General features: G+C 46.8%; 1 protein-coding gene across 4 annotated transcripts; it reads right to left on the bottom strand.

Annotated features, from left to right (window-relative positions):
• Positions 1-428: 428 nt before the first annotated feature.
• On the bottom strand, positions 429-99,913 carry MVB12B (multivesicular body subunit 12B). Of its 4 annotated transcripts, none has more exons than XM_077835815.1 (10): positions 99,830-99,913; positions 86,214-86,336; positions 76,307-76,414; positions 73,213-73,309; positions 69,418-69,547; positions 68,987-69,109; positions 53,572-53,669; positions 17,716-17,771; positions 15,303-15,362; positions 429-6,364 (listed from the first exon to the last, which is right to left on the bottom strand). In XM_077835815.1, exons 2-10 carry the CDS (start codon positions 86,322-86,324, stop codon positions 6,278-6,280), a joined length of 870 nt encoding a protein of 289 aa, XP_077691941.1. In that variant the 5' UTR covers positions 86,325-86,336; positions 99,830-99,913; the 3' UTR covers positions 429-6,277. The 4 variants fall into 4 exon arrangements, with proteins under 4 accessions (XP_077691941.1, XP_077691940.1, XP_077691942.1 ...); XM_077835814.1 differs by lacking the exon at positions 99,830-99,913 and adding an exon at positions 86,538-86,688; XM_077835816.1 differs by lacking the exons at positions 429-6,364; positions 99,830-99,913 and adding exons at positions 12,260-12,747; positions 86,538-86,688.
• Between the last annotated feature and the right edge of the window lie 21,983 nt (positions 99,914-121,896).

The following is a 121,896-nucleotide window of genomic DNA, read 5'->3' as shown; positions in this document are numbered from 1 at the left end:
AGTGGAGGCAGAGAAGTGGTTTGGCTCAACCTGTCCACCTTGATAGTTAGAAGAGGCCAACTGCCAGCAGCTGCAGCACTAGGAGCCTCTCACTTTTACGGCACTGGCCCAAATGCACTCAAATCATCTGTGACCTAAAGTCTTTATTATCTGACAGCTTTTTGGAGTGGGAAAGAGGAGCTACGTTCAGTTCAGATGGCCTAAGATGTCCTCATCACTGAAATCAACACCACCACAGATGGTTCTGTGTCCTACCTCTGCAGCAGGCTGACGGTCACTGGATCTTCCTGGAGCTTGATGACGCCTTCTCACGCCTTAGGTTGGTTCTTCCAGGCCAGAGTGCTGCCACACGCACCTCTGATTCTAAGGGCGCGTTAAGTTTCTTAAACTTCATATTTAAAAAAAAAACAAAACATCAGGGAGAGCGAACCAGTTAAAACAAACTTTTATTTAGCAAATTATATTAAGAATACAGACTACGTTATCACACAATGAAACTTCCCTTCGTAAAATACAGGAGGGTGATCTAAAATAAATATAAAAAGTCAGAACATTCTTCGGATTAATGCACAGTAAATTCACTTCCAATAGCCCAACAAAAATGCAGCATCTTAAAAACATTTCACAACTGCATAAAAGGTTTTTCTTTTCCATTTCTATGACACAACAGTTAAAATTGTTGCTGTTAGGAATTCGTTTCACAACAAACAACCTGGAAAGCTTCAACCAGTTTGGTTTCCCTGTACCAAATGAACAGACAAAACTGAGCAGCACCGCACTTCCTCTATTGACAACCATGTCTGACTTTTATGGCTCAGAATTACCAGTGCTGAAGTATGTCCTGTTATCCTCTCTCTTCATTGCCACAGAGAGAGCTTTACCTTAAAGTGGTTCTTTAAGGCTCAAAGGCTGAGGTAATAGTTAATGCAATGATATGAACAAACCCTTTGTGATGGGCGGAATTCAGCCCTATGCAGAAGATCCAGAGAAGACTTAGGCACCACTTATGTCCCACTTAAGCTATTTGGAGGACATGTAGGCCTACTGCTGGCCCTCAGCAAAGGGTCGATTCTGCCCTAAATGCATAATGTGAAACTCATAATGGGGACCATAAATCCTGTAGGAGTCAGTGTCAGGGACAAGGCCTGTCTCATCCTGTGGAAAGCTGGAATTATTCTGCTCAGCTCCAGGAGGTGAGAATCCACCAGCAAAGCTCCTCTCACTCCAAGGCCTTTGCACTTTTTTAAAAAAGGGGTAAAGCCGAGTGCAGGAGGCAGCCATCTTATGGAGCTGTTTGCTCTCAGCTCTTGGGAGCTCAGGGAAAGGGGCCACAAATCTAGTTCTATTAGATTCAACAATGGCTTTGAAGTTATAAAAAAAATCATTTTAAATACCAAACCTCACTGCTGTTCTTCAGATGGTTTAACCCCATCGTAGAAAAGCTTGGAGCTCAGTTCTAAGCCGTCTCTATCCCTGGCTCCCATCCATTATGTTGCTTCCCAGCAAGATGGCTGCCCCTGGCCCACGCTGAGCCCGGCAGACAGGATCTTGCTGCTGAATGCTGGTGAAAAGCACGCCCCAGCACTGAGGCGAGCAGATATGTGGGATGGACAAAACAGGCCACAGCTCCCCTTCCATGGGGTGCTGCCACTTGGGATCAGCAGAATATCCAGTTCCTTAAGCAATTTGTATGGAAATTTAATTCACAAAAAGTGGAGTGTGAAGGTGCAGGCCAGGTGAGGCCTAGGAAAAAGGAAAGGTGAGGGGAGCCTGGGGCAGAGGGGAGGAAAGGCAGAGGGAGACAAAGGTTGCTTGGGGGAAAGCGGCTGAGAAATGGCTTTTGCCAGCCACCCCCAACCCTACCTCTCTCACGCTACACACCCCTTTGGAGATACAGGGGTGGTGGCGGGTCATGGGATCTCCGAGGCTCCGCTAACAAGCCTAAAAACTGTGAAGTGCTGTGCCCGAGTCCACTGAGACCAGCTCGGCCTCTTCTGTCTTTGACAGTTTTGGTTTTGAGAAATTAGAAGACTGGTGAAAAACCCAAATAAACTCAGCACCACAGAATACTGATCTCTAACTAGCACAGCGGGGTCACAACGGACTGTCCCTACAAAGCACCTGCTCAGAGTGAACTCCGGGCAAGTGACGCAGCAATGGAAGGAGGGTTAGGAACAGTCTCATCCCACATGAATATGGCTATGTGATGAGGGAACGTATCAGCTAATTAACCACACTGGCATTTATCACAATGTTCACAGGCTACATCACTGGGAATAAATCCTTCCCTCTCTATTACTACTACATGGGATTCACAGTCTAGTTACCTGACTGGCCCAGGAGCTACCGGCACACATTACTGCAGTTCCGGCCTTTGCTAGGGGAACATCACCCTGGGAAATCCCAGGGCAGTGCATCACTGTTAATTCATCTGACTGTAAGCAAGCCCTGACTTTCCCAACACCCTCTCATGAGCAGTGTCAGAAGATTTCATGATTATTTGGCAAAGTAATTTCTTCTTCTTCCAAGTGGATGCTGCACACTCCTCAGCTTGCTCTGGGGACACTTGTGGGCTGACCAAGACACACTCATTACAGATAGGAGGAACCAGCCCTTCTGTTTTACATCCACTCACCCCCATACCCTCTGTCAAGGAGGCCTGATCATGACCCCTCTGCAGCCACTCCTACCTCAATCTCAGGGCTCAGTGCAGAGCAGCGGACACGCTCCCTCCTCTGGGACTGTGCGGGCCAGTGCTGGAGAACTCACACCTTGCGTGGGGAGTAAAACACGTAATGGCAAATCCACTTGCCAGTGGAGAGCAGCAACCACTAGGAACCAGGGCCAGCCCTGCATGGAGTTATTTTGAATAAGAAAATTACTGTTCAGTAATTAAACCTGCCTATTGAAATACTGATGTGATGCCTGCAGAGACAGAGGGGGGAAAGCACCCCATAGCTCATGAGTTCCAAAGGAAATCACTTGCACTACTGTCAATCTGCTTAGACTGTTCCCTGCATTGCACTCTCAGCCCTCTTGTCTAAGGAAATACTCACAGCCATTCGAGCAGGCCTGAGAATGCACGAGAGGTTCTGACCAACTGTCCATGGATCCTGACCCAACAAACCCCACTTGCCCTACACACTTGTGCAGGTCTGCAGCTGCGCTGGCCCAGCCTATGGCACAGAAAATCTCTGATGTGTCACTGGCAAACTGCAAAAGCACAAATGTGAAGGTCAAGTGTTCATTTTCAGCTTTCCTTTGCAGAGGCATCCCTGAAACAGCTCTGCAAGGACTGGGAGAGGGCGGGGAGGAGGAAGCCTACACTGAACAAATCCTTGTCCCAGGTAGACAGCCTGTCAACACCTGGAGCGATCCAGTGTTTGGCATGTGTCGTGCAGGTAAAGCTGGGTGTATTGTCTCTCAGAAGGTGCTGAGAGAAAATGCACCGTCACTGTTGTGAAGCAGCTTATAGCATCGACTCTAGTTTCCGAGAGCGAAGAGCTACTGATGCACTTTAAGCTACTCCCACAAATAAGAAGGCAAAGCTCCAGATCAGTTTTAAAAAGCTGTCCCAACATTTGAGCTGCACCAGAGCCGGATGGTTTCCACAGCTCAGTCTGCTGAGCCGAATGCGGCAGCCTCTGACAGACATTCCTCAGGGTGCCAAGAATATGATCGGTGGCCCCCAGGATGGATCGGTGTTTGAGAACCACAGATATTGGCTTAGCTCTGATTTAGAGCAGGAGTACGCAAGCTCTATCCAACCAACGGGGCCACTGGCCTGTTCTCAGCAGCCTGTGCTGCCCACTGAAATGTGTCTACAACGGAGCAGCTGGGTCTGGCCTCTCCTGGAATGAGGAGAAGCTGTCCACTGAGACGACAGCTCCCACGGGAGACACTCCACCTTCATCTGGTAGATCTACATGGCATAACTCTGGACTACGCACTAGCTACCCTGGTGTTAAATCACAAGCTCCCAATTCTCCAGCTTCAGTGTGTGGGGAGGGGCAGCTCTGTGACACTAACTTTCATCCTTACGCTAGGTCCAATGTTGCAGAAAACCTTGATCTACCTGTTACTATGTCCACAAAGCTGCCCTCAGCCAAGGAGAGAGCTACAAATTGATCTACAATGAACTACAGGACAAATTACAGACAGCTGAAAGGCAGAAAACACAAGAGAGATGGATGGGATGGACAAATGACTGCAGCGTGGAGTGAATTTGAACTTCAAGTGAACCTGAGCAGAATGACCAGGCTGACTGCGCTAGCTTCCGTGATATGTTCATTGGTTGATGTCAGCACCATCAATCTAGCCTCTGTAAAGCTTGGCAGTAAAGGCTGGCTTTGCTTTCCTGCAGCAGAAAATAAGAACTAAAAGCCACTTTGGAACCCTAAAAGAAAGGAGCACCTTCTGGGAGTCACCCAGGCCTATACCAGCTGATGCCAAATATTACAGGCCTCAATTCTTGTGCTCAGACCTGACCCTTTTATAACCATATACTCCCATTCTTCCAGCAATAGAGCTGGTCTCTAAGAGGCAGTTAGTAAAAGAGAGACTGGTCTGGAGAGTCAAAGCAGAGACCTGGAATCAGGTTCTACCCAGAATGCTATGGTGTTTTGCACCTATTTCCCCCCAGCAACACGGTACAGTGCTTTGAAACCAGAAATGGATCATTGGACAAGAAATATTTTACATATGTACAAATACAAAATACACAAACCAACAGTACAAAACCTACTATTAGTCAACACTCTGTTAGACTAGAGAACTCAGGAAAGTCAAAAGCAGTGCAAAGCGGGTCCGAATAACCCAAACCCAGAGCTACAATACCAGTATTTGTTACTATGGCAATTGCATTTTAATAGGGTTAGACAACCTGTCTTCTACAATACAAGAAGATGCACACTTTAACACTTACTTTTAAAAAATGCCATTTCGCTGCTGTAATGTAGTTTTGTTCCACAGCAGACTTGAAAAGCAGCACAGAGCTAAGATGAATGCTTCTAAAGAACTTATTACAGCAACAGACTTCACCAAGACATGCATTTGACTCAGGAGTGAGTCAGGGACACCACTTATAAGCATGCTGAGGTCAGGGTTTAATGCATCATACACTTGCCCAGTGGAACTATCTCAGCCTTGTCCGACATGGTCAGGTTTTAGCATTTCCCTCCCTGAGTGCAGCAGTGTGCAGGGACGGGGTGCAAAAATCTCTTTCCTTTTAGCAGCCAGCAGGGGCAAATGTTTGAAAACTGCCAAAGTAACTGGCAGGTTCCAGTGCCGCTTTATGCCAAAGCCATGGCAAAGCTTTCAGGTGGCTGAGAGAAGTCAGGATGGCCTTGCAGAGGTCTCGCTGGCTCTCCATAGGCCAGAGAGAGCTATGCAACATTTGCCACAATCCTCTACTTCCAGGCAATGGACATGCAGCCTCTTTGTGCCAGGGAGAGGTGCCACTGAGATCCCTGTGCTCTTTGAGCTACTGCACTTTGCCAGCGACTTGGGAGAGAGCCCTAAGTGGAACTGAGCGAGCGACCCTGGCTACATGAGCTGAAAGTAACAAAAACCATTAAGGTCTCAGGTGTATCCTGGCCACAAGTGAGCTGAGGGCAGTCTTGACTTGGAGAAGCAGATGAAGGGTGTACCATAACTCAGGGTTAGCTTGCTAATCAAAGGACACCCCTGGACTGCTGACCTGATGGTTTTGTGACCTTGCACAAACCAGAGAACGCTGCTGTACTGAGCGGGGCAGCTGGGGCAGTTTATCCCGCTGCACCTCAGTTCCCAATTTAAGCTGGTGCATTTTGTGATTTGTTGACTAACTGGCTGTATCTTTAGTCTCATTTCCCCAAATGCTCTATCCCTAGCAGGGCTCATTGCTAGGAATCTCTCCAGATTCCCATGAGCTGGGTTCATGGCGTGCAACATTTCACTTCAGATCTGTATGGAAGTGAGCATGCTGCAGCAGGTGCTATAAAGCAGGGAGAACTGCGGAAGCCATCTGCCAGGCTCTAACTAAGGGACTCCTGACCAGGAATTGTCCCAGCAGGGCTAAGGGGTGAGGGTGCCTGGCAGAAAGGGTTAACACAGTCCAAACCTCAGAAACAACATGTACAAAATGATCAGGGAAAGCGCAGGAAGGAAGGCAAGTCATTAGAAAAGTGTCCTGTCTGCCGAGAAGGGTTCCAGTGACACTGCTCATCAGGGCTCGCCTCCCATCAGTAGTATCTGGGCGCATGCGCCTCGTCTCCGGGGAGCCGGCCTCCCTCGCTCCTCAGGACTGTGGCATCTGCTGACATCTAGTGGGGCTGGGGGGCAGCCGGGCAGCAGCGCTTTGCTCTGTCCTGAAGCTGTAGTCATACTAGAGAGCAAAACAAAGAGAGAGAGACCAACACAGGAGTGACGACGATGCGAGGGATCAGGCTAAAGCTGCATCACTAGCACTAGATGCAGAGAGCAGCACGCAAGCTCTGGTCTCAGACCCAGCCTTCTCGCCACCCGGTGGAGGGCAAAATGGGGCACGCCCTGCTCCCTGGCGCAGCACTCAGAGCTGTTAAGGCAGGGCAACACATTGTACCTGGGTGAGCAACGTGCCCCTTGTCTCCATGCACGCCCACAAGCCCCTCTGCGTTCTTGCACAGAGCTCTCCCCAGCCTGCCGACAGCCCTGCTCCCACCAGTGCTGCCCAGTGCACTGGCCAGAGGAGGCCACTATAGGATGCTGCAAAGGGTCACACTTGCTGCCCCTTCCACCACAAACCAGCCCTTTAAGTCTGTGGCAATGCTATCTGCTGCCAGCTCAATACGTTGCACAACATTCATGGAGAGAAAGCAGGGGTGTCCCCCAAGCCCTGCTGATTCTTTCGCTTTTCCTCCAAAAACTCATTTTTGTTTAAAGTGTTGAATTATAATCCAGATCTGTGCTAAGGAATAAATGGAAAAGCAACTCTCAGTTAGTGGGAACAAATGCTCTTTAGCATTTCCAAGCACTGGTCCATAGCCAAGCTCCCAGAGTGATGCTGGTGTGGCCAGTGGAACCAGCAGGAACACTGTAAGTGGGAATGCAGGGAATTCCTTCCTCCAGATTAAGTAGCTCCTTGTGCTGAGATAAATTGGAACATATTATTTATCACATGAAGCAGCTGGGAGAAATATTTCTCCTCTCAGGGAGTGGGTACACAAACTTGCATCAGTTTAATTAAACTGGTTTAGTTAGATGGTGCAACCCTGCAAGTAGATGCTCTTGTTTCACCATGATGCAAGTAGATGCTCTTGTTTCATTATTTCAGTTTAGTTTAAACTTGTTCCTAATCGATTTACAATGAACAGAAATAAACCGGGTTTAAGCTGGAACAAGAGTGTCCATGTGGAAAATCAAACCTCACATGAAGCCAGCACACTTCTGGGCAGGGGGGCCCTGGAGAGCTTTGCCATCGATTTCCCTGAGAACAGGACCGACCTCGGCTGGGCGCGGCAGAACTCAGGCTATCCCGCAAAGAGCCGCTTTCCAACGTCAGCTCCAGAGGCCTTTCCGGGGCAGTGATTCGCTCCGACACCCAGTGTGACTGTCAGCAGGATTCGGCCTGGCCGGCTGGCTCGTCTCCAGGGCACTTGACTCCAGAGATGCCCTGCCTGCACAGACCAAAGGACACTGCGCTTCCCTGCCAGAAATCCATCTTCGAACAGCAATAACAGCCACAGCCCAGGGCTTTTCCTGAGGATTTATGGCTGACTGGGATCCTCCAGTGAACCTCTGGCCATCAGCTCCTCCCAGCCAGCATTAATCCCCAGGAAATGCCCTAGGCCTGACCATTAGTGCTTGGAGGTTTTCACTGAGAAGAGCTGTAAGTGCATGGTAGCAGAGCCATCTTGTGGCAAATCGTGGCTCAGACACTTCCAATCCAATCCACTGAGCACGTGCTCTCTCATCAACACTGAAATATTTTGCTGTTCTGTGGCATCTTTCAGCCCAGGATCCCCAGGCAATTACAATTAGTTAAGTGGCTTAAGAACGATCATGCCAGCTGGACACACAGGAAAAACACAGCACACAGCGATTAAATGACTTACCCTACTGGCAGTTAGGACTAGAACCCGGGAGTCCCGACTCCGTTCCCCTGGCCCTAGCTCTGGTCACTAGGGTCGTTCATACCCTCGTCTCCAAAGTAACCGAATAGGCGGATGATGAAGAAGCCATTCCAGACCTCCTAGTCCAGAGCAAACACCCCCCTTTGCCCCAGGCACCTAGTTACACAGCTTAAGCAGTCCCTCTACTGCGGCCAAGAAACATATTGAAGGAGGAAATACTGAATCATTTAAACTGAACCCTCACTATCACTGCTCAGTAAAATAACCTCGGCCCTGGCTAGTACATGTGATGGTCACACGCGAAGCACACAGCTAGTTCACCAGCATGCCAGCGAAAGCCCTTCGCCCTGGCTAGTAACAGCCTTGGAGCAGAGCGGAGGGCACTGACATGGTCGATTGAGGTCTGGCAGTTAAAAGTGGCTTTTACCCCACTCTTTAAAGGTCTTCTTCCTGCTGCGACACTGGACGGTGAGCTCAGCTCAGGAAGCACCACAGCCCCTCAGGACGCGCAGGGATAATGGTCACTGAAACCACGAAACTGCAGCTCAGTTCCTCACGCCTGGTTCTGGGCACGTTTCCGGTCGGATTATGCCTTTCAGGCCCCCAGCTCAGAACGACAGCAGGGAGCCTGCATGGACAGCGGCTCCCCCTTCCCTGAGACAGCCCCTCTGAGTGACTCTGGGAGGGCTGTGCCGGCAGCACCCCCCCGGGAAGACAATGCACTGGGTCCATGGGCTGCTGGCCTCGCCTCTGGCAAACGCAGACGTGGAACCAATGTGGGACACGGTGCCGTGGTGATGGGGCCTGGAAAACGTGATGGGCCCAGCCTCTGGTAATGAACCAGCCCTGTGCACGTGCCTCATGACGGGCAGGATGCGTATCTGAGGGCAGGAGACTCACAGCATGATCCAGCAGAGGGGCTAAACTTGGGAAAGGCCCTAAACCTTCATACCCACAACACTACTTCTCCCCGGTGTCCGGCTGCCATCAGTACTCAGCCAGTAACCCACAGCGCATGGTGCAAGCTGAATGAGTTAGACCCTCTTTGGTCACACGCTGTCAGCCAGTTTATGCTCACATGGGAATTTCCCCTCAGCCCAGGTATTTGCCAGGTACTGTCTGCAGCTAGTTCTTTGTCTGTATCTCGCGTGTGCGTGGCTCCTCCCCGTGACAGGACAGAGCTCACACTGGGCTTCTGTCCCCCAGTGGGATTAGCATCCATCTAAAAACCAGCTTTCCAGTCTAAACCCACCAAAGGAACCGTCTCTTGCCCTGCGTCTGTACAGCGCCGAGCACATAGGCCCTGTCAGGAGAAAACCCAACCATTCAGCGTAGGGCTGTTTCCACAGGCACTCGAGCCAATCGACTCCTTCATTGGGATATCTGGAGGAAGCCAGCACGAAAGGGCCAAACTCATATGAAGCAAATTAAAATGTGCATGGAAGCAGCTCTGCCTGGACGCTGGGTGGGGACAGCTGCCCAGTTCTAACTGCAGCCCTGCATCGACATCCCTGTGGTGTCTGTGCAGGGGAGCCACTTGCCTTTACACACACAATGGGTCGTTCGTGAACGTGCGGACAGCAGGACGGGCCCATTCGGGAAAGCACCTAAGCACAGGGTTCGCTCTCGACCTATGCTCACGCTGCGTGAAGGGCTTGGTTTGTCTAGTCCACGGTCTCAGAGCTCAGTCATGCTGCTTATCGCCCTGTGGGTGGGGGCGTTCCTGGGTTTGTACAGCTGGGCATGCACAGAGCTGGGGACTGGCCCAGCTCTACTGAACCCACTGCATCAATCCCACGGGATGACTCCATGCCCCTTCCTCTTGGCCCTCACTCACGGGTCATAAAGGCAGATATACGGCCTGCCCTATTGGCAGAGACCCCACTGACAAGGAGTGCTCAGAACTGGGGCAACCGGCCACAAGTACCCCCCTCTCCAAGCCACTGGGGGGAGGACCCAACCTGGAGACACTGGGGGCCTGCTAAGGGGGCGAAGGGGCAGGGAGGATCCATAGGTACCTAGACTCATTTCTAGTTGTACTTGTTGGAGAGGCAGGTGTTCCTAGCATGGGGGAAGGGATGGAGATGGCTCTTTCTATCCAGAGCTACCAGCTCAGGGCCTCGTGCTAAAAGGACACTGGTCATGGGTCAAAAGGCAAGGGATACTCAAATCTCCTCCCCTGCTTGTCCATGGCCTGCCCAATCTAGAGAGGTCTCCTGTGCACCAGTATGGGTCCGTGCTGCTGGAGAGGGGGGCAGTTAACATCCCCTTGGCAACGATGCCATCACCGGCCTTGCCAACGAGCTAGCAGCTGCACTGCCCAGGGTCAGCGCCTCCAGGCACAGGGAGCCGAGCCAGCCGAGGACCGACATGGGAGGACAATGCCTGTGTGCAGGAGCTCTGAAGCTCCTCTCTGGGCTTTAGGGTTTGGCCAAGCCCAGGGGCTCAGCTGGCTGGAGCCTGGGACGTATGGGCCCACACGCTGGGCATGGACTCCCCGGCAAATCAGTGATTTCTGTTAAATCATGCAGCGTGCAGCACAGAGCTCAGGAGCACCCCGTGGCTCCATTGGCCTAGGGCCAGTGCTGGAAAGGTCTGAGTGCAAACAGCCTTCGCCATGCTAAAGCCACCTCTGAGGGCAGAACAGAATCATAGGATGGGGAGGGACCTCAAGAGGTCATCTAGTCCAGTCCCCTGCACTCTTGGCAGGACTAAGTATTATCTAGACCATCCCTGACAGGTGTTTCTCTAACCTGTGCTTAAAAATCTCCAATGCCGGAGATTCCACAACCTCCCTAGGCAATTTATTCCAGTGCTTAACCACCCTGGCAGTTAGGAAGTTTTTCCTAATGTCCAACCTAAACCTCCCTTGTTGCAATTTAAGCCCATTGCTTCTTGTCCTGTTCACAGAGGTTATTCAGAACAATTTTTCTCTCTCCTCCTTGTAACAACCTTTTGTGTACCTAAAAACTGTTATGTCCCCTCTCAGCCTTCCCCTTTTTAATCTTTCCTCATAGGTCATGTTTTCTAGACCTTGAATATCACACCGCCCTACCTCTGACAAAGGCGCTTCCATCAGGGGATTTCGTAGCACTGAATGTAAGAGGGCGGTGTCATTATCCCCATTTTACAGACAGGAAACCGGGCACAGAGAGGGGACATGACTGGCCCACGGCCACTCATCAGGCAAGGAACAAAGTCAGGACTAGAACCCAGGTCCCCGGACTCCCAGTCCAGTGTTCTGCCCACTAGATCACCCTGTTTCTCTGACACCTAAAGCCACACAAATGAAAACACATTTTTGCCATCACATCTAGATGACTGATTCTGTACAGTAACCTATTTTCATCTAGACTGTAAGCTCTTCTAGGCAGGGACTCTTCTTCTGGGTAGCATCTGGTGTCCTTTAGATAAAGAAATAATCATGTAGGCTTCAGGTAGGGATGGTCTCTTTTCTATGCTTGTATCATATCCAGCACTATGGAGCTCCAGTTCCAACGGGAATTTTTGGGTGCCACCATCTTATAAATATTTACTGCTGATCACAGAAGTGGCAAGCTAAGTTATTTTCTAGCTGCAATAAAATGTTACATCACTAGATGGAGCTACATGACCACAAATTACTTTGTGACAAAACCTGCGATTCTTTAAAGTTAACCTTTACAAAAGGCAGTCGAAAAAAAGAAAAGTGAACACAGACAATACGGGGCTAAGGAAATTTGCTGCCTTGGCAACTGAGAAATGGGTATTTAGGTGCCAAAACCATAAGGAACTCCAGCCTTATTCACCTTATAAAGAAAGTGATCTATGGCACGTAGCTCCCAGGTGCATATGGAATCTGTGCAAGGGAGGATGTGTCAAGAAGTTGTCTTCTCCACGAAAGCTTTTTAATCGGCAAACATGTCTTCATTAATTTTACCTCAATGTCATGATGTCACAGCCAGCACTATCAGCCCCAAGCTAAATAAGCAATAAGCCTCATTTTTCAATACACAAACACATAAAGATGTCAGCTCAAACTGTTTACTAATTAACACTTAAAAAGACACAAATTAGATATGCGTGGCTAAGAGCAATTATAATCAAGACGAATTTCTCTAGTCATTTGGGAACAGAAAAAAATGCCTAATTGCTGGAACCAATGTTTTAAAAACTGAAATCATGCCAGTTAGCAAATATGTTCATTTAAAGAACATTTCATGTGACTACACTCTGGAGAATTGACTACAAACAGGAGAACAAGGAAAAATATTTCTGTATAAAATTAAGATTTTAAACTCTTGTAGATTTACAACTTCTTCATTAAAATGTTTGCAAAGAGCAGCCTATGAAAAACTGTAGCAATTAAGTGGTTAAATAAACTGCCTTCCTTGTCAATTTTAAGAGAATGATTAATATTAGATGTTCACTTTACTAATTAGACTCTCACTAGACTTTTAGCTAAATGCCAAGTTAAAACTGAGTGGTGCATTCTGTCGAATGTTTGCGCTGAAAAGAGCTGGGAGCCCAATGGTCACACTTTATTGTTAACAATGTTACAGCATGGAGGTTTAAGGCAATATTGAGCCGTCTGATAAATTGCTCTCTACGGTCTGTGGTGTTCTGGGTGTGAACGGGGTTGAGGGCCCTCTTCACTGGCCATAGGTGTCACTCTGACCTGTACAGAAGATGGTTTAACTTCTTGAGACCATCGCCTTCTGGGGATTTCGTTACCAATGCATTACACAAGTCTCGCTATGCAGGGGCACATGCGGTGCATGACAAACAAGCACAAAATCCCTTCCTGGACCTGAAGGCGGGAACAGCAGGGTCTTTTCCGAATGTATAAATGCCCCCACAAAAGAAGTAAACTGTGCTCTGGTGACTAGGACACTCTCCTGGGTGTCAGGAGATTTGGATCCACTCCTGGCTTTGCCACTGACCTGCTGGCTGACCTTGGACAAGTTGCTCCTCCTCTCTTTGGCAGGCGACCCTCCCACCCTTTGGTTTATCTTCTCTGTTTAGCGTGTAAACTCCTTGTGGCAGGGACTGTCTCTACAACACCCAGCACAACGGCATCTTCATCCAGGTAGGAGTCTCTAGCCCCCAAAAAGCTGAAAGTTTGGTTTGTTCATGTAAAGGAGAAGGCTGTTATCACAGCCTGGAGAACGGCTGGTACAGTTGGCATATTCCACTATATAAAATGAATAATCATTCCTGGAATTCTTTGGGAATATTTCTGTGTGGCATGCAGCTCCAGGGAAAATGCTCTTACTGCGGTTGGAAATCCAGCAGGTTTGCTGTAATGGAGCTATTGCTTGCAAGGGAAATAAAGCTACACAGAAATTCACAATATTTATATGCACATCTCTTTGTATGCAGACAAGATGCTTCATCAAGGAATATGGGCTGCATAATTAAACTTTTCATTACTCTGAAACACATGCGGCCTGTGATGGGAGAAGGGGATGTTGGGATGGAAGGCTCCCTTTCACTGCAGCACAAAATGAGAGTGACACTCATGTTCCCTCATATAAGCTGGTTGGGGGGTGGCACACTGAAAAGGCTTCTTAATCCATGACTCTTTGGAGCAGTGCTTCCATGTCTGGAGGGCTCTCCCGCATTCAAGATCTTGCACATGGTGCTGGGCTTCAAACCTTGACTTTGAAATCTAACATCTTCTTAATCTGCCACTCTAGCAAGATAGACAAAACCTACCAACTAAAACATTGGTGCTCAGTGCTGATCCTAGCAACAGATGCTAACAGGTCAGGTCCACGTCGGGTGGAGCAGCAGCACCCGACACTAGTCAGGCTTTGCATGGACCAAGCTGGCCTTCCTTCTGTGGTCTTTGTGATACACAATTAGATGCTGTTCTGTTTTTCACCCAGGGTACAGTTCATCTCTGTGCACCAGACCCTGTGCACCAGAGATACCCCATGAATGCCCTCAGACAGGAAACTACTCTATACCCTCACTCTGCCATTTCTCAGTAAGAAAGGGAAAATAAACGCATTAACCTATTATCTTATATGCTATCTGTACGCAAGTGCCCCAGAGGAGCAGGTGACTGATGGTACAGAACAGCAAGGCTCTAGGATTTGAGCTGGCTTGTCACTGATACACATTTCCATGGGGGAAATGACGCGTGGGATACTCTGAGATATTCCACAGCCAGCTTGCCTGGCTGCTAAACCCTATTATGTGTCAGGGCAAGGAATTATTCACAATCTGGATTCACCTTAAATCTGAATAACTTGTTCCTGAAGATTTGTTAGCTTATAAATAGAGTCTTCCTTATTATGGAAATAAATATGAGAATTCCTAACTTCCCATAAAAATACTTGAGTAATAAACCACTGTGTTTTGTTGTAAAGTCACCTATAATCTGCATGTGACACTCCTTTCATTTTTATGACATATTACAAATCAAAGACAAAAGGATTAGTCAGCTGTGTTTCTGCGTTGGCTACGATAGGTTCAGAAATTTTGCTGTGCCACATTGATTCACTTTGCCTTCATTCCGGCCATCCTTCAGCACAGGAACCTGTTAGCTGATAACACAAAAAGGGAATCCCAAAGGAACATGGTTCTACCAGCTCCATTTTTAAGACAAATATTCCTCTCAAAGGGAAGCTGCCTCTGAACAGCTGACGGCTTACCATCCTGTGGTACAGCGCATGTGCACACTAAAACACTGCCTTAGGAAAACAGCAATTACACAAAACCAGAGGTGGACACTACTCTGGTTTGATCCTCTCTCTCTTTTGGAGGGTTCACAGTCTCTAAAATCTCAGCCTATTTGTTCCTGGTGACAAGTTACGTTCACCATCAAACTGAAAAATTATGAAGCAGTTTACCTGACACTGCTTAACTGAGTTCAATTGCTTCCTGAAATGGAAGAGGCAATCTCACACAAACAGTGCCCTGTTTGGGGAAAGACGTAGTTTGTTAATAAGCGAGAAAGAAAGGTTAAACAAAAGAGACATCTGGAATTAAATGGAGGGTGCAGATTTTGCTGTTAGATTCAACACTTAAAGCTTCTTCTGGCACAAATCACAAAAGGCATTTGTAATTTTGAGCTTACTGTTTGGCTTAACTTAATGTTGATTTTACCCACCAGCAGTGACCTGGCAAAGCGAGCTAAACTCTTTCCATAAGGGAGGGAACCTTACAGCTACGCGAGCACAGATTTGGCTGTGCCTGTGCTCAGAGTCCCACAGAGCCACTTACCTCCTTTTCAATTTCTGCCAGGGATTTGATTGTGATGCCCAAGAGATCAACTTGCTGCATCTAAAAAAACAAAAACAAAACAAAACACCCCAAAGACCCGGGAAACATGCTATTTAGTTTTCAGAATAATTCAGCAGATACATTCTGTCACTGGAGAGTCAGAGGCACCAGCTATAAATGTGTGTGAAACCCTTTCCCCCAGTACACCACACCAACATAGAGGCAGGTGGACTATGGGCAGTGATTGCAATGCTTGCTTATAACTAACCAGGATTATTTGCCATTCTGGACAGGGTCATTTTAAACTGGTAAATCCTTCGCTGTCTTCCTGACAACGGCTATTGCACCACTGTGTGTAACACACCCTGGATTTTAGATGGCAGTGGGGACATAAGCAGGAGAGGCATTAGTTGTGGAAAAGCCTGACCACGCTGACCATCTGGTGGCAATGGTGTCACGGGAATCTTAAGGAAGGATTAGCATGGCCTAATCGCTCTCTGCATTTCTCCTAGCAGCAGGGGGATCCCAGTTCTCTGGGAGCGTGAGTGGAAGGGATGAACAATGTACACACAATCCTTTCCAGACAGCAGTGGCTGCAAAACCATCACATTTTACCTGGAGTTTCTATAATCACAAAACAAAACAAAAAAGATGCAACACCAGATGCAGGACATGAAGAACAAGACACAGAAGACAGTTCCGTGTTTTCAGTTATAATTTCGTGTTCATTGATTTTTAAAGAGATATTGTTTGAGGTACTGGCTGGATTAGGGGAACTGTAATGGAATGTGGAGCTTTTCAGCTCTAGATTACAGTCTTAAATTAGTACCAGGCAAGCAGTACTCCGAAGTCCTTAAATGGCACTTATTTGGGACTCTCCAGGAAATCCATTCCTATGGACAGGTGTTCACAAAACACACCAGCACATTAGGAACTAACCAGCACCTGCTGACCATCGCAGCAGATACACTCTGGACTGAACAGGACATGAGCCCTCTCCCTTCAGAAACAGACACAGGTCAGAGTTTAGAAACCGCAGTGCAGGGCAGCGTGAGAAGTTAACACGGTCACTGCCGGTGCCGAATCAACAGGGCTGTCAGCTGAATTCACCACCAGCACGACGTTCACTTCAGAATTCAGCTGACAGCATCCTGCACATGGAAATGCAACCTCGCCTTGCTGCTGCACTTGATACACTTTGGCATATATAATCTCTCAAACCAGAGGGAAACATGAATACTAAAAACGTTTTTCTAGCCACGTTTCTATTGCCTGGACCCCAGCGGAGGTCCAGCTGTTGTATCATTAGGACATAACAACCTCGCTCAACTTTCTAGGCTGGAATTGGTAAACAGGACAGCACAGCCTCTCTCCACAGAAACTGGAATCCTGCCAGCGTAGCCATGGCAACCAAGCTACCTTGGGTCAGCTAAAGTTACTTGCACTCCACGTGCAAAATCACAAGCATTTTTCAAGATTAAGCAGCTTCCAGAAAGATGTAAGTGATGCATATTGTGTTTCATTGGAATGGAGGCACCGCCCAGGACTCTCAGCTGTAAGTGCAGTCCCAGAGCAATATTTCTATGACCCCGCGACCAGCATGTCAGGTCCTGGGAAAGCTGAGCTGCCGGTTCTAACAAAGATGTGGATGCAGGCTGGGAACAATTTTACTTTGGCTCAGCAGCAACAGGCCAGACCCACAATGGAACGTCCAGTGCTCCCACCAAAGAACTGAAAACCCCTCATTTTTAAACACAAATTACAGTAACGTGCTGGTTCGATCAAGTATTCATGGGCGATGGCAGCCCTGCCACCTTTGCTCCTGGGGAGGGCTTGAAGGTGCCTTACCAGCCTCATACCACACTTGTGCAAGGTCTCACCGCAGCTTGGCATGGCTCTCTGCGGAGTTATGAAGAACAGGGATGAAAAGAACCCTGCAATATCTCTAACTCCCAGGGAGCGTCTGCAGTCGCCACAGTGTCATTAGCATTGCACTCAATTTCTGGGATCTGAAGGAACAGGGCCACCTCTATGCAGGGAAGGGACAAAAGATAGACTTGGAAAATCAGGTATTTGCTCTTTTTTTTTTTTTTAAACATATACAGACAGTCTCAACGCAGCCAGGAATTTACTCATGATCACCTCTATCTGGCAGTGATCGAGGGTTCAGCTAATAGAGGAATTTACTTTTAGAAATGATTTGGTGAAACAATCTAAACAGCCACCCACACGTCAAAGGAAAGTATTCTCAGGTGCATCTACAGTCACTATGGTGAAATTCACCCTTGTGCAGGTGGCCAGCACCAGGACTATGTACCAGTTATGTTCCACAAGCTTAACTGGTGCCTATGCCTTGTGAGTGCCCTCCACATGCGGGCGAGCTTTACCCTAGAAAATGATGACAGTAACTTACCCCTTCAGGAGCGCAGGCAAACTTATCTGAGATCATAAAAGGCACTCCATCCATGGCTGAAAAATACAGATGAACAGAGAGTTGAAATCTTGCATCAATATTCTGATGTCCAATAACTTACTGCGTTTCCAGAAAGATACCACGTATGAATCGCATCGACATTTGGCAATAACGTAACAGGGTGCAAATCACTCAGGGCAGACCTCTCTGCTAGCTCTCCCAATTGTACTGCCAGTTCAAAGCACAGGGGGGCAGTCAGGTATATTCATGATAAAATCCAATATCATTCTGGCCATTGGCACAATTTCATAGACTGTGTTCTATGAATCTGCTCCCAACTTGGTTGGACTGAATACAGAACCAGCCTCTCAAGCAGGACAGCGTCTGGAGCCCAAAACAAATGCAGCTGGCTTAAAAGGACAGACTTCCACTTGCCACTTACTGTGTAATAATAGTTTGCATATAAACTGCTACATAAAAAAAGAACCCTCATGATGTAGTACGTTTTCCTAGTGAGAGAAAAATCAAATGTTTGGTTCAGAGGACAAGATGTTTTTTGCCCCCTAGAACACCAGGCACTAAACACTCCTCAGGCAGACTTACAGGGGAGGTTCGGAGAAACATGTTTGCAATCCTTTAAAAAAAATCCTGACCCTAGAGATGAAATGGAGTCTCCCAGACCATCAGGATAAATGACCTTCCCTTGCCAATCTACTACTGATGAAAACACTAGACAGCAAATAACCAAATGCAAATATAATACACTAAACACACAGTCCACTGGAAGCATGTGCCCATGAAATCAGAGTATCCAAGACACCGGGAGTGGGGTAGCTGTGCAGTGGGCAGCCTTGAGTCACACTGCCCTGGCTCTCTTGGTTGCAGGACAACCTTAGGAATAGGTAGCGGGTTTTGAATATGCTTTGGGTTGTCTTCTCTTTTAAACCAGGATAAGAATCTTCATTGTACTGTCACTGCCTTTGCAACCCTCAAAGAGAGCTCTGAAAGGCACCGTAGCCCAGGTGAGCTAGTTTATTTTTGGAACCTGCATCTCTCAGCAATTCCCATAAAATTCTGAAAGAGGCACATTTCCAAGCCAGCACACTGAGTCTTGAATAGGCTTTATAATTTATCCACGCCGCTTATTTGCTTCAATCCTTCCAGCCCCTTTCCATTTCAGCTCTGAGAAAAAGAAGACATGACCATGTCCCCAAAACAAGTCTAATGCTTGCAGTGGCCTCTACCCTAACTCCAAACAGTCCGAAAAGCATCAGACCCAGGGCAGTGTTTCTTGGGCTCTCATTTGAAATGCCCAGGATTCTCGCAACTCTTTGGTTTGCGTGCCTAACATCAGCCAACATGGGCGAGTTCAGGTGTTGGCTGTAGGAAGATTTTCATACATTTAAAATTTTACATGCACTTTATATAATTGTTCTTTGACAAACCAACTCAGATGGAGGCAGGGTGCTGTGTGGCAGCAACACACAGCCGCGGTGTTATAACCACCAAAACATACAGAGGAGAAACGGTGCCACAGAGCCAAGCAAGTTCTCAAACCTGGGAGACTGGCAGCTCTTCTTACAGGGGCAGAGAGATGCCTTGGTCAGCCAGACAATGGATTTTGTTAAATAAGTTAAAGAAATAACCCAACACTCGTCTGTTTGTTCCTCTAACACAGCAAAACAGCCACAGAAAAGCATCAGTAGGCTCCCTTAGTCTTTGAGACTGTCGTTAAAAAAATGCTGATACACAGTACAGAGAAACCCAGCAGATGAAAGGAAGGATATGCCAAAGGCTCAGTAGCGCAATTAGCATTCTCCTAAACAAACGAGCTTCAACAGAGCTGTAATTAAGCAGGCCTGTAATTAAGTATATGCCCTTTATCATAACGATCATGCTTAAAAATGGCATGATGCATGGAAGTATGTTATTAATGCTGTAATCCCAAAGTGAAAGCAGCATACATAGGAATCAGCGTGTCAGGCCCGTCACTAGGCTGTTTGTAAAATACATTAAAGGGAAAAATCAGAAAACAATGAGCTCATTCAGCTGTTCTTTTTATAGGCAGGCACTAGAAGTTGAGGATTTGAAATACTTACTGATTCAGGAGAGTTTAAACAAATAATGCACTAAGCTGTCATTGCCTGTCCCTCCACCAGTCCTAGACTAGGGGAAGGGAAGGGGGAGAAAGTAAAGTGTTTTTTTCCTACCAGCCCCATACCTGTGTTTGACACAAGGGTCAGTGGTTTGGAGAGTGTGGGGCCAGTCCACAGAATGCACATTGTTTGGAACAGGACTGGGGCCCAGCTGGAAGTAGGCTGCTCTCCAACCAGTGTCTGTGTGGGAATCTCTCCTAACAAAACGAAGGGGTTTCAGCTGGTATCTTTACCCTGACTTCACACCTGAACTATTCTGTTGCCTGCCAAAGAAAATGCTCCGATGGGCGTCACCACTGATCTGAAGAGTCCTGCACCTTGCCCCCACCTGTTGATTTCTGTAGGTTGAACATCAGTACACAAAGCGCAGTGGGACCACAACTGTTCCAACATGAGACACCATGTGAGAGAGATTTAAAATGATGGGGTTTTTAGAAGCACTTTTTCCAAGCCCAGTTTTGTGAGCGTTTGTAGCAATTTTGGGGACAAAAGCCCAAATTTCCTTGCAGGAATCTGAATCCAGATGGCTAAAGCATGTTTGATATGGGGATATTTGATCCCACCACAATATCGAGTCATGTTCAATGAATGCTCACATTTACATTCTGTGGGCAAGGATTTCCCCCAAGCATTTCCCCCGGCACATCCTGGGCAATACTGCAACCGAAATAATCATTAACAACAAAGCACAAGGGACTGCAGGGAGATGGGGAGGCAGCCAGAATCTGGGTGTGGGGCAGAATGGAGTCACTGAATGCAAGAGTCACCCCCACTTACCGAAGCCTCCCTCCCTTTTCTACAGCACACTGTCCCCTAGTAACCCTCAGCTAGCCCAGCATGCCAGCCAGTCTCCTAGAACTTGGCAGCTGGAGGTTTGGTGGTTTCAGTCTTGTTTCCATGGAACAGGCAATCAGGAGACATGGCGCACCATCACGCTGGGACCCATTGCCACGTAGGGCCAGACTCTACCCCAATTGCTCTGGCTGAATAAGGCCACACTCTGCGAGTAGCTACAAGGACGTCAGTGGCGCTCCTTTGCCCAATTCGATGTTAGTGCAAGAGTGGGTGGCAGAATCCAGCCCTCAAGTGTTTTTTTTACAAATCACCATTAGCACTAAAGTGACGTTTCTGGTAACTCACAAGGGAGGGGGCAGGTTTAATCAATGTGGATGTTAATTCCATATGAGGATGTCGTTGCAACACGATGACTGAGCAGAACAAAGACAAGGAAACAGTTTCATGACCAGTGCTGCAGCGACTATCGGCTTGAGAGGTGCAACGTATCGGTAGTTGGCCACGGGTGCGATTCACTCAAAGTGCAGCGGGAGACGATACTGAACTGTGATTTATTAGCAGCCCGTTCATTTCAAAATGAAGTAAAATGAAATCAGAAGGAGGCTTTTAATTCGATGACCCTGCTCCAACACTGCGCTGAAAATAATCATAATCTACAACCTTTGATTCTCTTTTCCTGGTGCTTTTCTAGAGCTCTAGGCAGTCTGTGATTAGAACAGAGCTGAGCGAAGGGTCTGCATTCCGATGGCCACTTTCAAAAGTTGTTAGCAACTCCCAGGCCAAGCCCTGCAACGTTTGCTTTCGTTCTGCCAGAGGTTGCTCAAATGTTCCTTATAGACAAACTGTGCTACAGTCGACTGTATCCAGCAACACCGTGAAGGGACAAAACAGAGGGATGCTGGAGGATGGACAAGGAAACTCTTTCCAAAGCTAAAAGCTGGTGATTCACCATAAGAAGGCAACCCTAGGCTGGATGGTGTAAGCATTATTCACAATGGGAGGGTTCCATGATCTAACTTCCAAGTATTTATAGCCTTTATAAGGGATTCAATTTAAAAACAAAGGAAACACAATGACCCTGCACATTGGCTAACGGCATTTAAATCACTCTAACAGGCAAAGCTTTTCAGATACCTAGATGCTCCTACATATTTTTCAGGGCTGCGTTAAGCTGGGAATGGAACAGCTAAAAAGTCAAGTAATTAGAAAAATGAAGGTTCCCAACAGCAAAATAATCTCAGCCCCATTGCACACAGGACGTACAGAAGTTTTGTGTATTGCTTCTTCTGTTAAAAGGTTGCTTAATATACAGTACACGCACATGAGTGAAATTCTCCCCTAGTGCAAAAGATGGGGCTTCTGTGAGGCATAGGCCTTGGGAGAGTCTGAATCTGCCTCAAGGTATCCAAGTTAACAGTCGTCGTGGGAACTTGACGTTTGGAATTTCAGTCCTGTTTTGTGTTGCCCGGGTGCAGGTTTTTAAAATGTGCACAGGCAGTGCTGAGGATGGTCCTCCCTATAGCAAAGTTCTTCACAATTCTTGTTAAAGATTAATATTTTCCTTTGCTACATTTGTAGTCTGAGAGGGCACTGTCTATTCTGACAGGATTGACCCACGTCTTCCATTCCTCCTCGGCTGGCTGTTGTCGATGTTCCCCTAAAAGAACGTCAGATATCAACTCCAGAGAGTCAGTTACCAGCCAGCCATCTGCTGAAGGGTTCATTTTAACTCAGACAATAGAAGGGAAGAGCTAACAAATTATAAGTGGCAGCAAAACCTTAAGAATGAATTAACATCTAAGACTCTTGGATAATTGTAATATTTCCCATACAAGACAGACCTAAAATAGAGCTTATTTTTGTGCATTTCTACTTCTACTTTTTCACTCCCCAAGACTACCAAGGAAAATCATCACCACCTTGGAGATGGCATTGTACAAAGAAGGTATGGCTCTCCTAAGGAACATTTTAGCAACCTCTGGCAGAACGAAAGCAAACGTTGCAGGGCTTGGCCTGGGAGTTGCTAACAACTTTTGAAAGTGGCCATCGGAATGCAGCCATTCTGGGGACAAATAAATGGCAAGTATACAAAGAATCATAGAAGATCAGGGTTGGAAGAGACCTCAGGAGGTCATCTAGTCCAACCCCTTGCTCAAAGCAGGACCAACCCCAACTAAATCATCCCAGCCAGGGCTTTGTCAAACCGGGCCTTAAAAACTTCTAAGGACAGTGATTCCACCACCTCCCTAGGTAACGCATTCCAGTGCTTCACCACCCTCCTAATGAAATAGTGTTTCCTAATATCCAACCTAGACCTCCCACACTGCAACTTGAGACCATTGCTCCTTGTTCTGTCATCAGCCACCACTGAGAACACCCTAGCACCATCCTCTTTGGAACCCCCCTTCAGGTCGTTGAAGGCTGCTATCAAATCCCCCCTCACTCTTCTCTTCTGCAGACTATATAAGCCCAGTTCCCGCAGCCTCTCCTCATAAGTCGTGTCCCCAAGCTCCCTAATCATTTTTGTTGCCCTCTGCTGGACTCTCTCCAATTTGTTCACATCCTTTCCATAGTGGGGGGCACAAAACTGAACGCAGTACTCCAGTGGCCTCACCAGAGGGGAATAGTGGGGGGACGGATAGCTCAGTGGTTTGCGCATTGGACTGCTAAACCCAGGGTTGCGAGTTCAATCCTTGAGGGGGTCATTTAGGGATCTGGGGCAAAAATTGGGGATTGGTCCTGCTTTGAGCAGGGGGTTGGACTAGATGACTTCCTGAGGTCCCTTCCAACCCTGATAGTCTATGATTCTATGAATCACTTCCCTCGATCAGCTGGCACTGCTCCTACTAATGCAGCCCAATATGCCATTAGTTTTCTTGGCAACAAGGGCACACTGTTGACTCATATCCAGCTTCTTGTCCACTGTCACCCCTAGGTCCTTTTCTGCAGAACTGCCGCTTAGCCAGTCAGTCCCCAGCCTGTAGCGGTGCATGGGATTCTTCCGTCCTAAGTGCAGGACTCTGCACTTGTCCTTGTTGAACCTCATCAGATTTCTTTTGGCCCACTCCTCCCATTTGTCTAGGTCACTCTGGACTCTATCCCTACCCTCCAGCATATCTACCTCTCCCACCAGCTTAGTGTCATCCACAATTGATGACAAAGGGAGAGAGAGACCATCTATTATATATGGTAAGTAAGTAGAAATAATAATAATAAATAATAATAATGTAAAAGACTCATCAATAAAGTCTCTGCACTAAAACATTCCAAAATATCAATTACAGTTATTAGCTGAGAGATTAAATATTAAGACACAAATCCTGTATCTGTGTGGCTGGGACCCACCAGGGTCCAGCTGCATAGCTGCAAAATTAGGGCCTTTGAGATCTGTCACCTGATCTATAGCATAGCATCACACCCATTGTAAATAGCCGTGAGGAGTGTGACGACTTGGTAGAGGGAACCAGCAAATCAGATAACCTCTACACAAAGGAGAACCCTGGTTTGTATGAGAGTGTCCCTAGGAATAGCCCCCAAGGGAAAGAACTAGAGAAAACAGGGTCTCCCTTGGCAGAATAAAAGATTTCCCACATTTTTCAGGAGGTGCCAGCAGCTCTCTAACAACTGCAGTTCCAGGGCCTGTGCAGCCAGTTAATTCCATCACATTTTCTTTCCCTTGGACTGGTTGCAGGAAAAACAGAGTGGCCTGAACTGTTCCCTCGGGGCATGGAACACATCTGGTGTTTGACACGGCCACCGAAAAAGACTGCTCCCATATCCGAGGTGACATCTTTGAGAAACCAAGACAAACACTCACCCAGCGTGCTCTGTCTTGAAAGACTAAATAATCAGTGACCAATCTATGGGCAGACTGAATAGGAGAAACAACTAAGCCAAAGTTCCCAGAAACCAAAACCAGAAACTTTTATTCCTACAGATGATGCCTGTTGGCGTCACCCTCTCACCCGTACACTACTCTGTTCCTCCTCCCATCACTGGGTGCTACGTACATGTGGAAAGCTCCCAAGGAAACCTCCCAGAGTTGTCCAAGGATCTAGTAAACTCATACTAAGGCAGTGACTGACTTTGCAAACCTTCCGGGTTCAAGCGATTCTCAGCCAACACTTGTTGAGGAATCATGGCTTAGTTATATACCTGTCTCTTTTGGGAGAGTGCTACAGAATTTAAACAGGAAAGAAATCAATAGGGATCTGCCAAAAATCAATTCTAAAGATCTGCAATATTTAACAGAGAATGGCGTTCTTTCTATGGGTTTTTAAAACTATCCTATAGAAAGCTACAGTACGGATACCTTTTCCCATTAAATTCCTCAGGGTGATGCAGAAGTCCTACAGAAAGATTATCATTCTGTATTAAATTCTGCAGGGCTTTTCCATAACTGTGTGAAGTTCATAGTAATCATGTAGATTTGAAATGTATTTTGCGATTGTATCAATTTCAGTATCTAAACAATAACCCTGCCCAAACCCACATATAAAGTGACTGGAATAGTCTCTTCGTCCTCAAAAGATCCCAGCAGTTAGTACAATCCCCGACCCCGACATACCCCACCTCTGAGTGTGCCAGCAACAAGTTCACTCACTGACCCTGGACAATTCATGCCTTCCTATTTAAGCTGAAATCGTCACCATGCTGGGATGGCTAGTTCACCGATGGCATGTGGCTCCCCTGCACTGGAGAGAGACCAACGCTTTTCATATATGGCAGGCTTCCAAACAGTTGTGTAAGAGCAATGACTTTTGGTTATTACTGACCAGACATGGATTGGAACCAGTGACCCTGTCACTAGAGGTTTTAAAGAACAGGCTGGACAAATGCCTGTCAGGAATGGTCTAGGTTTACTTGGTCTTGTCTCAGTTGAGGGGCTGGACTCGATGACTTCTCAAGGTCTCTTCCAGGCCTACACTTCTATGATTCTATGACCTAACAGTGACACATATTCTGTATCGAGACACCATTTCCCTGCGTTGCCTAGTCTTTGCCTAGGTAGATCTGACAGGCATCAGTACAGTATCTCTTCCTATGAGAAATGGATGGGAATAATCTAAGGCTAAGGGTTTTCCTTCTGAAACAAAAGTCACTAGAAACTCTAAATCCAAGAAACCAAATTTTCTCCTCATAACAGTGCAAATCAGGAGCCACTCCATGTGTGAAACCAGCTTGAGAAAAGAAACAGTCTCACGGTATTGGAAAACAGAGAATTTGAAATGCAGGGAGGGAAACAAAGGATAGTTGTTTTCTTCCTTCTGTGTAACTATGTCTATGGCATCTGTATCAGACCAGTGAGGTGCCTGCACCCTTCTCAGATTAAAACTGAAAAAGCAAACAGGAATTTCAGAAAGAAAAATGTTTTCAACTGTTTATTATCTCCCAGGTGTAGCTCCTCCCCAAGAGTCACATTCAATTAGCTCATTCACTGGAATTGGATACAGGAGGAACAGGGAGCTGGAAGTGAGAATCCCACTCCTACAAAACACAAAATGTGATGGACCGAATTTCCCAGAGAATTCCCCCAAAAGGAAGTAGCAGATGACAGAAGCTAGGGCAAAATGACAATCTCATTTGATGTAGAACTGCAGAACAGTGAATTCATTTTTAACGGATCTGATACGTCCTCAAGTGCAATTTGTTGTAAATTACTAAGATTTAATATTAACCTTTAAAGGGCATGTCACAAAACTATATCCTATAAATACAACTTGTTAGTTCACTTAGAAATTCTCTCTAATATGAAAAACCTCACCCCCCACTGTCACCCTTCTTTGCTTGCTGTACGATAGATGCTGCCTTCTTCCTAATGCTGTAGATTCCAACTAAATCTCAGTTGTCAAATTAGTAATTCATCTTCCTAGAATAACGATATTTTTAGCAAAGCTACCAGATTTAAATAATCAGATCTGCCAATGCTACCCTAATTTAACCAGGCTGACGAACTTTCATAGGCAGCATCAGCTAACATAATGAGTTTCTAGATGACAAAGAATTTAAGACTGGAGTTCACTACACTACTCACTATAATAAGCACTTGTTCTTTTCTACAATGTGCACATACAAGAGGAATCTAAATAATAATTGCTCTTATTATCTTGAAAAATATGTGGCGATTAATAGTGATTATAGAAATCTGTATAATTGTTCACTGAAACCTCCAATGATCAGATGCATTCTTAAAATGTCCATTAATAACGAACTTTATAACAAAGAGCATCAAAACTCAAGCCAAGCTTTTGACCATTTAAAAAATGATGAACATATGATTTCAAATATTTTAAGTTTTAACTCTTTTTATGCCCCCTCTGTGAAAGGTACTGAGATACCCTCGATATGATACATATGTCATTGTGGTTCACAGCACCAAGTTCAACCTGTTATTTATGCAAATAATTAATTACTCTTGTAGCCATCTAGCAGTTTGTCATGACACGTTAATGACTTGATAGACTTCTATGAACTAGTGAACACAGAGCAGCAGAGCGCTTTTATCGTCGTTTAATTTAAAAACGATCCTGTGTGAAATTATCTAGTCGTGAGTGATGGAAGCATAAAGAACAGACTCAGCAAAGCTTCTTTTGGATCATTGCTTTATTAATGGTAACGTCAGGGAAATGAAAAATGCTAACATTGTCATATTTAGCTCCTGGGTATAGATGAATAGCTGCTTTAGTGCTTGGAGGGTTCAGTGTGCACACTGCAGTGAGCACTAATCCTTCACACCACTGTGGAGGGAGATGCAGCCACGGAGGAGTTTACGTCCCTAGAGTCCCAAGGAAACAACAGCCACTTCTGCACTGAAATTCTCACCCTAGGATTTGATAGCTTTGAATTTCTTGCATTGCTTTCTTTTCACAAACTTTTATACAGGAATTTTCAACAGCTGATATTAAAAACCTACAAAAACGTCTCTCCTGATTGTGTGAAAATTAACCATTAAATTCAATTTAAAAAACCAACAACACTGAATATATTGCTGCCACTTTTAACACTTAAGTTACCTTAGCTTCTACAACCAGCTTCCTGCAATAGCATAACAGTCCGCAAGCCTCTCTCCAGCTCCGAAAGCACTGTGCAGGGTTTGTGTTTCACGAAGATGAGGATCTCAGAAAATAGCTTCAAACAGTCTCATAAAAATGGCAAAGCTCACCTGGCTAAAGACCACATCATTTTCAGCTGAACAGCTAACAGAGGGAAATAATGTCTTCACTGATTCCCCCGAGAATTTGGGACTATGTGGGAACAAGTTAATGATTGCACAGGACGCGGGCAACTCAGGAGTTCAAATCTGACAGCTCCCCACACAAAGGGATCACTATCCAGCGTGAAATTAAATGAATATACTACAAAAAGACACGATGCTGCATTTGCAGATACCTTGGACAAATGCTAAAGGATACTGTATCCGATACGGTAAAAGACCGTAAACTCAACGTATTGCCCAAGGACTTTGGGGTAAGGACTTAATATGTTTGTGCAGTGCCCAGCACAATGTGGTCCAGATTTTGGCTGGCATCTCTTGGTGCTACTGTCATATAAATAATCAATCCTATTAATATGGAAACTTGGCCATGAGTTGTCTGAGGCTTGGATTTTCAATGGGAGCGAAGGGCACTATGTACTCAAATCCCACTGCAATTCAAATGTGAGCCAAACACCTAACTCCCTGAGGGTCCTTTGCAAATCTCAACCTTGGTGTCTATTCTATGGGCAACCAACAGCAACGGCGTATGTGGGGTGTGTGCAGGATTCAGGGACAAGTGCCACCTCCTGATAAATCTGCTGTGAACATGCAGATGGTTTTCCCTTTAGAAGATATATACTCTCTGTAATTATGATTATTAATTATGGGGTAATGACAATGGGCTCAGTGCTTTACAAGGAGCTCACAGTCTATGGGACAGACCTGCTGGGGACTCAGAGGAGGAGGAGAAGTGATGTTTCCAGTGTAGAACAGGTCGGCTGCCTACAGACACATGCTAGGATAGAACTGCATGTGTGAAACCTCGCTTCTGCTAGAGGCAGAAGAGTCTGACAAGCAAGGATACGCCAAAGCCGTGCCCGGAGTAATCCCTCCACCTGATGCCAGTTGTGCCCTATTAGTTTTCACGCACACCATTCCAGCAGTGGTGGTTATTGGCACTGCTACTGGAAGGAGACCAACTAGCCTGCATTACTAGCTGGAGTTGAAAGTGAAGTTAGCAGTGTGAATGCCAAAGGGGAGTTGGAGAAGGCAGGAGCTCTAAAGGGCCAAGTTCTGCTCTCAGGTGAATGGCACAGACCCACTGTCTGGAAGTAATGTGCCTGGAGCGCTAGTGACCCTTATGAGCAGGCTCAGGGTAACAGGGTGTCACAACACTGCCCATGCTCATCTTGCTAAGGAAGCTTCACTGTATTCAGTGTGTCTTTCATCCTCTGCATTTCTGCTGCTTGATAATTATCCTTGCACAGCATTATGTTTCTCTAAGAAACAGAAATGTCCTGTCCTTCCTCTCCAATGCCCTCTGAATCCTGCAGGGCCACGAGTCCTCTCAATTGCAACTGGACTCCAGGGACCTGGGGTCATTCAGTAACAGGTAGGATCAGGCCCCCTGCCAAAGCAACGTTTTAGCAGCAGTAAGAACAACAGGCTGTGCAGGGCAGGGGAAAAGGAGCAGGGGCCACCCCGTAGATCTGGCCATCACTCACAATTTTAGAAAATGTTTTGTTTTTTTCTATGAGCACATGAGGTTTTGCAGTTGGTGAGCGGAAGCCCCTCACAGCATGGATTGGGGCACACTTGTACTTTACGCTTTGGCTCGTTCTTACCCACTGCCCTGTAGCTTTTCGTCATTTAAAAGGCTGCAGGACTCAGCAATATTGCTCCACTTTGCCAAGTGAGTATTGTCTGTCGAGAAAGGCGTATGACAAGACTGATGGGAACGCTTTCCTTCTGCAGCATTCCTGGAGAATGCAACAGGGACAAAGCCAATAGGGTTCTACAGAAACTACTTTGGAAAACCATTAGAATTTAATGGAAAAAAATCTTCTCTGGATGATAAGCACCTTGGGGCAGGGACCATCTCTTTGTTCTGTGTCTGTACAGCACCTGCGACAAACAGGTCCTGGTCCATGACCTGGCTCTTATGCCCTATGGTAACACAAATACTAAGAGCTTTCTTTTCAAGCCATCCTAGAGGATTCAATAGCAGAGACATGATAATCTATTAAATCCCAAAGAATTACTCAAGAATTGAGGAAGAGGTTAAAATTTCCATTGATTTCTATAAAACTTCTCTATAATCCTTGTCTTTTGGAATAAAGTGTTTTATTGCTAAGTCTGACACTTTATTTGACTTCCAACATACCCAAAGCTTTGGTTCTCATCAGTGCATTTCTACCTCCTGCTCAGAATCTCATTTTTAGCAGAATGTTATCCTTTTTATGAACAATGCTTTACTAAACACATGGGAGATTCTGCTGCACACCAAGGTAAACAATGGGCAAAATGTCATGTGATCTCAATACAGAGGAAAATTATTCATAAATGTGGAAAAACACTTTACACTAGCCTGCAATGGGTTGCGAAGATCACAGGAGTATTTTGGAATGAGCCACATTTTCCATCCTGTACAGAGAAGCCCCCTACCTTTGAATTTCTGTCCATAGTGGTCCGAACATCAAGCCTGAAAAGTAACACGTGTGTACAGGATGGAGAATGTGGCTCATTCCAATTGCACATTTGCACATCGCTAACTAGAGCAAAAGAGCAGCAACCTCCACCAAAAATCTGGCCCAACCCTCTCCCAATAAATTCGCCTGTCATTGCCAGAGGCTGTGTTCGTTGATGGATGGGCTGAAACACCTCCCCACCCTCCACCTTCAGCTTTTTTTTTTTTTAAAAACAAAGAAAAGTCCCTACATGTTAAGAAACTGACCCCTGTTTATTGTGGCCTGTCTCCAGCTTCTCTCCCAGCCAACAGAGCAGACATACTGTAAATAATTTCTCAGACCAGGAGACGGGGGAAAGACAAAGTTACTCCCTAACCCAATAGGCTTCCATGACATGACAAATAAGCTGCAGCCTGACAATGTCTCCAAGACATATTGTAGTTTACTTTGCCGTTCGGGCCGGCCATCTGTGCCATTCCAACAGAGGCTGCCTTCACAGGCTGCTGGAAGAGGACTAGCGAGAGTCCATCAGTCCCCGAACAGCTCAGTAGACTCCTCCAGTCATTAGTCAAATGGCCTAATGAGAGCAAGTGAAAGCAGCCCCCTACCACCAGGAGCATTCTGGGAGGGGAGGAGCCCATGACCTGCCTAAGAGAACAAGGACAGCACTGTGCTTCGCATGGTGAGGAGAACAGGGGGTTCTGATCAGACGGGGGATGCTGGTGAGCTGTGAAAGGGAATGTGAGGTTTTCTCCCGGGACACCTGGGTTCCTTTTTGTTCTGGAGATATGTAAGGCAAGGCTGAGTTACTGATGTCCTGGCCCCAGAGCTTGCTGGTCCTCTGGCCCCAGTGGAGGTTAGAGCAGCAGGGGCAATACCCTGGCACGAGGTTCACAATGGACAGGGAAGGATCGGGGGGGGGGGGGAAGGTGTGAAGTGAGCTCCACAAATCCCTCTCCTGTCCTGCCTCTGGAGCTCCCCTGACCTGGCCTCCCTCCCTTTACGCTGGGGTGGCACAGCCCTCCATGGGCAGAGAGCTTGCCCATGCGAGGGGAATTCCCCACTGGCTATTTCAAGTAGTTGTGCATGGCACAATGTGGCCTCAGTAGACCAGACAGCCTGGCCCCAGAACGTGAGCGATAGAAAGAAGACGGTCAAATCCAGACCTTCTGTTCTAACCCACCGAGACAGGCGAGCATTCAGAAAGGGTTGGATCACTACAGGTTAAGAATCTCTGCATCAGAGCACCAGCCTGCTCAGCTGGGGGCAAGCTGGCAATCTGAGATGGGGGAGAAGGCATGAAATGAAGCAGTTTGCAGGTCCTGGGGAGGGAGTGTTCTCAGACAGTGAGTGTTGCATGCTCGGATCCCCCCTCACTAAAGAAGGTGGCCAGGCCTCTCTTGTTAGAGCAACGTGGGCTCGGTACAAGGATGCGAAAGACTCCAGTCACCCCAGCCATAGGATAAACACATGCACTTGCTTGTTACTCTCTCCTTTAATCTTAATACTGAATACACTCACAGACCATCTGCCCCAGGGCACTGCTGGGTAGGCTGCCCTTGTGCACCAGGCAGCGAGATCTGAAAGTTTAGCGCCGTGCTACTGAGCTCAGCCTGTTCATTCTCTTACTCCCACACTCAGCTATTTGATGTCCCTGGCATCGCTTTTGCCTACACCATTTCAAAACCTGCCTAATGCACATACAAATTAAAGCGCTGAACCTTTTGCAAGCCCCAGGCATGGCATTTCCTCTTTCCAGTTCACCGGAGAACTGCCTGCTCTGCCACTGTGGCAGAGTGTGATCTAAAATGGGTTTTGAGTCAGGAGCGCGGCAAGCCTGCAGTGGGTTTTCTGGTTTGTAACAGTTCCCCAAATTAAAATGAGCCCCAATCGGACTCTTCCCTCTCTGAGACAATTCTAACAAGGCACTTGCTGTGCCCCAGAAGAGGAACAATCTTGGGCCAAGATTAGTGGCACTTTTAAAGGAATCCCCTTAGACTATAACCTCAGGAGGAGGAAAGAGAATCCTTATCTTCACATGAGATATAAAGCATACTTTCTGTAATTTCTAATTCCGGAAGCCAGAAACCCATTGGTGTGTGTGTCCTTCACATTAGGAACAACAGAGAATATGAGCAGACAACTCACACCGTGACTAACAAGCGACAGCCACACAAGGGCTGAGGCCTACTTGGCAAGCCCAGTCAGAAACAGTAAACTGGAGACGCTTCAGACTAGTGGACGTTGCTAGCTCACCCCATGCCCACACTAGTAACTGTGATGAATGGATGCGTTCACGGTTTTGGAAAGAAGGCTCAGTATAGAGATAGCATTGGAAGGTCTCTGTTTTACTTGGAACAACGTTAATTAAAAGCAGAAGACGGGTGTTTTGTCCCTACTGGACTGCATTATTAAAATTATTAAAATTCCTTTTGTTAATTTGAACTCAATCCTTAGAATTTCTCTACATCTTTGCTGGGTTTTGCCACTAACTTGCTGCAACATGGGAACTTCCGTGCTGAGAGATCCAGCAAACAAAACTTTTTTGAAAAATACACCTGGCTTTGATTTTGTTAAAAAATAAAAATGTCAAGTGCAGAATGGGGACAGCTAAGCAACCCCTCCCAGCTGTGGCTGCACCAGCATCTGCAGGAAGCAGAGACACTTCAAATGTGCCCTTCAAATTGCAAGTGTTTACAAACTAAGATATTGATTTTATTATTTTTTAATAAAACCTTCTTTAGAAGTCTTCCTCAAATACTGAACTTCAATGATCTCACCTGGGGAAGTGCCACTTCCTGGCAACAACCGTTAATTAATGACACCAGAGCAGGTACAAAAGAGGCTAGTGGTACTGGACGCTTGCAGAGTCTGAGAGATGGAGAGAGAAATGGTGTCTTTGAGGGCTAAGTGAGCCTCTCCCAAAGTGGTATGAAGCTGCGCATTTTCCTCCACTTCTGATACACTGGGCTTTGAGCTGAAGGAGAGAATAGGCATTTTTCAATTACCATTAGCTCTAAATTTAATGAGACAGAGACTCCTTGGAACTCATTAAACATGTAAATATCTGTCTGTATCATAGGCACATAGAGCTGCAGGCAGGTACAACTTGGTCTGACACCTGAAAAAACAATATCAAGCAGTGCCCAGAACAGCAGTAGCGTTTCACGATTTGAGGTGACAAACACCTCTCTTTCTGATGAGCCTTTACCTTGATCAGTAACAGCTGCTTCCTTACAGAGCTCCTGGCTTTTGCATTTGAATTGTTTTCAGCCCCTAGGTTAGAACTTAGGCACATTTAGGGAACATGCTGCATTGTGTGATAGTATCCTGCTGCGTGGGCTTGGCTTTTCCTTTGCTCCGACAGACACAGGATCATGTAGTGCCTTGCTCAATGTATTTCTTCCAGGGAAGATGCTGCATGATCCAAAGCTCATAATGAAGTGCTTGGAACTTGCCTTTGAAGTGTCTCATTAAACAAGGGATGAATTTGTACGATGAGATGAAACAAGGCAAAGTATTAACAGTGGCCACTGTTCTGTTTTATAGAGGGTCTTATACCACTCTCTTCACACAGTAGAACAGCCCCTTCTAGCCAGGCATTCAGTGAAGTGACTTACGGCCATTACATGTGGTTCATTCTCAGATCCTCTCCCCAGGGGAGAGCTGTGCGTGCAGTGTAGCGTAGCGTTTTGTTTCGGTAGGGCTTTATTTTGGAGGATTTCATCTTCTGAAGTGTATGTGCTGTTTGGTGTTTATGGTATCGCAAACTTGTGGAAGAAGACTGAGTGGCTGCCGCCTGGAAGTATCATGCTACAGTGAGCCAGACAAAATAGAGGCAGGCCTTCCGCAAACGTGAACGGGAGGAAAAGCCAAACCTGTTTCTCCCAGAGCAGCACTGAGGATTAAATGATCCCTTGGTGGGAAGCATCCTGCTAAAAAGCGAGCTGGTCTGTGACATTATCAGAGCAAGACCGGGGTGCTTCCCATATCTCTGTGCTGATTGCACCTGTCCAGACACATTCCTGGACTAGCACAGGCCTGGACTGCCATGCAGCAGGGAGACCCAGACCCCCTTCCCAGGAGAGCAGGAGTTTTATTTATTTACATGTTGCCATCTGCCCCATCTTCAGCACTAAGGTTGCCTCTGCGTGGAGACAGACAGAAAAGTTAAGGCAAATCAATTAAAAAGCGTGAAGCCAAAACTCAAAGCACATCAACCCCCTCCCTGTGGATACTCTCATTCAGGAGTAGAGAGCCCTCAGATTGCTTTAACTTTATCCTCCCAAGAAGGATTAAATTACAGCAAACTAAGGACACTTCACTCCTGAACAAGAGCATCCACACCAGGGCTAATGAGCTTTCACTTACGCACATTGACTTTTCACCGTCAGCTGATTTGCCTTCGCTCTCCTGACTGTCCCTGTGTGCACAAGCCAAACAGCATGTGGGCTGTGTTGCTATGCCCTTTGGCCTTCCTCACTTCTCCCCTGGCCTCCTGTGGGCAACTCACCCATAGCATCCTATCTAAAAATCCCCTGGGGAGCCAGTCATGGCAGAGATTTAGTCTTTCTAATTGCTCTGTAAAGCGCCCAACACACTTATGGGTGCAGTAAAAACAACAACAGTCACAACAAGAATAGGCACACTTCGTCTATTAAACACCCAGGCTTTACCAGAAAGCAAGAGACATCCAATGAGGCTCACAAAGCGAGATGCTAAAGTAAAAGCCTGTTGTGGTGGCCAGAATGGTGCCATTCCAACCCCTCCCTTACGCCAGGAAAGGAAAGGCCTGGGAGAACAGAGCACCTATCCTGCAGGTTCTGGGTTCCTGCAAGCCAAGGCAGGAAGCACCAATCGAGGTGCTGGGCCTAACCCATATGATGGGGTTAGAGCCCGTATAATCTGAATGCAACCAAAATGTCATAAAAGGCCTAGAGGCTAAAAGTGGAGACAGGTCAGACTCAGACAAGCAGGCTTACCTCAGACAGTTTTTTCCAGAACCTGGAGATCCACATGCCCATGAAGCAGCTGTGAACTGACAAAGCACTCTGGATAATAGACTTCAGAATACCGACCCCACCCACCAAGCAGCTTCATTCATATTCAAATTTCTATAACCATTAAAAACAGTTTACAGTTACGAAGTGTCTCTGTGAATGTCTCCACTCTCAGCATTTGGAAAGAATGACTATAATAATATTCCCCCCAAAAGTCTGCGTGTAAGTCCTGTCCCATTAGAGCCAAAGTTACAGTTGTGTGAATAAACAGCACTGCACAGGAAATGCAAGCAGCACCTTTCACACTGACAGAGCAGGCATGGCCATGAGCACCGGACACCTGGTCCAGGAGCATGTGCATCAGTCCTGAGGGTAGAAAGTACCCACTGGAGGAAAACCCTTGACAAGTGCCCCGAAGAACACCGTCTGCACCTCAGGAGAGAGAGGAAGTCAGCAAGGCCGTGCCACATCTCTGATGTACAAGGGGCTCCCGAGGCAGAGCGGCGGCAGAGGGGACACATGACTTTGGAGGTAGGTGGGTGGATTTTCAAAGATCAAATAAAAATCAATGATGGGAGCTACCCAGAGTTGGGATGTGAACACATTGGCTCCCTGGGGGTGATGTTATCCTCCATCTTGGGCCCTCTGGCCCCACACAAGCACCCATGCTATCCAGTGCTAACATTTCCTCACGGAGGGAGAGTCACCTAAAGTAAAAGCAAACTGCAAATCAGACGTTGGAGTTCTGAAAGTATTTTAATTTTTAAGTGTCTGAGTCATTAGAAAGGCCACATATTTCTATCAGGTAAATCTCATTTGCATATGCAAATTATATCTAAATACTACGCACCATTAATATGATTACTAATTACATAATAATAGTCACCGGTCTTCACACAGATCAAACTTAGAGTTTTGTATCTATTAGGGAAATTGTGCTTTGTAATTAAGATAATCCTCATTTCCAGATGCTAATTATCTATATAATAATTAGCCCCTTTTGCTAATGCAAATTAAGGATTTTCATCCTTATTGGTAAAGGAGTTGCTTATTACTTAAAGGAAAGACACCCCAGAAATCCTCCCCACCCCACTAAAGGTGAAAAGGTAACTTCATTTTTATCAGTCTCATTTGTGAATGCAAATCAACCTTGATTAATCAAGTCAGAGATAAACGCGCCCGTCTCATAGCATGGATGGCTGCCTATTGCATCTTTCCTACCCTCAAAGGAAAAGGAACATTTACAGCCCACAGCCCACAAAAATATTTCAGACAGATGCAGCAATTCATCTCTCTGTTGCAAAAGCAACACTGATACCTAGTGGTGCTTTGCTAGAACACCTCCCAGAATCCCCTGGCACCAATGGGGAGTCTGAATAGGATTCTGCCTGTTTCATTCTCAAAGAATTAAAGAATGAGCTTTTGTCTAGGTAGGAAGAACAGATTTTGAGAAAATGCTTAAAGAAAACAGGGACACCGCAGTTGCTTGTATTATTAAGTTTTCTGTGCTCAAAACAGCAATGAAAATAAGCTGGCACCCTCGCACGGTGACTAATGAGGTCTACCTGCATAAGAACAGAAGGGCTGACAGCTAGCAAAGCCTACTTGGCAGAATCCAACCTGGGCTGCGATACATTCATCATCCGCTAAACCAATCCACCAATTCCACACCACCATTTGTCATTAATTATGCTAATCAGCAAACCATTACTCTCTGATGACACTAGAGCACTTATTAGCTAGTTATGGCTTTTCAAATGCATAGCTTATTGTGTATGCAAGGGCTGTGCATACATTAGCCCACAGGGAAGAAATGTCCAATTATGAAAAGAAGAAATTTGCTATTATCTTCTTCTAACAAACCAATTTAGTAATTATAAAAGTCTCTGAACTCAGAAGGGTTTTTTTTAAAATAGGAGAGTTTAGCAACTGAAACAAGAGAATTTTGTTTGCAATAACTCTGAGGGTTGGAAATAAAGTGACATTATTGAAATGAACAGATTTTGTTACTTATACATAATTTTTGCATCCAAACTTTAAATGATCAAAGGCTTAGAATTTTTTAGAAAATGGTCTTGTGTTGGTCTGTTTTTTAAAGTAACTAATTTAGTTCTATAAATATACTCTTGTTGCTATGAGCTGAACAAATGTGTGTAATGTTTTACAGTTCGTTTACAGCAGGTGCAAGACATTCATAGAGGGAGGTGAGAAAGTGTGGTCCCCTATGTCATATGTAATTATATGAGAAACAATCATCTCTGCTAACTCCTAACATGTCCGGGAAATACAACATCTGATAAAAGAGGATCTGAATGACCTTGCCGAGGCCTGTGTAACGTACACCATAGGAATACGTGGAAATTTACAGAAGCACCTTTAAAAAAAGTGAGACCACTGCCAGACCCTGAAAGAGTTAACAGATTCAAGAGAGTATTTCAGGAATCGATTACAAATAACCAACAAAAACAATGTTCTTGGATATCCAATCCATTTACAGATTCTAAGTTGTTTTGTTCACTCTGAGAGTCATACCTCTAGTTTTCGAAGCTTAATATGTGTTAAGAGATCATTAATATCATCAGAGTAAATGGGCCTATTAAAACATCTTTAAGCAATATCTGCACATAAATCTCCCTAAACTATATTTAATGACTGTACTTAAGATACATTATATGCAAGTCTTAATGAGACATTAGATAGCATTTTAAAGATTAAAATTAGAGAATTCACATAAAGTCTGTCCACTCAATGTAGCCTTAAGCTATGCTGATGAAAAGCATTACTATCAAATTATTACTTCATTAGAACAAATATTTTCTAATCATTTCTGATTTATACCATTAATCCGATATATAATAGCTATATACAAAACAATTTTCCAGTTGCAGGGGAGACAAGTGAAATTTTAAGCCTTTTAATGGCTGAGTTAATTACTTGTCTTTAGTGAGTTAAAAATAAGCACTCTTTTAAAGACCATTTCCTGTACCCCTGATTTTCTAATTTAATTGGGAAATTAAATTCTATAATCTACATTTTAAAAACGTTTGCTGTTTTACTTTTCAAAGATTAGTAAGATTAATTAAATCCAACCAGAATATACCTTCAGCCTCTTTATAAATGTTGAAAAGGTGACCATGAAGGATTTTATGCCCAAATTTGGCCTGTGTAATAAAAAGCAGAGTTATTTTCAGGCCACACAAAAAACCAGTGCTGTTTGCGCCCACTGCTGGCCCACACCGAAAGTGAACAAGCAGACTGGCTCAGAGCGGAGAGAACATTGGCTGTTTGTTTCGGCAGAAGGCATGAGAATTAAAACAAAACAAAAACAACCAACCAACCACCCTAAAACTTGTCAAATGGAGAGAAAAACCAGCTACCGCCCACCAATGTCAATGGGATTCGTATAAAACACAGTGATCAGAGCCACCAAAAGAAAAGGCTCATGTCCTGCCTGTGGGCGTAGGACAAATAATGAAAAATAACAAGAAAGTTACACAGACTCTGGCATTATTCTCTGACAAACCTACTACAGCAGATGACGGAGTATGAATGAGAACCGTGCGCTTTGGAACAACTGCTGCGCTACTTGATACTTTACCTTTACAGCCCTGTCATCTGTCTAAACAGCACCTCCCTAGGCACTGTCCAACTTCCACAGGGAGGTGACAGCCACCTGCATTACCAGCAGGCTGTGTGGGGGAAGGCTGCTGCCCTGCTCCCATCCCTGCCGCTCCTGGAAGAGCCGGCCAAAGGGAAAGGCAAACCGGGGTGCCTGGCAGCAATCCTGCTGCGTATGCTGGTATCTCAGATGCTGATGGGAAACCAGTGCCGTGCTCTTCGTGATAATCTGACAGTTTAGTCAACATTCAAAATGAATCACAATAACCTTCTTAGCAAGGGGGGTTTGTGTGTGTGGTTTATTCTGTATAAACAGCTTTCAATTAGATAAATGAAACCCAACAACCTTTATAAATGCTTTTCAATTATGAAATTATGCCATTGAGTGATCCAGATTACGTTAATCAGCGAAAACGCCACCATTGACACCTCTCAGTAGGGCTCAGTGCATGCCACTCAGATGACTGCTTCTCCTAACAAACCCCCCCCCCCACAATTTAACTGCACCAGTCATTAAAAAAAAATCCTTCTTTATTAGGTGAAATCTGTAGCAACAAGGCTATTTTCATTTGTTCTGCCCAGATCTTCTATCCAAAGGAGAGAGAACATCTCCATGTAATAAGTTTGCATTTTTAACTGTGTGAATTATGCATTCTTCATAAACAACAGCCTGGTTCTCTACACTGGAACTCCTTTTTATTAGCAGCACAGTAACGAACAATGAGCAATGTGTTCTATTATTCTTCTTCAAATCACAAAATGCTCCATTAGAGTAACTGTGCTGGTCAATGTAATATAGTAGATTAAATTCAACTTCTGTGCAAAAACCACTGTAAAACAGCATGATAAGAAGGCTATAAAAAATTTAATTTTACTCCAAACTATCACCAAAAAAAAAAATGGTGTGAAAAGTAATTTTGCATAATCAGTACACGCCATCTGGAACAATTAACTGATTTCTATAGAACTATGAGGATCAGTCATATCTGCTTATTAAAGATCAGAAATTATACAAGTAATAAATCCTTGAAAAAACTAAGCGTACTCCCGCCTGTCAACGCTATTTTAACTTCAAATACTGAAGAATGCCTGATAAGGCTGAAAAGAAGAGATTAATATATGCAAATTACATCCAGCATTTAAAATCCCCAACAACTGTCTCCAGTTTTCTGTCCCTTATTGCTGCCTTTATGTTTTATTCATACACCAACTCACCTGTCACTTCATAAGCTATAATATTATGGGGGTATTATTAAACAGCATAAAGCCGTGCTTTAATTGGAAAGCTTCATTGCATTTTCCAATTATTTGGAGTAAATTAAAAGCAGATGCACATAGTTTAATAAGGAGTCTAATATCAGTTCCGGGAAATCAAAATTCATTGTCATTACTATGCTGTGATAGTTTTGCAAACCGTACTCAATTTCAGAGGTTTTCAAAAGAAAATCTGTCTATGCAATCTGTTAATTGTCATTCGGTTAATAACTGTTTAAATATCCAAACTACACAACAGCTTTTGATTAAAAAAAATTAAACTATGGTACTCATACAAGCAAAACAAATACACTGCAGCTCCTCTTGAAGGCTTCACTCCTCCAGCAACTAGTACAAGATGCAGCAGCCTGTCTGCATAGCGATATGAGTAGCAGTGAGCACATCACGCTGGTACGCTGGCTCCCCACTGACTGCAGAGTCCAGTTCAAGGTCTCTGTCCTAACAACCAGAGCCCTCCATGGGCTGGGTCCGAGTTGCCTCCATGGTCATTACTTGTCTCATTATAACTATGATGCACTGGAAAAACTGCACTGTTGGTCAACGGAGGTAGGCTTATGCGAGTGCAGGAACTGGCGTTCGACTCCAGATACAAGAATGACCAAGGACCTCATCACCTTCGGAACTTAATGAAAATCCCACCTTTCCAAGTTAGCTTTCCTGCAAACCAAACCTTATAAACCCGCAACCTTGGGAGGAACAGGGAGCTTATCATTATTTCTGTGTGTCAGTGTTTATGAGGTGCTCAGACACTGCCTAGGACTGGATCAAGATAAATCCCTGGACAGAGAGAGAGAAGCAGGCAATCCCTTGAAGACATTATAAGCACTGGAAAAATGGATAGAGACATTGGGAGTGTAGCTGTGCACTCACACCAAAGCTGTGACTTGGTGCATTAGCCGAGACTTAGCTCTAGAGAGAGGCATACAGGGAGCAGGGCTGTAGCGAAGGCTTTTACAGTTTTGCATAACTTAGGAAAAATGAACCTCCAAAGTTTACCTGTTTGACATAAAAAAACAGCTTTATCACTGAATTAACCAGAAAATCTACATGTTTGAAAAATAATATTGTTAATAGCAGACCTTGGAGCTCCACCATTCACCAGCTGGTCAATGACCTGATTAGAGTGTTGCTTACTTTTTGTGAAAGGAGGACACAAAACATTACTGCACATCAGCAAGCAGACAGAAAACCATACACAATAGGAGAACTGATTTTAGAAGGACACACACTCTCTCTCTCATATTTCCTAGTAAATACATGTCTATACTTTGTCTAAATAAATAAGATTTTACTTTTTGAAATATGCATGTGCTGCCTTTTACACAAGACCTCAGCCTCCCTCCACCAATTGTTGGCAATAAATGGAACCTTTTACACTCCTGAAGATTGTCCAGGACTCTCTCTAGCCAAAAGGGTGGAAATTGCAATAGGGCAAAAGCAGAGGCTGACTTGAATCTTGGCCCAGTGGGGTTTCAATGCAGAGCCCAAGCCATTCAGCTAATGTCACAACTGGTCTGTTATTATGGACCTCGCTGATTAAAATTCAGTGTCACAAATTTAAATTTGGTTCTGCTTCTCTTCTTGGAGAGATGCATTGAGTTCAAAAGCTGGGATGTCAAAATGCAGCACAGGGCCTCGCCTCTAGAGAGTGGAGTCCACTAAAACACTTGAACATAAGAGGGTAATGCAAAACAACCAGAAACTATGTTCAACGATGAAGATAAAAGCAATTCTTGTGCAGTGATCCAAAAACCCAGCATCTTTCTTTTTTCAAAATTACCTGTTTTAATACAGCAGACACACTGTGCCAAGTGAACCATTTAATTATCTGCAAAAATGATGAATCAAAACAATAGTTTGCAAAAATAAATGACTAACCTCTGATTAAAACGTCTGTCCTCATTACATGCAGACAAAAGATACTATACCTTAAGCAAATGTATATCGAGGAGACATGGCCGTACTGTGGCATGGATAACCTGACGTTTTATAAAAGGAAAAAAGCATGGCGTGCTGAAATGTAAGGAAATATTTAATTTTCCTCTCTTTCTAAATCTGGAAAACCAATTAAAAAGAAGGTTTTTTTTATGTGGCGTAGACAGCGAGCTCCCGAATCCTCTGAGCCAATCACAATTCCAAAGTAGGCACTGACAGAGAGCAAAGCCATCACACGCTGAACTGTTTGTAGGGAATTTGATTCTACAAACGGACCGGGCTATGAAATTCAGATCAGGGTCTGTGGCAATGGGATGGCAAACCCTTTCAGAGGTGTTTCAGGAGGAAAACCAGACCCAGAGCAGTGGTACAGAGATGGGCTGTGGGAAGTCAAATTGTTTGCAATAGATGAAGGCATGTGGGAGCAGACTAGTGTGAGGAGCAGAATAAAACCCAGCCTCCGGCAGTGACTTTATTGTGCAGGGACTCCAGACCTGTATGCCTCTAGACCTGTATGCTTTATTTCCATTCCAAATGCCTCCTGAAGAGAAAGGGGGGCAGCTATTCATCCATCTATCCACCAAGTTTTTAAGAGGCTACCCATCACGGGAGTATCTGAGCACTTTCTCTTAAAGATCACTGGATTTAAAAGAAGTTTTGAACACTTAGAGCCCGACTGATTCCTGTGCTAATGCCAAGGTTGTTCTTTCCTTCGGAGCATACGTTCCACTGATGCCTGAAGTGTTCCCAGAACCCGATAAACTGCAGCACACCTGGCAGAGGGAATTCATAGTTACCCATTGCCAGGATCTCCATTATCTAGCCAGGAAAGGAAGTTGGCGTTTATTTCAGGAATCCATTTGCTTTGATGGTTCCCCAGATCATAAATACGATGAGTTTCCAATGTCTTTGCTGTCTCCGGCACTCGCAGTTATAGAGCTGTGTTGGGATTATCACTTATACCTACGTCTGATTTTATGTTCTTCCCTCCACAGCACTGAATTGAAGCTTCCAAACTTTTCCTACTGCAAATACCTGGAAGACAACGCTCAGATAACTGCAGCTCTTGCTCCAGAATCTGACTCTGGTTAGTGAGTGGGGTGTGGGCTTCCTCATGATGCCAAAGTGAGACCACCAGCCTGCCCTGGCTAAGGACAGTCAGAGAGAGATGGAGGCTGGAAGACCTGGGTTAGCTCCTCACTGGCTCCCCTCTATCCTCAGCAGAGCTGGGGGTGCAATTCACAGCAAACTGGGCAAAGTTAGCCCCTTGGTCTGTTTCTAAATTAGCTATAAGCAGACTAAGGACCTGGTTCTCCTCTACATCTGAGTGCAGAACAAGGGGCAGCTGAAGGGAGCAAGCTGCAGCTCCCGGATTCAGGCCTGCTCAGTCTTGGCGTACACTAGGGCAGCAGGTGCCTCCTCTAACTCACAGTGCTGGTGCAAAGTCCCTTATTCCTGCAGATGATCAGGCATAGCAGAGCTCAGCTCCTCCCTGCCCCTGCCATGCCCCTTTCTGCCCTGACCCCAGGGACAAGGGTCTATGCTAACTCTACCAGTTCTCCTCCAGCACAGATTTCCCTTATAATGAGGACATTTCCCCTGTGGTATCTCTGGCTGCTTTAAGGCCACCATGTGCTGTGCAAACAGGTCTTAGTAGATTGGAGACTCCAGCCCTACAAATTTCAATGCATTTGGCACGTGAAGTGACTTGGCGAATGCTTTGTGTGAACATGTGTCACCCCATGGGCTGCTGGCCCGCGGTCTGCTGAGATGGTTGTTTTGACAATTTGCTATCAGTAAGTTGCTAATTGTGCAAGGTGAGCAGTTACCTAAGTGACACAGTCAGAGTTGTTTCTGCTACGTGAATGGACGGCTTATTGGTCCACAATCAATCCCAGAGAGGGCCCATGTGGAATTATGAGGATATTTTTGCAAACAAAAATGTCACTCACGACTGTCATGGAACTCCAGGCCCTTTTCGGAACTAAGATTTATGGACATTTTTTTGCAGAATTTGCTCTGCTCTCCTTCTCAACCATGTATGTCGTCTCAAGAATTCAGATGATGCCGTAACCAAAGGCGTCATAGCACCAAAGCTAGCCACGAGGGGAGTGCCAATATCTCATCTCCCAGAGCTGCCAGGACAAGCTCCCTTTTGGATTTGTCAGGCTTTTAGTGACCATCACTCGGTCTTGCCAGTTGAATCTGGTGCTAGCGAGTGTTTACTATCCTCTCAGATGTTGTATTTTAGTCAGAGAAACCAGATATCCCACAAGTGATTGTGTGAGCACTACAGAAACCAGGTGTAGCATAGACTGGAAAACCCTCGCCCCCCCCCCGGCACTGCTCCATTTCTTGGCTCCTTCCAAATGGGTCACCTACAGGTGATGCACAGGGCAAAAAATGGCAAGTGCAGCTGCTTCCTTCCAATAGTGAATGTTACTTTACCGGGAGCTCACTAGGTCTTGGATGCTATAAAACAAGTCAGGCATGCAGAAAACAGTTCTCTGCCTAACAAAGGATTTCAGCTCTGCTAGAGCTTGTGTCATTCGTTTTCTTATAGACAACTGTAAAACAAATCTGTAGAATAATTAGCCTCTTTTCAGGGGTGTGACAGATCTATTCCATCTCAACTCTGACCTACAAACCACCTGTCCTTTACATTAAGCTGGTTGAGACCTTCATCTTCAGTTAACTCCCCTCTCCACACCCTCCCGGCACCCCAAAAAATCCCCAAACAAAGAAAACAAAAAACCTGTAAGTATTCAAGAACAGAAATGGGCATTTTTAGAATACTGCAACTAAATCCAGGATTACAGCCGGAATGAAATAAAAGTGGGGTTCAGAATAAAATAAGGAAATATATTGGACTGGTACTTAGTTGCAACCCACTTCACATGCAGGTATTATGCTCTAACCGCATAAAACATTCTGAAGTGTAAGTTTTGGTCTAGGCAACAAAGAAGTGGTATCAAGATTCGTTATGAACTCCCAGCACTTCAGAACTCTGAAGGATATAGTGATAAATCAAATTACTAAAAATAGCACTCTTACCAAATACTTTTAATGCTGGCTCCAGGGATGTGGATTTCTAGACGATCTGTAACTAAATCAAACCCTTCTGCAAATGTAGAATTTAGCAATGATGTCAATTTCTTAACCCTATTTTTTCTTAAAAAGGTTTATTTAGTAATTTCTTCCCTTACTGCTACTGACAGCAGGCAATGCACTTCTGGATCCTGTGTGATGGACTAACACCACCACAGACTCCGTCCGCATGGCTGCCACAATGACATCCACCTAATCTGTTTTAAAGGACACGCACCAAAATATTTTGTTTGTTTAGGGCGGACAGCTGGCAAGTGCTCTTTAGAAGTTATCTGACCAACAATGTATCAAAGTGCTCTTTACCTGTCTTCTGCTGCCGTTCCACAACCAGCAGTTCTCATATTTTATCCTTCAAGAGCAACAAACTCAGCTGTGGCCAAGGCGAATCATCATCAGCATGTTTCAGAGTAGCAGCCGTGTTAGTCTGTATCAGCAAAAAGAGAAGGAGGACTTGTAGCACCTTAGAGACTAACCCATTTATTTGAGCATAAGCTTTCGTGAGCTACAGCTCACTTCATCGGATGCATCAGCAGCATGGTACCTGAAGATTTCTTCTAAATAAAAAAATGCACAAGAGCAGGATTTCACTCACTGAAACTAGAGTTTTGGCTGAGATAAAATCAGTTGCAGTGATATCTATAAGTTTATGGCCTTCACAAATTCACTCAAAGGGACTTTGGCTACATGGTATGCACATTCTGATGGCTCCTGTGCAGGGTTTAGCTGATCGCCATATTTGGAGTCAGGAAGGAATTTTCCCCCAGGGCAGATTGGCAGAGGCCCTGGGGATTTTTCACCTTCCTCTGGAGTGTGGGGCACGGATCACTTGCTGGAGGGCTCTCTGCACCTTGAAGTCTGTAAACCATGATTTGAGGACTTCAACAGCTCAGACATAAGTTAGCGGTTTGTTACAGGAGCTGGTGGGTGAGATTCCGTGGCCTGCGTTGTGCAGGTCAGACTAGAAGATCATAATAGTCCCTCTAACCTTAAAGTCTACGAGAGTCCACCACATTTTGCATAATACTGTCTTTATATGGACACCATGACAGCAGGTGTTCAAACCCCAAAAGCTACAAGCACTGCTTAATAAAGATCCATCTGGTGTGTGGCACAGGATGATGTATAAACATATCTAATATATAAATTCATATATAAATATATTTCCATCTGGGTGCATGACACAGGATTTTGTACAAACTGAGCTTGTGTGAAATGTGATTCAGAAGTTGCCTACAGAGGAATTTCACATAAAATATAAATGATAATCCTACGCAGTCACTTTCACCAGAGGTGACTTTGCCATGGCTGGATTAGCAGAGAGATCTCTAGCTATCATTACACGTGTCCTGTTGAACTGCCCAAATATACCGTAAATTATTTTTCAGAAATCACAAATAACTGACAGACTATGGCTTTGCCAGGTCAGCCATTGGCTAGTGGCACAAAACGCTGCCACACTCCCATGCCCACCTCTGCTCCTGAGGGGCTGAAATGGTAGGAGTTTTTAAAAAGCTGGTGCAATTTGTGCAGCGGGGTGCCAAGCTCCTAAAACAGATAGCGCTGTGTGTCCTATGCATGGCTGACTCTAACCTGCCCCACCGCAGGCCTCTCTTTGAGCAGGCAGATGTCTTCCATCTCTAAGCAGAACTTGAAGAGGGCTTTCGATGGAGTATCTTGTAATTCAAAAGGTTTATGTTTCAGTGGCACTTACACAGCAGAAAACTTATTGGAGGCAAGAACCCCAAGGGGCATCAGCATATTGGCCTGAAACACCCTGTTTATTAACTTCAGTGAGATAGCTACAGTGGTATTAAAGCACATCCAATTAGCGAGGACTGCAGGAATATTTGCACTCTTAAATCTCTTACTTTCTGAAAGGGTTAAAGCTTATTATTAGCATATAATTTACAGGTCCTTTCTCCCAGGAAAGAAATAATGCACAGTAAATGCCACATTCATTTTAATAATACATGTTACAGTCTGTGCCCAACATCTGCACAAAGGTAAAGCAGACAGATTTTTGTGACATGTCCCACTCTGCCATCCAAACACAGGCTCTTTGTTTCTTAAGTGACGGAAGGTTTAATCAAGAAAGCAGGCAATTCATCAATCGAAACAAGGCTGCTTGCACGGCCCTGACAGCACACACATGGTTTTATACAGAGAAAACCTGGCCACCTGTCAGCAGCACCTTTTACATCAGGATATACAAATACGCAGGGCGATCAATCCTTCAGCCCTGCCCATTCATTTCTTAGTTTTCTTATTATATTTTTCTTTATGCTAGATGTTGTTCTCATTCTTCGCAGGGATAGATGGTGAGACAAGGCGAGCTATGGCTGTTTGTACACTATCATAAAAATTTATATACCCTTAAAGTGACTTATTTGAGCACCATTATTATAAATAATTTTTCACCTCATTCAGGAATTTTCCCTGTAAGCTATTATCTGTGGCTGCATGAGAGGGCTCTCTCTCTCTGTCCTTGTAGCTTTGATAAGCCAAAGCAATATGCTCAGGGATGCTGAGGTCTGAAATGAAGGCAATATGTAGTCACAACAACATCTTAATTAAATTGAAGGCTATGAAAAAGGACTATGTTGTAAAATACTGAGCAGCATTGTCGATGGATCTGTCTGGAATGAGGCATTCCCTGTCCTAATGGGTGGTCATTTGAAAACGTATAATAAAACTCAATCCACTGTTTGGTGCCATGCTCCCAACAGCATAGGAGACCCTTTGCAGATCCAGTCATATATAATCCTGGCTCTAAAGATGGGTGCTCCAGTCCTGGGGTGTGACAAGGCGGGGAGAAAACATCTTGTGTGTGAAAAAGAATAAAGTGATTCCAGACAGAGGCCCTGATCCTGCACCAGAGCTCTGTGCAGGGAAACCCCGAGCAGCATTACAGATTTGGGGTCGTATTTTTCTATATACAGCAAATCTTGAAGATTCATTTATTGCTCTAACTTGCAATCAAGAATCTTTTTTTTTTCTGTCACCCAACATTTAATTGCTGAGAGTGAAAATGTCCAAAGATCAACCAACCAACCAACTTTCAGCTCTATTTTCACCTTAATTACAGATCTGGAATCATTTAATTATTACAGAGATAATGGCCAGGTCCAATGTTGTCATGCCAACTTACACCATCTGAGGGCAGGGCCTGGCTCTGTACGTTCAGAATATGCACTACGTGTGCTCTTTTTTACCCTCCTTGGTGTAACATACACAGATTCCCTTCCACCCTCCTTTAAAAAAAAAATCTATACCAATTGGCTGAAATTTTTAATATGGGTGATGGAGATAATTATACATATTATGAAATTGATTAACTGCCCATCTGCTATTTAAAAGAGGACTAAATTAAAATTGCAATGGCAGGGAAGCAGATATTCAAAAATCATTAATTATTTGGAATTGCTTTTGCTTTCCTGGGATGTCAGAATTGTGCAATAAGAACAGCCGCCATTTCAGTGAGCGCCAGACAGAGCCAGCGCCTCTCCATCAGCAGCATTAGCCACCTTTCACTTCTGTACCACTGCTAATGGGAGCTTACAGAAGTCGGCAGTGTCCCATGTAAGCTGGCCTCTACAGGGGGCTGGAAAACAAAAGCACAGCCCAACCAATCAGGGAGCCTCCACCCTGGCTCCATCCTCCTGGAGGATTTCTCTCTAGGCAATCTGACTTTCCCACAGCAGTTCCTAGTCAACTTTCCGGAGTCGCTGCTAATGCCACACGAACTGGAACTGCCCAGGCAGCAAAGGCTCACTGTACCACACTGCGGCCCCAGGCTTTCACCTGAGTAACTGCTCATTAAGAAAGATGCAGGAAGCAAGCTTTCAGAGGTGCAAATGTCCAATTATTGGATAGCAATACAGAGACTGCAGACTGGATTAGTCCCAAGGACCATCTGGCCCAGGACATGGTCTCCCACAGTGGCCAGCGCTAGACTCTGCAAAGGAAGCTTTAGTGGTTAGAGACTGGCTTAACCTGTTAAAGAAGGACATTGCATCTCCCTTCCACCACTCTGCTAGCCATTGTTATATATTTTAGGTAACAATCATGATGCAGCAGGCAAAGCCACACTTGGGAGGTTCTTAGTAAATCCCTAACCCTTTATAAACTAGGCATTTTTAAATAACTGACTGCCTGGAAATGACAAATCATCAACACAAATCTGTCGCTCAGGGCTGCAAGGGACAGAAAGGTAAAATCAGTCTGGGATTATGCTAAAGGAAAACCATGACACTATGACAGAAAGCAATCAGACTTTCCTGGCTTTTAGTGGTGGTGTCTTTGCTCATTACAACTTTCTTGCAAGTCGTTTTTTTTCTTTTTTAAATCCTTCATTTACTGATAATCATCCTAAATGAAGTTTTAGGACTGGGAATATCACAAGCTAATGACAGAACCCTGCACTGGGAGAATACAGAATGTGGCTAATTCAGAATTTCCTTGGCTCTGTGGTTCAGGGAAAAGCCTGGTTATTGTCCCTTTCAAAGGGCATTTTGGAGCTAATAGGTAGTTAGAGAGGCAGCAGATTTCACAGATGCCTATCTGCCACTGTCCCACTGACTGCTTAGCAAAGCAATATTTAGACCCACTAAATTGTTCAGATAGCTACATTTCTGCTAGTCCTAAGAGGCTTGAAAGAACAATGCAGCTACCTGTAAATAGAATTACCTTCAACCAACTGAAAAGAAACAGGGAGTCAGGCTCACATGTGTGCAGGTCGGGAATGCTACAAAGTTAGCGACTGGTGAGGACTCAGACTCCCAGTGAAAGGTGTATGATCTTCTCAAATACCGCAGCATAATGCTCTGCTCCTCAATAGAACTGGGATCCAGGGAGAGCCTGGCATACAGCAGCTACCAGCATGTGGAAACAGCACCGAAGCGGGGGGCTACATTTGCAGAACCCCCAATAAGCAGCCGGGGACACAGTATTTCCTTCTAATCCAACGCTGACCTGGCCCAATAAAACATCCAGGCTCCGTAACACCCTCCCCGACACTTTCTAGAGTAGCAGCCAGCCTTGACTTTCAGTCTATTTTGATTCCCACCCAACAGTTCTAGCCATTCTCCTTTGAAGGATTCTGCTTCACTGCCAGTATCTACTGCGGTCTCTCCTTAGACACAAGCTCTTAAACTGCAAGAAGCAAGTACAAGACCCGCAGCATGTCACAATCAGTATCCTACCTGTGCAAATCTAGACCCCAGCAGAGTAATCAGGTGTGTACATTCGTAAGTTTCCTGTTACCATAGCCCTGTAGCAAGAGACTAACGCTGTACTGTAGATAAAACTGACTGACTGCAAATTACATAGACAGAACAGGACATTTTTGAATGGCTACCACTGTGTCCGGATGCTAAACGTGCCTTTGTAATGTGAAGCACTCAGAGGGAATGGTCACAGACAGCACCTAATCAAGGCTGCCGAACAGGCAGCGATGGTCAGACGGCACACCAAGACGCCTGTCAACGCACAGGAGGTTTCACATCACTAGACCTTTTCTGTGGAAACGTTCACAGCTGCAATAGCCATTACAACAAACAGAAGCACCGCATCTTGTATTACAATAGGCCTGGAGGAGGACTGGCAAGCAGAAAAAAAAGTTACATACTTTGATTGAAATTTGTGCAAACACTGAAGCCTATTGCTTTGCCTGGTTTTATAGGCTTGTTTTGCACTTTGCCTGTAAACATCTGGTGAAATATTCAGGGTCTGTATAAAATAGGTCATCTTTCCATGCTCGTTCTGCTGCCGGAAGCAGCAGTCCCCAGGAATTCCTACGACCAAGGGGTCTCTCCAGCAGCTTTCAGGCAGAAATATTGCTTCTCTGCCTGCGGGCGCCTGTTGGGCTCATGAGGTGTCGGTAAGTGAGAACTCATGACCTTCCCTTCCTCCCTCTAGACCGGTGTGATGTGAGCACAAGAACATGCTTTCCCTTACAGAGCCAAATCTATTAGAGCAGAAGAGTAATGAGAAAAACCAGTCCTGACATGAATTATGCCATTGTTATATTCCATACATTCAGGAATCTGAAGCTGCAGTTTTAGCAGGAGATTATCTTTTAAATAACCGTTTGATGATGGTACATGAATTAATGCCATGTTCCTGTGTTAGAAGTGTCACTCACCATTAACAGAAAGATCCTGTGGATGGCACAGGTTTGCCACCTTTTCCTCCCTTACGATGCGCAAGCACAATATACTCTATCTTACACCCACTGAATTCATGGCTGGTTTTCCTGGGGTCCCTATCGGACCTGTAAATCCACCATAATCTAGTGAGGCAGCCAATTTCCTGGCCAGATTTTGGCACAATAAATTTTAAATCCAGATATTTTCTTCCTTTTGTGAAAGTGACACAACTAAGGGAACACTAAGGCTAATTAGCTTTTCACCAAGGCTACCACAACAGTTTTAAAGGCCTGAAATTAGTCTAGGGAAAAGCACTTGAGAAAATCATTTAAGTCTGATATTATTCTGAACCGTAGCGGTTAGTGCAGGATATGATTTTTTTTGTGTGCACACACACACACACACACACACCCCACCCTGTATGTAGACAGTTAACATAAAGAATGCCATCTTGGCATATAATACGTAACATTATTCAGAAGTTTGTAGGACCACTACATTTATTATTGCTGTGGACTACAAATGGCTTCCAGACTACACTGCTCTTGGCTCCACAGTGACTGGCTCTGTGAGATTTTATATTTATAAAAACTCCCCTCACAACCTCCTAGTTGCATCCAGGCAATTCCAGCCTTGTATCTGAGTGTCAAGATGGGTTGCCAGGGCAAAGGTTTAAAGGGGCTCAAAAATGAATTAGAGAAGTTCATGGAGGATAGGTCCATCAATGGCTATTAGCCAAGATGGTCAGAGATGCAACCCCATGCTCTAGGTGTCCCTAAACCTCCAACTGCCAGAAGCTGGGACTGGATGACAGGGGTTGGATCACTCAATGATTGCCTGCTCTGTTTGTTCCCTCTGAACCATCTGGCACTGGCCACTGTCAGAAGACAGGATGCCGGGCTGGATGGACCAATGGTCTGACCCAGTATGGCTGTTTTTGTGTTCTTTCTGGCCCAACCATCACCACAGAAATAAAGAATCTGTAGACAAAAGTCCTCCTGAAATGGGTTTGCATAGGTGTCAGCATGGGCCGAGCTTTAGGCCCAGTACCGACATGGGATCATGTGCAGGGACCGAAATATTCTGCGCTGGCTGGTTATTTTCATTTATACACATGCATGGTCTCGTTCCTGCTCATGGTATTTACATATGTATTTAGTTGTTCTTTCATTTACATGCATACTAGAGCTAGTATGAGGGGAAAAAAAAAAATCAGGAAAAATATTCATTGACATTTTTTCCACATTGAAATTTGGAGACTTTTGACCAGCTCTAGTATGCTTAGGCCTGCCCCAGATGGCACATAGTGCCATTTTCTGAATAAATAGTCAACGTGTGCTCATATCACATATGTGGTTCGTGCACGGGATTCTGGTGTCTCTCTCTTCCAGTATCCAAGACGTCTGGGGAAAGAGCATGAAAGGCCCCAGTGCTCCTGAAGAGAGAGAGATTAAGGCCACTCTGGAATTTGCAGATAATGGATGGAAATAGGAGTACGCCCCCCACCCGGAAAAAAAGCTAGAGAGGTTCTAAAAGTAACAACCTCCTTAAAACCAAAGAGTGTCTAGTTTTTGATTTATCCCAGAGGAGGTGAGGAAATTTATGCCGTGCCTGCACACACCACACTGAGTGTGCAGGAGTTCGGTTATTTTATTTTCACTATATGTGGTGGGTTTGTTTGTTTTTTGGGTGGGGGTGGGAAGAAACCGGAGCAGTGTCTATGCGGAAACCGGGCTTATCACACTGAAAGAAGTGTCCTGTAAGCATGGAAAGAAGCTATGGGTTTTATGAGGTAAATAAGGGGAGGTAAGCTAAGGATCAGGGCAAAGTGGAGAGGAAGAAAGATACGTAGAGGTGTTAGACTGACAAAAACTACCTAGAAATCCCACTCCTAGCACCCATACTCCCACCGGGCTCCACTGTTTCCAGTGAACAATGGCACTCACTGTTCCTAACAGTTGTGCCTGAACATCCTCTGGAACTAATTTGCATCCCACATGTTTTTGATGCTTGAGTGACAGAAATCTTGGAAGTCCAGTGCATGGATCCCACACCTCTTTCCTTTTTATGCAGCCAGGACTGCTCTATTTGGTTAGACTTTCTGATTAAGCTGACAGAGCATAGTATAAGAGAGAGTCATCACTGCATACACTAGCTTACCTGATATGGCGTATAAATTTGAGTGCTGGTGTTCAAAGTCGAGTCGGGAGTTGTTACTTTTGCCTCGAAAGCTCGCGGGAAGCGTCAGAGATATGTGCCTGGTGAAGAGAGGGGGGAATGGAGATGACATTATTACAGAGCAGGAGAAGATGCTGCTATCACCCCATTCCTTAACCTGATGATAATTCCTGTGAGCTCAAGTGGTAAACTGCGAGCAAAAGGCAGAGTGGGCCCAAATCACAGGAAAGTGACAGAGCTGGTGACCCACCCACTCACTTGCCCCTGAGAGCAGCATGGAGCGGTATGGGGCAGGTGTCAGTTTTTCATGAGCATTCCCTTGACTTATAGAAGTGTCCCCATGATGCACTACTAACAGTCTGCAGGCAGGCACTGAAGGAGCTAAATGTGTATCTTTCAAGCAGTCAGTGGATGTCTATTACAACTGTGGGTCTGGATTTCTCTGTAAGATAAAGCCCTGTGACCTTGCTACATCCACAAATACAATTCCTGGGCAGATGTTTTTTAAACTTGACAGCCCACTGCATCCTCCCCTCAGCAACTCAGGCTTGATTGCTCCAAACAGAACCCAAATGTACGAGGTGGTTTCCTCCAGCCCCACACTCGGAGAGGCCCAGCATTTTCCATCTCACCCTTTCCATACTGCCCTTGAGAGACCAACTAAACCCTGCCCCAGGAAAACGCTCCACAGAGCTGCACGTGGTCGCCAGCAACACAGGCCGCGGCTGGTAGGAGCAGCAACACGAGGCTCCCTCCCGCCCACTTAGTTAAAAAACTTTAATTAAGCCTTAACTTCAGCACATGCTGTAAATAAAACAAGCCTGCAGAAATGAAGTCAGGGCCATTTCAATAGCTCAGCATTTATGAACTATTAAAAGAAAATCGCACATGCTGTAGGGAATGGTGTAGAGAGTGGGCTAGAGAATGCAGGCAAGCTTCCCAGAATCCCCGTCTGCCACAGGCTAGGAGCTGGAAGTAATGCTCAGGGAGCCCCAGTACTAGTAGGTACCAGGGCCAGAAATGCAAGTTCTGTCTTGTGGTCATTTGCAAGCAGTTGATTTTCAAAATCTGGAGTCTGGGGGTGTGATTATTCACACAAGCTGTTTGGCAACAGAGAAAAAAACCTAAACCTCCAACCTGACAGCCTCTAACCAGTGAGGGTAAGTTTTTAGGTTCCATGCTCCTTGCACTCCCTGTTCAAGAAACCAGGCAGGGAATCATGGCCCCATGACATCTGCTTCATAATCCTGTGCTGGATCCTATTTACCAGCCAGGCCGCCTCTATTAATGGCGAACTGACCAACTCTCCAATTTACTATTCTTCAGGTGGATAGGAAGAGAAGGTCACAATTTCTCCTGCCACCTGATACGTCTAAGTGAACGCAGAAGAAAATTTTATTTTGTCCCCTAAACCAGTCTTCATACTTGATTCAATTAATGTGGTCACTAAACTAGAGAGATAGCTTCATCCAAAGCCCTTCAGTTACAGAATACATTTTATTAGGAGATGATATTTGCTAGCTATAGATTTATATGCTTTGATGGGAGATTCAAGCTTTTCCTTTTTAATTTAAATCTATATTTTCTACTGCTGATTCTAGGTCTGTGTGAATTTTTATTAAATGTTATCATTAATCTTCTGGACCCAGTTGCCACATGTAATGAAGATGCTTCTCTCTTCACAGCAAAGACTTAGTCTAGCATGAAGGGAAGAGGCAGCAGCTGTCCATTTCATACATTTAAAAGCTACATAAACAAGGGAAGATACTTTGCAGTGCCCATTTGCCAGAAAACAAGGTAGTGCTTTCCCCATCACAAATACCATATTGGGGGGGGGGGGGGGGAGAAATGCATCATGTACTCTCCAGCAGAGAATGTCTGGCCTGTTTTTCAGGCCAAGGAATTTTTATTTATTAGATATTTGTTGGAAAAAAGCTACCTTTAAAAACAGGACACACTCCTACAAACCAGAGAAACAGCTTTAAAAACAACGATAATGGTTGTGACCCTCTGGGATAACATTGCTTTGAATTAATGTGTACTTCCAAACCTATTTCCAAGTAAACATTAAAACAAATAACCAAAAAGGCCATGTGAAAACATTTTCAAATTTAGCCAACAGTTTTCTATTGAAAACTCTGACCATGTGGGGCTTTTTGCCAGTATCAGCCCCAGCCCAGTTACACCACTTCTATGCGTTATGCACTTTCCCTTGAGTTTTTAATGAAATTGTCCAGGAATTTACTGATGAGCCACTCAGACAATTAACAACGAGGGACAACTGAATGTCTCTTGCTTATGTTGGGGGTCTGTTCTCTTCTTCCGCATGCATACACAGTAACCCCAATGGGAGATTCACAGGGAGAAAATAAGTCAGAACTCCAAAGGGCACATCTCTGAGCAACACAATTTAAAGGCTTACTGTAGCCTGATGAAATCCAGAGTACAGAGCGCATGGAAGTCACCAGAGATTAACAACGTCTGTCGACAGAGATGCTGGATCTTCTCCAAGGGGAGATTACTCTTCAGCAAAAAGACCTCAAAAGAAGACAGAGCCAGCCCACACTCCAGAGTCAGGACATGCATATCTTAGCAACCAACCGGGCTAAAAATGATGGGTTTACCAGAGTAATTCATAGTACCCATTGTGAAAGCAAATTATGAAGTTGTTGAGACCATAACCTTCTACATACCTAAGAACCTTCAAATAAGAATTTAATTCAATCCTTGGGTTGGGACATACCCAATGAACAAAGTACCTGACCATCACCACCATTTCCTGGCAATTCACACCAAGCACCAGGTTCATAAGTGCCATATGCTAAGATGGTGTATACATTCCACCAGCGTAATTAAAATGAATTGCTCTGACTCAAACAGACTCAGCCCACATACACTTGAGCATGGCAGTAGAGAAGCACATATCCAGCTCTTGGCTCGTATCTCAGCACCATCTCCAGTTTATTCTTAATCTTAAACACATCAGAGTTAAACTCTGAACCTAGAGCACTCAGCCACACCTATGATGAATAAATTATGAATATTAAAACTGAACCTACAATTTGAAACTTGCTTTTGGTGAGCATTCAAGCCCATAACTTTCTTTTCACATGTCCATGTGCAGTGATGGCACCTCAAATGTTAGTGGAGTATTCATTTAATAATACTAAATAATGGGCACTGTCAAATAGGAGGAGGTTTTCAAATAAATACAAATGTTTTTGGATTCTCTCTCCCTTCTTCACTCAGCTCTTTTGTGAACATCCATTCTTTCTGATAGCCAAATGGGATTTCGTCATTTAGAATAAAACATGGTGCAGGGATTGGATTTAAGAGCCTCTCCAAGGAGGAAATTGAGTTTCCAGACCACAGGACAGGAGCTAGTGCCATTTCTAGTGCAAGATCAGAACTTTAAATTCTAATTTAAAAAAATGTGACATGGGGTGGCGGGGGGGGGGAGAGAAGGGAAACACAGTCTAATTTATTTTAAATTAATGCAAACATTTGGCCAGGATCAATATAACTCATACCTACTAACTTGATTGCATAATGAATTTTCCTTATGGGTTGTGAAAGCCAAATCATTTTGCATTGTAGAAGGAAAAAAATAGACTGCCATCGAAAAAAGCAAGAAAATCCCAATTACAAACTCCCCAAGTTCCTAAACACGTATCGCGAAAGCATGTGCAGCTCTGTGGCATATGGCAAATCAATTACTAGTTTAAATTTTAAAACAAAAACATGGCAAATGTGTTGCAGAAATAATCAAGAACAACGGTTTGGTTTAGATTACAGTGGCCACTAGAGTTTTGAATACAATTAATCATCATTCCAGGCAATGGGAAGCCATATTGACACTTATTCCTCATTTGAATATTTAATTAGGGTGAAGTTCTTCATCAAATTATCACAGAACTGGGAGGAAAGCCTAGAAGATTTAAACAATTAGACTTTAACCCATTAGCATCTGCTCACCTGTGAGCTGAAGAACTTGCACCCCACTCCTGTGAAGGAAGAGCACATTCAGACAGCAGAACAGGAATTGGGCATAATCCCTTTATTAGAAATACAGGAGGAAAGCTCTGTGGGCACTTAACATACTGTGGGTCCTATTCGGAGACGCCAGACGGAAGGCGGTTTCTTGAACTCCATTCATGTTAATCTAGAGGGCTTGGACTTTTATTTAGATATTGAGAGTTTCTTTTGTGCACAGCCTGACTAAGGACATGGGCTCCCTTGTAATGCACAATTGGGTTTGTGCTGCTATGATTGTTAAATGCCCTTCGGCAAAGGGAGTGGGGAGCCCACTCTTGGCAGATGCCCAGGCCATGGCAAGTAGGTGCTAGAAGGAGATAAATGGATAAACACTGGGGGCAAGAGAAGGAGTTTCTTGCAGCAGTTGCCACCAGGGATGAGTCACACTCCCTTGAGGCCGGGAGCAGAGATGTCCCGGCAGGGGACCGGTGGGTGGGAGACAGATTGTGGTAATGCTGGTGCTCAGCAGCGGTGCCCGGTCTGGAGAACACAGCCACAGGCTTGCCAATGGAGCCGGGCTGCGACTCTCGCTCAGGGCAAGGATGCAGAGCCAGCTGGACACTCTCAGGCCGGCCTATCGAACGCGACAGGAGCTCGGAACACTGCTCTCGGACACAGGTGCGGGGACAGCCACTCTCAGCACCAGCGGCTGCTGTGTAGCAAGCGTCGGACTATGCCTGCTCTCGGCTCACCCTTCCCGGCAGGGCCCGTAAGAGACACCTACACTGCAGCTGGGAGGCGTGACTCCCCACGCGGGGCGGCAGCAGCTTGGGCTAGCCACCTGAGCTTGGAGCTAGGGAGTCAGGTGGCCTTGGACCTGGGTGGCTAGCCCACGCCACTGGCCTGGCCATAGCCTGGTATGGTTAGCACGCTGGCCCGAACGGAGCTGGCGGGAGTCTGTGCCGGGAGCAGACACACCCAGGGGCTCAGCAGGGTGCAAATCATGCTTAGCCAGCAGAAGCAGTGTCCCGAGGGAAGGACCTGGGATTCCTGACCCTTCATTGCCCTTGTTCTGTCTCTCTCCCCCCTGTGTGGGAAGAGAGATCTCAGAGGCTTTCAAACCTGCTCTTTGCACCAGTGTCTCAGGGCTCCTCACTCCCACCCAGGCTCAGGTCGCAGTGCAGGGCGCACAGTCAGGGCTACAGAGCCTGTACAGCCTACGTCCTCCCTCTCTGCAGAAGCCAGCTCCTCTCTGGAATTCTGAAACTTTCCTTTGTATGTTACATTAATCCATATAAGAAAATCTCTTTTAATGAGGAGTGATATAGTTACTAACTCTCTAGAGCCACAATTAGAGCAAACTAATTGAACTTGTGTTTTGACACACTTTCCCAATTCACGAGTGCTGCATGACATATTCACAACAGTGTTGCTGCACAGCCATGGCGACAGCAAAATCATTAGGCTAATAACGCTTATTTGCATTCTTATCATGCCAGCAGCATGCCATTAAATACTGTTTCAGCCATTGCTCGTTTACTCTGAAAGTTTCCACTGAAAGATATTAACAGTAATTATTAGTACGTTAGTGGAATCTCTCCTATTAAGGAACAACAACTCACATTAACATACACGAATGCCAATTATTTTTCTTCAGCATCTCCACACCCCCCCACACACTCCCAAAAGTCGTCCCCCTCCATATTATAAAGTGACAAAATGGACTTTGGAGAGTGAGGAACGCCTACTCCATTGAGACTGGAAATCAGGCTTTCAAAACAATTCTCTTGAACACTGGCAAATGAAAGCAGATTGATTTAACATGGGCACTAAAATACACATATTCTGGAAAAACATTTTCTCAAAAAATTAAATATTGACAATTCCAGAACAATCCATGGTGGTAACAAACAACAACAACAATTCAGTGCTGGTTTGCTTTAACCAATCTCTACTTCAGATGCTCTTTTACTCATTAAACTCATGGAACAATTCAACAAACGGCAGCAACAAAAATGGCACGTGACAGGCGAAGTCGCCAGAGCCCGTCAAGAGAGAGGTATGTGTAATGCACATATTATGGCCAGTTTTCGGATGCGTATTTTAGAGGCACTCCAACAAACAGGCCAAGGGTTGCCCAACAGTTCCAAACAATAGTTATTAATGACTGTCTGCAGAAAGGTGATGAATTGCTCCTGAAGTTAGGGAGCAAATACTTATAAAAAGTAACAAAGGATTGTGAGGGGAAATGCCAGAGAGCCAAGGAAGCTTCAGAATTCACTCCAAAGTATCACAATGGACACCAGTATAAACAGTGGTGACTTTAACTTCCAATCAGCTCAGGTGCAATGTGGTATAGAAGTCAGTCAAGACACAGAGCTCTGACTCATGCTGTTTAGTAAACCAAACCCATGTTGTGTAACACTAACGAGGAGCAGTGCTGTGCTTTGGGGTGCCGTGTGCACTTCCATCATTTATTTTATATGCACATAAGGACCTGTGATGCAAAATTTGTAGAGCCACACAGAAATACTGCCAAATAAAACTGCATCATCTTCCACATTCAATGACTGTTACCAGAAGTTCTCACCTCATTCGCAATGCAGGACACTGTCACTGTGCACTTGGCTACCAAAGCTAAAAACCCACCCACAAGATAATAGTTTCAAGCCCAGCGTATGGACTGGGAAAGAGTTACGTGTCGATGCCGCGTGGCTAGAAGTCAAAGGATTCCTTAAGCAAGTGCTCGCTTCTCAGGATAGGCATCTCAGGTTACAGTTTGAAGAAAACATGAAAGCAGATTTCCACCGTATCCAAAACCCACATCTACGATATTTATTCACAGCCCTTCACTCTTCTTGCACATGAGCATTGCAATGCTACAACACCTACCTCACAGGTGAAAGAGCTGCAGTGAGAAACAAAGACTGGAAGGTGGAGAATTATCTAGGGAACGGCTTTCATTCCAGACAATCACATAAACCCAAATATTTAAATACTTTCTAAAACCTCACTGACCCTTTGCCTAAAACAAGCAACATATGGGCCCTGTAAGTATTTCATCTCATTCCAAACTGCCAAAATATCCTATTTCTCAAAAAATCACTGAGCGTTGGGGATGCCAGACTCAGATTTAGAGCCGCCCCTCTGCATGAGTGTGCAAAAAAGGGAGTGAGTGATTCTTCCCACTGAATTGTAGATTTACCTACCACTCTCTCAGAGCTGGGCAAGGGGGAGAGGCACATGCCCAGAGTGTCGGCACAATGCACCTTTATTCAGCATGACTTCACTTCTGCTCACACTCGTACGCTGCGTACATGGGACACTAGAGTCACGATTATTTTCCTCAAGCTAAAATAATCACTTGTAACAGGAGTAAATGGAACACAAATAGACAGTCATAACAGGGAGTGCCTGGTTTAGTGTACGAAAACCACAATCCAAAGATTTGGGCTCACTGCAGAGTGTAGCTCTTACAGCTTGCTCTATATGGAGGATTTGTTTATGATGAGAAACATTTAAAAAAGCAGAATATAACAGCTGCCAAACAGGGAGAAGAAAAAACAAATCCCACCAACCCTCTGCATTTAATTTACCCAACTTGAAAGTCTGAGCTGGAGCCCATTCAAGAACTGTAAGTTGAGGACTGCATGAAAGCGCTTAGACCTCAGACTGTAAATACGAAGGGCTTAGGAAGTTGTTGTGTTAGTTAGATGTACAGTCTGGTGTCTCTGGAGGCTGCAATGGGAAGTGTGCGCAGCTTTCCACAGCCTTCGTCTCTAGAATTAGTAGTTTTCAACTCTATGGAAAATGAAATTGTGTTCAGGGATGGGGGCAGAAAGGAGCAAACCGCAGAAATACTCAAAAGATCAAATTATGCACCATAAGCTTCCATAGTGAAGATTTAAATACTATCAAATCAGTCATAAAATAACAAAGCCCAAATTCACAAGCCTCTCTCAGAACTAAACGCTTCTGTTTGCAAAATACACCATGAGTCTGTTTGAAGAGGAGAATATGGGCCTGATCCAAAGCCATTGATGTCAATGCAAAGATTTCCACTGACTTCAATGGGCATTGTAGGATCAGGCCCCAAATCACTAGAAACAGCAGCCTCATTCCCACAAAGCCTTTTAAACAAATACCCAACATTTACAAGGCCATTTCCCCAAGAAATCACACACAGGCACCTCCAGGAAGAGCACTGCCAGGCCTTTAAACAGTCACTAATGAGAGTCTAAAACCAATAAACTCTAGAAATGTTTTGGAGAAAAGTAAAAATGATGAAAGTGATTGATGGAAACAGCTCCTCCCTGAACATACCCTCACGTACTTCAGGGTGAAAGAACAATTAGATCCACAGTGGCAGAGATTACATTAACCAGAGGACACCGCTGCAGTTTTAGAAACAAACTCCCAATTCCCCAAAAGGGCTTATTTAACAACTAAGCACACAGCTCCTTTGCATGAATACTACAAGTCGTATTCAATGATCCCAAATGACACCACAGTGGGAAAGTGCCTTTAGGAAAAGCGTTCTCTAAAGAAAAACAATACTGAGAAGACTGAAGCTTCTTCAGTCTGCGTAGTCCCGAATATTTCTCCTGCCACCCTCAAAACGAGCTGACTAAATCAAACTTCTCTTAACTGCAGTTAATGTCTTTCTTTCTCAGCTGCTTTGGGGGATACTTGGGGCTAGGAACTGCTCAGACTGTTTCAACATTTCTTCCTAATCACCATCTACCATTGAAACATACTGGACTTTAACCCATTTTTGCACTTCATGTGGCAGAGCCGGAGGCAAGTCATGCAGGGTTAATTCAAGTTTCATAACAAACCTTTAACAGGAAACAATCCCTAAAATGACCGTATGCCAACCTGCCTTCCCATCCTCTGCTCATGCAAACTGTTCTCAACATATTTCTTACGCAACAGGGGGCACACCTATCACGGATGTGCTTCTTTACAATGCACTTCCTACTGTGCCACCAAGTAGGGCTGTGGAAAATGCTTCCTCCTGGAAGTGTACAGTCTCTCGCGTTCTCATCTCACCAACCCTGCAGGTCTTTGTCTTCCAACAAATCCAAACTGAGCTCACCTGCTCGATGGCTTTTGGACCCATTCTCAACTTGACATATTTTTAGAATAAGTCAATTAATAAAAGACTAAGTATGTTCCCCCGTATTGTCACAATAAATGTGATTTGAACCTTTGGCTCAAAGGATATACGAGCTCATGTTTGATAAGCTATATAAGCTCAGAGAATGGGTTTGAAGTGCATGAAAGAGATTCAGATATTGCTACCTGTAAATAATTTGTGTTGATACTTTTAAAAAAAGATTAGGAACAGTGAAAGGCTTTCCTCTTCCACTCAATTCGTCTTCGCGCCAGAGAGACTGGCTCAGTATTACCCTGAGTTTAGTTCTCCGATGCACCACATCCACTGGAAGCATGTTATTGACTCCCATCCTGTATACTATAATGTCCCTACAGAAAGCCAAATGTTAATCACCTTTCAAGCTACATGCCACAGTTAAAATACCATCAATAAAACAAAACAATTAAAAATCAACAGACCCCAATGCCGGAAATCTTTGCAATCCTGGTCACAAACTCAGGTATGTTCAGGGGAATATGAGCAAAACTCAACTATTCAAAATATAAAAGTAGCAAGGGCAGAAAATTCACACATGCTGCTCCTGTTCCAAGAATTTACATCAAATACTTGCCACTCTCTTACCAAAACCAGACAGAGCTCTCTGGGTAGAACATCCACACCAGCTCTGTATGTCATTACAGCATGAAGCACTCAAGGGCACAGACTGCGTCTGTAGTCCAAGCAAAGAGGAAAAGGCATGCAGGCTGGAGGAGGCTGCAAACCCATTGCTAGGAAGTTACAACGTTCATTTCATCGGCATTGCTACAGGTCTCTGATTAATTAGCTGTAACAATAGCTTGTGTTCTGGCATTCCAGCCCACTCGCCCCCTACAACAGCACTAGGTATAAAACCTCCAGGATTTTCCCAGGGAACTTGCACACTCACCATTCACTGGTGAGAGCAGCCCCATGGACTGAAGTCCTTTATTGGCAGAACAGGAACTGCAGGTTAGCAGCAGTGCACGCTCCCTCCCCCCCCATCTCCATTACCCTTCCATTGTGCTGTACACCCCACCCCAAGAAAAAAATTTAGCCTTCACGACCCAGTTGATCCATGGCCTCTCGGCTGAAGCGGCCTACGCAGGGGACCTCTGCTGGTGGTTTCTGTAATCCGTCCACCAGGACCAGACAGGCCCCCTGCTAACAAGCTTCTGCCAAGGAGTGACTGGGCTAAATTTGCACCAGGGACCTAGAAGCGAAAGGCTCCATCTCTCCACACCAGTCCCTCGCTCGTTTTTAATTCAAGAGGAGACGAAACAAGTGTTCCAGATACCCCAGGCCAAACTGCCTAGGAGGTGGAGAGGGTAAGCTCTGAAGGTGGATGGAGGGCTCAGAGCCCTTTTGGCCTGAATGCTCTGTGAGCCCAGCAGTGGTGAAGCATGATCTGAATACAAGATGATTGCAGCACAATTCTCCTTTCCCCTAGTAAGCCATTAACCTTTCAGATGACAGCCCTGCAATCGGAATGACTGAACAATTCTCAGGGTCAGCGCAGATCTACATTCTCAAAACCTGACAGCAACATGCAAAAGTTGTGACTGAATCGCGGTCTCGCTGAGAGTAAGATTAAACGCGTGTGACACATCTTCTGCAATCAAAGTGTTCCATTTCCCAAAGTATCTGCCACAGATTGATAACATCCATGCAAAAAGTTAAGTGCAATTATGTCTGTCATTGTAAAACACACTTCAGCAGCACTGAGTGACATCTTGCTGGAAGCTGACAAATTGTTAGAAGACTGTTTGAATGACTGTGGTGGAGGCTCCAGCAGCATCTTGGGAAGGAACTTGGAAGGCACTTGCTAACCAAGAAGCCACACACGCTGAGGGAACATAACGGCTCTGACAGCAGCCGATACACAGGCCTCAGCAAGCGAGATGGCTTTGGGGGAGCTCTGCCTGTGCTGGCAGGAAGTCAGAGCTCCCCCCAGAAAAGCGGAGGTTAGATTTAATGAGAGCACGAGAGCAGGGCAGAAAGCTGAACTCATACACAGTTGAGTTCGGAACTACAGGCTGGGGCAAACTTGTAATTAAACTTTTGCCAGTGCTCATTCCCTAAACACCAAACTTGTGACTCTGCCAGTCTCTGGCACACACGGCAGTGCCCAGTGATCCCCATGCCATTCACACATAGCAACTAAACAGACGTCCTCAGAAGGCAAGGCTGAAATATTTATCATTAGCACCCGCTTTCAGGAACCCCCACTCCAAGTGCCCTAAGGTGCAGCGATCACTGTGCTGTGTTAGCACTAACTTATACAAGTGAAGTTACTCACAACAACCCTCTCGACAAAGCTGCTTTTATTTGCTGAGTGCTAGGAAACTGCATAGCAAACACACCTAGGAAAGCAGTTTAAAGCTCCATGTGCAACATTCCTGTTATAGGCGACTCAAGTCAATGGAATGGATTTTTAACACTCGCCTCTTGGATGAGAAACTGCAGGTGGATTTCTCCACACTGCCCACAGCACAGAATACAGGGAGAAAAACCCTGGGGTGACTTGATACCGTATCATCCTACAATGCACAAGGGCAGCTCATCAGGTCGCACTCCACAGTGCAACGTCTCAGCCTCACCGGCATACGTGGGCCTTGGTCTAAGAGACCAGAAGCCCAGACACTTGTAATGGGGAATACCAAGGACAAGAGAGAGCCAAAGCGACACGAACATCCCCGCAAGAGGAAACATGCAATCCTTCCCCCTCCGTGCTGGCACGAGGAATTGTGCTCAACCCTTTGCCTCTTTCTGCTCTGCAGTTCTGAATAGATGCTCCATTGGAATCAATGATGTATTACCCCATAGTAGGAAGAGGGGTGTATCCTGGATGTTTCAAGCATGCTAGCGAACAGGGAGGTCCTTAAAGAAGAGCGCATAGGTTTGCTTCCACTGCAGGCGTCACTTTTTGAGAAACCCAGGATGCTGCCAGCCAGGCACTAAATACAAGCGCATGAGAAGACAGAGACTAATGTACTTTGGTACAGATTTCTTCTCTCTCTCTCTCTCTCAAAAGGGCAGGCACAAGCATAGTGTGAAGCCCACATTCTCAAGTCACTGACCACCTCTATCTGAGGACATTCAAGAGCAGACGATTTAGAAAAAGCTTTTGTTCATTCGATATCGGTACAGAACTGGAGATGGAGTTCCAAGTTCCCAACAAACTAGCAAACCCTAGTGCAAAAGAGTCCAGTGACTCCTTAACCCCCTCCCACTTTAACAGGAGGGGAGAGAGAAGTCCTGATGCGGGACTGAGTGTGAACGGCCTGAACAGAACCTCAGATGGACGAAGTAGCAATGCTGATCCACAGTAAGATGCCGAGCGGAACCTCTCCCAGAGCCACAAAGCATGTGTGATGGAATTATGACACGCCAGCATCACTAGAATCAATAATTAGCCAGTCTGCTGAACCTGCCCGGCACAGAAATGAAAACTGACATATTAAGAAGCCCTCCCATATGGAAAGACTCAGCTCTGCAGTAAATTACTGGAGTGTTCTGTTGTCTATCTGTACATACCTACAGTGTTAGCAAGCATTCCGAAGCACTGAGGACTCGCTGCATATTGCCCTGATTTAAAAGGTATTTTATAAAAGCGAGCCAGAAACTGAAGAGAATCCTTTCAAATATCTGACCAACCTAACAGCTAAATAGTACTAGTTGTGTACTGTGCTGTTCAGTGATTCTATCTCGGCGTTCACGGTCATTCAGAACAGACTTTTGCAGCTACAGTTGGAATATGCCCACATGGAATAAAATGGCAAACTGGCTGCAAGTGTGTTCTCTTATCTCTGTGGTCATGTTAAAATAAAAAGTTACTCATGACTACAATCTTCCATGGACATTAAGCTTGAATAAATTACTACCCTGTTGATAAAGTGTTAAAACAGCCGTTCAAGTAACATATGTTTCCTCTAATAAGAAATGTTTGCAAGGACCATCTTTATATACATTTCTATTTCTAAAAAATATATTGGATAATAAATAATCAATGTAAAAAAACTCAGACATGAATAGATGCCTTGAATGATTGGGCTGTTTTTATTCTGGTGTAAAAGTTACCTGTAAATCATACATGGTGCATGAGAGTAGGGCCAGCTACAGACAGGTGGTTTTTACTAGGAGGCATTAATGTAACATTCAATTATTCCACCGCATACTGGCTGTTTTAACTCAGCCAAATTAGAATACATTTTATATTGACTATTTTGACATTTGTTTTATTTGGTGAGTAAAACAAAACTGATCCAATTTCCTTGCAGCCATTGTAACCCATAAACTGTACAACAAGAGGTTATAAAATCTATAAGCCTTGTAAACACTTCTTTTCAGACTGTCGCTGATGCTCTGAGCTCCAATTCTGGCCCTGTTCCCAACAGCTCTGGAGCTATTCTGCAGCTCTCCCTGCTCAGCAATAAAGTGACCCTTCCACACTTCGTGATTAAGGACAGCCACTGACATTCTCTTGCTAAGATAATTTTTCTCTTAACCATGGAAATTTGTCTGCATGTTTCTCACAGACAGAAAATGAAGACATCTACTGTAAAGACAAGATGTCTTGCTTTGATCTCGCAGGGTCTTTGTTATTTATGCAGGTTGTGCCTAGTGCAATTTTGAAACAATACAATGGTTCCAGATAAAACAATCTGAGAACTCCAGCAGGACTCCTGTTTCTTATCTTATTTCTGATATCCCTGCTCTGAGGCGTGACCTGACGGCTCTGAATGGTGCATGGGTGCAAGTTGGGATCTGCAGCAAGGACTCCTCCCAGACAGCACAGGAGAAGAGATCTAGCACAACTTTTCAGTGAAGTGACTTGTCAAAAATAAGCCACAGAAGATGGTTGAGAAGTCCCCACAATACACTAGGTTATAAGCACACTTAGGGTCATGGGCATGCCTGTACCCAGATACCGGCCTTAACCAGGATAAAGTTACTACGTAGCCCCATTAGAAGCCTTTTTCAGGCAATTTTAAGACTGCCACTCTTTAAAACGCACAGAAAAGCAAAATAACCAAGGATATGGGTAGCATCTTCTAGCCAAACAATACACGGAACTTTGGACAATTTACAGTCTCCATGGAATTCCCACCTACCAATCTCCTCAGAAATATAAATCCCAAGAATTTCCTTTAATCTGCTAGATGTATTTGCAATACACTGAATGTGCTAACAAAACACTGACACTCCAAATATGTAAAAACCCACAGAGAACACGTTTCCCAATCGGGCTTGCCCGGACTATGAGTTCAGAGCAACTCTTGCACCATTGCGTGCAATGCTGCATTTTCATACCAAATGCCAATAATATAAATAATTCAATTCATTCTCTGCATGTGGGGTTGTTTAACACCACCCTCACCACTGGGCTTTGTGCAGGAAAATGTGGTAAATAATTGTAAGCTATAATTATACTCCTGTTACTATGACATATAAAATACACACTCACATATACTGCAAGAGCAAACCCATGACCTTCGCAGCGGCTCTACGGCCCTGCTGCTGCAGTTCCTTGTGTGAGGGTGGGTGGCTGGGTCTGTGCACAACGAATGGCAGCAGCGGGGCCTAAAATCACAGGTTCGGCCATGACAAAGAAAAGCAAACCACAGGCTTCAATTCTGGGGACTGGAAAAAAAATTGTTCCCCACTCTTATATAATAAGTCTGCAGTATCCACCAAGGGCATGAATGCTCCCGACTACCCTTGCCCCACTTTCCCGGGGGGGTGGGTGGTGGTGAGAGTAGCAGTCTAGCTGCACCACTGGCCTGCCCCAGAAAGGAGACTCCTAGGCACTCAGGTGAGACCAAAGATGCTTTATATTCAGTTAAAAACAAAGATACGGGGCACCTGTGTAAAGCTCCACGACACTGTTATTGTTTGCTGGGTATTGACAGTGTGCTCTTTGGTATACAGGACACAAAAGACAGGCAGTTTCGTGCTTGGAACTGTTTACCCTCTGACCCAGGCCGGCAGGCTACACAGGACCACCGGGCAGCCCACAGTGAATGCATTTTTGTTGTTGTTCTGTCAACTTTGCTACCTTCTCACCCCCATTCCATCCAGATGCCATCGATGCATGATATCCGCATAGCTTTCTGGGGACTAGCATCTATTCCCCCATCATATGAAGGTGGACCATATAATAATTTATACAGTGACAGTACCCACTGGTCACAGTCCCACTGGTTTGAGTGTTCTGCTAAAATACACAACATGGCATGCCCAAGCAGGAGAGAACCATAGAAACCACTGACAAGTGGCAGAACCTACCTAGGAAGGTTAGGAGCTGGTGTTGAAGCTGGTACTTGGGAAGAAGGTGTCACGGGTTGCGAGGAGTCATGGTTTCGTGGAACCCTGCCCATTCGGTACCAAATACCCATATTGTTAAGTTCCCTTTGTAAGTAACAGAGAAGTCATTAATGTTATTAGCAAATGCAGCATGCACACATGATATCAAAGTTTCACCAAGAAATATCTTGTGTAATAAGAACCAGGCTAATTGCCACATAGGATCAATTAATTCTCACACCAAGCAGAATAATACTTTAAACTTATATAGCACATTCCCGTCAATGATCTCAGAGCTTTTTCACAAACATTAACACTTGCAAACCCCCACTTAATTCCTGTAGGAAATTACAGTACATGGGTTTGGTACATGCTGCGGTATGGGAACGTACTCTTGATGAAGTGCTACTTACCCAATGAATGTGTACTGTGGAGGGGCCTGCTTAGATCTGCCCAGGATTCGGATATCACAAATAGCAGCCTCCGTAGAATCTCGAGGGATGAATTTGATGCAGAGCCTCTTCTTTCTGAAAGCTATTTCTTCTGTGAAAGGAAACCAGGATTAGAGGCTAGTTTTTATGCATGACCAGGGTATAAAAGTTATTTATTGCATCTTCAGATCTTATGCAGATAGTTATGGCAGGAATAGGAGGTGGACAGCAAATAAGTGTACAAAGCCATGCACTGACTGAGAGGAAATTTTCTAACCCTAGTCCTTTCGTGTGGCATGCAAGATTTGTTATTCAGCAGTACTTCTCTCCACACTATCATCTACAGAGAAGATTAGATACTACATACCACAAAGAATTATAGCCTCTGTAATAGAATTTGTCAGGCTGTTGTTTCCACGTCCTATATCTCTCATATGATTTACTTCACTTGTCTCATGGTAGCATTCACCACACCAGCCGGCAGAGCAATCTCTTGGGATTGCTGTGACGAACACGGTTTGGTAGCACATATGAAAGTCACCCGCATCATTGGTCAATCCAGGATCAAGATTTTCTTCACATGGCCATTCGTGCATATTAAATTCTTGTAAGTGCCCCCTACAGCCAGGCTCAAATTGGGAGCATTCAGCAAAGCGCTGTCACCTGGTGAGACTAGAGCGGTGGAGATGGAGGAGAGACTGGACCCCAGAGGATGGCACAGGAGAGGTTCATGCACTCGGACTCAGACCTCCTCAGGAACACCTCAACCAAATGCATCCAAGACCCTGTCTACACTGGGCTCTTTGCACCGGTATAGCTCTTGTAATGGTGCAACCCCCCACTGCAGATACGCTGCAATGGTGCAATTTACCCCAGGAAGTTACCAGGGTAAACTGACCTGGCATAACCCCGTTCTGTGTTCATGCAGTGTATCTGCAATGGAAATTTGCTTAGTATGGCTACACCAGGGTATATTTCCCTAGTTTAGCCAAGCTCTAATCTCTAATTGTACCAGAAGCTTCAGTCTTAAAGAACTGAGTTAATGGAAATGCATGCTCACTCTCCCAGCTGTGGTTCATTTTGCTACCATATGCTGGCCCTTCTAATCTCTGGAAGTCGGTGTACATTTCTTTGCCCTTGCTGCTGTTTATAACTCCTTCCGCTTTAGTATAACCTCTGAATCTCATTAGCTGCTTTAGCCCTATTCTAGCCTAGCAAAATATTTAATAAAACAGGATTTCACAAGCCTCCTGCACTCCTAGCCAAACCCATCTCAAGCCACTTTCTTCCTAGTGTCTGGCCATTGGAAGCACCATACTAATCTGCATCCCAGCACTGTACAGACAGTGCAGATTGTGACCCCATAGGGTATAAGGCACACCATTCAAAACACCACAGCCAACATCTTTAAAGGAGTTTAGCCACAGCTCCCAGTCAAGTCAGATGTATTTGTGGGTGCTCCGCTACTCTGAAAATCAGACCACTTTCATTTTGGTGTCTAAACATGGATTTTAGAAGCCTGGCTTTTGACTCCCACATTTCTAAACTTTGCTGAGATGGCCAGGGAGCAATACATTTAGTGTGTTGTATCATTAGCCCAGGAGACGACAAATGGAAACACGTAGCCACAAATTTTACTTTGAACAAAATGAGAGGCACTTGTTATTTTCCCCTCAGAATATCACAAAGCTGGTTTTATTGGCTTGTCTGCCAGGCTCTTCACACTTTGCTAAATTCCTCCATCTGTAGCAAACTCAGCGTCAGAGCTAGAACCGCTAATTACACGTGCTCATGGAGGCCGGGGAAATGCCCCACTTTGTTTATACAAACAGTGCATGGACTGCTGCACAGGACATGGTAAATGAATCACGCAGGCCTCTCCCGCTCTCCTCAGCCACCCATTACGTGAGTGTGATTTGGTTTAAAGTTATTCTCCAGCCACAACCCCATGGCCTTTCCTTGGTAAGCGATTGGCTCTACTCTTGCTCCACGTGTGCTCCGGAGCTCTCGGGGGCAGTGGCACTGGGAGGTCAGTAATGGGTTACAGAATCTTTTCTTTCTTGGTCACACCTATAAGTCAACCACAGGCTGGCAGTGACTGAACAACCATCCCCATGTACTGGAGATCCAGGTTAATTATTCACTGTGAAGCCCCTCACATTGAGCCCCTCCCTTTCAATTTACAAACTGGTCTGGATTTCATTAAGGGCTCTGCAAAAAGGACCTGCAAGTATGTGCACTGGCAGAGTGACTGCAGGCCCTTCCCACAAGCTCCAGCCACTGGCCTGAGAGTGGTTTGCAGAGCTGGGGCTCAGACCCCTTTTGTAGCACGCAGGGGGTGCAAGAGTCGGGCTTAATTGGTGCAGAGGGCTTGGGGCTGAGTGGATTTTTCTCCCCCAGATTACGTAGTTTATCTGGAAAGCTGTTTTTCCCTTGCAGGAATGAAGGGAGGATTTTCTGGGCATTCTCCTTCCAATTCATCTTGGCACTGATGAGAGAGGCTTATGTGGATCCCAGCTACCCAGTGCATGGGCACTAATTTGCTCATATCTGAGTGCTATCAAGTCGTATGTGTACAGTATAAGCACCACACACAAAGCTCAATACCACACTTAGCAACTGCTCCCAGAGAACCCTCCCCTTCAAAACCCCAGGGGGAATGAGAGGCTGATAAGAGAGGTGAGGCAGTGGCCCTTCAGCCATTTAGATACCTGGTGCCATCCCTTGTGTATCTAGGAGATCTAACACATTAGGAATAGTTAATGAAAGCGAGCAAGATAAGGACTATTACACAGCTGCATGCACCAGGACACATGCCGGGGAATAATTCAAGGAGCTCTTTTTAAGTGACTAATCCAGCTTTTGCTGTTTAAGTTTGACTCATCACAAAAGGTTCCTTTACAGCACTACTCAGAAGGGGGGGGGGGGAGGAGTCTTTGTGGCACCTTAGAGACTAACAAATGTATAGGGGCATAAGCTTTCGTGGGCTAGAACCCACTTCATCAGATGCATGAAGTAAAAGATACAGGAGCAGGTATAAATACATGAAGGGATGTGGATTGCTTTACCAAGTGTTATGTCAGTCTAATGAGATAAATCCATTAACAGCAGGATACCAAGGGAGGAGAAATAACTTTTGAAGTGGTAAGAGTATGGCCCATTACAGACAGTCAACAAGAAGGTGTGAGAAGAGACTCACCTTTTCCCAGCAGCTGAGCTTGTTTAACAGGTAACCAAAAGAGAGGTTCTGCCAGGTCTTTAAAAGCAGCTCTATCTTGCCAGATAGGTCACCTGACCCCATCGCATTGACCTGCCACCAGGACAGTTTGCAGCAGGGTCCTGGTGCTCTGCCCCAGGTGAAATCCTCTATCCCAGCTTCGCTGGGGTCAACAGATGAAGATGTGGGGCAGAAAGGCTGGGAGCCTGCTGAGCACCCAGCTCATGATCAACATTACCACACCGCCTTTGGCCAGACACAAGATGCCTTTTGGGCCTCACCTGCCCGTGCAAGATCCACCCCCGCTGGAAGGTGCAACGCTCCTGTGGGCAGTCAAGGCAGCTGCACTGAAAAGCCCCCAGCACATTTCTGCACAGCACAGCTCGGGCCCAGGCTCAATCTCACACGGCAACAAAATGCCATTTATTCCTCATCTGGCACCATCCAGAAAAATGCGGACACAGCAATGCTGCCTGCCCTTGCTGGGGCGGTGCATGGGGCACGCATGAACATGGAGCCCGCTGCTCACAAATCCTGGCATTGTGAGCACACACACTTACGTGTATCGACTGTCTCCTGGATGGGGATGAAGCCCACAGGAAGCGTGTCCTTGATATCAATCAGTTTCATATCGACCAGGACATTGCCTAAATGGCTCTTTAGAGAGAGGAGAAAAACAGGTGACTGTCACTCTTAATAATTCAGGTTCTTCTTGTCTTGCCGATTTGACTGGAAGCTCCCTGTTAAGCAGAGTGTTTTAGCAGACAGGGCGACTGACGAACGAGTAGCAGGTACCAGGCTAACAACTCAGACCTAAGGCTGTGGTTTTGTCAGAGAGGTGATAGAAACCGTGAATTTGAATCTTGGAAAAATGGCTGCCAAACCACATGCAATTAAGCCCCCAAACTGGGTCGTGTTGCCACCTAACACACGGGGTCACAGCGCCACTCAGGTTCGGCCCGTTCACCTGTCTCGATTGGCGGAGGTGAGGCTGGGCCAAAGCTGAGTGGTGCTGTAACTCCAGGCACCACGTCACAGGGCCTAGAGTGGGGAGCCGGGCTCAGCCCTGCAGGACAGGAGTCGCCCACTGCACGGTGAGTGCAGCGTTGGCTAGCTCTCCAACCCTGCCCTCCATTTCTGGGACTTATCAACGTTTTCCCGAACCTCTCTGTCATTAAATTTACGAAAAAAGCCTGTGCCAAAATTGTAGCTTTACTCCTGATGGCCTACAGCACAGTATGAACACAGCCCACAGTATAAACACAGCAGGGTCATCAGCTAGGAGATTACAGGCACCTTTGTTTATTCAGGATCTTCTGTCACACCCATCACTGTAATCCCTTAGTACCTTGGAAACAGAGACCACACTATTCTCCTGGAAAATCCCTGGTCCCTACCCAGTGAGCTAAAGGAGAATCACCATCGCCCAGTGAACTGTAAGCCTACAAACCCTATGCACGGTCCAGCTGCAAAAGTCACATGATGTTTATATGGTCGCAATGGTGGGAAATGCTAAGGAAAGACATCTAATGTAGACACAGCCAAAGTTATTACATGCTTCTGCTAATTAATATTGAACACATATGGTGCTAGCTCCAAAAGCAGACAAGCTAGCTCCAAAAGATCGCGCCATTTGGAATGATAAATTTCATTTGGAATCCATATGAATTCTGAACCAGTGCCTTGTCCTATTAATCAAGGACTGAAGAGCTAAAAAACAATTTAGCATGACAGCCTCCACAATTGTTTAGAGACTTCATTTCCTTTGCAGTTCCCATTAAAGCCAATATTCTGCCAATATTCTGGATTCACACGTGGAAGGAAAACAAACACTCTTTCGTTGCCACATGGCTTTTATGAACAGAAATGCAAAAAGCAATTAAAATGTCATTCTAAGCTATGAGACCCCATCAGTGTATTTTACCATTACTTCCTGAAAACTGCCATACACAGTTTTTATCTGGGCAAGCAAAATATTTCAGACAAACCACTGCTTTCTGATCACTATGTGTGTATGAACTGGGAGGCTTTGAAATAAGAGCAGGTTGTTTAGGGGCTTCATACCTTCTGAACAGGTTGTTTTAAACTTAACAGGTCCATAGCAATACCCTGCAATCTAAATACTACACAGTGGTGATGCTGAAAGTGAGCAGTGCTGATTTTCTATAATCCGAATGTGTCAGTTAATATTTTGTCTAGGCACAGTGACTGGTGGATAAAACGGTCTTTGTTAATGCATCTTTCATGTTGTATTATTCCTACTGTCTGTCTGTTTTACACTAACATTCAACGTCTGTAAAACTGATGATTCTTCTGCCACATCAACACCAGATAGTGTGGTTTTTTCCTTCTGCCTAAGTTTATCAGCTATTGAAATGGCTGGAGTCAGTGCTGATCCAATGGAGTGTATATAAGAGTGCAGCAAACAATTTACTTAGGTAGAAGAGTTAAAGAACCGACTGTCCCCAACATTTAAACACCAAGACATGGAAAACGTCACCATGTTGGGAAATGAGAAATTCTCTCAAAGATTTTGTTACACAGTTGAGAATGATGCTCCCAATAAACATCATCACAAATTAGCCCTACAGTGAAACTCAGAGACTTAACTAGGTTAGTTCTGTTAACTAAACCAGGGGCAAGGTGGGTGAGGTTATATCTTCTATTAGACCAACTTAGGTTGGTGAAAGAGGCAAGATTTTGAGCTTGAAAGTTTGTTTCTCTCCCCAACAGAAGTTGGTCCAACAAAAGATACTACCTCCCTCACCTTGTGCCTCTAATATCCTGGGACCGACATGGCTACAACACTGCACCCAACGAAACCAGTGTCATTCATGTCAAAACAGTGTGGTTACGGTTACACTGGAGAGCTGACAGCGAGGCCGGGGGCTGGAGATTGGTGGATCCTTTGACTTTCAAGTCAAGATCCATGATCAGCCTCCTATTATTATTATTATTATTATTATTTATTTGATAGCACCTCAGAGTCTAAGTTACGGACCAGGATCCCACTGTGCTACTGGGGGCTGCCTTTCTCTCTCTCTGTTACCAGCAAAAACACTGAAAACTGAATCAATATTGACATTCAAAACATAGAGCAGCAGAAGTACCCCCTATATAGAGTGCTCTCACTGCACTTGGAAAGCAAAATCTAATATTCTTCCTCCAGAAAATATAAAGTTTTTAGATTATATTCAACTGACAAATATAAACAGCCAGTAAAGGCATCAGATCCTGGGCTTTCCCAGACTAACCGCTCCTTACCCAAGTGACAGTCTAGACCACAAACCACAAAGACTGGCTGGATTTAGTTGCCCGGTGGAGAGGCACACCAGACAGCTGCTGCCTGCACACAGTGAACAAAGTCTGACTATCCACGTTGGAAAATGTGATTCTAGAGCAGACACACACAGCTACTGAAAACCCTGGGTGAGTGCTAATCTTTCAGAGAGCTGCTTTCTCCATGAACAAACAGCTGATTAAGAGAACGAGCGCACAGCAAAGATCCCATCAGTGTAGCTTGGCTACAGACGCACCTGGACTTGCTGAAAAACCTGCTTGAATTATCCTGGCTCCCCAAACTGAATCAGTTTAGGAACAAGAACGCACCAAGCAGAGTCGCAAATTGTTCAGTCACTCGGCAAATGGACTTACATTTTCTTTCGAAAACGATCTTGTGAAGCACAGGTATCTTGTGACCTTGGATTTAAATAAGCCATCTTTCCAGAGGTCAGCATCCAAGCCATCTGCTGTTTGTGCAACCTGGAAAGATGAGACAGAGGGAGAGACAGGACATGTGAGCCAAGATACAGTTAATGTATGTGCTGTACATCTTCCTCGTACCTATTCTCATTAATGCTGGCCCGAATTCTCTCAGCATCTCATTAGTTCATTTCACAAAGTAAAGTGGAGGGATAAAAAAGCCCCAACTTCTAAGAATAGTGTCTCGAGCAAGTCAGCTGATTAAAGAATCCCTGACAAAAACTATTCTAATAAGGAAACGGCAGCTTTGGAAAGTCAGCACATTACAGCACTCAGCACCATTCCATCACAAGGGGCACAGCATCTGCAAACATGGAAAGAAGGCTACATTTCAGGGATGCAGGAAATTGCCCTCTAACAGGTGCCTCAGCTCCAGTAGTTGGGCCGGAGCCTGCCTGAATGGTACGTTCACACGCCCAGCAAGTGGGGCTGGGTGGAAGCAGTGAACCGTTGTGGAATGTTTTTTACCAAGTTCAGAAAGCACCTTGTGCCCTGAACATCAGTTCCAAGGAGCACTGCAAGCTGTGATAGTTCACAAGGGTCACAGTCACCTTTCTCCAACAGAAAGACTCACTGCAATTGTACCAGAATCGCTGCACTTGGTTCACACGCTCAGAAGAGTTAACCACAGACTTAGCTGGGCCTGTCTGAGAGTGAAATTCCCCCTTTCCCTTCAAAGGGCCTTCGCTTTAGCTGCAGGGAAGGCTGTGTACGCAGAGGTGGCACCAGTGTCTCTGAAGCTCATGCATGGAATAGGTCTCCTGTCTCCACGGTGACCAGCAGCTCAGAGGAGCTCTCAACCCCCTCTAATCCAGCGTCTACTCCATGGTCCCAGGCCTGTTAGGGCAAGAACTGTTGTAACGCAGCAGGCCAGACTTCACTGGCTCACTTCCCCCAACACAATACAGAACGCAGGGTGTAAATCAGCACAGGATTCGACCCATCCTATCCTATCCTATCCCATCTCAATGCATCTGAACACAGAATCTCTGAAAGAATTAAAGTTTCCAATAGTGAAAGAAACAAACATCTTCACAATTTAAATTTCTGTTCACAGCAGAAGCCCCACCTCTTACTACATAAGAGAAGAGTCCAGGCTCTCTCTGCAACCAGGCACGGAGAGCCGCCATTTCAGCAGGGGTGAAAGTGGGCTGGTCCGGTCTGGTCCGGTCCCAGCCCTTACTCAGCTGACGTTAAAACACTGCCGCAGCAAAGGACCCTGCTAAAAGCGCGGCCACGGCAGCACTTTCACGTCCTTGTCCTTTGCCCCCCCCCCGGGCCAATGACGGTGGAGGAGGTTGGGGGCAAAAGGAGCAGCTGCCCCAGGGCTGTGATTTAAAAGGGCCCAGGGCTCCGGCTACCGCAGCAGTGGCCAGAACCCCAGTCCCTTTAAATTACAGCCGGAGCCCTGGGCGGCACGGGCCAGGCAGTGCGGATGGGCTGGCTGGGGGACTCTGACCCCCAGCCCGGCCCCCGTACCGGTAAGTGTTAAATGTTACTTTCACCCCTGCTCTTCAGAGAACACGTGTATGGACCACCCTGAGGAGCGGTTCAGGAGAAAAGACAGAAGCAATAATCAGATCCTGATAGGACGATCCGCAACAGGCCTGGTAACAGAACGAAGCGCTATGGGAGCAGCCCAGGTATTTACTGGGGAGCACTGTGTCAAAGGCACTCTCTTGAACTTGGGTGTCCCTAATCACCTGATTGCCACAAGCTGGGACTGGACAACAGGGGATGGATCATTTGACAAACTGCCCTGTTCTGTTCATTCCCTCTGGGGCACCTGGCCCTGGCCCCTGTTGGCAGACAGGACACTGGGCTCGATGGACCATTGGTCTGACCCAGTCTGGCCGCTCTCATGTCCTTAGGATCGTCACATGGATACGGCCAGTTGCGTCCTGCAAGCAGAACCGTGATCAGTCCACATAAATAGCTCACTCTGATGTGCAAGGCGTTTGCGAAGCATAACGACAGAGCTTGGGGATATCGGCGCAGGTGAGCACCACACAGGCTGAATGCACCCAGGGGCTTCAGGACACGTGAAAAAGTTGCCACTTCCCAGAAGGCAGGATTCCCGTGAGGCTCTGCTGCAGGCAGCGTCTGACTGACGCTTTCCCATTCATTCCATGCTTCAGATCAACCCTTTCTAAGCCACTGAGCATCGCATCGTTTTTTTCTTATTCTTAAAAAATCCACACAGTGCAGCACACCAACCCTGCCATCTGCAGGTCATTTCGCTGTGATGTGGCTGGTCAGAGTTAAGATTCACTAGCGCCTGGATAAAGCAGCAGTGTCAGGACAGCAGCCAAATAAGCAGCTATTGCAGAATAATTCTGGAAGTTGTATTTCATAGAACCGTTAGTGAAGGTTAACCACACAACTGATATGACATTGAAACCTAAGCACTGCTTACTGGCTCAGCGTGAACTGTGCTAAGAATTCAGGGCCAACTTTCTCCTGCCTCCTCTCTATGTGAAGGAATAAAATCACTGGCATATTGTTATTTATTCCAGATGACAGGTATGTGGTTGCCTCCTGGAGTATCCCACAGAAACAGAGTACCTCCCAAGGTTCACCTGGCCGTGACTCTGAGGCTGCCGGGTGTGGCCTGTTGCACTCCAGGTCTGCTCCCTGCATAACGAACACATCTCTGTGAAGAACGCTGCAGGGCCTCCGCAGCAGCCCTGAGAGGCCATGGGAGGCGTGCGCTCTGAGCAGCCCAATGGTTTGGTAGTACAAGCTCACACGGAGAAGGGGTCAATTCCTAGCATCATGGTCGAGTGGGCTCCTGACAAACTAAGTTTGTGCCTTCTGACCTACTGCCTCATGCCTCTCTCCAGACAACCGGCGTATCTTGTGTCTTTCTTTAAGACGAGGCTATCAGCTGCAGAACTTGCTTAGCTCCTGTGCACAAGCGCTTTCCTGGAGGCACCAGTGCCCGTTCACGGTGGCTTTCTCTGTGCGAGCAGCAGCACCCCAGGATCACAGCGGCACTAAGGCCTGATCTACCCTGGAAAGTTAAATCCGCACTCCTGACCGCTGTTGCAAGCTCACATAACCACCAGTGCAGACACAGCTATGTCCATGGAAGAAGGCTTCCACTGACACAGCTCTGTTCAGTGAGCGGGTATCGCTTCACCAGCCGACAAACTTTGGCAGTGTAGACTGCATCTACACTATGGGGCTATGCTGACGTTGCTACGCCGGTATAGTCTCCAAGGTGCAGACATCCCCTAACTGAACTCGGCTGCAGCTGCCAGAGCCCGTCATGCCATAGATTTCAGGAGATCTTGGCCAGCGGTCATGCTGTGTCTCACAGCTAGGCAGCTCCCAAACTGCCCACCACTTGGGACAGGAAAAGGGAGAGAGGAGACCAGAAAAGAAGTGGAGCAGAAAGGGAGAGGCAGACGACATTAGGGGGCCTTATTCTGCAGAAGCTGTAGAGACAGGAGGTGTGGAAGGTTTGAAAGGGAGCAGGAGAGAAGGCAGGATTTCCCTCCTGCGCTCTTGGGAAGCAATGAGCAGGACAGAACAAAAAGAAAAGACAAAGGAATGAATGCAAAGACAAAGAAAATGTAAGACGTCCTCCCATTCCCCCATGGAAAATGCCCTCCAGGATCAAGCCCCAAAGCCTTCTCTTTAGATTTGCTTCATCCAACAACCATCCCTGAGGTTAAACTCTGCACTTTGAGAAAGAATTTTTAGTCTCTTTTGCTATTTCGAATTCACTAGAATTAAAGCCAAGTCATTTTCCTGGGCTCTCAGGCTCTGCAATTGTAGGAGGACTCAAGACAAGCAGGTGGCTAGAGTTTCCTTCCACAGACCCACAGGGAAAAGGGAACCCCTGGGGGAATCATGTTCTTTTAAAATGCATGAGATTGAAACAGAGAACGTGCCTGAGGGAAATCCGAACGACAGAGCCAGAATCAACAGCTGCACATTTCTCTGTCCAGGCAGGAGAAGTCCCCAGTGAGGACAGCTGGGCAGGGGCCATCGCAGGTGCAACCACCATGGAGCGATTTCAGTGCGAAGGACAGACACAGGAAACATTTGCTGCTAGCACAAGCCTAGACAAACACCTCTATTTTTCACTAGTTCTCATTTTGGAGGAGGAAGAGGAATTTGTTGTGGTTGATTTTAATTGAATTTTTAGGCATAACATTTAGCTTGCTTTGGGGCGTTCATTCCCAGGCCTTTAAAAATATCTATGAGCTGCGTAGATAATGCTAAAATCTGTAAACACCTGGGTCCCTGGGGGCAACAAATACACCAAGGAGCTTCGGTGTAGGCCGATTTTAACAGCTTTTAAGTATCCCTCGAGAGTAGATCCAAAGAGGGAAAATTAGTTTGTTTCTTCCTCTCAGATGTCTAAAGGAGTTTAGAGGGTTAACACTGCTGTAAGTCTATCCCATGAAGGAATGTCTAACACGTTTATGTCTTATGCAGATAAAGAGTGTAATCAAAAGGGGTCAGGAAACTAAATTCCAAGGAAAATAATCTGTCAGAGTCAATGGTACAGAGGAATGTACTGCAGTTGCTGACTGTGCAATACTCAGCTTGAGAGACATGCGATAGCGGAGATGGAAAACGGCCTGTCACGGTTCTGCATTCAGGAACAAACTTGGGGGCTGAAGTTTAAGAAGTTGCCTGGTCTGCCCATGCCTCTCTGAGACCACCCCTCCACCCCCATCAGCTGAGCAGGAGCAGTTCTCAAAACACACACATTAAACCTCCCAGCAGCTTCCCAGGAAATCCCATTTCTTTCATTTTCTTGCCAAAATCAAGCAAAAGCTCTTCCCCCCTGCAGTCACTCACTGGCCACGCAGAGAGCACCCCTCTCTGCGTGTCCCAGCCCAAGCTGAGCCATGAAGGAGCATCCCACATGTCTGGTGAAAAAGCGGGGGGGGGGGGGGGGGGAGCACTAAAAGGAGAGGACCCCAGCGCTGTTTTTTCTGGTCAATGTGCCCCACATCCTGCCTTGAGTCACACTCACATGACAGATGCTCCCTCTTGGGGGCTCCCAGAGCCGGGGCTTCTGCCCAAGCCCTGATGCATATGCTCGTTTCTAGCCCCACGGCCCGAACCTCTCAAGCCGAGTTAGCTGGGCTGGGCCAGTCGGGGTGTTTAATGGCACTGTAGACCTACCTGAACACTTCGCTACCGCGTATGGCAATGCCCAGCACGCATGTGAGAAACGCAGGGCCTCCTAGCGCCCAGCATGATGCCTGCAGCAGGGCAAGGAGAGTGATTGGCTGTAGGCAACGGATGGAGATTTTGTGCATTTGGGAGCAGCTCACCTCTGACAGGGTGTTAGTGCTTGAAACCAGCTGCAGGCCAAGACTCAGGGTATGTGCCAGGAGAGTCTCGTTCATTCCTGTCCCAGGGGAGCGCCTGAGCTCTCAGATCATCGCCTCAGCTCCCTTGCACAAACCAGGCCTGGTCACCCTGCCATCCTCGCCTTCCCCCCTCTCTCCACTCTCCCAGCGCAGCCCTTCACACCCACAAACCCACTCTCCAACACCGGGAAGCTCATTCCAAAGCAGAGCAGGGGCAGGCCCCTTCCTAGCAACCGCCTCCCCCAGTGCACGTGTTCGCTAATGGGTGGCCGTGTCGTCTCCTGGCGAGCGGAGGGGGCAGGACTCCTGTGGGATCTATTCCTGGCTCAGCCACTTACCAGGAGTCCGATCCAAGGCCCACTGAAGTCAACGAAAAAGCTCTCCTGGGTTTCCTGGAGCGTTGTGTGGCCTGGAACAGAGACGTCACCGGTCTGGGCCACGATCGGTCTCATGCTCACACAGTCACAGGGCATGTGGGAAGCTTAATTAGGGCTGGGCTATCCTAGACAATTAGGTCAGTGAGATATCCACCCCCCTGAGCAGGTAGTTAAGCTGACCTAAGTCCCCATGTAGACAGTGCTAGGGCCGGCGACAGGAGAACTCTTCCATCCACCTAGTACCGCCGCTCGGGGAGGTGGATTACCAGCAGAGAGCCCTTCCCGTTGGCGTAGGCAGCATCTACATCAACGTGCAGCAGCCGCTGTAGCATTTTACGTGTGGACAAGCCCTTAGTTAATGCGATATGCAGATCCCCAGATAAGGTGCTGTGCAGAGTGAGGCAGCTGGGGTTAACATGCCACTGACTGAAATGTTGAACGGAAACGCCCAGGCACTGCTGCCAGCAATTAATCTCTAATGCTGGAGCACCAGATTAGCCTTTCACAGCCTCTTTCAAGCCAGAAAGAACGTGAGCATGCATTCGCTTGTCAGGAAACCCGTGGCAGGAAGAAATAGACTAATGTAAACAGGAAACTTCATACATCATGTGCAGGGCTCCCTCCCCATGGACCTTCCAGCACTGCAGTGAGATCGGCCCAGAGATGGGGAGTGGGGACTGTGCTCCCAGGTCTGCATTTTGACATCTGGGTGCCAGTCACAACTTGCCTGACCTCTGCTTGACTTCGAAAGGCCTGATCCAGCCAGGCTCTCAGGGTTGCCTAGCAGATCACACACATCAAAAGAACAGTGTGGACTAGGCTGTCTAATCACACAACCTCCCCCGCCCCACCCCTTCTCCGAGGCCCCGCCCACTCCATCCCCCCTCCCTCCGTCACTAGCTCTCCCCCACACTCACTCACTTTCACCGGGCTGGGGCAGGAGGTTGGGGTGCGGGCTCTGGGCTGGGGCCGAGGGGTTCGGAGTGTGGGAGTGGGCTCTGGGCTAAGCCTGGCGCAGGGGGTTAGGGTGCAGACGGGGGTGAGCGGTATGGGCTCGGAGGGAGTTTGGGTGCTGGAGGGGTGCAGGCTCTTGGAGGGGGCTCAGGGCTGGGGCAGAGGGTTGGGTGCAGGTTGGAGGCTCCGGCTGGGAGGCGCTTACCTTGGGCAGCTCCCAGGCGACGGTGCAGCAGGGCTAAGGCAGGCTCCCTGCCCCCACGCCACTCCTGGAAGCAGCAGGCACGTCCCTGCGACCCCTGTGGGAGGGCAGTGGGCTCCATGTGCTGCCCATGCCCGCAAGCACCGCCCTGGCAACTCCCATTGGCTGCAGTTCCTGCCCAATGGGAACTGCGGAGTCGGGGCGGGGGCAGCGCATGGAGACCCCCTGCCCCTGCCACCCCTCAGGGGCTGCAGGGACGTGCTGGCTGCTTCTGGGAGCAGTGCAGGGCCAGGGCAGGTAGGGAGCTGCCTGAGCCCTGCTCTGCTGCCCGACTTTTAGCAGCCTAAAATCTCCCGGTTTGGCATCAGTAGCCTCCAGGAGATAGAGCCCGATTCCGGGAGACTCCTGGCGAAACCAGGAGGGTTGGCAACCCTAGAGTGGACCCAAAGCTGCCCTCAGGAGCTGCAGCGCTCAGCACCACTGAAAATCCACCAGGGAGTCTCATTCCAGGCATGCAAAGACGTGTCTCGGCATTGGTCAATGCTTCAAAAACGTGCGTGAGACACAGCGGGCAGGCCGCGGGCAGGAGCATCACACACAGATGCCTGGGGGAGGCGAGTGCAGGCAGCCAGGGGTAGATTTTGGCCTGTAGACTTAATGCCATCATTCCCCATCGCTGTAGGGGCCAAGCATCTTTCGGGGTTAATGGCACTTTGCCAGACAAGGGGGCTTCTTGCCACAGACGGCATCCCACCAAACTTGTTGGAGCGCTGCCCCGTGGCTTTGGTTTGAGGGGGTTTCTCCGGACTTTCTGCTGCTCCACGTTGGCCATGAGCAGCACGGCTGTGAAAGTGACGGTGCGCAGACAGGGAGAGGCAGGGGGACCTGATCCCCACCTGGGAGGATGCAGACACAGCAGCTCCTAGGATCCCCTTTCCCATGGTCTCTGGGCTCACTGGGAGCTGTGGACAGAGTCTGATTGCTCATCTGCCACACCTCAGGCTGGAAGGGAGCACAGGAGGGACAGAGACAGGAGGCCCGCCCTGCTTCCCCACTGTCTGGGGCTGGGGTCAGAGAACAGCTAAACATAAGAGAAGGGACAAAACTCGAGGAGCGACAGCTTCATGCCTATGCCCCAAAGGAGAGCAACCCACAGCCATAAACACAATCACAACCCCACAGCACCTGGAGAACCCACAGGAAGGAGTTTTTAGCTCCTTTACTCTACTCTGCATTAGTGTCCGACAGGCCCGTTAAGCCACTGAGACACTATCTGGATAAGTGCCCGACCTGAGCAGTAAGTCACAGGGAATGCAGCACACGGCTAATCACGCAGCACACGGCTAATCACACAGCACATTACACTCCTCATGCAGGTGACAATCCCTCAGGCTCAAATACCTCCAAGAGCCCACAACTGCCCCACTCCAGCCCCTCCACCTCCCCACAGCTAGCCTTGCTCCAGGTGATATTTAATTCGGATATCCTGGGAGCTCAGGGAGGTGGTGCAGATAACTCACTCACCTCCCATCGGGATGGGCACACAAGGGCTCCTGCTGGGCGGGCTGAAAGGGTATTTGCCTCTGGTTCAGAGAGGGGATGCTGTCACAGAGCAGGAGCAAGATACATTATGCACCAAGCAGCAGAAGTTGCGAGGCCCTGCCTAGACCATCCATCAGCTCAACCAGACACTGAGGGAGATGCCACTCAAAGCCATGGTGAGGGGCTGCACGCAAACAAATACAGACCAAATATTCCCCACGACCTCCTGGACCCCTCTACTGCAGAGGCACTCTGTCTCCTTGCGTTTTACCATTTCCTTGGCTCATCAGTTACATCCACTGTTCCAAGCCAGGTAACCTGTCAGATGCAGCCAGTGTGCTGTGATGCTCGTTGGTACCCAGTTATTGTACTCTGGTGTAAATAACACTGGAACAGGAGGAGAACGCTCACAGGGCTGCCTCAGAGGAGGATTCACTTGGCTCTGGGAAAACAACTTTGCCTGAGCCTTTCCCTTCCCTTTTACATTTTATTCACCCCCAACCCAGTGCTTTAAAAAGGAGCGAGTGGGGCCAGGCAGGTAACTGGCCCCTGCTGGGGGCTGCTGATTGGTCATTGTGCTGTACTGTGGAAAGAGCAGGAGGAGGGGAACAGATGGACCATTGGTCTGCCCTGATGGGGTAGCTACGTTTGCAATTTATAGCTATACAGAAGTTTAATACATTTGAATCTTTCACTGGTTTGGGTCACTAGCCTTAGGAAAAATTCTTGTTCTGGTTCCAGAGCAATTTGACCAATTGACCTAAGCGCTAAGCAGCTGCTAAGTACCCACATCTGTCTAGCCATGCAGATACTTCTATGGCCTCAACACTGCAGTACCCAAGTACCTCTCCCAGCTGCCCAGCTTCCTACCAAAGTCCACTTTGCAGGGTTGCATTCTGCTGGCTAAGTTCTCCCTGCAATTTCAGCTGGATGTAGAATTCTTTGCTTTCCAGCCTGAAGTGTTGCACCGTGTTGAGGTGTGACGTTAAACAGCTGATACGGGATTCATTTATACATAGATTTAATCTGTACCGTGCTTTGGAACCCTTCAAGATGGGTGTTACTAGGATTATTAAATTTGCATGCCACATTGGCCAGCTGTTTCTGGAAAGCCCTCCTCCAGATAATTACAGAAGTCTTGCGCTTCGCATGACATGCCAGTGGCGGGGAGGAGATGCACTAACATGACTGCACATGGAAAGTATTGCTAAAATACTTCCAAAGCCAAGACCTGGAGGAGGGCGGCTGGTAAAAAAAAGAACCCCCGAACACGTTCTTCAAGGTGAGCACACAAACAGCCGGCCCATTCTCTGGAGGAGATACTGCTCTCTGCAAAGCAAAGGACAAACTAACAATATTCCCAAGGCATCATCAGCTCTACTTACTACGTCGTAACCTGTCGGTGCCCGGTTCCGAGATGCAACCACTCCAACTCCTGTGATAGGATCCATTGGCACGTCTGGCAAGGCATCGGAAAGGTCTCGGACTTCAGGCATTATGGACTGTGCCTGAAACAGGGAGGCAGAGTCAGAGGGCTACGCAGCAGCACAGCCCCTTAGACAGAAAACCTAGCACATGCATAGCCCACCCGCAGGGGCTCTCTGCGTGCTGGAGCAGCTCCTGCTATGGCCACACGCACCTTCAGCATTTTAAAGTGCTCAAGCTTTCAAGGATTTTTAAAGAGGCATTTGCTTTTGATAAGAACTTACATTTGCGCCCTCTCTGATAAGTCAGGAATTCAGGCCAACAGCCTCTTCTGAGATTAACTTGATTGTTTCCAGGACGTTTAGCCTGGGCTGGTCCCCATCGAGTGCCCGTAAGTAAACCTTAGCCCATCACCCAATGAAAGGCAAACTGACCCCTGTGATTCAACCGGGCTCAGGTGGCTCTGCCATTCCTGGAGGGAAGGAAGCTACTTTGAATGACTCTGTTCCAAGGTTCCCCCTTGCAGCTCAGTAGCAGACAAGCAGAGGATTGCACTGTGAGCCTGCCTCCCTTCAGGGCTTAGCGAGAGCAGGTTAGAGACCTGGTTTACATGGCACCTGGTTCACCACGTACCTGGCACTGTACAGCAGCTGGGACACAGAACGACATGCCTGTCCCACACAGCTGAGACACCAGGGAGGCGCAAACAGGCCCATGGCCTGGAGACTTTCGCGCGCACACAGCGTAGCTGGGTTTGGAGTGACTTCGAGGGGCGGGGTGTGCCAAGCATAGCAGGGGAGCGGGCCCGAGAGCCTGAGGGAGCAGTCAGCGGACAGGTCACCCGGAGCGCGCGGGTCCCAGGAGTGGGTGAGAGGGCTGGGACAGAATTCTAGCCGGGGCGGAGTCCTGCCAAGAAAGCCGGTTGAGGCAAGTCCTCTCTTGCTTCCAGGTAGGAATGTGCCAGGAAGCCATCCCGACGCCAAGCGATGAAAAGGCAGCACTGTGTAAATGAGCGTTGCTGCTGGGAAGCTGGCCAGACAAGCCGTGCAAAAAGCTACCTCATTCAGTTGCTTTTTCACAGCAATTAAACCCCAACCTCTTCAGGGCTGGTTACATATTGCTTCTCAAACAGGCAGAGGTGAGTGCTGGTGTGCACACTTCCTACTGCCGGGTCATGGTGCAGGCAATAAAAGGTGACTCTGGTGTCTGACAGAACCGTGCTACATGGCGAGTCAGCATATCTGTAGCACCCCCAGCCGCCAAAACCCCAATGGTCAGCATCCGTCTACGATGTCAATGAAGCAACTGCCACCAAATTGGTGTCAGGAAGAGTTCTGCTTCTAGTTTCTTGAAAACGCAAAGAAACGGAGATGCAGCTCCCTTCATTCTCTAGACAACTCAAGCTTCTAGCAATCTGGAGACAGGAATTTGCATTTTGACCCTGGCGTTTTCCCCTTCTATTTCGCATACAGACTCCGCAGCTTCACACAGTCAGCGCAGGAGAATGAAGGCAGCCCTGAGAATGGAGAGACTGCAGCCCACCCACAGCCGGCACCTTCCAGCAAAGATGTTCTCATGTTTAGTTATATACAACAACCAACCCAAACCCAATGCTGTTGCTTGGGGTTCAAAACACTGCAACCTCCCAAAATGCTTTGCAATTGACAATTCATAACTGAAGGCATTATGCTGTGCAGTGCTGACGCAGCATAATGTGAATTAAAATACAGAATACGTAAATCTTCATAGAGATGTGTAGATACGTTTACTGATAAACACACTTCCAGGTTGCTCGCAATAGCTTTGTGACCTACTGATGCCCATCAGTTTCTTTTGCTATGTAACAAATATTGATGTTAACGTCCCTTAGGTGAATCCACACTGTCCTTCAAAGAAATAATGATATTCCCTAGCTCACGACAGGAAAAGAGACCCTCAGCAGATTTCGGAATGGCGACTACGATCTAAGCAAAGGGGAAGGGTGTCTATTCCGCTTAAGTGTTTCCGTTTCACCAGCTATTGCTGCATCCAAACGTGACAACAGAGGCAGGTACCACAGTGGCAGCACTGACTGGCAGTAGGCGAACCCAGGCTTAGCCTTCAGGACTAGTGCCAGGACTCGACATGCTAGAATGCTGGGATGAAAAAGTCTTTCCTTCCTTCCATTTGTGGAAAACACCATCCCATCTGCCCCCTAAGCAGCTGCCCCGTAAGGGATCGGACATCACGACAGGCGGTCCTCCGCTGGAAGACTCACAAGAACGGAGCGCACAATACCTTTTCTCTGAAACCCACAAACCAGCAAGGCCACGATTTTCATAAGTGACTGGTGATTTGGGGAGGCCTCATTTCCAGAAAGCGCTGAGCAATCGCCCTTTGAAAATGGACGCCCATCCCTTTGTGGCGACTCACATTGGGTGTCCAAAAAATCACAGCTTTTGAAAATCTTGGCCCAAGCCATTTCCTCTAGGCAGCTAACAAACCAGCTATCTGTCCGTGCATGTGATTTGCCTGAAGCAGCTTCTCCTCCTCAGAACCTCCCAGCCTCTCTAACACACCAACCCAGGAGTCACGGGGCTGCAAACCATGCCACAGTCCCATCCCGCCTCCGAAGAACAGCTGGCCCCAAGGAGGGGAGCTGGTATGTTATGTAATACTGCACTACAGAGCTGGGGAAAGCCTGCCCGGTCACACTGCACAGGGACAGCATGCGTGATTTAAGCACAGATGGACTTTCCCAAAATGAAAAGGAGTACTTGTGGCACCTTAGAGACTAACCAATTTATTTGAGCATGAGCTTTCGTGAGCTACAGCTCACTTCATCAGATGCATACTGTGGAAACTGCAGAAGACATTATATACACAGAGACCATGAAACAATACCTCCTCCCACCCCACTCTCTTGCTGGTAATAGCTTATCTGAAGTGATCATCAAGTTGGGCCATTTCCAGCACAAATCCAGGTTTTCTCACCCTCCGCCCCCCCTCCCCCACAAACTCACTCTCCTGCTGGTTGATGATCACTTTAGATAAGCTATTACCAGCAGGAGAGTGGGGTGGGAGGAGGTATTGTTTCATGGTCTCTGTGTATATAATGTCTTCTGCAGTTTCCACAGTATCCATCCGATGAAGTGAGCTGTAGCTCACGAAAGCTCATGCTCAAATAAATTGGTTAGTCTCTAAGGTGCCACAAGTCCTCCTTTTCTTTTTGCGAATACAGACTAACACGGCTGTTACTCTGAAACCTTTCCCAAAATGGACAGTTTTGCATAAAAACGTCATTTCTTTTGAAACTTTCTCGCTTTTCAACGAAAAACCAAAACCTGACAAATTGGGGGGGGGGGAGGGGTGTTAAAAACCCAGAAAATTTCTGTGAACCTTTCTGAAAACGTTCACCAGTCTCCAGCCAGCTCTACCCCTGAACTAAAGAGTTCAGCTACATCACCACTGCATCCCCTCGCCTCCCCCCAAGCTTGCACAACGTTTAGCTTGAGATTTTAAATGCACAGAAGTCAGGAGATGCAGAATTCAGTTTGTCATCAGAACTCTCCACACTTCTGAGTTACGCTGGCTCGTTTCACTCAGCCCGTCTCAGTGCCCCTTTTAGAGCAGGGCATGGAAGGGTCACCACTTCCCCCCATCCCAGACGGCTTTCTTTCTTTCTGTGTCTAGCGGAGTTCCTCAGCATTGACTAACTGGCTCACACAGAAATGTAGCTCAAGCCGCCTGTAGCTCTTTAATCTCAAGAATTACAGGGTGATGCTGGCCCTGGACACTATTTATCCCTGAACTGCAGTTTTGGGTTCCCACGGAACTAAAGGTTTAGTGAGAAGCAGCTGCGCAGACGGAAGACTGCTGTAGTCTATGAGAGTTAGTGAAAACCATGAACAGAATTTTTTTTTTTAATCGAAAATAAGCCCCTCGTGAGCTGCGAGCATCTAAGGAGAAGCAAATTTCCCATGCAATTCCAGAATTACCAGGGCTCCTTGTAACCATGGTTTCTGGTGGAGCTGAACTTTTTCTGGTGTGCCTCATGAACAATTTGTGCAGTCTCCCTAGTTTTCACTCTCAGTCACTGGCTGAAAATACTTGTTGCTTTATTGCACCCAGGATCAAAAATACACTTCTGCTTATTAGTAGCCCTCAAGTCTCCCCACATAGAGTTATTTTGCTATGGACACTGCCAGCAGCTGCCGGACCCTGAGGAGATCACGGTTTAAGAGAAAACATGAAGTTCCAGCTTCCGACACATGTAAAGGAGGGACCATTTCCTCAAAGACACAGGTAACGCTGCTGTGTGGTTTTGGTATTGCAGGATGCTTGTCAGGCACAAAGCTCAGCAGTGGGAGCAGGGTAAAGGAGGGTACAGAGAGCTCAGCATAAAGGCGAATGGCTGCAGTCCCACAGCCCAAACCTGACTAGTCAAAGCTAGTAAGCCCCTGCGCTGTGTAGCTGGTCTCGGAATCCAATGAAAGCCCAACTCACCCAAATGGGATTGGACGTCATGGGATCTGGGCACCAACTCTCCCAATGTCATTCTGCTAAGAACCTGGCCTGCAGCTCCACCTCTCGCTGGGAAGGGGCAGTTCTAGGCATCTGCCTCTGCTGGCTGGCCACAGGAGCCGGGTCCCTGGCAGAGGGAAAAGCATTGCAGCGACTGAGGAGCAGAGAACAGGGCTTTGAACTCACCCACTCTTGAACAGCACAGGCTGGGTGCTCAGCATCAGTGAGGAGCCCCCTTGATAGCCCCAGGAATGGGCTTCATGAAAGTCCCGTCCAGCACCCTCTGCCTGGGAGCACGCTGGCTCAATGGCGAGGCTGCTGCCTGACTGCTCGGACTGGCCCTGTCAGAGAATCCAAGTGTCTCCCAAGAGAAACAGCAGCAGCAGCAAAGGTCCCTGCCCCTCCTCTACCACTGTGGAACGGTGCGCAGCTCAGAGGACTCTGCAGGGGAAATAATTCTGGGGAATCATCCAGATGCCTGGGGAACTTTGCACAGTGGGAAAGATGCCCAGGGATTCTAAATACCAGCATTTCTCTGGCCTTCTCTCCACTGGGAAGTGCTGCGGCCACACTGGTATGGACCATGCTGCACTGAACAGACACTTGCCAGAGCATCCGTGAACTGGGTTTTCCTTCAAGACCGGTCACCCTAGAAGTTAGCAGCCCGTTGTCTGAGTGCCAGTGGGTGTCTGCCAGCCCAGTGGGTGTCTGCCAGTGCCAGCCCAGTGGGTGTCTGCCAGTGCCAGCCCAGTGGGTGTCTGCCAGTGCCAGCCCAGTGGGTGTCTGCCAGTGCCAGCCCAGTGGGTGTCTGCCAGTGCCAGCCCAGTGGGTGTCTGCAAGTGCCAGCCCAGTGGGTGTCTGCAAGTGCCAGCCCAGTGGGTGTCTGCCAGTGCCAGCCCAGTGGGTGTCTGCCAGTGCCAGCCCAGTGGGTGTCTGCCAGTGCCAGCCCAGTGGGTGTCTGCCAGTGCCAGCCCAGTGGGTGTCTGTAAGTGCCAGCCCAGTGGGTGTCTGCCAGTGCCAGCCCAGTGGGTGTCTGCCAGTGCCAGCCCAGTGGGTGTCTGCCAGTGCCAGCCCAGTGGGTGTCTGCCAGTGCCAGCCCAGTGGGTGTCTGCCAGTGCCAGCCCAGTGGGTGTCTGCCAGTGCCAGCCCAGTGGGTGTCTGTAAGTGCCAGCCCAGTGGGTGTCTGTAAGTGCCAGCCCAGTGGGTGTCTGTAAGTGCCAGCCCAGTGGGTGTCTGCAAGTGCCAGCCCAGTGGGTGTCTGCCAGTGCCAGCCCAGTGGGTGTCTGCAAGTGCCAGCCCAGTGGGTGTCTGCCAGTGCCAGCCCAGTGGGTGTCTGCAAGTGCCAGCCCAGTGGGTGTCTGCAAGTGCCAGCCCAGTGGGTGTCTGCAACCCTTAGAACAAGTCACAGATCCGTGCTCAGTGTCTGTAGGGAGCTACAGACACAGGCAAGAGCTTCTGTATGTACCCTGGGGTGTAGCTCAATACAAATGCACTTCTCATTCCATTAAGGCTGACACCAATCTGCCCTCCATTTAAGGGGGAAAGGTGCCTTTGTCAACTAGGTGCCGTGTAGCAAAAGCACAAAGCTGTTTTGTGGGTGTCTGACTCACAGCATGGTGGGCAGGGGGCAGGAAACAGCATCAATCCTTACTTTGTCACTGCTCACACAAAGCCTTTTTGTATGGGTAACAGCAGAGGTTAAGAGCTAAAGAAACGGGCCTTTCTCCTTTGAGATGGCAGGAGATGGAGGCTGCAGGGCTGAGTCACAGATGTGACACTCTCTTAGGGGGCGTGGGAGATGTACGCACACAGTCAAAGGAAGGCCAGAGCTTGACTCCTATTCCTGGTGGAGCAGCACAGTGTGGCCAGCTCGACACATTCCCTTCTAGCCAGGTTCCCCCGTGACGCAGCCAATGCGGACACGGCACTGTAACCTGGCAAACAGGCTCCAACAATTATCCAGGGGAAGCATAGCCAGACTGGGCTAGACCTGTGCATAACGATACGGGCCCAATCCTGCTCCCCTGGGAGCAGGACTGCATAGACTCGGGCCTTGGCTCCTTGAGCCAACTGGGACTAGATGTGCATTTGGCCGCAAACAGGGCTCCATTGTGCAAGGTGCTGTACAACCAGAGGGATATGTTGGCTTCACATGAGGCTGAGGGGATCACCTCAGGGAAGGGAGTGATCTTAGAAGTTGCCTTGCCTTTGTGCTGTCTTTCACAGCACCCACAGACCCACCATGGGCTGCCAATCAGTATGCGCTACACTTCCAGCCTTCCCTCCATCCCAAGCCTCCTGAAGACCCAGCTGCTCTGGGAAGCATTCCAGCTCTGCAGACCTCACCCCACCGAGGGCTTGGGCTGCGCCCTCAGACGGCTAGTGCCCCGGGGCGGGGTTCGGCTGTCACACACTGCGCCTAGCGCAGCTCCTACAGCTCTGCTGCCAAACCACGGAGCAGGAGCCTTTCCCTTCCCAGCACGTGTGCTGTGGTCAGACTTAGCTGCAGTCCTGTACTCTGCTACCAGGGGCGCATAGCTACAGCGCCATGTCACAGAAGAACCAGGATTATTCTGACAGCTCTGTTGGGCTGCGGGTTGCCTATTTAGGGCAATTTCTCATCTTGGGGATGGTCCTGGGATGCGCCTGGAATGGGTATGGATGGGGAGGATGTCCACTGGGAATGCAGATAAATATTTTTGTGAACTTTAAACAGGTCACAGAGGAGACCCTGGCTGGGCAAACACAATTGGTTACACTTCATTCCTCCCTGGGGGGCATTAATGAAGTTTGCTTGCTTTACCTTCATGTGTCTGAACTCGTGATTTTTTCCTTAACAATAAAAGAGTGGATTGAATAAAGATGGAGGATTACGCAAACATTTCTATTAGACAGCTTGTTATTACAGCGAGTTTCTCTTTAAACAGTGCAAGGCTGACCTGTAGTCCTGGCTAGACACACTGCAGCTGAGAACTCAAACCTGCTGATCGGGAGGCTGCATTTTATAATCCCATTTGATACCCTCAGTGTTTGTATAATTCCGTATGGATAGCCCCCCCCCCCCAACTCCATCCTGAGCAGGGTCGCTTTGGGAAGAGATCAAATCAATTCAGAGATTGCTTCCAGCTAATGGGAAAACATTCTCCCTTTAGGTCAGTCCAAACGCCCTGTGCACACCCAGTCCACGTTGGCTGGGAGACCGAAGATGCCGAGCTCTAGGAGGGCAGATTCAAATCGCTGCTGTGGGCACTGCTCACTAGGGAAGGAGGGGAGAGGGAATTTGCCGGCCAAAGAGCTCACTTGCCATCCCTCGCAGTCCGGTAGCACCAGCACTCTAGGCACGACCCACTGCACAGGAGGACTCGTCCCTGCTTGGAAAGCTCAAAATCTAGGTCGACAAGCAATGGGCCAAGGCTGGGAGAATATGCTTTCGACAGACATTGTTCATAATGCTGATTTTATTATTAAATAAGTCCAGAATGACCATCCCCGACTGGCCTTCAAGCTGGCTATTATTTGCTGGCCAGTCTCTTGTCGGCATCACAGCAGAGATAGGTCTTGAGGAGTGATTTGGAGGAGGAGAAGATATTCCACATACAAAGGAGAGCGTGGAGGGAGGCACACAGATGGTTGGGGAGAAGTAGACAAGTTCTTCCCTGGGATCTCCACATCACACGCTAGGGAGGGAGGGTTTCTCTATTTGCATCAGCAGCTCACCCTGAGCAGGGTCACACATTGTTATAAATAAGCCAACTCTTAATTTTCCTTGTGGTCATCGTGGCACAGAGGAGTCAGGCTCCCACACTGCGGAGCAGACGCAGCACAGGCAAACACCTACATTCACCCAGGAAATGCAAGCACTGCCATCCTGATCCATCACTATAATAAGGAGCCCAACTGCTTCTTGCTGGTTGGTTAGTGGGAGCTCTCTCCCCACAGGGTTCAACTCAGAGTCAGCCTGACCATCCCTTCACTGGAAACATGCTCCTACCACTGCCTTGTGGTGAGTTCTCCAGTAACCCTAAGGGGTAGCAGTGACCCAAACAGTGCCCCACATTCTGAGAGCTCCCCAAAGCTGCAGGGGGGTGGAAGAGGAAGAGCCTGATCCTTTAGGAGAGACTCGCAATAACCTCTGAAAACCTCATCATTCCCCCCATGCTAAACCTTTGTCACGGCTAGAGGACTCTAACCAGCGTTTCAACTCCATCCTGCTGCAGACAGCTTACCTGGCAGTGCTCTATGGGGCCACGCAGCAGAGATCAACCTTGGGACTTCCCAACTGCAAACCAGGAAAGGGTCAAGATGTCAGAGGTTTTACCTGTGGACACGACATTAATCAGCTGGGCCGGACTTCCTGCGGCACTGGGCTCTGAGCCAATAGACTGCTGGCCTTTTAAAAGAAAATGGACAAAGTAGCCCACAGCTTGATCCTGGTATATCCCATTCTAGAGATATCTTCAGCCTTAAGAGTGGTCAACATAACAGTGAAGAGAGGGAGGCTGGAGGCCAATAGCAGATGTATCAGGACAGAATATTTCAAAAGGATGAATATCAAACAAGCATTCAGTGGCAAAGGTCACCCAAACTGAAATAGGATCCCGAGTCAGAGGATCTTTTGACCCCTTTCTACAAACGCACACACAATATTTAGGGGTTTTTAGCTCTGGGTCCATCTTTGGAGAGAACACTGCTGATCACCTGGGCTGAGGAGCACACAATCCAGGAGACACTAACTCTATTCATGGGACCTGTGGACTTTAACTGAGAGCCTTTATCTGCCTACAAAAATATTCCTCTCAACTGGAAGAAGCAGCGTGCTCTCAGGTAACATGTTCCAGTACCTTAGATTCCTTCAAAAGAGTTTTCTGAGTTTCTTGAAAAACCAAGATCCTTGAGGGGGTTGCTAACAGTGCTCATTATTGAAACAAGTTACATTGTCCAACCAGGTCAAAGCCAAGTCTAGTTCTTTTTATCCTAGCTTCTCCCGTAAGACTTCATTTCACAGCCTTTGCTAACTTCCCTTAGGTCACAGATCAACAGATATACAGAGCTCCCCTTCTGACTGGTATCTTAATCCCTTGTGTTTATATCTTTATAAACACACTCTTTCCCTTTCTCCTTCCCTACCTTTCTCTCCCACCTTATTTTCATCGTACGTCATCTTCATTTGTATTGGTTTACGCTAAACGTATAATACTTGAAATGGACAATAAAGCTATTTCATTAATACGCCCTGACCACAGGAACACTAGAGCACAGGACAAACATACTTGCATACTCTCATGGTGAATTTCTGTTAGTTTAAAAAATGGAACACTAAGGTAAACTAGAAAACAAAGTTTTACAAATTCAAAAACAAACAACTTAAAGAACAAATTGTGTGAGAATGGAGCAGATCTGATCATCCACTTGGTAGATACACAACACGTCATGAGAAACCAGCACAGCTCTAAAGCTGAATGGCAGGGAGGACAATTTTATCGTTTCCTCCTTCAACCACATGCGCTGCACTTCTGACGCTAACTTGTTACCACAAAGGCAGAATGACATTCAGCAAAGATTAAACTGAAAAATTAAAACCTCTTACTGACTTCCTGTACCAAAGGAGAAATAAAGCTACAAAGTCTATGGAGAGAGACATTACTGTAGCCTTAACTCAAATACCATTGGAAGATTGTTTGCAAGTTCATTCTAAAAAGCTGTAGCTATTAATAGCACTCTTACATTTACACAGCAACTCTCAGCACAAAGCGGATTGCAAAGCACCACAAACTGACACACAGTCACGATCCCTTCACCCACCTCCAGAACGCAGCCACACTTGGGGCGTGATGTAGCAGCTGCTCAATAGCTCCCAGCCAGTTTTACAACAGGGGAGAATTTTAGGCAGACAGTCAGATTTTGGCCAGGATACTGGGTTCCAATGCCGTGGAAGCTTTGATGGTCACAGGTAGTCACAACTTCAGTTTCAAACGTCACCCATGAAGCGAGCTATCGTTTTGCGTTAGGTCCTCTCTACACTGAAGCTAAGGAAGGGCCCCGCTTTCAGTACAGCTGCTACCTGCACAGACAGTTACCGTCTGCAGCACAGATGGGAACCTGGGTTGGTCTAACCAGGAACAGGAACTGAAATAATTAAACTGGTTGTAACTTACACTGCAGTTATGTCAGTGCAAGTCCATTTGTGGACACTTGTGGATTACCAGTGCCCTATTTCAATTTCTCTTAAATCATTAAAAAAAAATTGCCAAAGGAAATTGAAATAAGACACTCAATCCAAATAAAGTGTCCACACAGGGACGACTTGCACTGAAGTAACCTAAGGTTTGGATTCCATCCAAGCTAGTTCCTTCTGAGTCATTTTGGTTCCAGGGTGTGTGTAGACAAGCGCCTTCGCGTCACGGGAACTGGGCTAAAGCCTTAGATTTGGTGTTGGAGACAGCTATGCATAATGAGACCAGAACTGACACATTATGTTCAGTGCCATGACCCCATGAACTACATCAGATTTTAAGCTTTAAACATCCTACTGTACCCAGAGGAAAGTTGACGGGTAAGGCCCAGTCTTGGCTAGGATTTAAAGATGCATTGTTAGATGATGTTAGCTCTCTCAATCTAACACACACTATCACTCCAGTCAAGACAAGGCCAAACTTTAGCACAGTGGCTCTCAACCTCTCCAGGCTACCGTACCCTTTTCAGGGCTCTGATTTGTCCTGTGTACCCCGCAAGTTTCACCTCACTTAAAAACTACTTGCTTACAAAATCAGACATTAAAATACAAAAGTGTCACTGCCGCACTGTTACACGTTTTTACCATATAATTATAAATCAATTTGAATATAAATATTGTACTTATATGTTACAGTATATAGAGCAATACGAACAAATCATTGTATGGAATTTTAGCTTGTACTGACTTCGCTAGTGCTTTTTATGTAGTCTTTTGTAAAACTAGGCAAATATCTAGATGAGTGGATGTACCCCCTGGAAGACCCCTGCACCAGGTATGCATGCCTCTGGTTGAGAACCACTGCTTAGCACATGCTAACTTGGTTGAGTTGAAACCTACTGGGGAATCTAAGCTTTACCTTGACTACCTTGGTACCTGCTGAAGTACAATTTGCCTTGTCTTGACAAGAGTGTTAGGCCTTGTCTACATTTAGAGGGTTTTGCGGGTATTGTTAGGCCAGTATAGCTGAACACGCAAAGCTGCCCCAAGCGTGGACATGGTTATACTGGTATAACGGTGCTTATAGGGGGTCAGGGAATTGGCATTAGCTAGATGAGTGTAAGAACAGTTATACTGGCGTAACTACATCCATGCTAAGGCTTATACAAGCATAGCTGTATTAATAAAAAGAAATCGCACCCGTGATCGACAGAGCTTTACAGGTTCAACGGAAGGACAGACTTAGCCTTTCAGAAAGTGTAAATTAGATCATGTTCGCTGGCCTGACCTAATCCCACATCTTTAAATCCTAGTCTAGACAGAGCCTAACACATGATAAGGTTGAGTGAAGCTGGGTGAACCTTCCCAAACACCAGAGCAGAAATACATCACTGGGACTTGCGTAAGTTGGAGGTGAATAAAGAAAGCTGCCGGTCACCAATGCCATTGCCCAGCCCATGTTCCAGGACAAGGAAATGCACGTTATCAGCTTGGCTGGGGAGAGACCCCTGAGAATTGGGGAGGGGAAAATCAAGAAATACTAAGGTGTAAGCACCTGTAGCAAAACACTTCACCTCACATGCTGCTCTTTCACCACAAAGTCCACTAACTTCCCATGAACGAATCAGCAGGCCAAGGTCGCCAGGACTCTAGATCATCTTGCAGATTATTGGAGCTACTATTGCAACTGACCCAGCAGATCAAATAACTTAGTTTATCTACACAGGTGGTTGGGTGCTGCACTGAGAGGGTCTCCTCCAGAACACAATGCTAACACACATCCAGCGACAACGAACCCTGTTGCCAGCACCGAAGAGCACCCAGTCCAAACTGAGAAATTCACCATGACTTTGGCGAGCCAAGTGAACTCACTGTTGGTCTCCCTTGGTGCGCGTGGTCCCTCAGAAGGCCAGAAATAAGACCGTGGGACAACTCACGTATCTAATTAAGCATATGCACAAGCGTTTGCAGAATCCAGGATTGTACCGCAAGGCTCCAGGGACTGCAAGTTCCTCACTTCGGTCACCAACAGCTTGCAGGTGAGCAATGAGGGGGTGGATGGGCTTCTTCTCAATCCTCAGCCAGAAAAATGGTGGCCAGGACAGGGGCAAACTGGAAAATCATTGTCAGAGAGGCACAGGCAAGGTAGGCAGCCCCCCCCCCCCGCCAATGGTGGCTGTAACTGAGTGCACACAAAGGCAGAGGTGAACATCAAAGCTGGAAGGCGCCCTGGAAAGCATTTGTTGTTGATTAGCCCTGTGAGGCTTCTGTGCCTTGCCTGGGAGCTTTTCCTCACTCCATTGTTTGCCAGAGCAGATGAATTTGTGTTGCCGCTTTCGGGGGCAGGGGGTGTGTTCCGGCTGAAGGGAGAGGACAAAGCCCGGCTGCTACCGCCAGCCTCCCCGGGACTCAGACCCACCCTAGCCCAGCAGCTCGCCGCCGGGGAGAGGACGCGAGCGCCCCCGGGGCGGAGGCTGCCCGGGCCGGGGAAGGCTGGGGGCGGCCAGCCCCCAGGAAACCCGCCCTGGGGCGCCGCCCCCGAGACAAAGCGGCCCCGCGCCCGCGGCGACGGGCCGGCAGCAGCGCGACCTGCCCCACAGACGCCCCGACACGCCCGCACCCTCCCCGGGCAGCTCGGCGCGACCCCGGCCGGGCGAGGCCGGCGGAGAGCGGGGCGGGGGCCGCGGGCCGGGCCGGGGACACTTAACTGTTGCCCGGGCGGCGGGCGGCGGCCGGTCGCGTCTGCCCCGTCGCAGGCAGAAGCAGCTGCTCATCGCCCGGCGCGGCGCGGCCCGGCCCGGCGGGAGGCGGCGGCCTGCGGGGCCCAGCGGGGCGGCGAGCGGCGGAGAGCGGGGCGGCGGCGGCGGCGGGCCGGAGCGCAGCGCAGCGGCGGTGCCTTACCCGGCGGGAGCGCGGCCCTCCGGCCCCGGCGCCCGGACCCCCCCGGCGAGAGCTGCGGCCGGCGGCGCGGGCCACGGGCGGCGGGAGCCGGCGCGGCGGACACAGGCTGGGAGCCGCCGCGCTGCGCAGAGCCCCCGCCCGCCGGAGCCCGCCCCGCGCCCGCCCCGCCGGGTCCCCGCGCCCCGGGCGCCCCGGCCCCCCGGCGCCCGCTCCAGGCGCGGCGCTCGGCCTGTGCCCGGCCCGGCCCCGGCCCCTGCCCGCTGCCGGGCCACACGGCGACTTACCCGAGGCTAGCCTGCTCGCACGGCCCCCGCTGCACCAATGCGGGGAGCCTGCATGGGGAGAAGGGAATGGGTTCTGGCAATCGGTCCTGTTTTAATAGCGCTAGCGGTGCTGGAACCAGAGACCTATTTTCTAAATGACCTATACAACCCATATCCTTCAAACAAGGCCTCAGTGCAAGAAAGCTACAGTTTCCTTCTCTGAAGCATGGTTTGTTTACTGCTGGTAGAAGCAGGAGAGTAGACTGGAAGGAAGCTGTATAGCAAATCCAAAGAGCAGCATCTTCTAAGGCCAACATGCTGCAAAGGTCTCCTACCTAACTGTACAGAAGTGAGCAGTCCGGTTGACCCCACCTTAATGGAAATCTGCCCACAAGATACTTCTGTTCCACTACTGTACTTGGTACGGGGGCTACAGAAAGCTACAGGTCCAGCCAGGCAGGCTTGGCCCCAGTCAATTTTAAGAGCAAGATGCCCTCAGTGGGAAGCCACCATCCAGGTGTGTCCATACTCTCTCCCCTTACAAGGCCAAGAAACGCTGGCTGGCTGAGCAGGTAGCTCATTACATTGTGCTGCTTCCCTGTTGTGACAGGCTGGTCCCCTGTATCTGATCAGTCTAGTCTTAATTACATGGCTAATGATCAAATAATCCTGATTTCCCCCGTCTGATTTATTTTGCTCATAATGTGTCTGCTCTAACTCACCCTGTCAGGTGGCCCTTTATATTCTGATCTTTTCTCACCTAGAAAGCTAGTTCCCTTTTCTAAAATCCTTTTTGAATTACTCTTTTTCAGTACAGCTCTGTAACCTCTGTATATCTAACCTGCCTTGTGAATAGCTAAATAACCCTCTCCTTTTCGCTGATAGGTTTCTCTGCCCTCACTTTTGCAACAGATTGGTTTCTGTTACAGATAGGCATACAGCTCAGCCAATCAACAGCTCTTTATAGCCCAAAATGTAGTTTAGGGTTGCTGAGGTTGATAACTGACCTGCTCCAGCTGTGCTGGGAGTCAGGAGAGTTCGTGGGTTCTGTTCCCGCTTCTGTGTCTGCTGTTTGATCATGTCTAGGTCAGTTCTCTGTCTTTAACATAGCTAAGATAAGATCACCTTGCAGAGGTCCTGTGAGGTTTAATTCATTAGTGTGTGTAAAGTATTTGAGATCCTTGGGTGAAAGCTGCTATAGAAATAACAATTATGATTATGTTCCTGTGAACAGTATAAACACAATATACTGCAAGAGCAACTAATGTTCGTGGTCTTCTTATTACCACGGGCCACCGCTCTGTTGCGTTGGGACCAGTCCTTTGTGCTACCAGTGTTATTACCTTTGTGGTTGTTCACCAGAGACAAAGCTCAACAGATGGCAGTGTCTGAACAATGATAATGCCAAGGTATTTTTGAAAACGTTTGTATGGGTCACAGGATCTGGTCCAAGAGGTGATTATAGTGGAACTGCTTGGTAATAGTGACCATAATATAATTAAATTTAATAGCCCTGTGGGGGGAAGGGGCAGAAACACCACAGCAGCCCACCATGTAGCATTTAATTTTAGAAAGGGGAACTACACAAAAATGAGGAAGTTAGTTAAACAGAAATTAAAAAGTACAGTGCCAAAAGTGAAATTCTTGCAAGCTGCATGGAAACTTTTTAAAGACACCAAAATAGAGACTCAAATATATACCCCAAATTAAAAAACAGTACGAGAACCAAAAAAGTGCCACCATGGCTAAACAACAAAGTAAAAGAAGCAGGGAGAGGCAAAAAGGCATCCTTTAAAAAGTGGAAGTTAAATCCTAGTGAGGAAAATAGAAAGGAGCACAAACTCTGGCAAATGAAGTGTAAAAAATATACTTAGGAAGACCAAAAAAGAATTTGAAGAACAGTTAGCAAAAGATTCAAAAAGTAATAGCAAAAATTGTTTTAAGTACATCAGAAGCAGGAAGCCCGCTAAACAACCTGTGGGGTTACTGGACGATTGAGATGCTAACGGAGCACTCAAGGACGAGAAGGCCATTGCGGAGAAGCTAAATGAATTCTTTGTAACATTCTTCACGGCTGAGGATGTGAGGAAGATTCCCACACCTGAGCCATTCTTTTTAGGTGACAAATCTGAGGAACTGTCCCAGATTGAGGTGTCACTAGAGGAGGTTTTGGAACAAATTGATAAACTAAACTGTAATAAGTCACCAAGACCAGATGGTATTCACCCAAGAGTTCTGAAGGAACTCAAATGTGAAATTGCAGAATTACTAACTGTGGTATGCAACCTATCATTTAAATCAGCTTCTGTACTAGATGACTGGAGAAGAGCTAATGTGATGCCAATTTTTAAAAAAGGGCTCCAGAGGTGATCCCTGCAATTACAGGTCTGTAAGCCTGACTTCAGTACCAGGCAAACTGGTTGAAACTATAGTAAAGAACAGAATTATCAGACACATATATGAACATGATTTGTTGGTGAAGAGTCAACATGGTTTTTGTAAAGGGAGATCATGCCTCACCAATCTCCTAGAATTTTTCAGGGGGGTCAACAAACATGTGGACAAGAGTAATCCAGTGGATACAGAGTACTTAGATTTTCAGAAAGCCTTTGATAAGGTCCCTCACCAAAGGCTCTTAAGCAATGTAAGCTGTCATGAGATTAGGGGGAAGGTCTTTTCAAGGACCAGTAACTGGTTAAAAGATAGGAAACAAAGGGTAGGAATAAATGGTCAGTTTTCAGAATGAAGAGAGGTAAATAGTATGCCCCAAGGGGCTGTACTGCGATCAGTTCTACTCAGCAAATTCATAAATTATCTGGAAAAAGAGGTAAACAGTGAGGTTGCAAAATTGGCAGATGATAGAAAACTACTCAAGATAGTTAAGTCCCAGGCAGACTGCAAAGAGCTACAAAGGGATCTCACAAAACTGGAGAACAAAATGACAGATGAATTCAATGTTGATAAATGCAAAGTAATGCACACTGGAAAACATAATACCAACTATACATATAAAATGATGGGGTCTAAATAAGCTGTTCCCACTCAAGAAAGAGATCTTGGAGTCACTGTGGATAGATCTCTGAAAACATCCACTCAATGTGCAGCGGCCATCAAAAAAAGTGACCAGAATGTTGGGAATCATTAAGAAAGGGATAGAGAATAAGAAAGTATCATATTACCTCTATATAAATCCATGGTAAGCCCACATCTTGAATACTGCGTGCGGATCTGGTCGCCCCATCTCAAAAAAGATATTGGAATTGGAAAAAGGTACAGAAAATTGCAAAAAAATTATTAGGGGTATGGAACAGCTGCCATATGATGAGAGATAAATAAGACTGGGACTTTTCATCTTGGAAAAGAGACGACTAAGGGGATATATGATGGAGGTCTATACAATCATGACTGGTGTGGAGAAAGTAAATAAGGAAGTGTAGTTTACTCCTTCTCATAACATAAGAACTAGGGGTCATCAAATGAAATTAATAGGCAGCAGGTTTAAAACAAACAAAAGGAAGTATTTTTCCACAGAAAGCACAGTCGACCTGTGGAACTCTTTGCCAGAGGATGTTGTGAAGGCCAAGATTATAACAGGGTTCCAAAAAGAACTAGATAAATTCATGGAGGATAGGTCCATCAATGGCTATTAACCAGGATGGGGAGGGATGGTGTCCCTAGCCTGTTTGCCAGAAGCTGGGAATGGGCAACGGGATGGATCACTTGATGATTACCTGTTCTGGTTATTCCCTCTGGGGCACCTGGCATTGGCCACTGTCGGTAGACAGGATACTGGGCTAGATGGACCTTTGGTCTGACCCAGTGTGGCCATTCTTGTGTTCTTTCTCTAGTTCTCTCTCTCTTCAAGTACTGCATCTTCTCTTCTCTGATATCATTATTCCAAACAGATACAGCAACAATCTTCCTTGTATGCATTCCAGCCACGGCACACTACCCTCTCAACAAGACTCTTAAATCTTACTGGCTAGATAAATTTCTAATTGTTATTGTTATTTGATGTTGTGAAGGCATAGGCTTTATATTTACTCAGTATGTTAGTAGGACCTTTTCTTCCAGTGTCTAGGACTCAAACAACTTTGTTACTACAATAGGCTCACTACGTATTTTTGTACAAGTTCCTGAAATGTGACTTAAATGAGAACAGCCATTAAGTAAATCCACTGTCAGAAGACAATACTGGCTAAATGGACCTTTGGTCTGACCCAATATGGCCATTCTTATGTTCTTATATTCTCTTTGTCCAACCAATGCCTTTTTTGTTTCCTCTGAGTGCATCACTAATGGCTGGTACTGGCTGCTGTATCTAAAGATTAAAGAAGATTATTTTGAGTGGCGAGGAGTAGAATGCATTTTTTGGTTTGGAGAGTAATTTAGAGAGAGAGAGAGATGATGCCTGGTGGAAATGAGAAATATATGCTCCATACATAATATATGCCCCAAATGCCCTATTACAAATACAGAAAGATTTCCTGAACTGGAGAAGTTGGTACACATTACAGTGTGTTAATGCTTCCCTAAGGAAATGCTGATACTGAGAGAGTCTTTAGTGTAATAATATTAAAAAACTCAGCGTTTCAATAAGACCCTCCCTGCCCACCCTAGCAGTGTGAAATCAATTGATTCCAGAGGAGGAGTCTAATTGCTGCTTAGTATCCAGAAAATCTTCCAAGATGTACTCGGGTGCATGTTTCTACATGACCTGCAATAACAGTTTTCCAAGGGGAGTAGGTGGTGGTCATGAGCCTGTAGTGCTACACAAGAACAGCTTAGTTACTTCCTCTCTGGCATTATACTCACGGAAACGGTAAACTCTGTCGTGTAGCCATTGCCTAAAGAGCAATATTGCAAGTCCAAGAAAAGCAACTGTCCCTGCTGCGGCATTTGGAGCCCTGAGCTGCTCCGGGTGGTTTCAATGAAGACCCAAGAACACTTGCAGGGCTGGAGACCTTTAATCTGTTGCAGATTTTTAGGGTTATGGAGAAGGAGCTATAGTGCCCTTTCATACTGCATAATCCCAGGCCCTTAATCTGCAAACACTTGCACATTTTAGTAATTTTAGTCAAATGAGCAGTCCCATGGAGTTCAGTGAGACTGCTTGAGCTTAAAGTTACTCATGTGTGTAAGTGTATGCAGGTATATATATTATGTTGCCATTGTACTTTTACATAATCCCTTTTCTAAGTACGTTTACTTATTTCCTTTTACTCAAACCACATTTGTGCAACACACCAATGCTGCAATCAACTGGATTTTATCAAATTTGTGTGCAGATTACCAGTGTCTTATCTTCTGGGAGTTTTTCCACAAAAACACGTTGGCTTAGAGAATTTCTGTTCCTTGTTGGCCTTGATTTGTGGCTGAGTGAGACTGGTTTCCTCTCCACCTGATTTGAAGGGCACCGAGATTTTAAACTTCCAGAAGAATTCTCCAAAGCAATGAATGTACTACTTGGGTGTCCAGGCTGCTGTTTCTGAGAAAGGGGCAAGTCAGTCACCGGCCCTACAGCTCCCGCTCCTTGGACTGCACAGCACATTCTGCAGTGGCGCGTGTGCTATTTTCATCATTTGAACTTGTAAAACACACCCAGACATGAAAAGGCAGCAGCCGTGCTTCAGGATGAGGTGAGCACTCTCAGGGCACGGCAGAACAAGGGAGGTGATAAATAAAATGACCCGTGGGTTGGCCCTTTGGGGAGAGTGGGCTGTGCCAACCGGAGTCTGCAGCCAGGGCAGGCCACCCACAGACATGCTGTGCAAATACAATAGGGTTTGGTTACTGACAAAGGGTGAAACATTCTAAAATATATAAATAGTCTCAACTTGTCACCACATTTTTACAAGCCAATGAATCCAGCAGAATCCCCTCTTTGATTGCGCTCAAAGAGGAGAATGATCCTGTCTCTGCAGGGGCTATCCAGCCCGCAGCCTCCTGGGCAAAGGGAGGGTTTTATGTTAAAATCATGGTACTGGGGTTCGCCCCAGGAGAAATACAGGAAAGAACAGGTTATACCTGGGCCCTTACAGCTGGCGTCAGTGCTGCTAGTGAGACCCCTCTGAAAAGGGAGGAAGGAAGGTCAGTCTCTGGAGACGAGTCTTGTAGCCATTGCTGGGTAGGAAACGTGCGGTGGGGAGCTTGGAGAATCCACACAGCTATGGGTACAGATGACATGGGCCCTATGCTGTGGGGCAGGCACTGTGTGTTGGACACATGGCTTCCCTGTGCCCAAACACACGTGCTTGAGAATCCACAGGAAGGTGGAGTGCATGGCATAGATCCCCAGAGAGGCTCTCCCAGTCCTCCCAGGGCAGGGCGAGGGCTGTAAACTGTATACAGGTCCTTCCCCTGACCTTGCCATGGCAGCTCCGTGCTCCAGCCCCTGGCTCTCCTTGGCAGGTTACCCCTGTTCCTCGCAGGAAGAGTGGATGGGCCAGTGCCCTGGCATGCAGGAGTTCACAGTAGCATGGTTTTGACAGCACATGCCGCGTGGGCCTCCGCCCAGGGAGCAGCTCCACAAAGAGGCGAAATAGCTGGCAGGGTGGAGTAACATCCAAGACAGGAAACGCTCCCCCGGTGACAATGAGCCGCCACGTTTACATTTCAGGCAGCTTCTAAAAATAAAACGTTGGTCTCTCTGTTCTCAGGAAACCCCTGGGAGAGCCCCCAGAGCAAGACCTGCGAACATTGTGGGTTCCTATAGTTTCAGCAGAGAATGGATGAAATACGATTAGTCTATTTATTATAAACAGAGCTGGGCTGAACCTCAGCGCGGGACTCACTACGCTGCTCGGGATGAGGTCATTGGTACCTCTGGCCCATTTGATAAATACCAGGGTAGGTAGATGCTGTACCGGCCAGGGGGAGGGGCAGTTTGCTGGCAGCTGCTCCAGGTACATGGAGTCTTTATGACTCCTAGTGGGACGCAGCACTCATCTGGCCACAGCAGGTGAAAATGCTGAGATTCAGCTTCACAAATGATCCCAGTTTGTGGGGGAAATACTGTAAAAAGAAGACAGAGTCATGCATTCGCTCAGAGATGTAATGCCAGGACACTGTTTGCGTTACTCTTTTTTGGTGTGCAGGAACTCATTTGCCTCCCAAGCCAATTTCATTTGTGTGGTGCGACGCTGCAGCATTTCTCAGGTTTCCGAGTCTGCCTTTGTGTTTGGCACCAAAACAAAACAAAGAAGAAGCACTTAGTGTTTGGTTTCAGGCAGGAACTTCTGCAGGGTGAGCTTCAGGTGCTGTCCTGTGTTTCAACTGACTTCAGCACCTGCTTCGCCTACTCTTATGTAGCTTTGCATAGCAAAGTGTCTCCTTTCAAGCTACCGTTTTCCTTGTATGTTTCTACTTTAAACTGTGCTTCTGAAAGACAGATGAAATGGTCCCTTTGCATCCACTGCAGAAACTCTGACTGGGCACTGCTAACAGTGAAAATGGTGTTTCTGTTAATGACATATACACACATTTCCCTCAATTATTCCTTACGGGAAGACAGAAGCCAATGGGTAGAACAAGGGAAGTGCAGAAGTTATTGGAATTTCACTGTGGTTCGCTATCATGTATCAGCGCCTAGATACTATTGTGATGGAAACCATTTTAGAAATGCTGTTGAATTAGATGTGTTACTTGTAACATCCAGGAAAGATCTCCTCTAGATTCCTGACCAGCACTCTGGGACAACCAAGGACGAGATCTCACCCACTGAATCTATCTCCGAATGTAATGAGTGCCTATTGCACAGTGAGAGGGGCCTTGGGAAGTTTAGCGGGTGCTTGTAGATGTCCATTCAGTGTTTACCGTTATGTGTCTGGCAAACCTGACAATTGCTTTAATACTGAATCTTACTGCATTGATGTTCAGAGCTTCCAGAAACCTAGGACACTACATTGCCCTCTTAGAAGGTTGAATCTAATAACTATTCCCCATCATATGTAAACTAATGGGGTTTTTTCCTGTAAAAAGCAGATGATAGAGTCAGAGAGATTTAATTTTAAAAGAATATTCATAGATGTTGCACCACAGCCCAAGAAACTCCACGTCTCCAGCAGACACCTGCTCTCCCCTGGGATTCCCACAGCAATTACTTTGGGAGGTGGGTGACTAAGGGAGTCAGAGGGAAGAGGGAGCATTACAATGCTCCTGATTAGAGCAATACACAGCAGGGGAGCAGCTACATTTCAAGGGTTCCCTCTGTTGAGAGATGTATTGGAATTTACTTCTGGTTGACAGTCATCCAACCACGCACCAGATTCCTCTGCATTCTGGATGCAAACTGATTTTGCTGTCTGCTCAGTTTTATTTTGAGCTTAGTTTTTTGTTCTTGTTTCAGAAGCCATTTGTAACTTTCAGCTAAGACAATGGCTTATTGTTGAAAAACAGCACTGATGGTTAGTTTTTGGCTTGCTATAACTTTTTGTGCTTCACAGCTAGGCCAGCCCTCAGCTAGGTTAAAGCGGCATAGCTACACTGAAGTCCAAGGAGCTATGATGATTTAAACCAGCTGAGAATCTGGCCCTGGGCTCTTTCTGCGAAAACTCCTAGCTAATGGATGGGTGTCAGAGCAACAGTGAGTGTGGGGGTTGCCTTGGCATTTTCCTCTAATAACAGGAATCAAGAGTTGGACTTAAACCAGATTTAAAGAAACTGTTAAAAGAAACGAAGTGAAGTCTGCCTCTGCATTCTCACCTCACCGCTCGCGCCTAGTTACTGTGCACAGCGCAGTTCTCACCACACTTTTCCAAGAGCCCTCTGCTGGTAAGCAGTGAGTGAAGTGGCATCTTGGCACCCTGGGTTTCAGTCAATTTAACGTTGTTTCTTACTGTGTGGTCTAGTGGTTAGAATACATGGCTGATAGCTTGGGCTCCTGTGTTTCATTCTCAGCACAGCCATCAAGTACTGTAATTGCAAATCTCTTCCACACCCCAAACCTCAGTTTCCCCATTTGTAACATAGGTCTAACAACATCTACTCAGCGGGAGGCCAGGAAGTTTAATTAATGTGTTACTTCGGCTATGTCTACACTACAGCTTACGGCAGTATATCTTATGTCGCGCAGGGCTGGGAACAAGCCACTCCCTGAGTGACGTGAGTTGCACTGCCCTAAGGGCCGGGGTGGACAGCGCTATGTGGGTGGGAGAGCTTCTCCCCTGGCGTAGTTGCCATGGCTCATTGAAGGTGGATTCGTTAAATCGACAGGAGAGCTCTCTCCCACGGGCGTAGAGCGGCTCCACTAGGGAGCTCACAATGGTGCAGCTGCGCCTCTGTACCCTGGCGAGTGTCGCCGTGGCCAGCGTGCGGCGAGATCCTGGGCTGGGACGAGCGATGTGCAGAGCAGCGTCCCTGCTATTGCACTACTTGGAGGTTTGCAAGGCACAGGCCTTCATTTAAAACACGAAGACAGCGGGGCAGCACACAGCCCACTATTTATATATTATGGATCATAATATTTAAGTGGTCTGGCTATAACCTGTAACTAGTTTTCCCTGACAGATACTGCTCAGCACATCCTAACAGCTGTCTGTAAAACACATTTATGAATTGTTCATAAATTTCCTGACAGTTGCAAACAGTGCACTCAGGGCCCCAGTGATAGCCTCCAAAAGAGGTTCCAAGGAGTATGAAGATTTCAGGGAAGCATTCTCCCTTGTTACAGGAGGCGATGCTAACGAGGCTCCCTGAGGGGGTGAAGTCAGGCTGGCTCTAAAGAGATCCAGATACTTGCAAGATTACTGCAAGAGGTATATTCAATCAGGATTAAGTGTCATGATAGTGATCTGGGTTGACACAGTTTTCACCCTATCCATTTACTGGAGACTCTATAAGTGGAGTAGACTGGGCCTGTCGTATTTCACCTTAAAAATATGGATCTTCCTCTAGCAGCGTGGAAGAGTGTTAGAGGTCATGTCAGGCCTCAGCGGGGCCTTCGTCAGGCAGCAGAGGGTGGGAGTAAATAAGGTGAGAGGTGTGTAAATATGCCACTTATTCTAGCTGATAATTGCTTTCAACCATGAGCAATATGTGAACTTTTTTTAGAGCAGAATATACTGAACTGTGAACAAACGGAAGACTAGGTCCGGGGAAAACACAAGGAGAAAAATGAAAGCGTTAGATCATAATCATTACGTATTACGGATCACAATTCCGCAGTGGCCTGGCGGTAACTAGTTTTCCCTGACAGATACTGCTCAGCACATCCTAACAGCTGTCTGTAAAACACATTTACGAACTGTTCATATATCTCCTGACAGTTGCAAATGCTATGCCTGGGGCTGCATCTTTCAGCATGGTGTCCCTTCTCAAGGACTGGGACATGTTAAACGCGGGTCTGTGAGACATACGGCCTAATCGAAGGGCCGTCGCAGTTAGGGGATCACGGCAAGATGCAGCATTGTGTGCAGAGAAATGTTTTGGCCTCGGAACCTAATCCGGACAGAGAAAAGCAGAAAGAACATTTTGTCCGGCTTGCTAGTGTGGGACAGTGTGGGGAGATGGCTCGAGGGATGAGCGCAGAGAATGAATAGTTCCGTTCATGGAAATAACTTGCCTCTTTCTTGGATTTATTTTCTGTTCAGTTTCCCGCCCTGTCAGGTAGAGAAGATGCCCCATGAACTAGGTGCATCACCCAGAGTGGTTGTCATGCCTCTCTGCCTCCTGTGATCAGTGTGTGTCTCCTGCCCACAGTGCTGGGTAAACCTGGGGACACCTACAGCAGCTGCACAGAAGCCGTGAGAACAAAACAGTTTATGATGCTTACTGGAAATGATTCTCCATTATCCCATGAGTCAGAAAAGAACATGCTTAACTCTAAGCATGTGCCTAAGTGCTTTGGTGACTCAGGTGTCAAGCCTCAGGGTCTGGGCCCCTTCCATTGAAATCAATGGCAAACCTCCCAATGACTCCAGTGGGAGCAGGGCTGGGACCATGTCCCATCCCTTCTTACTGCAGTGAAACAGTCTGAGTACAAAAGCAAGTGATCCCTGGAACTGTCCCTGCTCTGGCAGCAGCCTCCGATCAGGAGTTTAGGGCCCTCTTCTCTCTCACCATCACTCCTGCTAGCATGCTCATTGTCATGGCAGGGAGACAGAGAGCTTTACTTGTCTTCTAATCTTTCGTGAGCTACAGCTCGCTTGCATCCGATGAAGTGAGCTGTAGCTCACGAAAGCTTATGCTCAAATAAATGTGTTAGTCTCTAAGGTGCCACAAGTACTCCTTTTCTTTTTCCGAATACAGACTAACACAGCTGCTACTCTGAAACTTGTCTTCTAATGACTCCCTGGTCTAGTTCAGTAAATTTATTTTTGATGCAGGCTTCTGCTCTATAGCTATTCTGGTAAGTTTTCAAGTGTAGCCAAGTTCCTACATTTTCTTTGTTATTGTGCAGTGAGTTTGATACTTGCTATTGCAGTATTATTTATTAATTATTTGAAGTGTTGTTGTAGCCCTGTTGGTCCCAGGATATCAGACAGACAAGGTGGGTGAGGTAATCTCTTTTATTGGACTAGCTTCTCTTTGTAAAAAGACAAGCTGCCTGCCTCAAGACAATGGACAACACTCTGATATCCACCCCAAACACATCGCCAAGTTCATCCATTTCATCCTCACCCATAACAGTTTTACATTCAACAACACTTTGTATAAGCCATGGGACAAAACCAATGATATGCTTGAGATACATCAGTGTTATTTTCATCTTCTACCTAAATTCCCTCATGGATTTCCACCACAACTTCAACCATCACCACCTGTCCATCAAACTCCCTCTAGAATACTTCTGTACCAGCATCAACTTCCTAGACCTCATGATCAGCTTCAGCAATGAAATCCTACAGACAACTATAGACAAACCCACGGTTCACCACACCTATCTTCATAGATCCAGGAACCACCCCAAACACACACAAAGATCTCTGTTATCTACAGTCAGACACTCACACACCATAGAATATGCTCCAAGGAGAAAGGGATACACACCTTAGCACACTAAAAACTGCCTTCATCAAAAAAGGACACTCTCCCAGAGAAGTAGATCACATCATTGAACAGGCCACCCAAATATCCTGAGAAAACCTGCTTTAATACAGAAATAAACCCTCCTCTGACTGCACACCCCTAGCTGTTCCTATTACACCACACTGGAACCCATCTGGGGAACCATAGAATCATAGACTATCAGGGTTGGAAGGGACCTCAGGAGGTCATCTAGTCCAACCCCCTGCTCAAAGCAGGACCAGTCCCCAACTAAATCATCCCAGCCAGGCTTTGTCAAGCTTGACCTTAAAATATATATCTTACTATATATTCCATTCTATGCATCCGATGAAGTGGGCTGTAGCCCACAAAAGCTTATGCTCTAATAAATTGGTTAGTCTCTAGGGTGCCACAAGTCCTCCTGTTCTTTTTGCAGATACAGACTAACACGGTCACTACTCTGAAACTAGTCCCCCATAGGCTACTTCCTACCAGATCTCTCAAAGCTGTGCTCTGGGCATCTTTGGGTCTCCAGGCTCCTCGGTGTGGGTGGCTCTCGGTGACTCCGACCTCCCTCAGGCGTCCGCAGGAGCCTGGGTATCCACCTGGGTCTTGGCGCCTCAGGCTTCCACAGTCAGCGGCTTCAGCAGCTCCCAGGATGCAGCCTGCAACCTGCAACCTCCCTCCTCAGCAATCAGCCCAGACTGAGCTGTCCTGCTCCCTTTTATACTGGTGCTCCAGTTGGAGAAGGCCCATCAGGGCCGGGGGCGTGGCTTCCTCAGACCAGAGTATGGGGTTAACCCCTCCTGGTCCAGTGTAGGACTGGCACACCCCATCACACAGGCCACGCCACCTTGAATGGTGTCTTACAGGATGCTTATATTAAACAATCTGTCCCACCTCGTATTTCGTGGTGACACTCAGAGTACCTTTCCCAGACCTGCAGAAGAGCTCTGTGTACCTCGAAAGATGCTCTTGCTCACCAGCAGAAGCTGGTCCAATAAAAGATATCACCTCCCCCACCTGGTCTCTCTATTTATTCATTCTAATCTGTGGTAGTTCCTTGTGGCCCGAACCATGATTAGGCACCATTGTGTCTGGTGCTGCCCTTACAGAGTAAGAGGCAATTCCTGCCCCCGAGAATTTACAGCCCAAATAGACCGGCCAAACAAAGGAGTTTTATCATTCCCATTGTACGGCTGGGCAGGGGAGGCCCAGAGAGAGAGGGTACTTGCCCAGGGTCACACATGGAGTCCGCAGTTGTTTTACCAGCGTGGAAGTGGACTCAGAGCTCTTGCATCCTAGCTCAGGGCCTTAAGCATCAGACCATCCTTCCTCTTTCCGCAAGCATCCACATTAGAAATAAATTATCAGTGTTATGCTCATCCAGTCAGGGAACAGAAACAATGCCATGTGATTTAGATGACCAATCACAGCAACGCAGACAGCTTTTCAGATTTCAAACCACAGTATGACGGAAACCTTTGCTTGTGACTGAAGACTACGCTGGGGAGAACCGTGTTCTGCTCAGGGGCATTCTTGGATGAAATTCCTCAGCTCTGGAATTTGTTATAAGCTCTTTGCCTGGCTCTGCTGCCATAGTGGATCTTGTCAGTCATTTTCTTGAAATAAGGAGAAATTCTCTGAGCCAGACTAGACTTTCCAGGGAAATCCACTAGGAAACCTCCATGCTGGTTTCTTTCTCTTTGGTGCTCCCTAGAAAGTGACCAGTAGTAACCTGGGCCTTCAGTCTAGCCGACAGTGCTCACCGCACCAGGGAGAATGCATGAGATGCTTTGTTCTAGGTTCCATGCAACTCAAGTCAAGTGAGCAGGACCACAGTGTCCTCCCCAGAGCATCTGCTGACTGCTAAGATTCACAGCCCTACAGCAAGTCCCACACTGCCTGAGTTTGCTTTGGGATGTCAACAGATAGGAATTAGAGTTCACAAATCAGGGACTCTTCCCCTTGGCTGCCCTGATAAATCTGGCCCCATGCAAGACACTGAGGGATTCTAACCTGGCCCCATGGTTTCCACTGTAGACAGGAAGGATGGTGGCCTGGCACAGATGAACTGGTGCTAACATGCTGAAACTGATCCCTGCAGCAGAAACGAGGCATGTCCTCCAGGCTCCCATAGTCACTACCAAGCACTTGGGGTTCCTGGTTCCCCCACCTGGTTCATGATAGACAAGTCCTCGCCACCCACTAGCTGGCTGCACCCCTCTCACTCCATCACACTCTCTGCAGAGTCATCTGGTCTGATCCTGTGTTAGGGGAGACTGACACTTCACGGAATAGTCACTATTATCTCCCCACTAGAGCTTGATTTATAAACGAGCTGGAATTATAACAAGCTGTATCTGTGTACAAATAAATGTCTGCACAAGTTCTCTCGTTTAGAGAAAGGCCATAATAAATTTATCTGAGCATAAATTGGTTTCTCCTTTTAAATATTAGAAACTTGTTGCAGCAGTTACTCATGGCTAATGGCCCCATTAGTAATCGATTAGAGGCTGGATTGGCCGTCTCCCTCTGGCAGCAGCACTGCAGTGAGGTGCAACATGCAGCCTCGTCTGCAACTAGTAACTCACCAATTCCATTCACCCAGGCTCCAGCACCCGAGAAATACACGTGTCGTCATCTGCATGTGCCTGCTAGACCCTGCAGGCTGTACGCATACAGTCCCGTGTGCGAGGCCTTCTCACACCCAGAGCCAGTGGGATTTGTGCTGCTGTGCTTTATCTCCACCTAGGAGAGCAAGTCCCCAAGGCAGTTTCACCGCTCTGAGAACAGGGCTGGGCCAGACCCTAAAGCACACACGACCACCTTCCTGCCGCACACTGCTCTCTGCTGGAGACTGCCAGGCCCGTGTCTCTCCCCGCTCCAGGGAGACCTGTGTTTGTTTGATATTCAGTCGTGAATGCATCAGCTGGACTAACCCTGCACATTTCTGACTGCTTGGAGGGTTTTACTGGCTCTCCCTTTGTGTCTGTGAAAATCCACGCAGGCAATAGCCACATCAGCATCATGAACAGAGCTATAAACACAAATACCTTTGCCTGGCACAGGAGTCTCTGCAGTAAATGCTGTTTAGCAAAGCGAAACACCAGGGTGTTCACATCCAGGGATACCAACCCGAGGAGCACCCTGACAGGAAGCCAGTAACTAGGAACAGCTATGGGAGAGGTAAGGTGGACAGTAGGAAAGGGACCAAGACAAATAATTTTAAAGGGAATGAGCTCAGATGTGGTCCTATGTAAAGAAATGGCCAAGGGGCCCAGTAGGAAGAAGGATCCAGGGGAACAGATTTGCCAAGGTATCCAAGCATAAACCTGCTGTAAAATCCCCGATTGATTCAGTTAATCCTGTGATGCTGGGACTGGACGATCTTGGAACACACCCTTCCCTGCCCACACCAGGCCCCCAGTCAGCACCTTGCATGCACCTTCGTGCTAATAAAATCCTCAACAGCTTGTTTAAAACAGTGCCAGAGACTTTATGCCCAAGTTCCAGCTCCAAACCAATGCCTCCACCTCCCGGCTGCAAGGTGCACACGCACAGCAGTGCTAGGTCACACAGACAGTCCCAGCCCCTCCTTTGAGAAATCCATCGCCCACACGGCTCTAATTCCCAGGCCAGCTGGCAGTATTAGAAGCTGCAGCTTGTGCCATGGCTGCTGCAGCTTGTGCCCATTAGCACCCCAGCGAGCTTGTCAGTCTTCGGACAGGACTCAGTGCAGATAAGGATGTCAGAGACGGTAATAACTGGACAATCTAAAATAGCTCTGGGAGACCAGAAAATTGGAATCCGAATGTCTTTGATGATGGGCCAGCACTGGGAGAGAGATGCTCCTGTTTTATGAGTGCTTAGAATAATAGGGACCTGATTCTGAGCTGGGCTTCTGGCCTTTACTGTAATATAATTATAACGAATACTATGAACATCTAGATTGAAACGGCTCACAAGCGAGAGCAGCTGCATACTCAGAACGTGCTTTCATGCCCTTCCAGCTTTACCAGCACTTAGAACCCTACCGACACACAGTTCTTTCAGGAAAACACACTCACCAATCCTTATAAGAAAGAAGATAAAACCAAAATGAAATGTAGAAGCCAGTTCCCTTGGAATGATTTCTGCATTCATGGGAAGTATAAGAAAGTGGGTTTCTTGTGATGGGAGAATTTACAGATCATCCAGCCACGCTAAAGAGAAAACATTCCATTTCATTTGCTTTCTGGCTTTGAGTTAATTGCTCCGTGTTTTAACTTTTTTGTTCCATAAATGCAATCATGAGCATCCCTCAAAGATACCCTGGCAGAGCAGACACAGCTGAGGCAGGACCATTCTCTTGCTGCTGAAATCACCTTCTCTGATGACCAAACAGAGTTTCGACGCATTGCAAAAGCCCGTGTTCCTTTTGGTGTTTGGAGTGCGCCTTGACAACGCAGTAATGAGCTGACATTCAAGAGGAAATAGCCCTCATAGCCCCTTTCTGGCTGTGAGGGTGCTTAGCCCAACTGCAGCGTTTGTATGGAAAGTGGTGTATTTTTTATGTAAATATTTTATAAGAGCACAAGCGTTTCACAAGAGGACTAAGAAGCTCACCCATATTTTAACAAGAAGGGGCCTGCTCATTGAATCCCTCTTTTTTTCTTTTACAAAGCCAACAGCAGAATGTCTCCCCGCCCACCCACCCCGTTAATCACTGGATTTATTATTATAATTAGGCATGATAACAGCAGCTGTTTGTGTGTTGCTCTCTCTCTCTCTGGGTGAAATTCACCCCTGGGTAGGGGCCCGCGGACAGTCTATGTGCCATTCCCCGTAGGACTGAAATGCGACTGAACGAGCACATAGGTCTGTTGCTAGCCCTGGGCCTGATCCAAAGCCCTTTGCAGTAAATCAAAGTTGGCTTTGGATCAGGCTCCCTCTTCACAGGGGTGAATTTCACCCTCTCTAGTCAATGGAGGCAAAGGCAGTGATAGCAGAGGGTGAGCGGAGCTAGGGGGAGGGGTTGATTGATTTTGTTCAGATGGTCTTGCTGCCATGCTGACACTGCTGTTCCTCTGAAACAACTTGCAAGTGTCCTCACTGGTGACAGAGGAAGAACTGTCACTCTAAGGGTTTTTCTTTTGTGGAGAAAAAGCATAAAACTGGGGCGCTAGGGTTACAGGCCTTGAAGGGAGGGTGCTGCGCAGGTCTGGAAGAAGAGATTCCTTTCTTCGCACACATGCCATGGCCTCAGGGCCCTGGGGTTAAACTCGAGTTAGCTAAAAACCTCCACAGTTCAAAATTTCAGGGGAAGTGTTTGCTGAAACGTCAACAACAAAGCAGCAGAAAAAAAATGTTGGCGAAATGTTTAGTTTTCTGAGCAGTTCTGTACCTAGAGCCTGGGGCTGAGGTGGGAACAGGCTTCCCGAAGTGGAACAGCCTTCTGTTCAGCTTCTTCTTTCAAACAGTTTGGCTTGTAGAGCAAACCTCAGAAATGAAAAGGGTCCCAAAGCTGATGCTAAATTGTCATTGTAACAAGGCTGGTGCCAGGACAGCCTGTGTTCTGATCCTTCTGCGGCCTTGGGCAAATTGCCAGTCATGGTGCTAAGCACTCTGAGATCTCAGAGAAGGGCAAACTTCAGAGTGAGCACGCGAGAGACTCCAGAGGAAATTGCTCAAGGGAAAGCTGGGGCCGGGAGGGCCTGGAAAATCTGGATTCCAGTTGGAAGTTATTGTGGAAGCAGCAGTGTGGTGTCATGGTTAAAGCGGAGTTGAGTTTTGCACTCAAAGCAGAGATTCAACAGCTTCATTTTATGTGAAATGTGCCCCCCAGATTCACAGCACTTACTCTGAATACAGAATTTCTGAGACTTTATAAGCGAATTGATTAATTAGTTTATGAGTTAAAAGTCATTTTACAGAGGGTCATTTAAGAAATGTAGCACTGGCTCTCTGGCGACCTTTTTGTCCCAAGTAATCTTAGTACCAGGATAATGTAGTTCCAACTCTCTGACATCTCATGCACTGGGTACATCTGAAGAATTCTTCTAGGATCAAAGGCAATTTTTGTAGTTATTTTTCATAACTGAACATTTCTCCTTCGTCAGGGCTGACAAATAATGTTATCAAACTGAGAATTCCATGAAGAACTGACCTCTTTCAAAATGGCTGCCATCTGTCACGCTTGTTCTCCATGGGACTGAAGCCACGGGGGCTTTTTTTGTATTTTAAAAAAAGGACATTTCCAGATAAAAACTATGTTAAGAAAACGTTAACGTTACCTGGTCGTGTCATGATGAGGCAGGGGAGGGATGAAAAAAATCTAAATGTGTCTTTAAAAATCAGTTTAATCTAATCTGGGTCTACAACCTCCGGTATACATTAATCATAACTGTACAGTTATTGCCTGGTGTGATTGTGGGGCGGAGCTGGGTGCATGAGCCAGGCGTTTCCAGACTTGCTCATGTTTGTTCGGAACACTTCTTCTGGGGCTAACAGTAACATCCCCGTGATGTCTCCAGCTCATGCTGCTGCTATGTGCACTACCCTGAGCTTCATCTTAATGTCGTTTTTATCTGAGAATAGGCATAGTCATTAGCCACAAAGTTCAAAGCCAGATTCACATTTTCCCTGTGCTCAGGATTATTCAGATTCTGGGTAGGTTCAGGCAATCTAAATCCTACTCCTGACACCAGCTTGATGGATGCTGAGACAATGATTTATCTGCACGTTATTACTTCATCACGCTGACCGCTCCTGCGGTGGCAAGTGTGTACTTAGGTAGTGTGTGGGAGACTGAAGTTTGGGCCATTGTGAGCATTAATGGTGCCCCTTGCACTGTTATGGTCTAGTGCATGAATACACCTTTTCCAGAGGAGCTGATAAGAAACATAAGCAGTGGCCCTTTTAAACAATAAATAGCACAACTTGACTAGATGCCCTGGCCTTGCTTGCCAAGCTGTGAGATCCACTTTAGGATGCAAAAGGCATTGGGGCAGCAAATAAGAGAGAAATGCCTTACCCTGTTCCTATGTATTTCTTTTCTTCATTTTCAGAGTGACAGCCCAACAGCATTCATGCTACGGTGACGTTAGCAGAATCACTGCTGCAGGGATGCCGCCTGCTTTGTGCTTTTCAGTTAGAGGCTGCCAGCAAGAGATCAAAAACTGGTTTTCTGTTGCCTCAGAACTGTGTCAGCTCAATGAGCCACCCACCCCTGCAGGGACTGAATGCATGCGTCTAGTGCACTTAGAGCATTAAATTATTGACAGGATGCTGCTGGGGAACCTGCAGCCCTTCTGACCTAGATACTCAGCGTCACTAAACCTGAAAGACAGGAGCCTCCGAAATGTCAAGTTTGCTGAAATATTCATCTCGTAAATACAGGCAGCATGGAATCGTCAGCGAGGTCACAGCCCTACGTATTTACCGGTGTCAGATCCACCACTGAGCAGGTATTAGTCACAGCCACTTTATTCAATCCACAGACAATAGCAGGAGAAGGACACACAGGACTGAACTGTCTTCAGGTTACCCAGGCAGCTTGCACACGTTACTGCTACGAAGGGCAAGTACTTGTGTCGCCCTTCTGCCTGTCAGAGTTGGCAGCAACCAGGGCCGGGTTCAGTATCTAGGGGTTCCATTCCACTAACACAATGCAAAACCGGCTCGAGCCCCCACCCAGTGACCTGGGACAAATATATACCACCCCCGCTGGGCGCCTCTAAGAGGCAATACTTCCCCTCTCGCAAACACAGAGTCTGAGTGTAGCAAAAGCCTTTTAATAACAGAGAGAAACAACGAGGCATTATGTTGGAGAAACATCACCAATAGGATTCATAACACAACCCATGAGCAAAAAACCCACCCCAAGCAAATTGGGGCATGTTCTTTTCCTTTGGTTCTTGAATCCAGCAACCCAAAAGTCCCAAAAACCCAAAAGTCTCTGTCCCTGGTCAGTGCAGCACCAGAGTTTGAAAGTTTATCTGCAGAGTTTTACCGCCCAAACTGGGTGGAGATGGGGGGGGGGTTTAAGGGGCACCTTGCATGGTCCAAAGCGATTGCCCCACCTCTCCATGGGGCCCTGCTCTGCTCCACCAGCCATCCCACAAATTGCTCCGCTCTGCCAGCCTCCCCCATGAGCTGCTCCAGTCATCCCCGCAAACTGCTCTGCTCCAATAGCCACTCCAACTGTCCCACGAACTGCTCCGCAATATATCTTATATAGTTGATGGTGAGTCCCCCCAGCATAACAAAAAGCCAAGTACAGTTCCACTGTCCTTGATTCACATAATCAGGATAAATAACAATTTATTCTTCCTGCCCCAATAACAGAGAAACTGGGGATCCCACAGCAGCCAAAGTGACTATTTGGGCAGCTATAGCCTCATGCTAGGCGGGGTGGGTGTGCTTATGCAAATGAGATCAGCCTCTGAAGTTCTTTTCCACAACTTGCCACACCTCACCACCAGATGTCAGTGTGGAGTTCATCCTGACTGCTTACAAACTTGTATCTGTCCCAACAGACTGAACCTCAACATGGGCCTACTCTGAGCTCAGCTCCCATCCACTTGACAAGGACTCATCTCTGTGTTTGTACAGTGCCTAGCACAATGGGGTCTTGGGCCATGCTGCAGTTGTTTCTACACTTCAGAGCCAATGTGAGCATGGCCCCCCAGTGTCGACACAGTGTATGCCGACAGAGGGAGTGTTCCAGCCCACACAGTACCACCCCCCCCCCGAGTGACGTGAGCGACACTGGGCACAGCTGTGTCTGCACTGCAGGGTTACTGGCCTAGCTCTGTCGGCTGAGTGCGATTTTGTCACACTCCTACCCGACAGAGCTATGCCAGCATAACTTTGTAGTGTAGACCAGGCCTACGGCTCCTAGGCGCTATGGTAATAGAGATCAGATTCATACTAATCCATAAACTGCCCAGGCTGCAGCGTTACATAACAGAAGGCTGTACAAGTAAATAAGCATTAATCCTGAATAGTGCACATAACCATCACACAGACATCAGTATCCTGGAGCAGAGTCCCAGGGGAGGGGTTCCTGGGTGACCTGACCGTATGTGCCTGGAACGGTGCCTGGTTGCATTCACCTTTGGAAAGGTCCCTGGCAAATGCAAGGTTTCTAAAGGACAAGGCAGAACTTTCTTCCTATAGCAATAAAACCCCAGATCCGTTTAGGAGCATTGAGGAGAAGATACATATGTGGGGAACTCGTCAGTCAGGGGCTACCTCATGCAGGGACAGCAGGATCTGCTCTCCAGAATATCTAAGCTGCCAAAAAGATCATGGAGTAAGACAAGTCGGCCCCTGGTTACCGAAAGCACTAAAAGAACTGTCTATTTCCATGCAATCCTCGGGCACATCCTTCACCCTAAAAGATATAAGGAGAAGCAAGTACGTCAGGAACATGATTCCCATCCTTCCCCAAGAATCACCAACTCTGATGTGACCATGGCTTTCACTGAATCCCATAATCTGATGCCTGCCAGCTAATTGTATGAACAACTCTCAATCTGTCTGATCTAGGTACCACCTTCTGATTCCCCTTTGATGTTCACAGAGTCCTTATGATGAAAGCCTCAACCCCTGGAAACACGTAACTAAAGTCAGGTCTTTTGCAGCAGTATAAATCTGAAGCAATTCCATTGAGAACAATGGGTTTACTCTGGATCGACACGGGTGGTACTGGAATTGGAATTTAGTCTGTCACAGGTTTGGTGATATCTGACTGCTTGCTGCAGTTCCCACCAACATTCTGCACATCAGGCACCAAGAGAAACAACTCCAACGATCCTCGCCCTGTGACAGCCA

The sequence above is a fragment of the Eretmochelys imbricata genome, chromosome 16, assembly GCF_965152235.1.
Source record: "Eretmochelys imbricata isolate rEreImb1 chromosome 16, rEreImb1.hap1, whole genome shotgun sequence".
Lineage (NCBI taxonomy): Eukaryota > Metazoa > Chordata > Testudines > Cheloniidae > Eretmochelys > Eretmochelys imbricata.
This window is presented reverse-complemented; position numbering and strand designations above follow the sequence as displayed.

Coding starts and splice junctions, on each gene's coding strand:
- MVB12B (XM_077835815.1), bottom strand. CDS start 86,324: ATGCCTGAAGTCCGAGACCTTTCCGATGCCTTGCCAGACGTGCCAATG. Junction 53,670..68,986: donor CCAGCTCCTAACCTTCCTAG/GTAGGTTCTGCC, acceptor TCTCTTCACCAG/GCACATATCTCTGACGCTTC. Junction 15,363..17,715: donor TTGCCTGCGCTCCTGAAGGG/GTAAGTTACTGT, acceptor TTGTTTTTTTAG/ATGCAGCAAGTTGATCTCTT.